General features: G+C 41.7%; 2 protein-coding genes across 3 annotated transcripts; both read right to left on the bottom strand.

The window, feature by feature from the left end:
• Positions 1 to 562: 562 nt before the first annotated feature.
• On the bottom strand, positions 563 to 59,419 carry TTC17 (tetratricopeptide repeat domain 17). 2 transcript variants are annotated; one of them, XM_048485187.1, is made up of 25 exons: positions 59,195 to 59,419; positions 50,151 to 50,240; positions 47,992 to 48,161; positions 47,442 to 47,553; positions 45,255 to 45,386; positions 44,830 to 44,939; positions 41,977 to 42,121; positions 41,512 to 41,651; positions 40,963 to 41,123; positions 39,612 to 39,724; positions 38,675 to 38,821; positions 38,073 to 38,188; positions 37,578 to 37,752; positions 33,982 to 34,059; positions 31,092 to 31,316; positions 29,350 to 29,536; positions 20,161 to 20,331; positions 18,665 to 18,918; positions 17,373 to 17,538; positions 14,855 to 14,975; positions 13,422 to 13,581; positions 11,688 to 11,771; positions 5,956 to 6,075; positions 4,809 to 4,952; positions 563 to 1,649 (listed from the first exon to the last, which is right to left on the bottom strand). In XM_048485187.1, the coding sequence occupies exons 1-25, from the start codon at positions 59,417 to 59,419 to the stop codon at positions 1,518 to 1,520; spliced, it is 3,678 nt and encodes a 1,225-aa protein (XP_048341144.1). In that variant the 3' UTR covers positions 563 to 1,517. The 2 variants fall into 2 exon arrangements, with proteins under 2 accessions (XP_048341144.1, XP_048341145.1); XM_048485188.1 differs by lacking the exons at positions 4,809 to 4,952; positions 5,956 to 6,075.
• Positions 59,420 to 60,513: 1,094 nt separating this feature from the next.
• API5 (apoptosis inhibitor 5) lies at positions 60,514 to 82,870 on the bottom strand. Its single transcript, XM_048484411.1, has 14 exons — positions 82,700 to 82,870; positions 80,556 to 80,717; positions 79,586 to 79,679; positions 78,946 to 79,011; positions 78,376 to 78,527; positions 77,673 to 77,879; positions 77,422 to 77,526; positions 76,822 to 76,911; positions 75,761 to 75,942; positions 70,882 to 70,975; positions 69,725 to 69,781; positions 67,406 to 67,482; positions 66,298 to 66,434; positions 60,514 to 62,553 (listed from the first exon to the last, which is right to left on the bottom strand). The coding sequence occupies exons 1-14, from the start codon at positions 82,766 to 82,768 to the stop codon at positions 62,474 to 62,476; spliced, it is 1,572 nt and encodes a 523-aa protein (XP_048340368.1). The 5' UTR covers positions 82,769 to 82,870; the 3' UTR covers positions 60,514 to 62,473.
• Between the last annotated feature and the right edge of the window lie 39,026 nt (positions 82,871 to 121,896).

Here is a 121,896-nt window from a genome sequence, read left to right as displayed (position 1 = left end):
TAGAACTGAGTATTCGTACAGCATGTTAGATCCGCAAAATGACATTGGGAAGGAGCTGGTTACTCTTGGAGACTGTTCTTTAAACCTCCCCACCCCCTCATAAATCCTGAAAGAGAGTTGCTCTTCTGAAAGATGTTATAAGGTTAGATTTTTCAACAAATATTCTAATAGGACAATTCTAATAGGCAAAAAAGGCAGAAAACCCAGGAAGTTCCTGTAATGTTAATACAACCACCCACATGGCAAAGATTGGACCTTTGATATGTTTTATGGTAGATAAAAGGAATCTGAAAGTGGTCTACTGAACTTTTTTTCAGCTGTCAACCATACACCTATCCGTAGATTTTAACCTTGCACTTAAGATCTGGTCTATGCTCAGTGAGCATTAGTAGCAGGGCTTGGATCACCAGCTGTTTTCTTGGTTTGTTGTTACAATCCCAAACCACAGTGGGATCTGTGATGAGCTAAGTTCTGTGGTCTTCACTTTTACTAAACAGCACTTTATATAGTGTATTAATGCTTGTAAAAGAAAAAAGAAAAGAAAGCAGAGGTCAACAGTCAATTCATTAACATAATTGTTTATTTTTGTTCCAACTTATTTGCCCTTGCTGATTCAACAATGAGACCCAAAGGTTCAGGGGTTTTCACTGACCAAGGTGATGCTCATTTGGAAACAGATCACTTATCTTGTGAAAATGTTCTCTCCAGTTTTCAGAGAAACACAAAGAGAGAGAGCGAGAGAGAGAGAGTGCATGTACACATGCCACAAACACAGACATCTTACTCTCAAGAGGGTAAAACATCCTGTTAACAAATAATTAGTAAAGACACCCAGGGCTGCAGAGAATTTCAAATATACACGGATACAAAACCTCTTAAACAGTATATTTTCTTCTCTGATTCTCCTTTCTGCTTGTAACCAAACTACAAATGATTTTACATGAGTTCTTTTTCTCACTCTTTCTCCTGCTCCCCTTGCCCTATGAAAACCACAGTAGGTTACAAAAGTCTGTATGTTTTTAAAACACTTAGCCTGCATCTGTTCGTACTCTTATCTCACAGTCTATGTCTGAACTGGTAATGTTGCACTATGGATGGAATGAGGTGGGTCAAACATGAATTCCTGATGGATGAAAAGCCTATTATGAATCCTTGCTACATACAAATGCCTGGTGCAATAATGTGCTTTGCGTTTTCATAGATAGGCTAAAACCAGAAGCAGGTTACAATCTATGCCGACACCAATTTTATTACGATGCAGAATGTCATCGTGTTTGGGTCACAGGCATGTGGAAGGGTTCTTGTCTCGGTGCTTATTTGACCAAACATTTATATCATTATTTTTGTTGTAAGTTTTCCCCAAAGATGCTTTTGTTTGTGAATAATAAAAATGATCCCCAAATCTTTGTTTCCCAATTTATCTTAGCACACCTTATTATAAGCAGAATAGCAAACAATGATTTTGTTGTCTTTAAACAAAAATAAAGGGAGGGGGAGAAGGTGGAAGGTTGTGAGCCTCATGGAGAACGTCTTTCTTTTTTCATGAGTAAATGACACTGAATGGCACGGATTCGATTCTTTGCTGGTGCAAACTCAGGCTGGAGTTTCAGTGTTGATTCATACCACCCCATGGCCTTCTCAAATTCTTCCTGCAGGGATCAAAGACAGAAAACAATCAGGGGCTGAAGAGACACAGGTTCCTAGCATAGTCTGCAGGTACAAGAAAAACGTATTGAGTTACTGCTGATTTAAGCTATTGGCTAAAACAATGAACTTCCTGAAATTTTATACATGTAAAAACAGTACAGACACTACACTTTGCTGTTCAGTATACTTTTTGCTCAGCTCTGATACTAGAAGTAATCTAGGTTGGTGAAAAAAGTGCTTAAAAGTAACAGAATAGAATGAAATAAGGTAGCTGGAACTCTTTTTAATGTAAAAACAAATAGATCCTCCTACCACTTTACAACTCAACACAGCAGAAGTGTGAACAGAACTACCCGGTTGACCATAACATCTAAGTTGGTCCTGAGTTTATATTAAATTATCCTGACACTCCAAGACATTAGTCTACTCCAATTGATTTCAGTGGGCTTATACTGGAATAACTCTGAATATGATTGATCTGTAAATCACGTAACTATATGTTAAACCTACACCGGTATGGATCAGTATGGACAAACTGTATGGGGAATCACCATAGAAAGGAAATGAAACATGGGGATTTGTTTTTCAGCCAGAGGTATAGTATGGCTGGCTTGGATGGCACTTGCAAGAGACAATACTTAGCCAGTATAATATGCAAAACGTTTGGAGAAAAGGTAGGCGATCTGTAAGAGTGTTAAAGACATTGAACTGTTTAACTTTTAAGGATTTACAAAACAAAGATTTTGTATTTATCTGCTATTAAGTATTTTGTTAGCATTTTCAAGGTGTCATTTTTTTGGGTGGCTTGTGCTTCACTGAAAGTTTGCTGAGGTAGGTAAACATTTTAATATTTCAAACTGTACCCCCCCTCCCAACATTTGGTTGTTTTGGCAATCAATAATGGCATCCAAAATCCTGTAAAATTATCTTGTGAGAACCTGGCTGTCAGTTTTCACTGCCAGTGCAAGCACTCAGAATACTAAGGTCTCAACCTCTCATTCTGCCTGGCAAACTGCTTTAAGTTCAGTACTCTAACCCAGGCCCCCTGCCCGCACTGGCTTCAGCTTCCTAAACCAGGTAGTGAGGGAGAAAGAGCAGGAACTGAGATGGGTGTAATCAGGTGCTCAAGGATGAGTACGGCCAGGGGAGGAGGAGAGGATGATGGAACCAGAGGGGGGGCAAGGAAAGTAGGGAGGTGGGATGGGCAGGAGTAGAAGCTGATGGGACCAGTGGAAATGCAGGAACAGGAATTGCTAGGATAGGGAGACAGCAGGAACTAGGGAGGAAGAATAGTAATAAACTGGTTGGCTCTTATGTGGAGGGTAAAGCCAGCACAACAGGGCTACCCACAGAATGGTAGTGACATGCGCAAGAAGTTATTCTACGATGTATATATATAAAGTGATGGATTCTGGCAAGAAGAGATTTGTGAAAAAAAATGAATACGCAAATGCAGAGAGCAAAAGAAATTGCATCATCAAAAGTCAAAGGATTTTCATTGGCATCTTTGCTTTTCCTTACTATTCTTATATTAAACAAAAGGATTGGAACCAACTGCCGTGTCGCATATGAACCTAGCTGTACACTCCCGTTATCTGAAGTTAGACTCATGGCAACCCAAGAAAGGGCCTTCTCGATTGTGACACCAAAAGTCTGGAACTCCCTTGCTAGGATTTGTTTGTCTCCTATCTATAACTTTTGCCAGTAGGTAAAGGCTCTTCTGTTTCATCTGGCATACCCCCAATGACAGATACTGGCCCTCTTTCTGGTGTTCTTTGTGTTTTAATTTTTTAATGTTTGTGGCCTTGTGGACCATGATTGGGAGGAAAGGCAACATAAAATATTATAATTTTTTTTAAAAACTTGCTAGCTTTCTGATGTCAGGGTGTTTTTCCCATTTCCCATATTAATTCATGAAGTTCATGAATTCCTAATGACTCCAAAGCTGCAGACTTTTCTGAACATAAGACTGGAGATTAGTTAGTTCTATCATCTTATTTGAACTATTATCCCGTTGTTATGATGTACTGCTCTGGTCCAAAGAAGTCCAAACAGTATGTCATAACAAGCAGTTTTTGTTACAACCTGCTGCAGAAAATCTCATTAGGAGGCAGATGGTAGAATCCACACTGTGCTCTGCAATTTGTCAGTGTTTGTCCTACTATTCCTGGTTTTTGCCTATCAAAGGTTGGGATCAGAATTTTTATATTGCTCTACAAAAGAAACTTACATTGCTCTTCTTTCTGGTCACTGTCCTAATCATATTACAGTTATGTGGATTTTGTATGACTGTATTGTTAAGTCTACAGATCATACAGTTTTGGAAATCAGATCTGCTTGCTTCGTGAAGTCAATTCTCAAGGGTTTTTCAGCAGATACATAAGAGTTTAGGACAGTGTAGTATATGATGTGAATACCTTATCCCACAACCCCAAAAGGAGAAAGCATGTATGCAACGTTTATATTAAATAAGATTCATATTGAAACATGAAAAGAGCAAAACTAAAATGACAGGCAACTAAGCTTGTCTGGTTATGCCTACTGATTTTTCTAGCTTATGTTGTCAAAAATATGAAGCCTATCTTACAAAGCAGCAAGTTGTGGTGAATATCCACAAGTACCTCTATACTGATGTTTCCTCGTGCAGCTAAGCTAGTACATGACTATAAGGCCATATTTTCCAGATTAGGTTTTTTTGTCTTTATTAATTTACCTTTACTTGTACTAATTGGATTGCTGCCCTGCTGACTTGAACACTTTGTCAAGAACTTCTGCCGATGTGGAACTTGAACAAAGTGTATTTATGTAACATTAAATGACTTCTGGATCCTTGCCAGCTGCATCTCTTGCATATTATGGAAACACATATGTACAAAATCTTTACATTGACTCAGTGTGGTGCAAGGGTATAAATGCTTGTAAATGAAATCTATAATACAGAATGATTACTGTCCTAGAATCAGCTGGCTGATGGAAACTATCAGTGGCAGAGAAAAAATCAAAAGGGAAGATTCTTTCTAGCCTTCACTGAACTGTTGTATCCCAACTCCACCTCCAGATGTGGATTCTTTCCTCATTCTTAAACTCTGCTCATCTGTAACTCTAGAGCTTCAGGGTGCTACAAAGAAAACTGAAAGAGACTGAGGCAGTTCTTTACTCACCATTGCTACGTAGACATTAGCCAATGTGAAATGATTGACAACAAAATGTGGGGCAATTTCTACTGCCATTGTTGCCACGATGATGGCATCATTCCAAAGCTTTGCATTGTTGAAGATATTTGCTAAGCTTATGAGTGGCACATCCTGAAGAATGAGAAGAAAAGTAGAATAGATCCAGTGGATAGACTATGTAGCTTTAGCCTGAACCAGGACTGTGAATGCCAAGACTATTGATTCTGGTTATGGGGGAAGGGTAAACTTTTCTTACAATATATTGCCAACAGACATGATTTAAGTTTTGATGACAAAAAAAATGTCATGTTTCAGTGTGAATTTTGTTCCAGTGTGATTACTGGTGTCTTCTTTAACAGACAGTATGTCCGCAGAAGAGCCTTTTCAAGTATTTACTCACACAAGACTAGTTTGTTTCCCTCAAGTATGCCATAAAAAAGAGGTCATCTTACATTTGCATGCAAGTTACAGCTATTTTTTGAATGTGTGTTCTATGACATTCAGGGCCATCTTCCTTTCGTTTAAAGAACAATACAAATGGCTTCATCAATTACAGTAGGATAATAAACATTCCGATATTTTGTTTAAATTACAAAATAGTTTAATACACTTGAGAGTTTGAGGTCAGCCTTTTATTCATGTATATATTTATCGCTCACTTTGCCTTTTGTTATTGGGGCATCATTCAAATGTAGGTGGTATACAGGCAAATGTATATCAAATGTAGGGTTGGATCCAGACTTCTATGAGCGAATTATCTCACATGGGGGGCAGGGGGAGTTGCCAGTGTTGTTGCCATGCTTTATGGAATGTCCCCTGTCTGTGAAGTTATGTCAAGGGCAGAAGAGGGCTGCTAGAAGATGCAGTGGTGAATTGTGTCAGTAGAAATGAATGGGGCTGGATCCAACCCACAGTTTAGAACACTCTTGAAACTGGATTCAGTAATTCAGTCATGTTAGAGGCAGTGGTGGGATTCAAATAATTTAACGACCGTTTCCGGTGGTGGGATTCAAATAATTTAACCACTGGTTAGAGGTGATCAGGAAGGGCAGAAAATAGTACATCCAACTACGTACAAACTGAAAGCAGGGAATTACAAATATAGCATGTGCGATGTGGGCAGTGTTACACACACCTTCATGTGATAGGGCGTATGATGCAAAGCTTGCCGGAGGCAGTCAATTGCTTTCTTCCCTTGACCTTTTACTCTCCAGTAGAGGGCTGCCATGCTGGAAAGGACCCAAGAGGTTTGGTTCTATTGTGGCATATAGGGAAAAAATTAATGTCAATAATCATCTACTCTTTGATCCATGTAATGGCCAATAATACTAAAATCTACAGTATATGCTAAAAAGAACAAGAGCTAATGAACATCAAAATAAATCACATCAATTAAGAAACTGTGAACAGTTTTTAATGAAACAAACTGTATACCCCAAAGTTTCTTTGAAGAAGCACTTCCTCTGCCTGGCTTTTAAAATGATCGAAGATAGCGCAAGAACACAGAACTTCTTAGGTGCTGGACAGTCTCAGGAAAACTGCTAAGAAGACACGGTCCCATGTAACTGTCCACAACACTTTAGATAGTGTTGGAAACATACAACAGGGCTTTCAAGCAAGCACAGTAGCGGAATCATCTGAGTTAAACTGGAACGAGGTAATTTCTTCCAAGATCTTATTATGTTACTTCTTCTAAAAAGATAATGTTGAAGAAGAGGATGCAGTAGTTAGAGTGTCAGACTAGGATTTAGGAGAGCCAGGTTAGAAGACCTGCTCTGCCATGGAAGCTTAATAGTGATTCTTATTTATTGTTATTTATTTATTTTATTAAATTTCTACACCGTCCCTCCTATTTTGGGCTTTATGAAAATAAAATGGAGTAGGGGAGAGTGATTACATCATCTGCGTAGTGTTAAAGGAGGGCAGGGTATAAATAACAGGGTATAAATAAGATTGTTTTAACATTAGGGAACTGAAAATTTGGGAAGTTAAGTTTACAGTTCCCTAATGTAGACCGCTGTTGTTATCATTATAAGTATCTGTGAGGTTCCTCTGACCAGAGTTTCCATGGTCAGACAAAGTGGGTTGGATCTTGAAATCCAATCCACTAGCAGAGCAGTCATAAGACTCAATTTTGTATATATCACTTAGTCAAAGATATGTTTTGCTCGGCACAGCAACGCTGCCACTCTGTGGTGAAGTACAGCAGTTATTAAAAAACTTTTAAGAGATCCATTGCCAATAAGGAGTCTTGAAAGATTAGGGTAGGCTAAGTCAGGGAGACAGAGTGAAGGCAGGATGGTCACCAGTCTGATTATTCTTCAAGAAAGGCTAACAGGGATCTACAACCTCAGAAAAGAAGCATGGGACCTTAAGAGATATCCAAGATCTTGGTACACCAGCAAAGTAAATGATACATGATTGTATAGGTGGTGCTGGCAACATCTATTCTGATACAGAATATGGCTGGACAATTTCCCTCTCCCCCGGTAAATAATTTTTGTGGTAATTCTGGGTGCTACTTTCAGATGTATTCACATCCTCTTACTAAACAAAATACAGACTCCCTTACCTCCACAAGAGTCTATCACATACCATGCAGCTGTGGACAAATATCCATAGGGACTACAAAATGAAGCATTCTGATAAGAACTGAAGAACATGAAAAAATCAGAATGCCAAACATGCTCTAATCCAAGCCGGACATAGGATATTATTTAAAGACACAGAAATTCTGACAGCTACTATTTCAAACTACACAGTGGAGCAATGGAAATCCACAAACACTGGGACAGTTTCAACAAAAAAGAAGAAAGTCTGAAAATCAACAAAACCTGGCTGCTGGTACTAAAAAACACCAAACAAAAAAAAACAGAAATTCAAATGCTACTGAGAATGAACTCCACCAGGACACACCTGGACACATGCAAATGTGTCTCCCCCCCACCTGTGAGGTGGACAAAACATACATTCCACCACACAACCATTCCCTACTGTGCACAGAGAGAAACAAATCTTACTGTGACATGCCTCTGAAGATGAAAGCCAGAGGTGCAGCCAAAATGGTAGGAGCAAAAATTATCAGACCATGGCCACACAGTGCAGAAAACCCACAACAGCCAAACTGCCACCACTATCTCACCTCATATATAATAGCAGGATATATCTCCTGACCAAGAATACTAGTGTGTACCTGGCAGACTGCCAGTAGAATGCAACAGAAATTCTGTTTGAACTCTGGGAGATTATTCTTGGGATCATGGGGCATTGGTAGACAAGCAACTGTGTAAGTTGGCAAGCTATGCTGAAGAGAAGAAAAGAAGCAGCTGGCTGTTCATTTAGGTCCTGCAGTCTGAGGAATAATATCTTGGTGGTTGGTGGTTAAAGATACTGTGGGGTGGAGGGACAGTGATGTCAGTACAATCAGCATTAAGGAGGAACTTTTGCAGATAAAGTCTTATTGGTCTGTCATGACCCCTTCATCAATGTTAATAGAGTAAGTGAACTGGAGGCCCCTTAGCCATCTTCAGGTCCTAGGTTGGACCATTTCAACCAACTCTCTTGGGCCTATGTCGATAGAATCCTGCTTGCTGTGAAGCCCTCCACTTGCCTCTGAGATCTGCGCCCATCATGGCTGGTTAAGGACAATGGTAATTGGGTGTGAAGCCCTCTAGTGAACATTATCAATCTGTCCCTGAGTTCAAGGGTCTTTACAGAGAGGTTGAAGGAGGTAGTGGTGAGACTGCTATCTTTGGATCCTTGTGATCCATTTACCTACCACCCAGTTTCGAATCTTTCGTTCTCGGGCAAGGTGGTCGAGTGAGTGGAAGCGAAACAGATCTAGGTTTACCTTGAGGATACCTTGGTTCTGGATCTGTCCCAATCTGGCTTCCAACCTGGTCATGGGATGGAGACTGTGCTGATTGCCCTCACATAGGATCTCTGGAGGCAGCTGGGCGAAGGCGGATCAGTGCTGCTGCTATTGCTAAATCTTGTGTTCAATGTGGTTCAATGTGGTTGATCATGAACTTTTGACCCACCACCTCACTATTTTTGGAGTACATAGGACAAGCTTGTAGTGGCTGGTCTCATTTCTCCAGGATAAGGAACAGAGGATAGAGCTGGAGGAGAGGGTTTAGCCTTAGCAATTGTGGGCGTGTTAATTCCTTTAACATCTGCATGTGACACCTGGCCCAGTTTGTCAAGAGTTTTGGGCTATGTTGTAATCAATATGCTGTTGATATCCAGCATTATCTGTTGAGAGAGGGCAGGCCGGACACCAGGTGCCTGGGGGCCATGGTGCAATGTTTGAAACAGCATTGGTTGAAAATTAATCAATCGAAGACAGAGGTCCTGTACCTGGGCAGGGGAAATCCCAGTTGGGATCCCAGTTCCTGAATTTAGAATGGGGTGGAACAGATACCTACACCTACTTTCAAAAACCTGGGTGTGATTCTGGATGCCTCTCTTTCTATGGAGATCTAGGTCACCAATACAGACAGAGTGGCAATTTTCCATCTCTGCTAGGCTAAACAGCCGGTACCCTACCTGCCTTGCACTGACCCAACTACTGTGATCCATGTGACTACTGTATCCAGGGTCTCTCTATCCAGGGCTTGCCGTGAGGTTGCTCCAGAAACTTCAGCTGGTCGAGAACGTGAAAACCTTTAAGATTACATATTCAGCCTGTATGTCACCAGCTGCAGTGGATACCAGTTGAATACTGGATCAAGGTTTTGGTGTTAACATTTAAAGTCCTAAATAGTTTGGGACCATTGTACATGTGGGACCATCTCTCTCAATATAACCCCTAAGGTCATGGTGGCGAACCTATGGCACTCCAGATGTTCATGGACTACAATTCCCATCAGCCCCTGCCAGCATGGCCAACTGTAGTCCATTAACATCTGGAGTGCCATAGGTTCGCCACCATGGCCCTAAGGGCATTGCGCTCTATTGCAAGTCATCTACTGCTGACCCTTTATCCTAGAAGTGTCTGACTTCCCTCAACCAGAGCCAGATCTTTCTCGGCTCTGGCCCCAGCTTGGCGAAACTATCACTTGAGATTCGGGTCCTGTGAGATTTCGTTGAATTCTGCAGGGCGTGTAGGATGGAGATATTCTACTGGATCTATGGTTGAGGCAGCAACAGTTGCATCATTGCCAGCCTTCACACCCTTCTATACTTTTCTTGTCACATTGTTATTAGTATTATGTGATTTAGTTGAATTGGATGGAATTGATGCTGTTTAAATTCTTCTTTTTAGACTGTTCAACCCAGAAAATTGAACTGTTGGGATTTAACTGATGAACAGATGTATATTTTTGTGGGGTGTTTTACAACTTAAGCCACCCTGAGCTGTCTTTGGATGGGATATGAATTCAATAAAAAAATAAAACTTATCTGGCTACAAGCCCCTACAACATCCTTGTACTGGATTTGAATAGTAAAGATCAAATCACAGGCATTTTCAACAACGCTGACATTACTGATCTAATTACCTCTGGAATTATTCCAAAGGCTGAATGCAGCATCTTTTAACAATCGTGAAACATTCTCAGGCCTTTTGGGGTGAGGCATGAATTCCAGATACCTTAATTAGTAAAGTACTTTACTAGATATATTTTACTTCACACCTGCAACACACAGTGATAAACTTGTATCAAGACCAAATCTTTGGAGAGATTTCTAAATAAAATGACAGCACTGAAGATATTTGCAGGATATTGAACTGGCTGAGTACTGATGTTATTAGGAAAGGGATAAATTGGAACAAATTTCAGCCCCCTTTGTCTAGCTGCTGGGGGGGAATGCACACACGGGTAATGTCCCTTCTTGTTAAGGACCTGCGTTAGCAGCCATGGTTGAACCGGAAGTCCTCGCAACCACATTTATTAAGAGACTGGAGCAAGGCTAAGAAATGTGGAGCTTTTCAGTGTAAAGAAACCTCCCCCGCTAACTGGGGTATGACAGAGATTTACAGGATTCTACACAGTAAGGAGAAAATGAACAGAGAACATCTTTTGCACTGCCTTCACCATACTAGAACTCTTGAGTTGACAGTCAATAATAGAAGCTAATTATTTATTCTTGCTGCTCGATGTAGGGATGATGCAGTTAGATTCCTAGAATATCACAATGTTTTAAAAGTACAACTCAGTGTACTGAAGGCATTTATGGATTACAACACTTGCTGAAGGCAGTTTTACACATTAACTTTACAGTGTGCAAAAAGCTGAAAGCACTTGGGAGATTATCTGCAGCAGCATGGCCATGCCAGCCAGGGGTCCAGCGGTTGAGCAAAGATGCCTCCTTGCATGATGAAGAAGTGGGGCCTCATAGTACACAGTGTGTCAGCAGTGGGAAGTCATTGAATGGAAAAAGTTTATGATGAGTGTCTCGTGGAGTATATATTTGTTTATTTAAAACATCCATATGCTAGTTCTTCAGAAGCTTGCTCAAGATTATTAATAAAATCATACAAGAGAAAATCATACAAGCATAAATCAAATAACTAAAAACCTAACTAATAAAAATCAGAGCATAAAACATCCAGCAGCCTAAAGGATCATCATAGAAGTCCTCAGGCCAGAAGCAGTTTGTAAAAAACAACATTAAAAGATCAAACCCTTAGTTAAAAGTCTGGGCAAAGAGAAATGCTTGGGCCTTGTGCTTAAAAGAACACAGGGTAGATGCCAGGTGAGATTTATGAATGAAGATACACTAGAAGATTCCTGTGGATTGCTTCAGAAAAGTCCAACTTGCTCTGCAACTGGTTTTGAGACATTACAGATGAAAGAGCAGGTTTCTCTCCAGTTAAAATCAGAACAATAACATCTTGAATTTCCCTCCATTCTGTGTACTGACCTTTTCTAGAACCTTGGCTATTCGAGTACCAACTTGTTCTAAAGATTGTGGTGGATAATGGTCTTTTCCAAGATTCTGTAACACCTAAAATAAGAAAAGGAAACCCCTCAGAAAAAATTACAACCAAATTAACTCAGTGCTTTAATAATTTGCACCTGCCTTTTCGATTGTGCTGGTCTTCCAGTACGAGCTCATGCATTCATCAGCTAACTCTCCTGTACATTTGACGATAATGCTGTATTGCATACAACAATCCTATACACTGTGCAATGTACCAGCCTCGTACAAAATCTGGCAACATGTTACAGCTCGTATTTCATCTACAAAATGGCAGATTGATACTCCTCATGGTTACCCAGGACCACACCAGGATGGGAACTTCAGGAATCAACCCCCTGACAAAGTTTAGGTTTCTTCCTTTGGCCCCTAACATGGCTCTGTCTCCTGCTCAGTGAAGTCTTATTCAGCTGTCATTTCTTACCTCCAAACAATTTTGCAGACACTTATATAGGACAATAGAAACAAGTTAGGAAAATATTGTAAGTATTTATATAATATATTATGATCTTCAAGCTCACAACATCTGAAATGATATTCTTATTTTATTAAATTTCTATACCGCTTCTCCCCTGTTGGCCCTATCTAGAGATTCCCCCTCTCCCTGCTGCTTAACAATACATATACAGGTTAGTAGTAAGTTTTGCTACCTTGTCCCTGGAGAGCCACTGATGGTGAAACTAGCCCAGTGAATGAAGCAATGAACCATACAGCAAAGAAGTAGGAGAAGGAAACTACTTTCTACTGAGTTTGGGAAGTGGTAAAAAGGCAGTCTGATATCTACAATAATTATAGGTGTGTCTGTTTTGATAAGATACTTTTACATTGTTTGTGTGTGTGTGGAGAGAAGAGGTGATAGTGTAACAAGGCTCATTCATTCAGAACTTCTGATCCTCTCATCCCTAAGCAGCTTCTTCTACTTTTCATGGGCATGCGGTTTCCCATGCCACATGAGTGACAAGCACACCATTGGCACTAAAATAAATATAGAATAAATAATGGGGATGTTATTTGTAGTACCTTCTTATTCATCAAATTAGCAATAAGGCCCATTGTGTGAAAAAATATAATGGACTCTAGAAATGTAATCCTCCCAGGGCAAGAGACATGGACGGGGCATAACTACAGGAAATGGCGCCCAGCATAAACTCTCAAAGTGTGCCCCCGAAACACCCCAGTTTTGCCATGGAGGTGCAGCAGGGTGCATGTGAAGAAGGGAGAGTTCTCCCCATCTTTATAGGCACCTCCCTCTTGTTTGCAAAGCTGGCACCCTCTGGACTACATCTACAGTCCTTCATTTTTTCTGGTTTGTCATTGGGAACATGCTTCTCAAATCAATAGGTTATTTATGTTTTCATGCTATTTATAATTGGTTTTAAATTGTAAATTTTTATTATGTATATTGTGCACCACCCAGAGCCTTTCGGAGGTGGGTAGTATACTAAATCGAATAAATAAATAAATGAATTCTACAGTAAGAATTGAGCAGCTGAAGCAGGAACTGGGAGGGTATGTCTTGCTCTTATTGGCTCAACCATATGCCTTAATCCAGTAGGAAGTGATTTAACAACATTATTTCATAGGTACCGCTGTCCTATCAGTGATGTTTAGTTAATCGTTACTAGCCAAAGGCAGGATTTCATAGAGGGAAGAATGCATACATGACAGTACAAGTACCTCTTTCAACTGACTCTCTCCGGTGTAATGAAGGCTAGCCCGATTGGCAACGCCCTGAAGGTGATCCAAGGTATGCATGCTGGTAGGTAGGTTTGCATTGCAGACAGGTTCCATGGCTGGCTCCTGAAGCTGAGTGGCAAAATCTATGTGATCTGTAATACTACAGATGGAAGAAAGGATAAATCAGAAATTAAGAGAAGGAGGCTGAGGGACAGAAATGCAAATGCAACAACAGAATTTCTACTAGACATTTAATTTCTGTACTCTTAGGGATGGATTCAAGACGTCTTTAACTGATATGCATCTTAAGACCCTGGTCTGAAAGGTACATCTGTTCTGCATTAGCACTAGGGAATAGTGGCCAGGTTGTTTTTCTGACACTCCATTTGTTTTTTAGCCCTTGACTCCGTGCTGAAAGCAAAGCAGTTGATTGGTATGCTTCTGAAAAATTGGGGCATAATGGAGGAATTTCAGAGGATGGGGAGGTGTCAAATGGAATTCTTGTAGATTAATAGTCACATATTCGTACGTGCACACGCGCAAAAGAGATCCTCCTCACTCTACTGCAAGCACTACTCTGCTGACTGAAGAGGTAGGAGGGGCACTTTCACCCTCCCCCCAAGGTAGCTCTCCCTGATCTGTGTGGTTCTTCGTGTGTGCAGATCCCACAACCTTAGTAACCAACTTTTGTGGCATTGGAAGGGACAGCTGGGGAGAGAGGAATGTGGCAAAGATTCACATCCAATAGCAACTTCTGCTGATGGATCCCTGCAATATCCTTATTTCTTTTGCAACATACTGTTATAGGACAGCCTACAGGAACAGCTCATGATCACTGCTAACATCCCTTGCATCATCCAGAAATAATCACTGAATACAAAAGCAACAGGCAGCTTTTCAATGTGTGAATTACTAATAGCAAGTTACCAAATCCAAGTGACAGTCAGTCAGTCTTACAGCATCAGGTTACACTGTTCACAGTGGGGTGGTGATATGTAAAGGCAACTGCTGTTGCTGAATTTTATGAGATTAGCAGACTACAAAGAAAGAAAATTCTATAGCCTATAGATTCCAATTGGGAAAAATGTTTGTTGCTCACTGATAGTTATATCACAAATTGGTTCAGATGCCTAATCTTACTTTTAGCTGCAGAAATAGCAACCAGAATCTCAGGCCATTTGGGAACACAAACCCTTGAAGTAAGACTATGAGCTGTGGGGCATGAAATTTGGAAACCATCTTGGGTAGGAGGTATAGACTGTCCCATAGAGTTTTGTGAAGGGAGGGTCATGACGAAGAGCCCACAAATTGCTAACTTTGCACAACCAGAAAAAAAAAGGGGGGATGCATACATAACAGGTCTCTGCCAATTGAACTGGAAAGTGTCTCCTATAGAGGGGGCATATTAACTTTGTTTTAGTGAAAATACTCACTCAATATTTTTAGCAGAAACGGCTAGCCAGGTGCTGGTGACTGTAGTAAGCTCTACCCTCCGGAGTTTTATGCATTCATCAGGACTTGGCCAACCTAGGCTACGGTAGTCTCTCCGCTTTCCTGGAAAGGAGTACAAAAGAAAAGAAAAAAAAAGGGACAGTAAACATAACAGTTTCCTCAGTTGATTTTCCTATACAATTTTAATTTTTCAATGGCACGTATCATATTTAATGCTAGTGGAGTGGACTGCTTCTCATGGGATCAAAGTTTCCTACCTCTGATCCCCAGCTGCAGCTTTCTTCTGTGCCTTCTGAAAGCAAATCTTTGATCAATGGATCCTCAACAGCTATGCAGAGACAAAGAGGGGATCTGTAATTAAGGTTGCCAGCTGCCTGGAGAAAAAAATTTCCTGTCCCTTTAATAGGTAAATATTATTTAACTCCATGCCATGAAATGCTTCCACTGCTCATTTCCACAAACTAAGCCTCTATTAACGGGTCAGGGCATTTATTCTCTAAGGCTGTTGGCAAGGGAAGTGGAGAATTTGCTGAAATCACCATCGTTCCTTTCCCGCTTGTGGAAGTAATGGTTGCTAACTCCAGAAAGACAATCTTCCCACTGATGGGTCCCTGGTAGAAAGTCCATTCCACCCATTTAAATTGTAAGGACTAGCGGCACAACCAGAAGCTTAAAAAGTTATCGGCTTCCATTCCATTAGCTGAAGCAAAGTTCCAAATTCTTGATCAATTCTTGAACAATGTAAGGGCTGAAATAGTCACAACTGTAGCTGGCTACCACCCCCATCAAACTGCTTTTGTAAGTGGTATGAACAAGGTAGAGTTCTGACACAAGACTTATGGAAAGATTCAGTGGTTACTTCTATCAGTAGAAAAATCATAAGATGCATTTTAATAGTTTGCAATTCATTGCTACCTTCAGACTTCAGTTTCCCCTTAGTTAGCTTCAGTTTCCCCTTAGTTAGCATGGGTTTAGTTCATTGTAAAGTCTTCTAAGGGAGGGAATTTTAGTTGGCCCTTGTCCCTTTAAGACATTTCCCAAGAGGCAGTCTTCCTTTTTTACCCAGCAATCCCCTGTTTTAGCTCTAGCCTGTCAGTCAGAGCAAGGTGCCAAGGGTAGCTGGAGACTAATATTTGTGACGTATATGGTGTTCCATAGTAGTCTATGGTGATATACAGAGCACAAATTAAAGTTAACAGCAAGTAGAATCAGACAAAGATTGAAGGAACTAAAAGGAAGTAAGACACAGTGGACTTTGTTGAAAGCAACCAAGAGAAGACACAGTCTATAGCTTCAAATCTGCTCAAGTCAAACAAGTACTTTGATTTAGACCAGGGGTAGGGAACCTGCGGCTCTCCAGATGTTCAGGAACTACAATTCCCATCAGCCTCTGTCAACATGGCCAATTGGCCATGCTGGTAGGGGCTGATGGGAATTGTAGTTCCTGAACATCTGGAGAGCCACAGGTTCCCTACCCCTGATTTAGACAGACCCAAGGGAGAAGTTAGGGTCTTAATTCTCCTAAGTAATAAACCTATTGATTGAACTGTTGAACTTGGCTTGTGTCTCCCCACACTCTGTCCTAGCCAAGTACAGGGCACCAAAAACAGATTCACTTGTGGGGCAGAACAGTTATAGCACTGGAGTAGGTGCAAATCCCCATGCTCCCATGGAAGCTTGTTGGGGCAGGTACTCTCTTACTTCCCAGGGTTGCTGTGAGGATAAAATGAAGGAGAGCCACTTTGTGTCCCCACTAGGGGAAAGAGGCAGGATATAATGAAAGTTTGGGGAGCATTCTTTCTCCATTTTACATTTCAGAGGTAGGTTTGGGTGGTGCCATATCCACAGAGACATTTACCATAATCACTTAGTCTGCTGGCTTACTGTGAAGCAGCGATGCTTGGACCTTTCCAAGCCACAGTGTGAAAAATGGGTGCTTGCTTGCTACCAAGAGAAAGCAAGTAGTTTAGGTGTGTTTTGCATTTTCTTCCTAATAGGAAATGTGACTCTTGCCCTTTCTCCTGTGGTAAGGGATCAATCATGGTGATCTGGGCCGTGGGAAGTTTAAAAGCAACATCATAGCCACTCCTCTATCTGTTCCATTGTACAGTACAAACTGGCATTTATTGAAAATAATAAATACATTACAGCAGAAGCCAGAATGTGCCTGCTAACTTTATTCTACAGTACCCTGCTACGTACAAGCCAACCAACCAACTTTGCTGAGTATATAATTAACACACACTACCCCCCCCCCCCACTTTCTCCCAGAACAGAGTATTTGGCTTACTCCAGTTTCTCAGACAGGTTAAGGTTGTTATCCTGTGCACACTTAGCTGAAAGTAAACCACACTGACCATAGTGGGACCCATCTTAGAATGAATGTAGGTAACATCATACTCCATAATATACTGTCATACAATCTGTGCTAATCTCCTAATGTAAGAATGAAATGTATCTGAAACCCACCCACCCCTCCTGCTACTGAAAAAAATGTACCTGGTGGTCCAGGGGAGGGTATTTTTGGCCCACTGATCTCCAGTGTTGTTTGGTAAAGGTTCTCCTTCTCTCCGTTTACCCCATCCTCCTCATTTCTTTCACCAGTCTCTTGTAGTTCCAGATTTTCTGCTTTAGATTTCTTTACACGTTTTACTTGGAATGTGATCTGTCAAAGGAAAACATTGTGAGGGTAATGGAACCAAATATATTAGGCATGCTGTTAAGAAAGAATCACTAGCTGACTTCCAGAAGGGCTGAGTTGATTTCAAGGGCAATTGCCAGACAGTTTATTTTTTTCTTTGTATCTGGAGGCACTCCTCATCTTGATGCATCATATTGAACACATATAATCATATAAAATAATTCCTTCAAATGCAAGATTATGAAACAATTTTAGCACTGAGAGCCATACTGAAAATGAATCTGAACATCTGCAGGTAATCAGCATAGTCTATTTTCTAATTAATGTAATTTCAAATTAAATCAGCGTGTCAGGCCAAAGGTGCTGGCCAAATCCAGTCTCATAAACTCTTCAGTCCATCTGAGTCTTATGTTCAACAATAATGATTTATCTGCCCCTCTGGGTCCAAAAAGAACAGCCATGCAAACTACTGTTGTTATGGGAAGGAGGAAGAGGCAGCAAAGATGGGAAAACAGAAAGGCTTGGGCAAAGAAAAAAGAGGGCACAAGAAAAAGGGGCTAATGGGCCTATATTGAGGGGGAAAAATAAGTGAGAATAACATAGAAGGGATTGCAATGGGACTTGGGGTGATGCAGAAAGAAAAAGGAGTGCATGAGGTATAGGGAGAAAAAGGGGTTAAGGATAAAAAAGAAAACAAGAGTTATAAAATTATTCTCCATAATTAATATAGCAATGAAATTCTTCTGAGTAAAAGGACATACAAAAAGCCCACAGAGTGAACGCAGTTGTGAACGCTAGTTGAAAAACTCTGAATCATTGAATCACTGAGTCAATGAAAATAACAGGCTTATAAAAGCATAACTCTGTTCAAGATTGCACTGTGAAACCACCAGGCTGTACAACTAGTACATGCAATGTACTAGTGCAATGTTATGCCATAGTGCAATGTTATGCCAAGTTACTTCATTGTAAACCTAATGAAATTAATGGGCAGAGGGAACTTACATAGGACTGCACGATGTCAGAAGCAAAATGATAGCCAAGAGAGAAATCTTTTGAATCTGGAGTAACGTGAGCAGGCTCATAGCAAATCTGGATCCAATCTGCAAGAGATACTTAGGCTGCTGCCATTACTAATGAGAGATCTTACCCATTCAGCTTCATCATCATCATCTCTGCAGTCTCCAAAACAGGAACTGCCAAGTCCATCTTGAGAGCCTTTCTTCAGGACACGGATGCCTTGTAAGTCCATCCGGTGCCCTTTCACTTCCAGTGCCCCCTCAAATGCCTCAAGGGGCCAAGAGTTTTCAAATTCGTCCACTAATGCCAACATCTCCTCAGACATCTGAGTGTCTCCTAAATTTTCCACTCCTTCAGAGCCATTACTTTCTACAATAACAGTGCCTGTAAAGGAGGATCAACAAATTAAATCAGTTGGCTCAAAAGCTATAGTATAATTATGCTCAGACAGCATGCAAAACATCAACAAAATTTACTCTTCTTATTTCCTTGTGCCAAGCAGAACAGATGGTATAAAAATAAATCCTGAGAGTCATCATGTTCTTGAAGAAGATAGCTCCCTCATTTAAAGCATGTTTTCATTTATCTTTGCAAAATAGGAGGGAAAAAAAATCAAGTGGGTGGCCTGCAAGGATGTGTATGAGAACAGGAAATTTCCTACTGATCCAAACCTCCCTTACCAAATACTATTAATTTTAGGGGCTCAAGTAGGCTAATTTCCCCACCCATCTCATTTCTCTTTAAATTACACTTCTTTCAAAATTTCAGAATGCTGGACTAGATGGAAATGTGATCCATTGGGGCCCTTTCATGTTCTTATCCAACCAAGCATCTTGCCAGACTTCCAAACAGAAACTGCACAGAGTCAGAAGACTGTGGCATCACTAATTTGTGTACAAGGCTTCTACAATGATGTAGCTCCCCATCCCAGCGCAATTAAAATGGGTTTCCAACTTCTCCCTAATAGTTTTGAGTTGATGCTGTGCAGTTCATAATGCAGTATGATTTGTCTTTGGTTAACTCTCTTACCTATGTTAGTCTAACACATCCTGTCATGTTACAGAGGGTCAGCTATCTAACAAAGGGATCTTTGACTCTCAAAAGCTCATATTCTGAAAGGTTTCCAAAGTGCTACTGGACTCAAATTTAGCATATCTTGTCATGTTTCAATGTACTTACAAGGTAAGGAAGCACATACGTACATAACCCAAACTGATGTCTCTGCAGAATACTAACACTATATGCAGATGAACAAGTATGCCAGATAAATGCATTTCAACATGATGGAACATGCATGGAACATTTATAGAGGTAAATGTGGCTGACATCACATGTAAATTTGGTCTGGGTATACTTATGGCACGAAAGACCATGAAGGCTCTGGAATTCTGAATAATTGTATAGAAGTGGGAATTTTGGCATGTGCAACTTTTCAGTGGCAACCGAACTATGACAAGAGAAACTGTGCTTTTGAAAACACTCCCTTTACACAACTATTACAGGTACAGGAGTACTAATATTGAAAATATTGTCCAAGCCACACCTAGAGGAATACAAAATAACAACTGCTCTGAAAAGAAAGACTCATCCTTTTGTCTGCGCCCAGCAGTTCCAAGATTTACTTACTTTCTAAAGTCAAAGAGGATGAATCCCTTGTAGAACTATGCATGAGATCCACTGAATCATCATCAGTAACTGCCTCATGATTTCCTACTGCTGAGAACATCTCAGAGTCTTGTGTGTCAAAATACTTCTGCATGGAATGGCTATCACCTTGGCTCTTCTCAGGACAGTGGCCTGCGAAAGGCACCGAAAAGCAGACACTGTTACCTCAGGGGACAACAACTACTGAATAGCCAGAATTATTTATACTTACAAGTGAAAGGTAATCATATGCAGCTGTACAGAAGTGATGCAAATCAAACAGTAACTGTGTTTGGGAGACTGATTTATGAATGGCTTAATATTCACATCATAGTTACAGAATATCCAGATGGCAGGTTCCCATGCTCCTGACATGGTAAAGCAGCACACGACTGAGAGTCCACAAGTCTCACTGGGGAAAAGGCAGAAGGTTCTCCCCAGGCCCTTCAGTACAAGAACTGTACTATGGAGGGCACAAAGGTGATCTCATCCAGCAATTGTGATGGGACGAAAAACAATTTAGCTATGCATATATAAGCTACTTTATACACACACACTCAAGACTGAAGCAGGCACCATGTAGCAGGAATTGTGTCCATACATGTGCATCAGTCAAGAGACAAAGGATTTTGAGAAATGCTTTTAGTTGGGTGCTGTGTGGTTTCTGGGCTGTATGGCCGTGTTCTAGCAGCATTCTCTCCTGACATTTCGCCTGCATCTGTGGCTGGCATCTTCAGAGGATCACAGAAGATGCCAGCCACAGATGCAGGTGAAACGTCAGGAGAGAATGCTGCTAGAACACGGCCATACAGCCTGGAAACCACACAGCACCCAAGTGATTCTGGCCGTAAAAGCCTTCGACAACGCAATGGTTTTAGTCTTTGGGGTTTTTTTAGCCTTTTTATTTTCCTACACATGTACTAACAAAACTCTGAGAATAATTCAACCTTGGGCAAGTACTTAGAGAAGGCACTACTACATTTCAGACTTGCACTGAATTCAGTAGCTTTCCTTTCAAATAACCATGCATAGGGCTTCAGTCTTGATTTCATGATTACAGATTAACATCCAAGCCTACTGAATTAATTCTACAATCAAAACATCTTAGTACTGATGGCTAAAATTAGTTTTTACACTTTCTTCTGGGGCACTGAGTGCTGACACAGTGAAGAATACGATGCTGAATGATGTGACTTGTGCTTTTCTCACAGAGTCAGTCCTCAGCATGAGCAAAATATGACTCTCATGAGCAAAAGAAGTGGCTTGACCTAAGTGGCTTGCCTGTCTATGAAAGTGTTATAGTGGAGGACCATCCCCCCAAAATACAAAGAGGATTATAAATGAAAGCAAGGCTTAGAATTAGCTAGTGACTGTTTTCCTACCCTTACTTTCCACCATACCATGAAGGCTGGCTTCAACTGTTTGAAGCTATTTGATAGGCAGACTTTTCCTGGTGGTGGTGGTGGTCACTGAAATAAGCAGAGATCAAAAAAGCCTCTGATCTGCTCCTGGACGCTCTATTGTCAGCTTCAGTTGTACTATTCATTTTTGGTAAGCTGTCTTTGGTGAGCACAGTGTAGTACTTAAGAGTGTCAGACTCAGATCTGAGAGACATAGGCTCAAACCCCTACTCTGTAATGGAAGCTTGCTGGGTGACCTTAGGCCAGTCACACACTTTCAGCCTCACTGGCCTCACATGGTTATTGTAGGGATAAAAATGAGGAGAAGAAGAAAACAATGTAAGGTGCTTTGGGTCCCCACTGGGTTGGTTAAAAGGTTGCTGAGAAATGTAATTTTTAACAGGGATTTAATTGTGGGGAGGAGGGGGAGAGACTGAAATATGAAGGGCGCCTTAACTGAAGTGTAAAACAACTTGCTTTGGGCTTCCCTGTGGTATTTAGCTAGACATTGTTGGATACTGGACTGGGTGGCCTTTTGGTCTGATCTAGAATGGCTAACCTTTTGTTCTGATCCTTTCTTGGAACAGAGGGCCTGAAGAAGAAGAAGAAGAAGAGTTTGGATTTATATCCCCCCTTTCTCTCCTGCAGGAGACTCAAAGGGGCTTACAATCTCCTTGCCCTTCCCTCCTCACAACAAACACCCTGTGAGGTGGGTGGGGCTGAGAGAGCTCCGAGAAGCTGTGACTAGCCCAAGGTCACCCAGCTGGCGTGTGTGGGAGTGCACAGGCTAATCTGAATTCCCCAGAGAAGCCTCCACAGCTCAGGCGGCAGAGCGGGGAATCAAACCCGGTTCCTCCAGGTTAGATACACAAGCTCTTAACCTCCTATGCCACTGCTGCTCCTGAATTTTTTAAACTCTCCATAAGAGTTCAATTAACACTCTATGTTACTTTATATCCCACCCTGCAAAAAGGGTTTTATTCAGGTACAGATATGGATGAAACAGGTAGAGAACAAATGCCCCACAGTCAAGCGAGCAGGATGTATGCGTCTTCCGCAGCAGCAGTACTGCCCTCACACTGTATGATGTTTAAATAAGAGGGGGGAAAAGTTTTTTAAAATCACTTGTATGAACCCAAAGTAATTATTTGACTTCCTACAGTAAAATACCTTTTCCCAGCATAATTTCTGGGAATTCCCAGCCACACACACACTTTTATTCTGCTTCTTTTTTGCTAATGCAGACGAGATCTGTGAACAGAGCTCTACTTCACTTTTAAACATTGCTAAGTAGGAATCATGGGGGAGAAAAGGGATAAATCTGGATCAAATGGAGTAGGCAAGTTTTGCCCCATTTTCAGTTTTGCCCCATTTTCCTGATCTCAGATTTCCCCCACCCCCAAGCTGCAGTTCTAATAACTGTAAGTTGCCTATTTACTTCCCCTAATGGGCCAAATACCAGTGCTGGGGGCTTGGGAGTATACAGTACAGAGGGAAAGAACAAATCCTCTACTCCAAACAATATGGCCCTGACCTGAACCCCTAACTTATGGCTATATGAGCACAAAAAAAAGTGGTTTGACTTAAGCTTCTGCCTGTCTTTGAAAGTGCTGCAGGGAAGGAATACCACCCCAACATACAAAAAGAGGTATAAATAAAAGCAAGGTTTAGCACCCAAGTTAATGGATTTCTTCTTGATTCTGCTGGGGAGCAGTGATAGAAGTTTTTATTTCTGTTGTAGGTAGAAGAACAAGGCCGGGAAGCGTTACTCCTCCCAAAGGTCTAGTGACTTGACCACATCCCCAGGATAAAACAGAGATGGCCATGGCACCTGTGAACAGATCTGGGTACTTGCTGCCTGAGGGAACTAGCTAATAACCCTCCTACCTTTTGAGAGAAATTGTAAATACAAGAAACATTTGTGTGTGGTAAAAAACATTTTATTAATGAAATTGGTTCAAGGTAAACAAAAGCGTAAGGCGCAGCATGGGGGTCTGATCTTCTGATCTGTGTACTGGGCAGCACAAGTGCTGTCCCCCAGACACCTAATTTTTTCTCAGCACGCCTGCCGGTGAAAAATTATTACACACACTGGAGCAGCTGTAAGGTTCCAGATGGGCAGTCACCACTTCCTGAAGACTCTTTGCTGCCAGGGGCGCAAGCCATCGAAGCCCATGTCTGGGCAGTTGACCCCATGGGTTGCTCCACCCCAAACCTCCTGAGGAGGTTCCACTAAAGCGGGTATTTTGCCCGCTGCCCCCCAGCTAAAGATCAGTCCCCCATGCACAAACTGCCAACCCTCTAACAATAATGCGCATGCATTAACAAAGACCAAAAAACAGGGAGAGGTGGGTGGGAAACGTGCTTGCTCCAGCAAACGGGGAGGTGAAAAGGCCGGGCCCTGGCTTAAATAGGCCGCCCGGCCCCACCTCCCCTTGGTGATGTCAGGGCGCCCAGCATCACTGCTTGGCGCCTTGAGGCTCACCAGGCCCGTGCCTCTGGCCAGTCAAAGCCTCACGAGCCCAGAGGAGCTCATGAGGCTGCGGGGAGGAGGCAGCATCACGGAGGCTGTCCCTTCCCCACCAGCAATAGCTGCTGTGGTAAGTCACGGCTGTTCTTTATTTTCCTTAGTGAAACCTGTGGGTCAATGAGGGAGGAACATAACAAAAGAAAGTGAAATCTAAAATCCTGTCCCCCTACCTTTAATGTGTTGACAGACAATATTCTATTAAGTAACAGAATAGAGATAAATCCCCAAATATTTTACAAATAGGTTTCAAAAAATAATATAGGTGAGCTTTACATACTCTGGGAAACATGTAGATCTATTTTGCTTATTGCTCCCTATGCAACACTGCAGCTGAGTTTCTTCTCCCCATCATCTCTCTCGCCCACCCCCCCCACCCGCCATTAAAATTCTAATTGGTTTCACCTTTTTAAATCTATGCAATACACTTCATGTGTTATTTATAAGAGTTAGTGCATACAGGACCCCAAAGCTGAAATTAGCTCTTTTAGCTGACATCAGATCCAGACTGACTTCAGCACAAGGCTGGTGCATTCTAAGAAACTGATGCCCTTGAACAGACGAAACCTTCGCCATTCTGGGAGGTTGGGCCGGGGGGAGGAATTTTAAGCAGATATGATGTTATGGAAATATTTCACACGAAGAGGAAAGAGGACAAAGAATGTCCAAGTTCCTGAAGAAACTGCATTAAGTCAGCACCCATCTTTACTATTAATCTACTATCGACTAGATTATTGCACTGGGCATTTTGAGAGCTGAAGCCCTACTATTCTTAGAAAGCTAACCAACATAATTTGGTGAAGTTTGGTTCAGGGGGTCCAAAATTATGGACCCTCAAAAGTGTAGCTCCCATCTCCTATTAGCTCTCATTGGAAACAATGGGGGATGGGGGCACCCCCTTTGGGAGTCCCTAACTTTGGAGTCCCTGAACCAAACCTCACCAAAACTGGGTGGTATCATCAGGAAAGTCTCCCAACAAATCCCTGAAAGTTTGGTGCTGCTAGCCTAAAAACTGCACCCCCTGCATGCCAAAAACTGAAAAAAACCCACTAAAAATACAAAAAACCACAAACAGGATGCGGAGCTTCGGACATGTAATGGGGGTGGGGGGTTTGAACCCAGGAACCCTCCCCTTAGCTACGTCCTTGCTTGCAGAGAATTCTGGAAACCAATTGGATCCCTGCAGGGGAACATAAAGCTCAAACCAACCTTCACATGGAAATGATCTAACCATGGGGCTGGTTCACACAGAACTGCAGAACTCAGATCAACCTCTGTACAAAAGATCAAATCCAGTGTGTGGTCTGCTTAGCTATCACAATTTAATATTGAGAAAGAATTAGAGATGGAAGAGGAAAAAGAACATAAGTTATAAAGGGTGACAAATATCAGACACGTTACAGATACAGATGCCATCTTGTCGCAACTGACATGGCAACCCCAGCAAAGACCTTTTAAGGCAAGTGAGAAACAGGGGTGGTGTGCCTTTGCTTTCCTCTGCAGAGTCTTCCTTGGTGGTCTGCCATCCAAATACCAACCATACTTAGCTTCTGACATCTGACAAGACTGAGCAATAACATGCCCCCCTGCCATGCTGACCACCTTCCCCAGCACCATTCTGTGCTGAACTTGCTGTGGGTTCAACTGGGGAATGCTGGGGACTCCCCCCTGAGATGGGTCCATCCAAGTCACATTTATGTCATATCCAGTTCTTATAACAAATGGTTTCAACACCCCTGCTGTAACCACTATACCATGCTGGCTCTCAGTATTTTGCATAATCTGACCTTAAGATTAATATAGGAAATACAGACTGTGAAGGCTCTAAAAACTAGAGCCTGCGCAGAACTTTGAGCATGCAGAGTAGAACTTCAGTGACCTTTACAGCTTCTGAATTATCCCCCATGATTTTCACCTGTGGCAGTGCTTGCTGAAGACTAGCTGTCCCTGATCTCTTCTTCTATTTTCCTCTTTCATTCCTCACAAAGGGGTCAATAATTAAAATCTGGAAGCAGAATTACCCAAAGTCAATTAAGCAAATGCCATTTCCTTGTTACTGGGCCATGGGTCATCTTTGTCTGTACAATGGAATGCAGATTAAGTTTGGCTGACACTATGTGCTTGCCTCCATGTACACTGATATGCTCTGTGAAAACAAATCTTCTATTGAACTGTGAACACAGATAATGTATGTTTATTTCATATGTTCCATTTCTCCATTACTCGTATGATTTTCAAAAACGGGATGCCCTCAAAATGTTTCCAAGTGCAAGACTGTTTTAATTTTGATGACTTGGGATAAAAATTCTGTTTAATTGCATAAAGCAGGTTGCTTTAGCTTGTACAACAAACTGAAACGAGAAGACTGCTGGGATATAATACTACTTATTTATTTTTAAAGATAAGCCACAAGATTGCTTTAGTGTGTTATGAAGAAAGATGCAAATCTAATGCCAGACCACTGCACTCTGTTCTGAGTTAGCGCAGCACTAAAAATTACTCTTATGAAGTATACACCATTACTAAATAAATCATGTGAAAAACTACTGCTTCATTTAAACACTACATGCCACAAAAGGGACAAAGCCCACCTCCCCAGAGAATCCACTGAGATTACAATGAAGTAATCCCTTAAAAACACACAATTGATGCTTAATAATGGCTGGACAGTGGTTAGATTTGTAGTATTAAAAACCACCACATTAAAGCACTCTGTCCTCTCTCAGCATTGGGCAAAACAGGAGTGTTCTCTTTGTGGTGTGGATAGAGAAACCACAGCGTGTTCTCAGCACTGTCTGGGAATGAGGCCCAACATGGAAGATAGTTTCTAAATTTGGCTCCGAAACACTGTCAGCAGATAAGAAAGACTAGAAAATGCTATTTGCAATGCCTCTCTGAGGGTACTCTGATGCTACATATAGAGCAGCAGGCTAAGCAGTGCAGTGGCCTGAATTTCAATTAATGCATCAAAAATAACTTGCTGTTCTTTGGAAGACAGAAGAGGGAGAATGGCACAGATGTACTGAATGGTGATAGCTCGTTCTGAGCATCTTCTCTGATTGTATTGCAGCTACTAATTCACAGCCCTGCTAGTATTTTTTTTAAACATACAATATATTATTTCCTAAATCTGCAAACCATTTTCAACAACTGCTAACTTCAGCAGTACAACACTAAATTCCTGTATGCTGATAAAAAGCTCATTTTTACAAAAAAGCCAAAGTGGTCATATCAGTTTGCAGGAAAATGGAATTGTGAATGCAGCATTTTTGGTAATATTTGATGCTCAATATAAAAATATTTACACTAAATACTAAAAAAATGGCAGGAAACCCCCAAATCATTTCTGCTTTTTGTTAAGCATTGGATAATTCTGATGCTGTTACATGCGTCTCAGAGAAACAAATAAGGCAAAATTTTGTTGGATCCACTTTTTAAGCAATTACGTTACTCCCTAACATGGAGCTCAAAGCATCTGGTAAGAGCTGGGAATTTCCTCAGCAACCAATGCTGGACTAAGCTGCTGCAAATATGCATGTTTTGGGGGCAGAACAAGCAGTATGATAGACAAATTGCATTTGCCCTAAGTATTATTTTAGAAATATTACATTCACAGGTGAAATTTTTTAATCCGATCTTGAAAAAGTCTCGAACATTTGTATGCCACCTTCCAATACAAGCTAGGATCCCCAGGGTGGCGAACAATCAAGACAGTATTTGAAACACAAATACAAATGTATCAAATACTTGAAATAAATAAAACATATAAACACAAACACAGAAACAGATACACAGACAGGAAGGGGGACCAAGGAGAGTTAATGAGCCAACATTAAGCAAAACAAAAAATCTTCACCTGCACTGGCAAAGGACAATGATAGAGGGAAATGGATAAAGGGAAGCCCTGTGGAGGGAGTTCCAGAGTTTTGGTGGCTTTATCAAGAAGGGTTGCCACCTGTTTAGCATAAGATAGTGGGGGCCCCCAAAGCAGGGCCTCTGAAGATGACTGGAGTGGTGGGGTAAGACACATTCAAATTTCCAGGTCAGACCTCCCCACCACCAGTAGGGCCTGTTTTCACTGAAATCAGATTTTAAAAGTCCCTTTTAATTTCTTCTACTTGTCGCCTCTTTGCTCCATTACTACTTCTGTGTCTTTTAGTTCCTCTTAATAACCCTGAGGACCAAATATTCAGAGTATATTTTGAGACCCACTTGTGTAGGTATCTTTATAGCGCAACCCTGTGCAGAAATGCACCCTTCTAAGCTCATTTACTACATACTTCATGTAGAACATATTTGGTACTTGCAAGAACAGGGAAACAGATGCTCTAAAATACAAGTTGTTATGGCTGGACACTAGGTGGACTTGTAACCCCTGTGTAAGAATGGCATGACTCAGAAAGGGGTGGAGTCTGAAAAGAAGCAGAATGCTGCAGAACTCATGAGGTTGGAAGAAGCAAGGCTACCAGGCTGGGACCTTGATTGATTTTATTAAGCCCTTAACACCTTGTTTAAGGTAACTGCAATGTTGTGGGGAACTAGTGGGAAGGGAGTTTATTTTTATTTTTTTGCTATATTGTAAACATTAGAATTTATTGTTTCAGGGTTTTTGTGTATGTAAATGCTGAGAGTTTTCTGGGAACCTTCAACACCTTGAATCCCGTTCACCAAGCCTCTGAAGTCTTCAAAACCAACCACCAGCAAAGAAGAATTGGACTTGGCAAAATCAGTAGACCGTAAATATAAGGACTCGAAAATGCAAACTTAACAGGACTGTAAAGTGTAAATGTTAAATGTTTTAAAAGTGTTATTTGTTAAGAGAAGTAAACTGTTTTTGTTTAAACTTAGTTCTTTGCAACTCCTTCCAAGTACTGCCCCACAGAACCCACAGAAAGAGGTTACAGACTCTTAGAATGAAACCATTGAGACAAAGATTTGTGATTCTCCCATCTCTGTACATGAATTTTTAGACAGCTGGGCAAAAGTGGGTTTAAACATTTATCCCCATGCCCTCCTTGTTATAAATCTTCCAGGGCTATTTGCTTGCCTGTGGAAAATATAAAGGTAGCCTAACAAATCCCCAAAAGCTTCAAAACGGAAGGTGGGACAGCGATTTATATTAGAAAAAATAGAACAGTGGAAAATCTGCTTATCAGTGAAAGGTGGGAATCTGTGGGAATCCTTACATCCAATTTCTGTGGGGATCCTTGCATTGCTTTGAGGACTTATTTAGCAGCCGCTTACCACTGCAGGATGATGTGGTGATGTTGTACAAAAAAGGATAGAACTGCAAGCAGCGGATCAGCTTCAGGCTCTTCTCACACTCCAGACATTCAGTGGCAAGGTCCAAGGCATTCCGGAAAGCCTGCAATGCCCCACTAGCATTCTTCAAAGCCAAGCAGGCATTTCCTAAGCTCAAGAAAGTCAGTGGCTAAAAAAAAGGAAAAGGGAACTTACATCAGCACAGAAAGAAGCGAAGGCCAGAACTGTTCATTCGCACACCTTGACAAATGATCAGATTTTTAACTTCCCCGACTGAGTGTTGGAAAAAATGCTCCAACGCTTTTCGACAATCTGACAGTGTTAGGAACTAGAAAAGAAATCCTATGCAGTGGTTCAGGAACCAAAAAAACCTGGGAATTTTATATTTCATTTTCCATATCCCAGTTTCAAATGTAAACACATATAATAAATTGTAAATATCAATATTGTCCTACAATGCTGCCTTTAAATCAAAACTATAAATATACTATTGAAAAGTTCTAAGATACCAGAGGACTAAGTTGCATCCTCTTTACGATTGCTACTCATCCATTTAAGCAACTGTGCCCCAATAGATGTTATATATAGTTATATGGATATGTATATATCCAATATATGTTATATATAGTGCATATAGAGGGGGGGCAGGAACAAATAAGCTGGTTCTGTGAGATTCTCGGTTAATTAACATAGCATCTATGCATGTAGGAAGTGTGTCTGCACAGTCTCCATCTCGGTGACCAGGAAAATTTGAAAAAGCAGTGTTCCTCCTAATTATGGAGACTCTGCTTATGAAAAGGTAATTACACATTGGCAGGGCTAGCAAACTTACGCCTGTTGATTTCAGCATGCTTAATGTTATCTGTAGAGAATTTTCCTTTCTCTACTTAAGCTTTGATGAATACTGGGAGAATCCAGGCCAATCATATATGCTAATCTGGAAGGGCAGCTAGTATTCTGCCTTATGTTGGTGTTCAAATGGACACCAGTGTATGTGGGGGGGGGGATGGGGAGTTCCTGGGGGAGGAATCAATGACAGTCGGCTCCTACCTGGGTTTTCTGGCTGCAGGTGCTGCGACCGGTGCCCTGAGTTATGCTACCTGAAAGGGCATAAGTCCATTCAGCCCCATGGAAGGCTTCTGACCAGCCAGAAAGGTTTACTGATTTTCCCTTTTCCCCTAACTGGTCAAAAGCTTCCCAGTATCAATCTCCTGATTTCTTGGCTGCAGTCTCAATTTGGGTTGATGACAGAGCCAAGGAATAGAATATCTTTTAACATTTTCAATTTCTTAATTGTCAACCTTAGAGTTGTGTAATTCCTCAGCAGTCATTACTTTTATCTTCTTGATGTTCAGCTGTAATCTTGCTTGGGCATTTTCTGCTTTAACCTTCATAAGTAGTCATTTCAGATCTTAACTATTTTCTGCCAGTAATGCAGCGTGATCCTATTTCTCACTGTTAATGTTCCTTTGACCACTCTTCAATTATCTGATTAGGAAGACAACCAAGTGCATTGCCTATGTTTACTTTTAAATTAAGCTGATATTTCGACTGATATTCAGTTCCCGGTCAATCCTAGCATTGATAAACTGTAAACGTAGGGTTCAAATCTAACAAACCAGCACAATTATCCTATTTGACCCTTGACTGTCTTAAGAACAAACAAATTGAGGACAGGGAATACACTTCTTTGTTGCTGATGCACTTCAGGGCAAATGCCTCACCTCTGAGCCATTGATGGCTAAAGCTTTTCGAAGAAGCTTACTGGCATCCAAGTGAAGACCATAATGAATCAGAAGGTTTGCTAGATTTACTAAAGGAATATCTTGGAATTCATGTGGAGTCAGATTCAGTGCTTTTCGTAAGCAAGTGAAGGCAAAGGTGCCATTTCCAAATGCACGCCAGTAAAGGCCAGCTTCATTGAGAACTAGCCATAAGGGATCCCTTGCCTGAAATGTAAAAACAAACATAAGAAATAGGGGGAAATGTTATTCATATCACTTTCACATTCACCTTTGCAGAATTAGTGGTTAAATGCTCCTTTAGATGCTACAGCTTACCAAATATAGAACATACTTAGCAATTGTTATTAGAGGACAACGAATACAGAAGAAAAAACTGCACACTCTAAAGGAATCCAGTTCCCAAAATGTCACTGTGCTAATGTCATACTCTAATATGACTAAGAATTACAACACAGGCATTAAACAGAGGCACATGACTGATTACAAGTGATGCAAATAACAGGGAGGAGGTTTAACTCCAGAAATGGAATTTTCGAATACATATCTTTACTTTTTCCGGCATGCATAATCCACTATTATTCATTCTGTGGGGAAAATAAAGCCCTACTCTTGGACAATGCATTCAATAGGGACAAAATCTGCCCTTCAAATATTTCTCATCAAACTGTAAGATCTGGAAAAGGAATACTCATATAAGATTAACTATTTTGACAGGGGTAGCTGAATGGTCAGATGGGAAGGTGTTGACAGAAGCTGTTTTCCTTGAACTGACTGTTTTTCTTGGCCAATCAGAGGACTAGGCAAGATTTCAAAGTGCCTTCATACTGATATCAAGATAAAGATCTGATAAGAAACTATGAGACAAAGCCATAAGTAGATCAGATCTTCTCAACTTTCTTCAGAAATGCTGAAAATGCACAGAATTCTTACATTTTTAAACTTATTCCACAGCATGACAAAATAGGGACTTCAAAATTATTTTTAGCTATGTTGAACTAACAGTAAAACTATTTGCCAGGTGAGGGAAAACTGTCTCTGGATCAATTATAAAACTACACAGTTTAACTGAAACTAATTAATGGGGCTTTTTTGGGCCGGGGGGGGGGGGTCGTCAAAAGTATTATTTGTGCTTTGTAATACTGGAGACAATAAATAAGAGATTCAAATATTGTGCTTTTAGGATTTGATTAATATTTTGATAAGCTGTAGATGTTTTTGTCCTATGGCATTGGAACCATTTTTTTTTTTTACAGATACATGTCTGTATTTCATTTTTTACAAAGGCAATTTCCACACTGGCAATAGGTGACAATTCTGCACCACCTCTTTATAGCCTAGAAATCGTGTTCAATACCTAGAAATTATGTTCAAAAAGTAGGTCTGGCCTTGTCCCCTTGCTCGGTCTGGCATGAATGAGGGTATGGTATAGAAAAGCACTGTGCAGTTGGAGAAAAGATTCCCTCCAGCTCTCTGCCACCTGAACAAGCCTTTTGCTAGTAAGACTGAAGGAGCAGTGCAGCCATATTTGAGTTTGCCAAACTTACAGTCATTAACAGGGAAATGCCGGAACCAGAAAAAGTTTATTCCATTCTTCCTCTTACCTAATGGCAAGATCCTTCAATGTGCTTTATGAACACTGGCCTATGGCTGCTTTTAATAAAGTCTTAACATTATAAACAAGGAAAAATAGTAGTTCCAAGAATGTCACACTCCCATTGAATGATCCTTCCTCCTTTAACAGTGACCTACTTGCATCAAACTCAATGGTATTAGGACTCAGGACAATGCTTTTTGCCTTTTATACAGGTCTATTGTCCACTTGAGCTTGAGACTTCAGCTGGAGAGAATGAAATCTACACTCAGAGTAGAATATCTGCCATGCTTCCATTATGCTGTTTGATATTCCTTGCATTAGAAGCAGCAATAAAACAATGAAAAAATCAACAGGACAATGCTAACAGAAGTATGCCCATTAAAGTCTTTTGAAATCATTGGGTTTAAAAGGGTATACCAGCTTTGGAATGCACTGCTTACTTAGCACTGTATTTTTTTTTACTCTGGACAGTATTTAATATTGGTAACAGTAACATTTTGTAAGATTTTCCCCAACTGCAGGCTAGATATACAAAGCAATTTTATTTGTACTGTGTAAGAGGAATATTGGTCTGTAATCTGCTGCTCCACAGCCTTCCGTATCCCCAGATGGCTCAATCACCAATGTATTTTCAATTATGCCACAGTTTGCTTGAAATGAGTTGAGCATCTAGTCACCCTCCTACTGTGAACACTAAAATTTTCATTGTAAATACTGGGTCTGTTTTGCTAAATGAAGGTGTTTTCCTCTGGCATACAAAGCTTTGCTATCACCTAATAAAGGTGTTTTCCTCGGGCCACCAGAGGAAAAACGTATTTGTTTTATTTATTTATATAGTTCATTTACACTCAGCCCTTGTCTCCCAAAGTGGCTTACACTGTTCTCCTCTCCATTACTTTATTTTTACAACCCTGGTATGTCTGGGATGGCTACTAGCAGGGGAGGAAAGCACCACCATCAGCAGAATGAATCCACAGGATCCCACCATCTGGATGTGAGCAGGAGACCATACTTTTGTCTCAGTTCTACTATATGGCCTCAATAATTGTCTTTCATGGAGGCTATAACATTTGACCCAGTTAGCATTTTTCCATGCATTATCAACTAACATTTCTCACTCATCCCGCTTATTTGTTGTTTAAATGAAAATAAATAAGTAGAATGCCTTAAATTACAAAACAGATACTTGCTTCAATATAGATTATGGGTCTTAGGAACGCTGACAAAAATGCTGTGTACTCAAAGTACACATTGCATTAACTAGAGTGCACTTACCTTTACAATGGCATGATAGATAAACGATCCTATTTGCTGCTGGGAAGACAACTGATTGTTGAAACGAGAGTATAAGATCTAAACAATACAGAAAGAACACTGAAAATCCTAATCGGAAGTGTAAAAATAATGCAAAAAAGCCAACTTGGCTATTCAGATTTACTGTCCTGAGAGATGACTGGATTTTTATCACAAAGTGAAAAGCTGACAAAGCACATGTTCTCAAGATTGTGGCTAAATGGGTAATACTAAATTAGAAAAAAAACCAACCCAAAACTGCTACATTAATTTCATAAGCTTGGCATCGATGAAGTCTAACCCAGAGAGTAAAACATATAAAAGTGGTAGCAGGTTATGCTGAAAGAGAATAGTTTATGATGCTATTCTAGCAGTATAATAGATGGCAAGGAAGTAAAAAACTGTGCTAGAACCTGAGTGTCTCCGTTTTGTTGCATGAAACCCTAACAGTTGGCATTAGACAATAGAGAAAGATGTAGCAAGTTATTCCCACCACCACCAATTCAAAGCGGACAAAATATACTCTAAGTGACTTAAGCAGTGGTTGATCCTTTCACTTATTTGGGGTTGGGGAAAATGGTACTTAGTATAAACACTATAGAGGTTAAAAGTGCTTTGTTAAGCACAAACTTGCTGTAATCCTTACAATCTGGCAAAGTAGGTCAAATTCTATTACATCGCAGATTGGCAGGTGACAATGAGTTAAAGAGCTTTACCTAATGGCAAAGGATTTGAAATAGGGGCTTCCTGATTAGTAGCTTAGCTTTTTAGCTATCATACTAATACACTGTGAATTGAATATGCTTGCAGAAGACAACAGCAGAAGAAAGAATTTGGATTTATACCCTGCTTTTCTCCACTGTAGGGAGTCTCAAGGTGGCTTATAAACTCCATCTCTGCCTCTCCCCACAACAGACACTTTGTAAGGTAGGTAGGGCTGAGAAAGATCAGAGAGAACTCTGACTAGCCCAGGGGTCTGCAACCAGCGGCTCTCCAGATGTTCATGAACTACAAATCCCATCACCCCCTGCAGACCCCTGGACTAGCCCAGGTTACCAGCAGGCTTCACGCGGAGAAGCAGGGAAACAAACCTGGTGCTTTATTAGAAATGATTAAAAACACTATATCCAACAACCCAAATATAAATAATGGAAACAATAATGCAATACATGAACAACATTAACAGACAGAAAATTTACGCTTGTGGATATTACAGGGCGTGTGATTTAGACATTTCTACTCAAGAATGTGTCCATCCTTTCATTAAATCCAGACACATTATCAATCATTTTTCCAATTGTAATACCAAGGATTCCTGTCAAATCTTCTACATTGGGTTCACTCGTAGACCAGTAAAACAGAGGATTTTGGAACATTCCTCCAACATCAGATTAAAAAAGGTTGATGAACCTTCAGTTCAACATTACATGCATAAAAATCATACAGAGACCTGAGGTTTCTGGTTTTGTATAATCATTATTCCAAGCACATTTTGGAAAATGTGCCCCAAATTTTGCTTAGAGAAGAGGCTAAGTGGCTAGTTAAACTTAGAACTTTTCAAACAAGCTGGGGTTTGAATCAGGATTTGAGTTGTTATTTGTGACAATATCACTTTGTACTACCATGTTCCTTTAATTTTCCAACCCTGTTATGTCTCTTGACTAGCAGTGTAATCCGGTCCCGGCTGGATGCTCCTATAAGGAGCCTGGCTGTCGCATGTTGGACAAGTTTAAGTTTCTGGATCACAGCCAAAGACAGGCCAGCGTAAAGTGAGCTACAGTAATCCAATCTGGAGGTGACCATTGCATGGAACACTATGGCCAAATCGGAATGGGAGAGGTATGGGGTCAGTTGCTGTGCCTGCTGCAGGTGATAAAAAGCCACTCGGGCTGCCTAGGTGACCTGGGCCTCCAGTGATAACGCTGGGTCCAGGGTCACTCCCAGGCTACTGACAGACGAGGCTAGATGTAAAGCCTCGCCGTCCAGCGTAGGCAGGCAAAAGTCCACCAGCCTCTCCTCCTGGCCCAGCTACAGGACCTCCATCTTTGCTGGATTTAGCTTCAGCTGACTTGTTCTCAACCAACCAGCAACGGCCTCTAAACAATGCTGGAGAGCTCCAGGGGCTGAAGACAGGTGGTCCTCCATCATGAATATGAGCTGAATGGCATCCACATATTGGTGACACTGCAGCCAAAAACTCCGAACCAACCCCGCCAGAGGGTGCATGTAGATGTTAAAAAGCATTGGAGAGAGGATCGCCCCCTGCGGCACCCCACAATATATGGGATGATGCCTGGAGTCCACTCCCCCCAATGCCACCTGCACAACCCAATCTCAGAGAAAGGAGGTCAGCCCAGACAAGGCTGACCCCTGGACTCCAATATCCAGGTGGATCAAAAGGTTGTGATCTACCATATCGAATGCTGCGGTGAGATCTAGTAACACCATCAGCGCCGAATTGCCTCTGCCCAGGAGGAATTGGAGTTCGTCCACGACAGCGACCAGTACTGTCTCAGTCCCATGGCCAACGCGGAAGCCGGACTGAAAGGGATCCAAAATGTTTGTGTCATCCAGGAATTTCTGGAGCTGAACCACTACCGCTCACCCAATTACCTTACCCAGAACCTATGGGTTCGGGCAGTAATTGCCCGGATCCAACTGAGAACTTTTCAGGAGCGGGAAGACCACTGCCTCTTTAAGCTGACCTGGAAAAACTCCTTGCTCAAGGGAGTTATTGATGACACTCAACAGGTGGCTCTGAAGCTCCTTCCCACTGGCCTTAACCAGCCAGGAAGGGCATAGGTGAAAAGAACACGTGGTAAATCATACAGCTGCTGGCATCCTGTCGACATCTGTCGGGTCAAGTAAGCTGAAGTGGTCCAGATGAAAACCAAAAGACAGCCAAGGGGCCTCCAGTTCCTTTACTGTACAAATAGTGGCAGAAAGGGCTTGGCAGAGGGACAAGACTTTGTCTGTGAAGCAAGTCACAAAAGCCTCACAGCTAAGTGCCAATTCCTTTAATTTGGGACCCATAGAAGAGGTCGTGAGTGTCCAAGCTACACTCAGCTAAACCCAGCTAAACAATTGTGAGGGGCGCAAACTCGCTGTAGTGATAGAGGAAGCAAAATAAACCCTCTTCACTTCCTTCACAACTCTCTCGTAGAATCTCATAAGCATCCTATACAAGTATCTTGTCCCCTCATCACAAACCCACTGCCACACTCACTCTAGCCATCTCAACTCCCGGTTCAGCCCACAAAGTTCTTCGGTATACCAAGGAGATGAATAGATATGGGCGAGGAGAAGGTATCTCAGAGTGACAACCTTGATGGCTTCAAAGAGCCTGGCATCCCAGCTCTCTACCAGCTCATCAAAAGAGCCGCCAGTAGGCGGGATCTCCCGCAGGATATCGTGGAACAGAAAGGATCTGTTCAGTGTAAAAGAGGATGCTGCTTGATTGAATTATATCCAAATGTGGTTTTGTGTGGAAGGACTTCTTGCTATTAAGAACATTCCAAGACTGGAAACAGCTGCTTGCAGGATATAGGAGACGCATACTGAAAACACACATTTCTTACTTGCTTTGCATGACTGTCTGGCATATTTTCTTTCAGATGCAGGTGACTGTATAGTTCTTTCACCAACAAGGAGAATGAGTCTACAGCCTGGGCATCAGAAACGGAAGAACAATCTGGTTCATGGATGTCTGTATCAGCATGATCCTCCTCTGTGCTGATGAGTACTGAAGGGATCCTAACAGTGACAGGAATCAACACAGAAGAATATAATCAGGCTGATTTTATCACTCAAGAGCATGGCTACATTCCCATAAAAAGAGCAGCCACAGAACCAGTGCTCCGTGTTAGCTGTCAGTTAACACACACATACGTACACAATAACTTTCACTTTGTTTTCTCCCCCATATTATTGAATACCCATGACAAGAATATTGTGTAGTATGATACTATACAGGCTTACTTAGAAGAACGCAGCAGTTGGTTCAATAATATTTACTCACAAGTGTGAGTAAGTTTTCAGCTAAATCCCCCTTTTCGGATTGACCAAATGCTTACCTTTGTCCCCTTTTTTCTGGATGCAGGAAATAGGTTGGCAGTTCCTCTGGGGTGGTAATGGTTGGATAGGATTCTTTACAATCTGATCTTTTAGGCCACAGAATATTCTGCTTCTCCTAATCAAAAAAAAGTACAGGCTTCCTCCAATTGCCAAAAACATTGCTCATTTTGTTACTCTTTTGATTAGCTAGCTGCTATGATAAGGTATTCAAAATATAGGTACACTAAAATCAAAGCATTTAAACATCCACAGTTTATGAAGATAACTGCATGGTCACAGTCCAATCCTTATCACTTTTCAGGTATCATTTCTGTAGTTTTGACCTGTATGAGCCGGAATTTCAGCACAGTTTTCATCTGGACTTTGCAGCAGGTTATAATTATATTGGAATGGAGACTGATGCACAGGTTATAAAGAGTTCAATTGGGAAGAGCATATGTGCTGTCCTTAAACATACAAAGCAGCTTATTTTGTGTTTCAATGTATCATGCCTTAGGATATACATACTGTTAGTTGTATACTTCTGCTATGAGATATCACCATTAGGAAACAAAAAGACTGCTATTACATTCTTTCCAGAAACAAGGGACTATACACTTACCCTGTAAGCATCAGAATCCAGACCCCATAATGAGAATACAGAATGGACTAAAGGGGACGATCCCAAGGAGCGGCTTAGGTCGCTGTGGTTGGTATGAAGGTCAGCATTTATGGATGTCATACTTGAAACTGAATCACGACCACCAAACTAAACCAAGAAAATGAAAATTACTATAAACAGTGCATTTTAAAATACTAGCATTTTATTTAGTCCAATTTTTTAAAAACAAGGTTCAAGGTCATTTTATGGTTCTGAAACATCAGCCAAGTTTTGGCCTACTCAGGAAAACACCTGCGTGCATACAAAGTTTCAAACAAGTAATGATTTATGCACTACATTGGGGACTATTGCCTTAGGAAGACAGGCGGTGCTGTTGAGCAGCAGGTGAAAAGTAGATCACTTGAAATGCTCCACTTGTGTGGAGCAAACGGAATGCGTTGGGGATCTGACTTCCACCCAAAACACATGGACTGTACAAGATATTCAGTATAGCCCTGGCTCAGGAGCTGATGGCAGGAGTAACTCTCACAAGGATTCCAGGCTCCACCAGTGGAAGAGGAAGGAAGTTACACAGCGATTTCAGCTCAGCATCTGTTTATCATCTCTGTTTTGGACAACAAAGGGTTTCCTGGTTAGAGTGTGGAAGAGTGTTCAGTCCTTATGATATGGAAAAGGAGCTCTGTTTTTCCAGGAACAACTTAAATACATTTTTGCACAAAGGATACTATCATTTACAATTGCATACAAAGAACAGTGCCTAACTACATTTAAGTCATTGTGTGCTGAGCATAGTTGTACAGAACACTTCAAGATCAGCCTTAAACCCCAAGACTTTATGCATGGTCAAGGGATGCCCATTTCAGCACCAAGAACTATCATGGAGCACCATGAACTAGAATTTGGTCATAGAGAAAAAGCTCATTGCACTACAACAAACCTCAACATATTCAACATTTTCAAACATATCACCACGATGATAGCGAACAGGTTGGTCCCACTGGCAATGCAAATTGTGCTGCTGGTTGCCCAAGCGACAAATCTGATGGTTTCCTGCAGGATATAAATATAAAACAAAAGTTCATATTTAATTATATGTTGCCTGCGCCATAAACCTGTGAGTGCTTAACCAAAGTGTCCACAAATGGAACATAATGTCTAATCTATAATGATACTTCTGTATTATTACTTGAGCTAACTTCACAGAACATAGGAATTTCAATACCCTGTTACCTATGTTTCAGTTGTGTGCATACACTATTGGATAAAAGATGCAACACTACGAGAAAAGTTAAGATATATCTGAGAGGCAACTATTTCATGTATTTTTACCATTTCAGAACACGCCATGTCCTCTATTTATTGACCAGCATCCAAATAGGTTAGTAGTTGCATACAAAACACTGGGGCACACAGAGGGCATCTACCCAATTTTCCTTCCAACAGCAGTCCTAATAGGTCAGACTAACTTAATCTGAGCTTTGAAGCTAAGCTCAACATTTGGACGGGAAACCACCAAGGAAGACAAGTGCTGATATGTACAGCTCCGTTCATCTCTTTTGTTTTAAACCCCATCAGATGGAACTTCATAAGTTCACAATGAGTCAGAAGCACACTTCATATATTTTGGCCCTGATCTGAATAGACCTGATCTCATCAAATCTGAGAAGCTAAGAAGAGCAAGTCTTGGTTAGTGCTTGACTGGAAAACCACCAAGGGAGTCTAGGGCTGTTATGCAGAGGCAGGTAGTGGCAAACCACCTCTGAATGTCTCTTGCCTTCAAAACCGTGCGGGGTCTCTGTAGGTCAGCTGCAATTTGGGCAATGACAAACCATCTCTACTCATCTCTTGCCTGAAAATCAATGAGGTGGAACTTCATGGGATCGCTTTAAGTCGGTTGTGACTGAACGGTATACTGTATCTTTACCACCCCCTTATGTCTAATAAAATGCTGCTCTGGATGCCCACTAGCTTTTGGGGGAAGCTTGGATTAATGTTCACAGGCCAATGCTGCCAAATGAAAGAGGCTGAAAAGCTCACACATAGCCTTTCAGATCTTGACCATGGAAGTTTAACAGGACATCACTCACAGGCTCTGTGTAGAACTTACTGAAATGCAAATAGATCAAACAATTCTTGAACTGGAATATTTCTCCAGTTAATATCCCGCTCAATAGAATACTATCTGTCATTTATCAAAAAGCACAGGTTCCATATAAAAGCAGCATTCCTTCATGGACCATGTGGACATTTTTCAAAATGGCTAAAGAATGTTGTAATGTGACAAGTACCCAGCTGTGCTTCTTTTGCCATCTGTGTCTCATGGATGATGTTCCTCAAGATCTGCTCTTCCTGAATCAGCTTGTGCTTTTCTAAGATCTCCTGTTGTCTCAAGTAATGGTCATGCTGCTTCTGATATTCCTTCAGTTCATTTAAGGTTCGCTGAAGTGATCTTAAAAATGTCAAAGAGAATTGAGTTCAAGGTGTTTTAAACATTATTTTCTGATGAATATACATTAGCTCTAGCTTCATAGAGGTTGTGATTTGCTTTCTGTTAATTCTTTACAATGTTTTAACTAGGCAGAATGGAGTTATAGCTTGCTTGAATTTTGAGAGGATGTACTACATGCCTACACTCTGACCTGGAAGGCCCAGGTTAGCTCAACCTCTTAAATCTGAGAAGCGAAGTAGGTTTGGCCCTGGTTAATACTTGGATTGGAAACCATCACGGAAGTCCAAGGTTGTCAGGCAATGGCAAACTGCCTATGTTTGTCTCATACCTTGAAAACCCTATCAGGTCACCATAAATTGGGTGTGGTTTGACACTTTCCATTACCTACCTATGCTGGGCCTCAAGTTTCTGTTCGAGCTTTTGCTGACATAGGACAGCATGCTTCCTTTTTATTGCTTGCTCAAACCCTGGTTTGGCCTGTAAAGCATGATCATAACATAGTACTGAGTGGTTGTATTCCCCAAGCATCTGGAAAAGGATTAAGAAAAAAGGGATGTTAGCACATTCCGTGAGCAATAAAATATTACTTTTGAGCTTTTTTACAGCAATTACTATTTTCATCAGGGGATTGCTCAAAAAGTCGAATTATGTGTAATATATTAGTTACTTTAGTCAAACTCTCAAACAAATGCCTCAGATAAAAAGTTGTCTGTCAGCTGAAAGATCAGTTCCTCTGCAAAGGATCCCGTCACTCGCACCCTTAAAGCGTGCCTGTTCTTACTGCATGACAGAACTAAGTAACATGATGCAACCATTATAGAGATGATGCAACCATTGAAAAGATTGTATTTACTGCATATATGTTTCCCAAAGTATAATAGCTAGTGAAGACATCACTGTAATCCAGAGCAGCATGGACCACGATGGCTGCATCAGCTGAGAAGTGTGCTCTGTGCAACACGTTTGCCAGGTTTATCAGTGCAACATCTTTATTGTGCCTGAAAGAGAGGAAAGAACAAGTTGTTTCTGAATCACTATCAAAAAGGGCTTTCCCAATGAAGCTGAAACGTTGAAGCTCTAGGTTTGTTCTCTGGCATCCCTCTAGAGTAGTGGTGGCGATGGGAATTGTAGTCCATAACATCTGGAGTGCCAAAGGTTTGCCACCACGGCTCTAGAGGAAGCCAAGATGTCAGAACTGGGAAGTTGCTTCCCTGAGTCTGTGCTAAGATAGACTTTAGACAAGGTACCAGACAAGGCTTTAGACAAGGTGCTTGTAGAGCCACGGATCTGGCTCCATTTGAAAGAGTTCTTTGTCTCCTAATGTCACACTTTGGTATGACTGCTTTATGATTTACAAACCACATTAAGTTAAAATATATTTGAAAAATCACCTGGACAAAACTACCCTGTAGAAAGCAGGTGGATTAGACAAGTTTTTAAAATACTTAATAGTTCCATTGTACTCTTTGCACTTTATCAACTTTCTTTGGTCACAGAACTACAATTTCAGACATAAAACAATCCATCTGAAACAAGGTTTCAATACACCTAATTTTATCAAACATTTGCCAATTTATTTCAGCTTTATCCTCACTAGGAACGTAAAGTGGCTCACATCATTCTCCTCTCCTCCATTTTATCCTGAAAACATCCCTGTAAGGTATCTCAGGCTGAGAGTGAGTGACTGGTCCAAGATTACCCAGTAAGTTTCATGGCAGAGCGGAGGTTAGAACCTGAGACTTCAGATCCTAATCTGACCTCTAACCATTATACTACCCTGGCTCTCTGACTTTGTGAGGTCATGGGAAATGCCTTATTGAAATAAAACCACACAAAACTAACACAAAAAACCCCCCAGCTTACTAAATCCTAAAACGGTGCCTTGATTTATTACTCCACAACTTTTTTGTAGCAAAATAATAACAGTTGTATAACAATCCAAAGGAGACAGTTGTATAACAATCCAAAGGAGACAATCCAGCGTGGTGTACTGGTTAAGTTGTCAGACTAAGATCTGAAAAAGCCCAGGTTTGAATCCCCACTCTGCCATGGAAACTTGCTGGATGACCTTGGGCCAGTCACACTCTCAGCCCTGAACCTGGATAGAAGACTTTCAAGGAATACGAGGCGCATAACATAAGACAGGCAATGGCAAACTACCTCTGCATGTCTCTTGCCTTGAAAACCCTATGGGGTTGCCGTAAGTGGGCTGAGACTTGAAACCACAATACACACACACAACAATCACAGGGCTCATTCTGAATAGTAGGGAAGGCAGCAATTCAGGCCTAAGCTTGGCAGTGTATATATTTTGGATATATATCAAGACAAGACATATGTATGAACAATATTTCATAACAGGTCTTGTTGCAGCACATTTTAATCCTTGGTGTAGAGAATAGTTTAAAGACTCAGTTACTATGGTTCTGAATTGGTCAGTTTCTCAACTCCACAGCTAAGGTAGGCTGATTTCAGCTTTATGTTCCCCCACTTTTTAACCAAAATTCCATACCCCACTAATATAGTTTATACTTTATAAAGGAACAGTCTGTCTAATACAATTTTATCCTGCCTTATTTTTAAGGAGATCAGCATATATATCCTAACTATGTTATCAGCTCAGGGAAGGAGGGGAAGAGAGATACTGATTCTGAAAGGCCACCAAGTGAATTTGAAGCCTGAGTGGGAATTTGAACCTAGGGCTTGCCAGTGCTAGTACAAAATGCTAGCACTGTTGCTATACTGCCACACAGCCTTGAAATGCATAATAAATGGACATTAAGAGATCCTGAGTAATCACCCTTGTTTAAAAACACAAACAGGAGGGCATTGGGACATAGAATCAAATTTTACTTTGTCCAGTATTCTTTGCAAGAATCCTACTAATCAGAAGCCACTAGATGATCCTCCAGTGAACCATAATCTATGTTCTGCCTCTTCTTGTTCTAATATATAGGAATATAGGTTCATAATGCACACATTTGTCTAACAGAACTATACCAGTTCTAACTATGTCGACTTTTTCTATAAAGGATTTATAGATTTGCAAATTACCTTTTTCAACAATGTTACAAATAAAAAATATGTGTAAGATACAAAAGTTACTCATGAAATACAGGTTTACAAATTCCATACGATATTACAGTGTAGCAAATGGAAGTAGTCAACTAATCAAACACCCATGGCTTTCGATAGCCTCACACAGCAGAAATACATTTTCTCAATAACTGTGCCAATGCAAAGCTTTGCTCTGCTATTTTAAGGGCCCAGATTCATTCCAATTGTTCACGTTTCACTGGTAAGTAGATTTAATTGTAAAGCTTATTCTGGGGTATGTAACTTATGCCAGATTTGAAATGTTCCCTTTGCCAGGGCCAAAGTGACTTTGTTCCTGGCAAAGAAAACATTTAAAATCTGGTATCAGTGACACACCTTGGTATAAGTTTTACAGTTAGCATAAAATGTCCACTGTGATTTGTTTCAGGTTAGTTTACAACATATGCTAAACATTTAGCCCTTCCGTAGGCTTAAGCTGAGACAACTACATGAAATATGGAAGTTAAACTGCGAATCACAAACAGAGTTGCATATCCAATCTAGACTGGACAAGACAGCAAATTTTGATCAATTTAATTTTCATCTATACAATGTGTGGTATTATGCTGCTTGTGCAAGCCATTTCCCTGCTGCATGGAGACGGCCTCACCTTGAAGAAAAATGGAGTGCCCGCATAGCACACTCCACCATCTGATATGGCTCATTCTTTATTCGCCAATAGAAGGAAGCCATGTTATACAATACCCAAGAAGATGAGTTCTGTAACAATAAAAAACCAAAAACAAATGCTAAATCCTTGTGTAGAGGAAATTGAAAACAGATTCAGAACACACTCCACTTTTCTGGCTTTTACAGTATACGGTAACCATGAAGGCCAGAAAAATAAAAATGGACTTCCTATCATTAATGAAATGAGTCAGCCTGTTACATTCTACTAGCACATCTTTGACCAGTTGGAATGTTTTCATGCAATGAGTACATATATAGCATTTGAACAAGTCTTTGTACATCTAGTACATTCATGCTGTTTTGGTACTTCTAGGAAAATGATTAAGGTGGTCACTGTAATCATACCTTCATGAGCCCATCATAAATGCGATGACCTATCTCTTCGATGCTTCTTCCTAGCAGTCTGGATAAGTAAGTAAATATAGGATCTTCTTTTGATAGCAAGGGTGCTGAAAGATTAACTCTTTCTTGAATACCCTAGATTGGGAGGAAGAGAAAAGTAAGTGATCTGGAACACACAATGAGATTCTCTAGTGTCAAGACCTCAGTTTCATCTTATTAGAATTGCTGTTGCCCATTAACATATTTTAATAGTACAAGAGAACATATTCAAGGGGTTTTTTTTAACACTCAAGAAATTGCCAAATTGCATGAAGTGATCCTTAGTATCCACTCCTGATTAAGTTCTTTGATACAAGAAATTAACATCCATCTAGGTTCAACATTCTTTATAAGGGTCCCAGAAAATGCTACATTAGTCCACAAAAACTGCCTGGTACTTTTACATCTTAAATTCTGCCCACTCCTGTTTCCTGTGAGGTTCAAAAGATATGAATACACATTAGGTTGAATTCCTGATAAGTCAGATAGTACGTTTAATGCAGGCAAAATACTTACCATGAAGAGGCCTTAGTTAATGTAGTGTATCTGGTTTTCTTTTGAAAATACTGATATACCTTTGACATTATTTTTAAAGAGTGTCACCAGGTGCTGCTAAAAATATTTACTTAAAATGTCCAAAGGTACATGACAAAAGATAAAATATAAAGCAAGCTTAAAAAATGCAGCGTATACCCAGATCTGAACAGCTTAGTGCCACACGCAGGACCTGGAGGTCACAGCATGTCTCTGAATACTGCAAAGGCTGAGATGTGGAGGATTCACCATTCAAAAAAGTCACTAGAATAGAGAAGACTTGCTCAAGGGTGTGCAAACAAGCAATGTAGTTTCTGCCCTGAAGTCCTTAGTGTAAGTTTTGAAAAAGTGGGGAGTTGCTATGCTCCTTGTGGGAGTGCGAAGAATCACAAAAAACTCCACTGAAAAGCATTTTTGTGCTGAATGCTGCTGACATATGTCTATGAAAGGAGTTGATCACACTTGCTTGGATGCCTCCAAGAATTATAGCTCACAGAAGGATTTCTGTCAGCCAAGCATTCCTTTCTTGCCTCCCTCCCTAAAGCATAAAATGTCTAGCAAAGTACTCTTCCTGGAAAATGAGGATGCCCTCTGGGGGATTGGAGGTGAGCAGCAGGAGGGGGAACCAGGAAAAACTGTCCCCCATTAGAAGATGCGTTCAGAGGGATTCAACTCAGTGTCATAACACTGTTGCAATTAATTCACATGGTCATTCACTAGTACATCCTTTACTAGTTTGTTAGCTGAAGAACTGTTTCTTCAGAGCAGGAGTAGCTTGGAAGAGCGAAGAGCAGAATTTGCCACAGCTGCCCTCTTTAACAACTGCTCTGAAGCATCCTAGTACAGAGCTGCCCCACCTTGCCTTGCCAGGAGAAAAAGGGAACTGCTCCTTGGGCAACGTCCAAGCTTGAAGACTCATTCAGTGCCTTTCTAGGAAGTGTTCCTGCTGTGGCAAGAAGGATTTTTTCAGATTCTGCTCCAGACTTGGTCCCAAGAAGAACACACAATGCTTTTTCTACCTTCTGCAAAGGACTGTGAAGAAGACTTTGCTATAAGACAATGGTCAGTGTACCAGTGGTAATCTTTTTGGTAATGTCTTCACAAATGCTTTCTGTTGTATTTTAATAAGCTAATTCTTCAGTCATTCATTATGGTCAAACACAAAAATGTATATGTTATTATTTTTTCAACGTATCAAAAACATTTGAACATTTTTGTCAAAAACCCAAGTAGAAAGAATCTGAAAAATGGGAAGGCAGAGAGATTGGGGTTAGTCAGTCAACAGGATTGGGGTGTGTGTGTATGTGTGCATATAAAATAGAAGCCATCAAGAGGACAGGTAGTTGAACAAGGAACTGACCATTATGAGGTCTACCCTGACCTGTATTCTGTGCCTTTTGCCAAGTATTACAAAAATAATGGCAGCTGCAAAATCACAAAACTGACTGAAAGATATTTCATATGCTTCACAAAGCTAATTCTGTGATTATACATAAGCAAAGCTAATTAGGTGATTATACATAAGCAATCTGGACTACAAGAATGTATTTAGTCAACTCAGCAAAAGGGGCAGGTTAGAAGCAAAGTAGAAGAAAAACATGAATAACTGTCACTTACCCGTAAGTGCTGGAATGCATGAATGCTATATGGAAGATCTAGAATTTTTGTACATTCTGGTTGTTCTAGGTCTGGGGGTAAAGGAGATTTTGTGTCCATATAGTCTTCAGGACTAAATACAAAAATAAAAATAACTGAATATTAGATCACAACCACAGGAGTCATGCACAAATGATGCTAAATATTTATATTCTGTTTGTCCACTAACAAAACAGATTCAGCAGAAAATCCTCTCTATCTTTAACTCACCAGGCAGACTTAGGAAGGCCACTCTTTCTTGCCTCTCCACTTCCGATAATAATGCTTTCATATCTTATAGGTCTTTTGTAAAGATTATAAAGTGTGTTCAGCATTTTGAGCATTTGAAATGTTCTACACAATACACACTGTAAAAACAGAACATGAACTGTCCTCACCCTTAAAACATGCAACTAAAAATTAAAGATTCAGAAATCTTCATTATTGCTCCAGCAGAAATGTCCAAACTCTTCTTTATACCGCTGGAAAGGATAGCTATTTTAAATTCTTATACAACTAGTCTTCTCATTACCTGATATCTTTGCTTTCCAAGGTGATATATGTGCCATCATAGAGATCCAAGTCCCCCAAGGGCACTTTAGCTTTGATGCAATCTGGATCTTCTTTATTATGTCTTTGTTCCAGTCCTGTGTCTCTGTCTTCATTCTCCTCTATATGGATCTTTTGAGCAACTAATTGTTTCTACAAGAAAACAAAAAAGTAATACATATGGTTGAATATATGTTTCTCCCTATGAAAAACTCAAGTGGCCAGAAAAGAAAAGTGTGTGTTTCCATTTTATCATCAAAACAATTGAGCAGTTGAGGGATAGGGGGTGGGGGTGGAAGGTAACATGTTATACAACAAGGAAGAATAAAATAAGTTCTTAACACACAGGTGTAGAAAATAATTTCTGACAAAGAGTTATTTTGCATGCAAAAGTAACAGTAGCATTTACAGGATCTTATCCATATTAAGAATCCAAAGCAAAAGCACATGATTTACAGCCCAATCCAGCTGAGATGGGGGGTGGGCTGAATGGTCACTGGAGTTGGTACAGGCTCACACTAATGTGTTTGCCCTCCTGGCCAGAATAAGGGGTTCTTAAACCAGCTGCGGGGGCAAATACGGATATGGGTGGGAGCTGTAGAGCCACACTGAGCTCTGTGGCATCTGACCAGCTTCCAGCCACCACTTCCAAAGTTGCACTGGCCTAACGTGAAGGCCGATGAAACTGAAAGCATTCTGGAGACGTTCCTGGAGGAGGAGGAGAATTAGTTGACTTCTGCCGGACTTTGGCCTTGGGAACAGCAATGGCAGGGAAGATGAATGTACACCATCTTTTCAGCTGGCATAACTGTTTCTCCTATGGAGGATTTTCAGGGAATTCTCCAGCTTCTCCAGACTCCCTGTGCAAGAGGCATGGCAGCAGTGTTGCCTCTGGCTGCCTCCAGGAATTGGATTGGGCTGTTATTATGCCAGTTTCCAATGAAGATACTATATTTCTAGCCATGATTAATCATCATATTGAACATAATCGTCAGGAGACCAAGTCTTTGCAAAGGACCAAGGCTACCAACATTCTTCAAGGCTCAAGGAACAGTGGGGTTTCTGTACATTTAGACACACAGGATAATTTGCAGAAAACATAGGCAAGAACATCTAGGATACACTTACAAAATTTAAGACACTTCAAATGGGCATATTTTGGATATTCCAAAACTCTTGGAATAGAATCAATACAGGTGTATGGAAAAGGATGGGCAAGCCAAGTGGACTTGATTTGCAATACTACAGCTCCTCACAAGTCATATAACCAGCTGCTTGTGAAAGACTCTTCTACCTCAAAAGTAGTTGTTGTTTTTTTTCGGGAGGGGGGGGGAGCAGTTATCAAACCCCAAAGCATCCATGATGTTATGTTTGGATAGAGAGTTCTGAAATACCAAAATATTTACATACCGGTAATTACCAAAGGAGTCAGTTATCACAGAACTGAAAAATATTTCTTCCAAGTAATATGAAAGCATAAATGCACCATTTAAAGTAGCAACAAAAGAGTGTTTAGCAAACTTTAAACAGTTATTTTAGATAAAGAATCGGATTAAAGAAGTGCTCACATGTACTGCCCCAGTACAATGTTGGACATTTTTCTTTGACTAGTTGACCTCCCATTTCATACCAGAAACTGCTTTTGTAACTCCCTTCAGTTCTAGAAGAAATCTGTCATGAGTCAATGAGGGCTGCTTCTCAAGAAAAACAAGTATGAAGCTCCCAGGGATTAACAGAACTATGTCCACAGTTCTTAAAAACAAGCCCCACAATACAGAACTGCCAAATGCAGACAAACACTTCTTAAATTTAGGACTTCTCCATATAGAAGCTAAAAGTGGTTCTGTGTCAACAGAATTCAGGCAACCCCTAGAAGTCGAACCAAACTTTTCACAGGGGTCACCTGAGACTCTCTGCATCAGTGTTCTCCATCTGTAAAATGGATAAATGTTAGGGTTGGGGATCACCAAAACATGAGGAACTGTATTAAAGTGTCATGGCATTAGGAAGGTTGAGAACCACTGATATAAGCATTAAATAAGACTACCAAGAACACATCCTTGACACATAATAAAGCATAAAAAATTAATTCTCCAAATGCATAACAAGGAATTAGTAACATTTTTGCAACAGAATGCTTACCTCTAGCTCTTTGAGGTAGTTAACAGTTGTTTCTTGTCTCATTAAAATTACTAAATCATGAGGATGCTTCAAGTTCATTGGTGAATCAACCTGGAATACAAAGATAGCCACAGTAATAAATTTCTTCAAATCTGTTTACATAAATCACTATAGTTTATACTATATATAAATCAGAAACTTCACCTTTTATCCCTATCAGAAAATATACAACAAAGGGTTGGGATTTTACATTCTTGGAAATTAATTTGAATTGCATTGAGATTTACATAAATAGAATATTTAAGACACAGGGATTCTAATGTATTCCTACCAATAAAGCACAGTGTAAATTAAAGCATTGTGGGTAGTATACACAAGGGAAAGGCAACTTCAATGTGAAAAGATTACACTCACTCTGCACTACAGATAATCAAATGAGTTAAATAACCACCAGCTATTAAAACTTCATATAGGAAGATAACAGAACTCATTAACTGAAATTATAGCAGGAGCATTACTCAAACGGGAGAAAGGCCAAACTCTCCACCAAATGGAGGCTCAAAGGACACTTTCTCTCGTTTCTCTTCCAGCCAATTCTTTGTTGGCTGCAGGTGGTAGCACTACCATCATCAACTTGGCAACAGCCCAAGTAGTGCAGGGCTAAAAGAGACAGGGATGCGGCTATGCAGTTTGCAGGATGAAGGCTACTGTTGCTTCTAGTGAAATGGTGGGGTGGTGATGGTGGTGGAGTAGAAAGACATTTTACCCCAGCAAGCTCAAAGGCATGCCTAGGTCTCTTTTGGCTCTGCGTGCCTCAGGCAGCTGGCCAGGAAGCGGGCCTTCTTCCACTTCAGCTGGTTCTTTGGTTGCTGGATGGGGTAGTAGCCATCCCCTGGTTGATCAAGAACTCCGCCTGCCTTGGTTCCACTGGGTCCTCTACCAAGTATGGCAGCAGAGTCAATCCATGGGCAACATATACAGCCTTAGTAGAGGAACATAGAACATGTGCTGTGTCTGACACCCCTTGACTGCAGCAATACATGGGTTGATCCAAACTAGGCTTCTACCACATTGGGGAGCAATTTTTGTCAATCCCCAATCTCAGGCTGTTTTTGCATGGCCACGCTGCGAGGGTGCGTTGGCATAAACAACACCGATGCACCCCCCGGGATCATTCGCACAGACAGTCGAGGTAGGGGTGGGGAAGACAGAGCAGCCTGCACAGAGGCTGCGCCGTTACCCAAACGCCTTACTGTCCCCTCCGGCCTTCTGGTGCATCGCACAGGCCAGGGGACATGCCCCCCTGCCCTGCGCGACAGCTGTGGAGTCGCAGGGCAGGTGGAGTGTCCCCTGGCCTGTGCGACACGCCGGAAGGCCGGAGGGGACGGTAAGGTGTTCGGGAAAGGGGGGGGAGGAAATGGCGCCTTCCAGCTTCCAGTTGGAAGACGCTGCTTCCAAAAAAACCTTGCTCAGGGAGTGAGGTTTGAAAGCAGTGTCTTCATGCCGCGGGGGGGGGGGGGAATGAGGGTGGTGCTGCTGTGATGCAGTAGCCTCCCATGCAAACATCTCCATAGGGACAGCGTTTTTGCCATCCTTAGGAAGCTGTTTATGGCCCATGTAGAAAGGGTCTCACTGTAGAATTCTACATTCTCACGTTGTTCTTGAGGTGCACCTGTTCTCCAAGAAATGCACTTCAGGCAATTCAATGGGCTGAACTAGGAGAAAGGAGAGTTTCATTTCTTCAGCAGAGCTAAACTGATAATGTACTGGATCCAATTCACATTGCTTAGGAATCTGAGGGACCTCTGAGGACTAAAAAAATGGCAAATGTAATGGCCCTGTTAATAAAGTATGCTGCTCAAGCAGGCTGCTATGTCCTCCAAGTGAACTATGGAACAAACATTAAAGTCCACAATGGAAAAAATGAACAATTGCTTTAAGGCAGGGTGTTTGTTGTGAGGGGGGAAGGGCAAGGAGATTGTAAGCCCCTTTGAGTCTCCTGCAGGAGAGAAAGGGGGGATATAAATCCAAACTCTTTTTCTTCTTCAAGGCACAAGAAATATCTTTATAACTTCATATTTATGTTAATATTTATGCAGTTATCATCACATATAATCCCCATCAAAGAGAATGTGTACACCAGGTTTTTGCCTTCTCAGAAATAAATAACGTACTCCTAACGCTTTTACCAACTGGTTGTTAAACTTACATATCCTTTCCTTCCCAAATGTGCACCCCTGGGGAATGAAAGCTCAAGAGGAAAATGAAAACGTTAGCATAACTTTAAAATTATACCCTTTAAAATGGAGAATCATTACTTTCCCTGGTTTTCAGGCATGTGGGGGGGGGGAGTAGATTGAACTGATTTACACAGTGACATTACAGCAATTATTACAGGTTTGGCAAATTGAAAATATACTTGTGTGTATTTTAACCAAGAGAGCAGGTTAACAATGACATTAAATGGTATAATGCTATTTCTAAAAATAACCCACTGTATTCGTTGCCCGAACTTATTTCTTTTCAATAGCATTATTTAGTCATTTTGTGTTCCCAGGTTTTAAGATTAAAGTTTTATATTTAATAAGGGTGGAACACAGTTAAGATTAAAATTCTACCTTAGAAAGAGAGGTTAATCATTAATATTGTTATCTAGTTAGCATTATTCCCACTTTGTTAAAGGCCTGCAAGCTGCTTTTTTTTTTGACAAGCATGTTGAATTTAATGGTGCTGCTCCACTGGAGACAGGATTCCAAGGTTATCATTTCCTCAAGAGATTTAAATTAGTTGCTGGTGTACAGAAGGGAAAACAACACTTGTAAATGGTGATGTATTACAGCAGATACTATTATGCTGAGGTCAATTCAATACCTATGCACTCAATGTCCTCTAACCAAGTTGTGCCTTTAAAAAATTTACACGGAGGAGACTGGGGCATTCTGAAGATATGCATCTCCCCACCCTCCAGATATTAGCCGTAACAGGGTCAATATTGGGCAAAATGAGGCAAAATGAGGCATTCATTTTCAATATAAAAAATAACATTCACACCAGAAACTACAAAATGTACTCATCCCAATGGTGAGAGCAATGCAGGGCAGAAAATATGATCACTAGCCTAAGGAAAATATATTTGAAGTGCTAAATGAAATTTATATCAGTATTTGGAAGCATCTTGAGAAAAAACCTCACTAAACAGGAAGTAAGAGAATGAGCTGGAAACTACATTAGTTTCAGTCTATACACAGATAACAGCTATTAGTCTTACACTGAACAGTCCTCCAAATCACTTGAAGCCATAAAAACAACATGAATATTCTACATTTGTTCTCACACATCAGTTAACAAGATTCCACTCTAAAATAAAATGTACAAAATGGTAAAAATTGCAGTAACCTTGCAAGAGTGCAGCCTAGACAGTACAAGGAGACAATAAAAGAAAAACTGTTCCGCTTGTAAGAGGCGATTAAGCTTCTCTTGACCCAGGCAAGACTCTCACTGGACTTGACTCATATGACGGAAGGCTTCACAGCCATAAACAGATTAGATTAGAACTGGGAGTTTTCAGTTGTTGCTGGGCAGGTGGAAACGTGCTACATTTAGTGAGGCTAAAATGTCCTGAAGTCTTGAATGCTTGAGTGGGCAACATACAATGTTTAACATTAGAAAGGTGTGGCAATTGGAAATAATACATATTTAATAAGACACAACACTAATATTTATTTATAGTATTTATACCTTGCCTTTTTATAGCCATATTCAAATTGTAATAATAAACTTCCCAATGATACACTCAGCGGTTCAGGAGCTACATGTGGCTTTCTTCCAGTTGAGCATTTTTTGAGCATTAATTCCCAATGAGAATTAATCTTTTGAGCATTAATTCCCAATGAGTCACCTCGTCCATGTTACAGGAAGATGGGCTTGTGCCTGGAAAGTGCTTACAGCAGTAGACAGGTGAACTGTGAGTCTACAGGATATGTGAGCCTTTGCCAGGTATAGAAGCAGAGGGCCAATAATCCCACACTATACTATTGTCTGCAGTCCCTGCCTTCTCAGTCCAGAACCCAGGTAGCTGCCTGGAGAAGAGAAATCTGGCTGCAGAGAAAACAGAGTAAAACCACCAATGCTATGGAAACCATCCAGGAAAAGAGCAGGCCGGCCACATTGAGGTAGTGGTGGTTTAAATCCTCTTTCTTCATGACCAGCTTGATCTCTTTTGGATACTCCAGCAATCTCACTTTCTTAGACGATCTGCTGTACCTCATGCTGAGGTGAGAGCGGGAAGGTAGCAAGGGAACTTGTCTCCCTCACCCCAAATACAAAAGGCTAAGATTTAACATTGGTGGGGAGAGGCAAACCTACTTGATCAGAAGTAATCTACAGTCCAATCCAAGTGCCCTCAGTGACTAGAGACGAAGGTGCCACCACCTCTGGAGTGGTGGTGGGAGGAAACAGAAACAAATAAAAACTCTGGCCACCTGAAAGCCCTCCACAGGGCTAAATGGAGTTGTGCCACCCTTTTGGGTGACGTAACTCCAAGGCCCCAGGCACTGTGTTCCTGGGCCAAAAGCCTGGGTGGAAACCAACTAATGTGGGCTCTACCCTGGAGAATGTCCTGGCCCACCTGCCCCTGTGCAGCAGAGGGGCGGCTAGCTGCCAGTGCCTTTGCCCTCTCCTCTGGTGGACATGCCCCTTATGCTGGTGGAGGGGGCAAACATGCTGGCATGGCCCCGTGCTGCCTCCATCAGCCTGTTCATGCTCCCATTGGATTTGGCTGCTATTAATTTTAAAAGGTGGTTTGGAGGTGCTTTGCCTTTTAAAAGTACTATATTACTTCTGAGCATGTAAATTATACTCTGCCCATCACTGTTAAATCTTAGCCAGCCCTTTTGTATCTGAGATGATGGGGAAGATTTCCCTCACTGCCTTTCTATCCTCTCTGCAGCATGAGGTACAGCAGGTCAGCTGCTAAATTATTTGTGTATACTTGGTGGGCTGGCACTCTCTTTTAGTTAATGGTAACTGCAAGTGTGAATTTTTGTCTTGGAATGAGTACCACTGTGCTAAACCTATTGCTAAAAACACAGTATTTGTGATTTTCAGATAAAAACACATTTTTAATATCTCATGGTTCAACAGATTCTAAGAGCTAGGTAGAAGTAGTGCGTAGAAATTTCATGGGGTATAGTATTTTCAGCGATGATTTTATTGTAGCATCCTTCTACCTATGAGACTATGTTTGGGATTATGGAATCAGCATGGACAAAAGCCATTTGGAATGTGGGCAGTAACAAGGAGGGGAACTGTCAGAAACTGACACAAAAAGGTAGCTGGATCTAACCCAAAACTTCTAAAACACTGTGAGAGATTTTGGATTCCAAACATAAGCTCTGCTGAGGCTGCAGTGGGAGCTTCATGATGCTATCAACAAGGTTGCCCTCACTGGTCCCTCCAGAGGCAGAACCCAACCTAACAATTTACCATAGAGTTGGGTAACATGAAGAAAATCAGGAGACAGTGAGAATAATGCTGGTGGAAAACACATAATAAATCTGACAGACTGTATTATGGAGCCCGCTGAAAAACCCATGAAGTGGTAGTGACAACAGCAAAAAAAAAAATGTTACTACTCTGCCACTGTTGCAGCAGCTAGTTCACAACCAAACTGTTTAATATAGCTTCTTTTTTTCTTTCACCATTACAACACAACCAACTTATGATGACCCCCAAGGCAAGAGGGATTCGGAAGGGGTTTGCTATTGCCTTCTTCCATCACAGCCTTGGTATTCCTTGCACGTCTCTTATCCAAATACTAGCCAGGTTCAGGGTTGAGAATTTGTGACTGGCCCAAGGTCACCCAGCAAAATTCCATGGCATAAGTAGGAATTTGAACCTGGGTTTCCCAGATCCTAGTCCCGTGGTGGCGAACCTTTGGCACTCCAGATGTTATGGACTACAATTCCCATCAGCCCCTCTCAGCATGGCCAACATCTGGAGTGCCAAAGGTTCGCCACCACGGGACTAGTCTGACACATTAACCATTATACCATGCTGACTTCCTTAAAACTGCTTAGCATCTGGTTATTCCTAAATCTGAGCCTCAGGGTCAGACAAGCAGTTGTGATACTTTTGCTAAGTTTTTGGCTGACCAAATATTGTCAACACACTCTGATGTCGATGTCTGTTGTATTGTCAGTCAGAAGAAGTACCTAATGCACCACCTGGTCTATTTATAGACCATTTGACCCAGTTCCATGATGGATGTTGGCAGGAACCTGGGATCTGTGAAGGTCACTATTTTTGTCCTGGATCCTTGCTCATTCTGTCTGCTAGAATCATTTAAGGACCACATCAACAAGCCCCTAATATCTACCATAAATCAATCACTAATTCAGGATACCTTCCCTTGGCTATGCAAAGAGGCAGTTAAGAACATAAGAACATAAGAACTAGCCTGCTGGATCAGACCAGAGTCCATCTAGTCCAGCATTCTGCTACTCGCAGTGGCCCACCAGGTGCCTTTGGGAGCTCACATGCAGGATGTGAAAGCAATGGCCTTCTGCTGCTGCTGCTCCTGAGCACCTGGTCTGCTAAGGCATTAGCAATCTGAGATCAAGGAGGATCAAGATTGGTAGCCATAGATTGACTTCTCCTCCATAAATCTGTCCAAGCCCTTTTTAAAGCTATCCAGGTTAGTGGCCATCACCACCTCCTGTGGCAGCATATTCCAAACACCAATCACACGTTGCGTGAAGAAGTGTTTCCTTTTATTAGTCCTAATTCTTCCCCAGTTATCTGTCCACTATTTAAAACCCCATCCCTACAAGGTTGGGGCCAATTATCCCACAGATGTTAACCTTCCCTTTCTAGACAAAAAACATTTGTGAACATTTGGGGCTCTCAAGGTCTCCTGGGAAGTGTAGTTCCCACCAGGCCGTTTTCAGCCTGAAGTGAACAGGTCACTTTTCCAGTCTGCACTTTCAGGGTGAACGAAGGTAACGCCTCTGCTATTAACATCATTTCCAAATAGTTGCATATCATGCCAAATAATTTCACAGGCAAAACAGTGGTGCTAGCATAATTCTTTCAGACCAAAAGCATTTTAAAAATATTAAATATACTAAAGTTTGTTCCAAATGCAATTACTATAAACAAAAGGCAGAAATAATGAGCACATGAATAACATAATCAAAACATCCAGCATGTGATAAGACAGAGCAAGAAAAACTGTACTACGCTGTATTGATAACTATTTGACTAAGCAAACAAGATCTAACAGGTTAGAACATAATTGTAATCACCAACACTAATTGGGGAAAATAAACAGTTTATATTAGGCAAGAATGCCTCATTTTCTGGCAGAAACTGAAGATATGAAAAAGGGAAATAAAACTGCCATGACATTCTTTTTCTAGTTAATTGTATTTCCTGATTAATTGAATTTTCTGAGTAACTTCACACATGATTAGCCAGTGTCATATAGTGGTTAAGAGTGCCTCAAGATCCAGATTTGAATCCCCCCCTTGTGCCATAGAAACTCACTGGGTAGAAAATGGTGAGAAACTTCTTCTCTCATAAGCAGAATGTAGGTTCATTAACAGATAATAACTACACCAAAAATAGGCCAAAGGAAGCACTATTTCACACTTCACTTCCGTTACAGTCATGGGTATAGGCAATAATCACTAGCTCAGATAACTTTTAAAGAGGGAGAAACAAATCAGTTGATAAGCGACTTGTGAATAGCTATTAGTAATGAGTAAATAAAATGTCCACATTCAAAGGCAGCATATCTCTGGATACTGGTTGCAAGCAACAAACTATAGGGGAGGGCTGTGATTTCATTCCTGTCTGAGGAATTCCTGGTAATAGCTACGTACCTAGACAAGATGCTAGACAAGAACAAGAAGAGTTTGGATTTATATCCCCCCTTTCTCTCCTGTAGGAGACTCAAAGGGGCTTACAATCTCCTTGCCCTTCCCCCCTCACAACAAACACCCTGTGAGGTAGGTGGGGCTGAAAGAGCTCTGAAAAGCTGTGACTAGCTCAAGGTCACCCAGCTGGCTTGTGTGGGAGTGTACAGGCTAATCTGAATTCCCCAGATCAGCCTCCACAGCTCAGGTGGCAGAGCGGAGAATCAAACCCGGTTCTCCAGATTAGATACATGAGCTCTTAACCTCCTACGCCAGGGTCTGATTCAAACAGGGTCTCTCATTGGGCAAAAGTCCATCAAGATGCACAATAGAAATAGTTTCATAAACGAAAATCAGAAGCTGACTTTACAGGGAAGAATCAGAGGGAGGCAACTTTCACATAAGCCCCCCCCCCCAATCCTATAGTGGGACTGGGGAGCACACCAGTACACCACTTTGTCGTGCCAGTATGGGTACAGGGCATCCAGCAAGGAGAAGCAGCACCTCATTCATTTCACCCTGTGCCAGGTGAGGCATGGTGATAGATTTGCACTGGCAGCCCAGGCACTTAAGGGGCTGAGAAGGAGCATGGCCACACCCAACTTTGCCCTGCTGTCTCTGGAGGAGCGTGGTTGGGGATGAGCAGCATAGTGGTGCCCAGCTTTAGCTTTACAATCCCATAGCAAGGTCAGCTCAGGAGGAGCATGGTGGCATGCAGCTCCCAAAGTCTGGCCAAAGTCAGGCAGTGTGTGTAGCAAGAAGCAGCCTGGTGGCGCATCCCTTTCTGAAATCCCTCTTTAGCCTCCATGAAGTGTGTGGGGACGTGGCCGTGCCTTTTGGGTTCCTCTGCTGCCCCTGATAAAAAATACAGTTCTTTGAAAAAGTATGGCTTTCGGGATGGCTGTAGGGCTTAAAGGCAGAGAGGACGGAAGGCAAGTCTGGGTCTCGAACTGCCACCTCCGGCACAAGACAGGAAAGACAACTACTCCACGGCAACCCCGAAAAGAAAGAAGCGGCCGACGAGAGATGATGAAGCTACTTCCACGGGGATGGACCCCCTGGAAAAGAGAGACCACTTCAGAAGGCGGGGGAGGGAGAATGTTTCTATGGAGACAGTTTCCACAGTGACAAGAAAAGCCCCTTCCTTACCTGCTGCTGTATCTTGCCGTCCTCGGTGACCACCCAATGGGTGGTAGCGGTGCCGGGCTGCGGCATCAAGCCCAGCAGTAACAAGGAGCCCAGCACCCATCCCAAAGGGGCACGCGCCGGCCCCCCACCACCTCGTCTGAGCACTCCTTCGGCTACTGCCACCGCCATCTTCCTCGAGCCCGGCCTGACCGCGCTACCCGGAAGCGGAACTGCTAAAACCGCCATTTTGGAGGAGGGATGGGCAGATACGGCCGACTTAGCCAAGCCAGAGAAGCGCGAGCAAAAGAAGCCCCCGCAAAGGGGGCGTGGCTAGCGTGAAGCAGGAAGTTACTCCTTCTATCACTGGCTCATCTCGGCTCCCCAACAGGTTAGTCGCTTTCTGACAAAACGCGCCTCTCGTACTCAGGACAGCGGGATTAAGGTGCTATTTCTCGCTTTTCATATAGCAGCGCAGGTGGACTGATTGATTAATTGTCCGTGAGCAAATCTGCTCGCCAGGATTTTTGTTGACTTGCCGATTTCTCCAGGACGGGAGGGGGGAGGGGGCTGACGAGGGGCTTGTAGACCCTGCGCAAGAGTAATTCCATCTGCCCATATTTTCGCGGCTGTTGCACTACCACTTAACTGGAAACATTCACTGAATTTAAGGTGGCCCCCTACAGGGAGTGCAAGCACACACTCAAGTGAAAATATGCACGTTGGTTTACATTCACAGATCCACACCGACACGTTCCGTGTATTATTTGAATACCACACTAGCTATCCAACTTCTCTTACAGGATATCTTGTCCAGCCTCCGACTCTTCCTTTGCATCAACTGCTTGGTTAGCTTTAGCAGCCCCTTTTCCAACTGCTGGTGGATCTGGATGCTCTACAGTTTCTCCAGGTTCTAGCCTTCACAGCTAGTTTTACTGAAACAGTAAACTGGATATTCCAGAGGACATGCTTCAAAAAAAGAGAACATTCAGTCTTCCACAAATGATGCAGCTGAAGCAAAAGCATTTCCCCCGAAACTTTCACATGCACAGGATTTTTATTTAACAACTGTACCAATGCAAATCAGCTACACAGCTTGGTGTAAAGCTTAGTTTAAAACACATGCAGGAGAAACTGCAAATAGAAAACTTTCACAGCGGGGAAAAATTACTTGCTCTATCAGCTTGTGCTTGATTTCTGCTTGCATTGAACAGTTTCCTGGTCATAAAACCAATTACAAGTATGAGCACCCAACTAAGCTGTCGAATCTAAATAAAATGCATCAATACATTTGTAATGTATCACATCACTATCATTAAAATCATTTACATCAGCCCATTAAATCTATTCCAAAAATCCAGAGACTATTTATTTTGATCAAATACAGGATGCCTTTAGCAAATTATTAAAAATCAATAAAACAATGTTACTAACAAAATTACAAAATGGATTTATTGCAAAGGCATGAAAGAAATTTTTACAAAGAAAATGAAGTGGTTTAATGGGAGTGAATTTGCTGCATCTGCAATACACTAGTTATTTCTATGGACAATCTGCATATTATCTCTGGACACCAAAAAACAACTGAGTTCACCTTGTTATTCAAACATGAAAATCCTGCCAAACAAAATAAAAACGACAAAGCTGCGTGCCGTGATTGCACATTCTTCAAAATTAGTCTTTGAAATTCTTCGAAAAGCTGCGAATAGCCATAATTGTCAAAATAGGACACATATTGAAGTGAGGGATTATGTGTAAAAATCCATCTTGACCAACCAACTATCAGTTTGTATTTTGAACTGGCCAGTTTCTAGAGATATGAAATGCAGATGTTTTCATTTAGTTGCTTCACTTTCTTCACACATTAGAAATCATGTCATTAAAAAATGACGCATCAGCATGAGCAACTATGAACTCAACCTTTTTTCCCCCTTGAACTTTTTTTCTAGCATTCCTTAAACACTTGACCATAAAAACCTTGTGCTAGCTGTAGGAAACAAGATTGTAATAACAGAAAAAATGATTATGAAGACATCTTTGTGCAATTTATAATTGTTTAAAATACACATGAACCCTCTTGGGATTATATTTACATACAGCTGTTTAATTTGCAGTACAGATACTAAAAAGCTGGAGGGAAGTGGGGCAGTTTCCAATCTAAATAAAGTGAGGGCTTGGGGACTTTGTTTTTCTGCTGCATCGGTTTTTCCTGTTAATTGACATTTACATTTTATGATGCCCTTTAAGTGTCCCAAGAAATGAAGAGTGGTGAAAAATAAAATTCAAATGTGATACTTTATAGTCTCTTTGATATAGTTTAAGAGCATCTAACATTAAAATAAAGGTCCATGTTACATAAAGATTACCTAAATTTCTATTCAAGAGCAACTGAATAGCTAGAATATTACTGTAATGTAATATGTAATGTTTGAAATTTTTAACATAGTAATTTAACTATTAAAGTCAAACCAAGTATTTCTAAAGCCAATTTAAATTCTCAGTTCACAGAAGAGTTCTACTCTTTTTTTAGACCTTAGAAGAACTGCCATCACATTACAGATTTACCATTTTGGGGGCAACTTTTTTTAGCATGTTTATTATGTTTCAGTAGAACTTAATAGCATATGCATATATTACATATATATGCACACACACAATTACATTTATAGAGAACATTAAAATGCTGCTTGCAAAACACACATTATTCTATCTGGAGAAGAGCATGATGTGTTCAAGTAAACACCACGTTCCCCACATAAGTAAGTTGACTGACTTTTGAACAGCATAGAGTCTTATGTATCCGTGTTGCACACTTTAAAAATTACAGATTTCCATCAACAGCCTGTACTACTTTTTTCTGCAACATCACTCTTCCACGCTTATTGCAAAAAATAAATTTTCTCTGAAAAAAATCTGCTACCAACTTCAGTTATGACATTTCCATCCATTATTTACCACACAAATGTACTTTACACTATAGAGTTCACTGTATATTACCCATGTTTAAATGAACGTAATATTTGTACTGAAGTAGTTTCAGTTGCAACCCCATGCTTTTTCTTGAACAGATCATGAAGTTGCTTAAAAAAAGAAACATAACCCAAATGCCAGATGCTAAGCATCCAAAAATACAATGTGGATGAGTTTGTAGTCCGTTAGAAAAGTAGATCATACATACAAAGGTATAAGAACATTTATATCAGTCTCTTGCAGAAGGCAATCCATCAAGCAAAACAGCGCTCCAGTCAATCCTTCAAACTTTAAAGATGTGTTAGCCACAATGGCCATGGAAAATGCCATTTTTCAGTAGATTCTTCCACGACTGCGATTACCACGTCCACCCCATCCTCTCCCTCGCCCACCACGAAAGCCACCTCTTTGCTCTGAAACAATAGAAAACAAAGTTTTATCCCAATTAAATACAGTCACATTGCTACCTTGTAATGTCAGGTTTAAATTATTCAAAAAATCAAAAATGTCACAAAGATAGGATACCCTGATTAACATCATGAAATCTGTCTTTGAATTCAAATAGTACATCCCTTGCCGTTGGGGGACATTGGTCTAAGAACATTAAAACTTCTTCCTTTATTTCAATTAGTCTTCTTAAAACATTCCTTCTTGATAACCATCACACCTCGCAGTGTAAAAGAAGATGTTCATGTTCACTCCGCATTTATTTGCACAAGCTAGAAAATATCTTTGAATTCAACGGACAAGATTTTATAAATATTTTGTCGAAGGCTTTCACGGCCGGATTCAACTGGTTGTTGTGGGTTTTCCAGGCTGTGTGGCCATGGTCTGGTAGACCTTGTTCCTAACGATTTGCTTGCATCTGTGGCTGGCATCTTCATAAGAACATAAGAACATAAGAACTAGCCTGCTGGATCAGACCAGAGTCCATCTAGTCCAGCATTCTGCTACTCGCAGTGGCCCACCAGGTGCCTTTGGGAGCTCACATGCAGGATGTGAAAGCAATGGCCTTCTGCTGCTGCTGCTCCTGAGCACCTGGTCTGCTAAGGCATTAGCAATCTGAGATCAAGGAGGATCAAGATTGGTAGCCATAGATTGACTTCTCCTCCATAAATCTGTCCAAGCCCTTTTTAAAGCTATCCACGTTAGTGGCCATCACCACCTCCTGTGGCAGCATATTCCAAACACCAATCACACGTTGCGTGAAGAAGTGTTTCCTTTTATTAGTCCTAATTCTTCCCCCCAGCATTTTCAATGAATGCCCCCCTGGTTCTGAAGTATTGACAGGAGAAAGAGAGAAGAATTTCTCTCTGTATCAACATTTTCTTACCCCATGCATACAATTTTATAGACTTCAATCCATATCCCCCCTCAGACGTCTCCTCTCCAAACTAAAAGAGTCCCAAACGCTGCAGCCTCTCTCCTCATAAGGAAGGTGCTCCAATCAACTTCAATCATCCTCGTTGCCTTCTCCTGCACTTTTCTATCTTCTTCGATATCGCTTTTTTTGAGATGTGGCGACCAGAGACTGAACACAGTACCTTTCCAAGTCGCGTTCAGCACCACGGCTTTATATAAGGGCACTGGCAACAATCTTTGCAGTTTTATTCTCGAATTCCTTTCCTAATTATCCCCAGCATAGAGGTTTGCCTTTTTCACCACAGCTGCCATGCATTGTGAGTTGAGCAATTCCCATGGAACTATCAACTAAGATGCCCAAATCCACTTCCTCCTGGTCTGTGACTGATAGCACTGACCCCTGCTTCAGCGTGCTATGTGAAGTTTGGATTTTTTTGCCCCTACGTTGCATCACTTTACATTTTCCGGCTACATTGAACTGCATTTGCGAACATTTCTTAGCTCCACTTCACACCTGAATTTATCATCAAGGTCGGCTTTGGAGCTCTTACGCCCAATCCTTTGTGGTTCTTACCACCCTACATAATTTGAGTATCTCATCTGCAGAAGCTTGGCCACCACACTACCCACCCTACTTCCAGGTGGTCATTTATGAATAGGATTAAAGAGCACTGGTCCCAAAGCGGATCCTTGGGGGACACCACTCCCTACATCTCTCCATTGTGAGAACTTCCCATTTATACCCACCCTTTGTTTCCTGTTCCTCAACCAGTTTTTTTACCAATCCATAGGAGGACTTCCTCCCCTCTTATTCCTTCATTGCTGGAGTTTTTTCTCAAGCAGTCTCTGGTACGAGGAACTTTGTCAAAAAGCCTTTTGGAAATCAAAGTAGACAATGTCCACTGGTTCCCCCTTATCCACATGTCTGTTTTACACCCTCAAAAGAACTTTCTAAAGTAAAGTTTGTAGAAGACTAGGACTCTGCCTCTACAAAAGCCATGCTGGACTCTTCCTCCAGCAGGTCTTGCTTTTCTACATGTTTAATAATTTTATCTTTTAATGAAGTAGATTCTACTAATTTACTACAGGAACAGATGTCAAACTGACTGGCCTGTAATTTCCCGGGTCCCCCCTAGACCCTTTTCTTTAAAGATTGGTGTGACATTGAAAGCCCATCTTCCAGTCTTCAGGATGGAATACTACTGATTTCAGGGGATAAGTTGCATTATTAATGTGAGAACATCAAGCAATTTCATGCTTGGAGGAAGCTTCTTTAAAGAACTCTTCGCGGATAGAATTACAATCTGGGCCAGAGGGATTTGAGTAGCATTTGGAGTTTATCAATGGCTGCCAGAACTTCTTCCTTGTCTACCACTAACTTCCAGCTAGTTCCCCTCGGATTCACCTCCTAAGAAGCTTGGTTCAGGTGCAGGAATTTTCCTCACCTCCTCTTGGGTGAAGACAGATGCAAAGAATTCATTCAGCTTCTCTGCAATCTCCCCTGTCACCTTTTAGCACACCTTTTGTTCCTTCATCGTCTAACGGACCTACCGCTTCCCTAGCTGGCTTCCTGCTTTTGATGTACTTGAAGAACTGTTTGTTGCTAGTCTTGATGTTTGCAGCCATGCGTTCCTCATAATCCTTTTTTGCCTCCCTTACAGCTAACTTGCTTCTCTTTTGCCACCATTTGTGTTCTCTCTGGTATTCTTCATCAGTTAAGTTGGACTTCCATTTTCTAAAAGACATCTTTTTTTTCCTAATAATTACCTCAACCTCCCTTGTTAACCATGGTGGCTTTCTTTTGGACTGCTGCCTTTCCTAACCTGCGGAACACATTCCAGCTGAGCTTTTAAGACTGTGTTTTTAAATAACCTCCAAGCACCTTGGACATTTTGACTCTCTTGATTTTCCCTTTCAGCTTCCTGCGCACTATCCCCCCTCATCTTTGAGAAATTTCCCTTTCTGAAGGCAAATGTAACTACATTAGTAGTTGTCACTTGTTCGCATGCAGAGATACTGAATCTGACAGCATTGTGGTCGCTGTTCCCTATCGGCTCAACAACACTGACTTCCCGCACCAGGTCCTGGGTCCCACATAGAATTAGATCTAGGATCACATCTCCCCTGGTTGGTTCTACAACCATCTGCTCTAAGCCACAGTCATTTAGCATATCCAGGAATGTTCTCTCCTTACTATGACCTGAACATGCATTTTTCCAGTTTATGTGGGGATAGTTAAAATCGCCCATTACCACGACATTTTTGCTTTTGTTGGCCTCTCTAATTTCTTTTTCCATCTCAGAATCCTCTTGTGCACTTTGGTCAGGGGGACGATAATATATTCCTAATGTTAAACTTTGCTTCACCCCTGGTATTGATATCCACAGTGCTTCTGTAGAGGAATCAGCTCCCCCTACACCTCTTCGGAGGTGTATCACAGAGAAGAGTCTGTTACACACTGTGTCCGGTGTAAAAAAAACAACAGCTGTTACTGTTGTCTTTGTTGGTCCTTACAGCAGTTTTTCCTGACTCCACCTCACGTACTGCCTCTGTTCACTTTCAGTCTCTTCTGTTTGTTGTCCCAGTAAAATCAATTGGCCTTCTTATCTGAGATCCTTTATGCAGAGATTCCAGTAACTGAACCTAGGATGTAGGGCATGCAACCCAGGTGCTCTGCCATTGAGCACCCCCTCCCCTAAGCATGAAAGTTCACTTGCACTGCATGGGAAAAAGACATTGCAGCCCAACAGAGAATGATATTTACGACTGACAACTCTCATTGACATAACTCTTACCATAAGAAAAGTTGCCCAGGTTACTACTGTATTTGCCACTGGGTGGATTATATATCTGCCTGGCATCCCTTTTTGGTCCTGCTGGAGCTTTCTTCGCTGGTAAATCTGAAGCTGAGTCTTCACTGGATCTTTTTTGCCTTCAAAGAAAACACAGCCAATATCAAGATACTGTAGAATCTCTATATAAATACAAGCTTCAGTGAACTTGAGTGTTTCTGCAGATGAAAGAATTTCTACTTGCAAAGTGAGACTTTGTCACTCCCCACCCCCCAGCCCCAAACACCTTGCTGTGCTGGACTTCAGGGGGCATTCTGGGCTGTAGGGGAGATGAGAAATGACACTTCACCAGTAGAATTATTTTAATCCACAAAAATGATTTAGAGGATCTAACCCACAAGATCTCTTATGTATGCATTTCAAAACTTTCAAAAATCAATTCCAAATGATACATTCTAAAATAATCTTAATTCAATTTCCTCTTAAGTCAACTAAACTTGCTTTACTAATTAGCCCATGTAAAGTTTAAGTAGCTGGAATTCTTTTTAAAAAGCTGTCATGTGGTTGCATTTCAGTTAAGCAGCAACTGGGTAGTCTTTTTAAAAAACAATCTTCCAGTGTATTTCAAGAACAGCAGCATAGGATATTACAGTTAGGATCCAGAGCATCGCTCATGATACTGAATAAGAGTCAATAAGGAGATTTTCAGTGCACTACTCCCTCCTGGAAACTTCTGGAGCAGCACTTAAGTGGGGTGGCGGTGGTTCACCCATCCACTTCTCCCATATGTACATGGGAATACTTTGTGCTATGGATCTCTCCAGATAACACAGTGTCATACATATATGTAATAAAACTAAAGTTAGAATTGAAGCATTTCAAAAACCACTATTTTACTATCATATGTTCTTTATTTTATCTCTCTCATTCTGTTGGATTAACACACGGAAATTATTAAGAAACCTGAACATAGGATCAAAGCTTGTGTACAACAGTAAGTTACAGCTTAATTGCAACTTTAATTATTTCTGGGCACCAAGAACTAGACTTCATAAACCTGATATAAAGTTCCAGTGCAAAACTAACTCAAAGTCTTCAGTTAATAACTTACCCAGCATCAGACTTTTGCACAGGCTTCCAAGAAAGCGTAACTGTGCTCTTGTATGAAGGGGGAATGTGGAAGAGATCCTAGAAGTATAATCAGAAATATTTCCTTGTGAAATTAAATTGCTGTCAGCAGCATTTTATAATCTACAACTGGGAAACCTACAAGGATTTGCATAGGGCATCACATTCCCTTTCCCCCACTATTCCCTTTGTCTCTTTCCTGAAAGCCCCCACAGTCCTTCTTCTTTTTATACTTTCTCCTCTCCTACACACCATCCAACCTACTTTTCTCTGTTCCCATCATAATCAGTTTTTACTCTCCAAGTAGCCTGTATCTGGGAAAACTGTGGCTGAATTGTGCAATGGTAGCCATCAGCCCATTAGCAGAGTAGGGACCCTGCAAGGATATAAGGGTGAAGTGTAGTGTACCGTGCACTCTTCTCCCCACATTATTTCTTCTTTTCCCTCCTCTTAGCAGCCCGTATATCCTCTCCCCTTTTCCTGCTTCCTTCTCAACTTCCAACCCAACAACACTCTTTCTCCATAATTGGGGCTTATATAATTTTTCTCCATTGTATATTCACAATAATCCTATGAGGTAGGTTAGGCTGAATGTGTGTAACTGGCCCAAGGCAATCCAAAACTGGGTCTCCCAGATCCTAATAGGAAACTCTAACCATTGAACTACACTTGTTTTCATGAGGTGGCTGCTGAACAGTAACAAGCAGCTAAGCCTGGGTGAGCCATGCAAGTCGGGTGGTAGCAAGTCACTTAGTGGCTGCTGGTCCTCCTTCAAATGCCGTAACAGCATCCCTGACCCTTTTCCTTGGCTTTTAGTAACAGAAACAAAGGCTGGAAGGTGGACAATATTATTGTGGTTGCCTAGCAAAGGCTACAGAGAACATTTGTTTCTTAAAGCAACAGGTGCAAATTCTATTATTTTTGAGGTAACCCCAAAATGTAGTGTTTTCTAAAAAGATTTTTCTTTTTAAACATAGACCTTTACCCAAGCTTGCAGAAAGATCTGTCTGGCCTATTCATGGCTCCAGTTTCTACATTTAAGTATCCACAGATACAACATTTGATATATTACACCATTTCTTCATGGTATTCAAGGTTGCCCACTCCACTTTTAACCTCAAAATAATCCTATGAGTTAAGGTTGGGCTCAAGGTTCAAGGTTGTGCCTGAGGGAGGATCTGAATTCATGTTACTGCAACATTGTGTCCACTGTATTGTCGAAGGCTTTCACGGCTGGAACCACTAGGTGTTGTGGGTTTTCCGGGTTGTATGGCCGTGTTCCAGATGCATTTTCTCCTGATGTTTCGTCTGCATCTTCAGAGGAGAAAATGCATCTGGAATACAGCCATACAACCCAAGAAACCCACAACACCCTACTGTGTCCACTACTCTTCATTTTTTTTGTTCATTTGTTTAGATTTCCTCAAGTTCCTCAGCTCATGGAAGATTTCCTGAAAAGGCCTTTTTAAAAAAGTAGTTTTATCCACAAATATTAATAGGCTGTACTAACTAACACTTTCTGGAATAATTAGCACAATAGTCCACTAATTCACGTAAGAAATTACACTAATTCACATAAGAAATTACATCTTCAAGATTCTTGAAGGGCTTTATTTGCTATCTGTTAGTATTGCTGGTCAAAGGAGGTGGGAGTCCAATATGATTACAGTTGATATAAACTGAAATAACAATATTTTGAATTTTATATTCTTCGCTGGAAGAAGTAATGCACCTCTCCCTAGCTAAAGCTCAGGAAATTGTATGGAATTCCTTTCTTTCCCAGTATTGCTTCTGGGAATATATGAAAATGCGCTATATTTTTTAACAGGCTTGGTATAATGCCAGAATATAACAGGCCAAGGGGAGGCTAAATTCTATATATTGTTGATACAATTACATTGATTGGTATTTTGTTCAAAGTAGCAGGAAGGTTAAGTCTGGGACTAGACTGGTAATGAATTATTTTTGGAATAGCACTTCCTCAAATGTTTAACAGATCCTGTATGAAAAACAGAAGTACTTACCTTGGAAAAACAGCTCAAAAACAGTTTTGTGGACCATAATGGCTCTTGCAGCCAAGCCAGATTGCCCACAATATTGTCTGCCTTCTTTAAGGCTCATATCTGTCTGTAGGGGGGCTCAGAACTCTGCCTCCCAGCTGTTCTCTGGGATTACAGACAGCTTTCTGCCCCTCTCCCCCGCCATAGGAAATTTTCCTATTACACCCAAGGGGATTGCATTTAAATTGCCATTTCCTGAAATATAGTAAAGAACTATCATCTCTTCACCCAGGGGTACTTACCTTGATCAACACATTGATGTTATTTGTAATTTTCAATGCAACTACTTTAATTTTGTTCTGTGAGAAAGGAGAACACAGTATTTCAGCTGCAATTATTTCAATATCTACACAAATGAAAACTTTTCATCATTTTCATTGCACCTACCTGTAATTTGACATCTGTTGTACCCGTAAACTACTACTAACTTGCATTTTACCCTCCTATTCCTTTAAAAATCTCAAAGCAGCACAAATGGTAATTATTCTATTTCAGCTGCAAAATGACCCTGCAAGATAGATTAGGCTTAGTGTGTGTGACTGGCTCTAGGTCATTCAATGAATCTAGAAGCAAGAACCCAGGCACAGGTCTCCCAGTCCAAATCCAACACTTATGGAATCCTGGCTCTGCCTGGCCTATTATGTTAGTAGTCACAACTAATCAGTAGTGGTAAGAACATAAGAACTAGCCTGCTGGATCAGACCAGAGTCCATCAAGTTCAGCACTCTGCTACTCGCAGTGGCCCACCAGGTGCCTTTGGGAGCTCACGTGCAGGATGTGAAAGCAATGGCCTTCTGCTGCTGCTCCTGAGCACCTGGTCTGCTAAGGCATTTGCAATCTGAGATCAAGGAGGATCAAGTTTGGTAGCCATAGATTGACTTCTCCTCCATAAATCTGTCCAAGCCCTTTTTAAAGCTATCCAGGTTAGTGGCCATCACCACCTCCTGTGGCAGCATATTCCAAACATCAATCACACGTTGTGTGAAGAAGTGTTTCCTTTTATTAGTCCTAATTCTTCCCCCCAGCATTTTCAATTATCTTTGATCATGATGACAATAAAAGCTTTCCAACTCCTGCTGTGTGTCATTACTTTTTTCAGCATTTGGCAACGATGAAACTAACATGAGTAAATACATGGATTTCACATGAACATTAGATCTATGTTGATAGTATTCCTACTCAGTACCTGCACATCACTTTCACTATTTCAAGCTCTTCACACTTACCACATCTCTGTGAGGTTAGTCAGTGTTATCCTACTTTGATGGAGGCATAATTTACCAAAGGTCACCTGCATTTCTGGCATGGACAAAAGTTAAACTAGTGCTCTTCTAAATCACAGCTTTATATCATCTATTATGATACACTAACTCATTAATACTGTTTTAATATTGCATACCTCTTCTGTTTTTAGTGCTTCTCCTGTTTTGCCCTGGAGTGCCAAACGAAGCTGACGAATATAAACCTGCAGACCTCGAGCAAAATACTGTAATCTAATGAAACAGAATAGGAAAGAAAGTAATGACTATAGCTTGTATGCAGACCAAAGTAAACATTCCAATTCAGAATTTGTTTTTAAAAAAGCTAATTGGGGCTAACTAAACACACACACAAACACACTTAACAGGTGTTTCACAGGAGATTGAATCTCTACTAGTAAAATATGCTGTACAGAACACCCTAAATAATACTGACTTTATAGAAAATAAAAAGCAGGATAGATTTATTTACCTTATTTTTAAACACTTAAAACAGGTTACGAATAACTATTACAACAACTGGAAAAACAGCTCAAAAACAGTTTTGTGGACCATAATGGCTCTTGCAGCCAAGCCAGATTGCCCACAATATTGTCTGCCTTCTTTAAGGCTCATATCTGTCTGTAGGGGGGCTCAGAACTCTGCCTCCCAGCTGTTCTCTGGGATTACAGACAGCTTTCTGCCCCTCTCCCCCGCCATAGGAAATTTTCCTATTACACCCAAGGGGATTGCATTTAAATTGCCATTTCCTGAAATATAGTAAAGAACTATCATCTCTTCACCCAGGGAGCTTTAAACTGAAGGTAATCCCTTGGGATGCATAAGAGGAATTTCCCAACACACTAGAGTGGATGGGCAGCCTCAATGCAAAGAACAGCTGAAAGTTGGTGCTCCAACTTCTGACAAAGTCCCAGAGTACAACGCAGCAAGAGGTCCCCACCAGAGGAGGGAGTTTGAACACAACCATATGCGACCCTCTCTTTCCCAGCCTCATGTAACAGGATTACAAGCCACACAACCTCTGGGTTACATACTATACACCTATGATTTATAACACTATACAGGAGTCAGTGTGGTGTGGCGGTTAGATTGTCAGACTAGGATCAAGGAACCCTGGTTAAAATCCCCAGTCTGCCATGGAAACTTGTTGGGTGACCTTCAGCTAGTCCCATACACTCAGCTTTGACCCAGCAAGTATTTGGATGGGAAGGGCCCAAGCAGGTTTATCAATACTAATTAACTCTAACTTTGATGTCCATGTGAAGGTTCTCCCAGCAGCTTCCAAATTTGCACAATCTGTTCTGTTAACTAATGAACATTTTAACACAATTTTAACAAATGTATATTTACCTCCACTTACAGATAGACTCGAGTTATCCAACCAATGGCATGATTTTGGTAACTATTTTGAAGAGTTACTGGTGAAATTCCCCTCAGCTGACTTCATAGTAGCTGGAGATTTTAATGCCAGACTGGGGGGAAATGAACAGGCCCTATATGATGCTGTTGGGGTTGACCCAGAGTTCTTACCAGAGGGCTGCTGTCTATCTAGAATATCTAAAGACAAGACAATCAATGTAGCTGGAGTTTATTTGTTTAAATTTTGTATCAGTTTTAATCTGACTATTTTAAATGGCTTGACCAATTTTAACGGATCAGGTGAATTTACATATCTCTCAAAAAGAGGGTGCAGTGCTCCTGACAAGGTCCTAGTATCCTCTAAGATCAGGAAACATGTTAAAGAATTTCAGATTGGTTTTAATCATATGAGCGATCATCTACCACTAACTATCACCATATCAATAAACCACTCCTCTTCTGAGGCTAAACCAGCTAGCCCGTTACAAATTGTTAGAATGAGTTGGCCTAAAAATAATACTGGGGAAGTCAGCACCATACTTTATTCCCATAAGCTCATGGCCCTAAGATCACTCACTCTTCAAACTATTAATCCTGTTTGTGTTTTACGCACATTTGAAGAGCTAACGCAGGAGATTATTGCCACTACTAATGCACCACCAGTCATGTGGAAAGAACCAAATCAAGAAGCTCCACATGACCTAGTACTAAATGATGAATACTATCGCACAAAGGGACTCTTACGGGAGACATATGCAATCTTTAGAGATACCTCCTGTAGTAACACCTTGGGTACATACTTCTCCCTAAAGAACCAACTTCATAGTATTCTCAAAGAAGGTAAAATTGATACTACTAAATGATCACTGGGAGCAACTTGTACAGGCAATAAACTGTAACGACTCAAGGAAGTTTTGGTCCCTTTGTATCCAATGACTCAGGTTCACTTAGTTTCCACTTAGCTTGTATACCCAGTCATATCTGGCAGAAATACTTCCTTGATGTTTTTAATGAGACCCTTCATTTTCCTAATTTGCATGTTTCTGCCTACATAAACGACAGTCCAGAGTGGCCCCCTGTCTGTGCAGAAGAAGTGCGTGAAATTGTGCTTAAATTAAAGGACCACAAGGCTCCAGGACCCACGGGTTCCCCCCAGAGTTATTTAAGAACTTTGTTGACTGGTGGTCCCGGTACTAGCAGCTCTTTTACATCCTGTTAATCAAACAGCTCTTGTACCATCAGATTGGACCCATATTATAATTCCTGTCTTCAAAAAGGGAGATTTTTTGCTCCCTTCCAATTGCCGTCCGATTAGTTTATTGTACATCACTGGCAAGGTATATGCAAAATATTTGCACAATAAACTCTCTTCATGGGATTACAGAAAACAAAATCATTGGCCCAGAACAAATAGGATTTCAACATGGGAAATCTACTTTAGATCATTGTTTGATCCTTAGGACTCTCGTCACAAAATACACCAGCCGTGAAGCAAATCATCCCTGTTTGTGGCCTTTTTGGACTTAAAGGGGCATTTGACTCTGTCTCCAGAAATCTACTGTGGAGAAAACTTGTTAATCTAGGGAATTGACAGAAGGCTACTTACACTAGTAATGGCCTTACATCATGACACTACCTGTCAAGTCAAATGCTCTCCTGATGGTATACTTAGTCCTTATATACCAATTAACAGGGTGTCAAACAGGGGTGTGTTTTGGCCCCAACCCTATTTAATCTTTTTTTAAGTGATCTGGCTTCCTTTTGATGGAGGATTCCTCGCATGACTGCCCTGCTTTGAATCATATGACCATACCTTTTACTTTTGTATGCTGATGACGCTATATTACTCTCCCGTTACAAAAGCTGGCTTTGAAACGCTTACTGGCACGCTGTGTTGAATATTGTAGTCATAATAACCTGACGCTTTAATTTTGCAAAGTCAAAATAATGGTTTTTGCTTGTTCTTGGAGACCATTTAGTTGGCCAATAAATAATGAACAGCTTGAACAGGTCAAACATTTTAAATACCTGGGTCTCCACTTTAATTATAACTCCTCTTGGGTTACCCAAAGGGAAATTGGCCATTGAATCAAGCAAACTTAGTTGCAAGGCCATTAGCCGCTATTTTCGCACCAAAGGTCATGAATATGAACCTGCAGCCAGTAAGGCATTTAATGCTAAAATCACGATGCAATTACTATAATGGAATCCCACTGTGGATACAAGCATGGAGCTGCGATATGGAAAGAGTTCAGTCATGCTTTCTCTATAGTATACTCGGCTTACCTCACTCAGTCCCATATGCTGCGGTCTGTTTGGAGGTGGGCCAACATCTACTCCATACAAGAGCATGGTGCATGACCTTCCAATTCTGGATACGTTTGTGCTTTAACAACTGTCACAAAAGCTTTACCTACCAGGCTCTTTTCTTTTCATAGCCAAAACCGAAAGTGGTGGTCCTTTTGTTGAGGCGAAATCCATGAAATGGGTCTATCCTTGGATGCATTGGTTTTAATGAATGCCAATGAGCTAAAGCTGACTATCAAAAAGAGATTGTATGATCTCGAGTATAGTCACCTGATGCAGCAGGCTAATAAACGCTGCTCTCCCTTGCACTTGGGTATACCATTAAAACCCTATACCATGGCCAAGTATTTCCATTTGGTCTTAGAACCCAAATTGCGACGAGCCCTGACCCTTGCCAGGTGCAATATTCTCCCTTCAGCTACCACTCAGGGCAGAATACAGAAAGTGCCTTTTAATGAAAGATTTTGTCCCTGCAGTTCAGCTTACGAAGAATCAATCCAACACGTGATATTACACTGCCCGTTACACAGTTTAGCCAGGAATAAATATCTAAACCCGTGGTTAAAACCCCCCATTGATAATATTAATCTATCAATTGTGGTAACGATGTTGGATTGTGGTTCTGCAAGTGTATTGGAAGCGCTGGCTAACTTTTTGTGCTCTGTCATCAGCAAACGGTTATAACTGTACTGGAGATTGTATCATTACACTGAGGTCGCCATTTTTCTGGTATATTGCTGCTGTTTTAATTATGCCATTAAAGGTTTATATATATATATTTGGATGGGAGATCTCTAAGGAATATCAGGGTCACCGAATGGAGGTTGGCAATGGCAAACCACTGCCAAATGTCTCTTGTCTTGATAATCCTGCAGGGTTGCCCTAAATCAGCTGTAACTGGATGGCATTTTATACCCACACATTATAGTAATATACTGCACTATCCTTGACTAAGAAGAACCAGCCAAAATACAACTGTCAATGCCACATCTGGAAGATGCTGAGTCTCAAGCTTTGTCACATCAGAGTACTCAACAACTGATAAGATTTCTGTCTTTAGAGCAGCATGTTAAGAAAGCCATGTTCCATTAACTCTACATATTGTGACAGGGCAGAAGCAGGATGGTTCTGACAAGCAAAAGCAAAACTTTCTTCCAATAAACCCCTTAATTGAACTCAAGCCTGGAAAGGCCAACAATTACAGATGAGGAATAACCGCTTCATTTCAGAAAGTCCGCTAGGCTGCTTTTAGAATAGCAGGATTCTACACTGACACTTCAACCATGGCTCCGTTGCCGATATTCTGGTGAAGCATTTTAAAAAGCAATTATTTTAAATGCTTTGAAGTACTACCTGATTTTGAAGTCTTTCACTTTCTCTGTGTTCAGCTTGGCAGTCAGAAAATCCGGAAGTTTACGGCCCAACTGATGAAAACTATATAGTAAACACTCCACGTAACTGAACTGCAGTTTTGGCTCTTCACTGCCAGCATTCTCTCCATTCTCTGCTTCTTCTGGAGGGAGTGGCATATACTCCTGAGTAACAGAAACCAAAAAGATCACACAGCACAATCACTCCATCTGTATACCATCCATTTACCCCAATTACATATTCTTTACATTTAACTTCAGACAGTGTATATATTCCACTAATATAATAGCTTTCTAAGCATTTCCTCTTGTTACATTACTGCTGCCACTGACCAAACATCTATTTATTAAGTGTTATCCTACCCATGGAAAATGAATATTTGAGCACATATAGAGACTGAACATGCTATTTAGGGATTGTAAATCACACAGTAACACTATGACAATATAAACTATTCAAACAGGATACTTACAAGCTATGGCCAGTTTTACATTTGTGCTTTCCATCAGTGCCCCAATCACCATTTGATTCTTGAGGTACCAACAATATACCTCTAACTGCATCTGAAGAAGTAAGCTGTGACTCAAAACTCATGCTGGAATAACTGTTTTTAAGTCTTTAATGGCCCAATCCTGGGGGGAGGGGGAAGCAAATTGCCTCCCAGATGCAGTGCAGACCCATGCTAACAGATTTGCCTTCTACCCCAGCTGAGAGACAAAACCACTGTCAGGCAGACACTGCAGCCCCCCAAGAACCTGAACGTGGTGAAGATGGGTGGGCCTGAGGCATTCCTGGGGGTGGAGCTGACTGTAGTTGGCTTCCACCTGGCCTTTAGAGCCAAGACTGGGTGGTGTAATTCCATCCAGCCCTATGAACAGCGTTTAGGTGGCCAGTTTTTTTTTCTTTTTGGCTGAAAATCCAACTCCCCCACCACCACCTGAAAGTCCTTTGGCGGCAATGCTACCCTTGGTGGTCTTTAGATTCGGCTGTAAGATGTTACTGGACATATGTTTTATTTTACTAAGACCTGACCATCATCTTACCAATAATTTATCGAACAGCTTCTTTAAATTTGATTCTAGTTTTTCCATGTCTCCACAGAAGGAACTCATTTCAGCAAGCAGTTTCAGTACCTAGGGAAAAAACAACAATCTGCAACTTCACAGCATTATGTTTTAACAAAAACTACCTAGAAACAGTAAGAATGACTTGTCCCATGATGTACTAACATCACAAATATAATCAACGATCCATGACAAAGAGACTAAATATGGTGATTTTTCAACGACTAGTGTGAAGTTTTTTATAACTTGCTAAACTCAAATTGGAAATGTTTTAATTTTGTCTGTACAGCTTCAAGGATCCTCTAAAAGAGCACAAAATAAGACAAGATTTTGATATGCTGAGAATTAACCTACCCGTGGTCAGAAACAATGAGTAATCTCCTATTCCAGTGGTGGCAAACCTTTGGCACTCCAGATGTTATGGACTACGATTCCCATCAGCCCTTGCCAGCATGGCCAATTGGGAATTGTAGTCCATAACATCTGAAGTGCCAAAGGTTCGCCACCACGGTCCTATTCCCTCCATCCAACACTTTTTTGCCTCATGATGAGGTATTAATTGTTACTACATCATCTTACCTCTAACTGGATATCAAGGCCTTCAACTGGAGTGGTCAGAGAACTCAAATTTGGCAGCACATGTTCACAGAAGTAAGTGACAAATCTTGTGGAATGAACATTTTTCTACAGAATAAGCAAAACAACACTCAATGAACATTTTCTCTGATTTCCACCCAACGGAACCATTTTTTCTTTTTTTTTTGTGCTAGAATTAAATTAAGGAACTACTGTAAGACATGGTCAAGCACGTTTATTAGAGAAACACTTACAGAGAAAAGTGGGACTGCCTGACGAGTACACTGCAACAGTCTATCCACACAGTCAGGGTCTGATGGATTGAAAGTCTGTTCCAGATCAGCTTGTTCAGCAACCAGTTCAACAAGTTGCTGTCTTCCACTCACTGTCTGCAAGCTTTTTAAGCTAGATAGGATCTTCATGAACAAGACAAATTCCTCGCCTGTTACATCCTCAAGTACCTTAAAGAGAAACAGAGAAAAACAGAAAAGAACGCATAACCATTTTGAGGGAATTTAAGAACACTCATGTATTTCCCTGTACAGTTTTTTAAATTTCTAACAGAAGTTGCTCTTTGTTTAGCCTCAATTCCATGTGACAAGGGTCAGGCTCAGTCAGAGCAATTTCCCTGAGGCTAGTCAGGGGGCTTCATTTCCTAGCAGACATAATCTACACAATAACCATCCACATCCAAGCCCAATGGTGTTTTCTGGGTCACAGGGTGGCTGTCAGTTGTTGAGATTAGCTTTTTCCATTTGATGTAACGTAATTTTGTAATGTAATTATGTGCATGGGTGTGTGTGTATACACACACACACACACACTAACCAGAATAGACTCCCAGACTTCTTGGGGAAGGAAACGCTTTGATAAGCATGCAGGGTTTCATCTATGTGAAAGTTATGATAGAAATGCATGATTTTTGCATTGAAAATAAATCAAAATTAATATACTCACTTTCTTTGATTCAGTTAAGATGAACTCCTCTATTTCTTTCGTTAATATGTCTTCAGGAAGTGTTCTGAGTTTTGTGGAGAGAAATTTGATAGCTCGCTCACGAACAATATCCTCTCCCTGGAGAATCTGACTGAATAAGCCGCCTAATGTTCCTAAAAATGCCAAAAGAAGTCAAACTATACAAACTCCTTTGCAACTGAAAGAAATCATATTGTTGTGAAACACCTTAGAAATGTTATGGATAACACCTTCAGAAATGGTTGCGCTGCACTATACCATATTAATAGAAACACTGCAGTGGACAAATAAATCTGCAATATACCCCTGAATAACAGTTACATTACTAAACTTCAACCTCTTGATACTTTCAAAATTAATTCCAAAGCGCTTGCCACAAACAGAATGGATATTCACAACAACTGACCATTCTTTTCTATTCTCTGAAATATATTAAACCTTTTGCTTCACTTCACATTGTTAACAAGTTCTAGGAAACATTTAAAGTTCTAAGATACAAAGTTCTAAGATACAAACATTTAAAGTTCTAAGATACAAACATCTGTGTTTTACCTTTAGCATCCATCTTAAATATGCTCAGCAATGCATTATTGACCAAATTAAATTCAGCAGAATCATCTGGAAAAATAACAGTGACAAACAAGAATCTTTACATACTTTATAAACCATTTTTAAAAAGATATTTTGGAGTTCCCTAATTGCATTAACATTATAAAAATGCTTCAATTTTCCAGCCTAAGAGAGGATACATGCCAGTACTTTTGCAAGAGATTTTGTTCAATACAGTAGTGTCAGTGATAGCTGCTGCCATCAGGTGGGGCAGAGAATATGGAGAATGATACTGCATAGCCTGTGACTGTTATGTTGACCTACTGCAAGATAGCACTTTTGTAGAGCTATATACTTCTGTAGAGCTATATATATGTGTGTTATATACTTCTGCCGTAAGAGCTATATGAGTCTTCTGTAACATATAGGCTACTGATTCTCTGCACAATTCACCAGGAAATTTAGAGAACAAAATAATCTAATACAGCCAATAGCAAAAGTTATGGGGGGAAAATGTATTCTAAAATATAATAGGTAAACACTGCCTAAAAACAGCAAGAAGATGAAATCAAAAATAGCTATAACCATTCACTTGTTTACAATATACAAAATGCATACAAATGCAAACAACATTCTCTCTTACCTGACTGCAGAAGTTGAGTGAGTATGTCTGCTACTCTGGGAAGATTGTCCCCTGTAGCAAACTGAGGCAATTCCTTGATTGCTTGGCGTCTGATCTATATACAAATAAATAGTAATTCAATTGAAGGAATTAATTAAAATCCTCCAATACATGTTTTACTCTCTGCCAGTTCTCAATGGATCTTTGGAGAAAATTCAGATATGTATTGACTCAAGTATTTTTACTATCAGGAACAGATACAGCAGCATAACAAAATTTTTCCTAGTGCTTAACAACTACCAACATCACTTAACAGGAACAGCTGCCCAGTTCCTGCTTAGCATCATTGCTTTTAAAAACTTTTTTTTAAAAAGAAGCTGGTGTAATCTTGCTTGCTTTCTGCATGATTGCACTTGATAGAAGTAATTTGCAATTTTTGCACTTATAGAAACATTAGCCGGCATTTCACTAAGTTATAAGAATTCAAAGGTTAATTAACTGATTCATAACAATTTGTTTTTGTAACGGTGGTAAATTAAGTATTTATGTAGATTAATATGATATATATGTGGTCTTTGATGTTCTGTATATGTATTTGTTTGTCAATAAAGCATTTTGGAAAATTAAAAAAAATGTTTTTGTAACAAGCAAAGGAACAAATTTGTTGATGATTGAAGTATGTTTTTGTCCTGGTAAAGTGAATCTTTTCAAAACACTTCACCAGCGAACTGACCAAATCTTTAACTAGTCAAATGGAATTGTAGATGGGACATAAGAGAGCAAAGGGAAGTGAGGGGGCAACTAGTTGAAATCAAGGGTATTCACTATAAAGTGTGCTAATCCTTCAGGAACAAACTTCAAACAGCACAGTTGATGCACATGGCTCGAACAAGAAACACTTTCCATTATTTCCCAGATTACTGTTAATCTCTTAGGCAGGAGTAAAAAGCAAAATACAATAAATAAATTAGGGTCAAGAAAAAATACTTACAGAAACATCTTCATCTTCGCAAAGGTCCAACTGGGCATTGATGGCTGAATCTGCCAGCTCAGGGAAATGTTTGAAGAACTTGGGAATGAACTGTGCAGCGAGCCTCTTCTCCTTGGCACCACCCTTGACACCATCCAAGATCACCTGGTAAGCATCTTTGTGCTAGAGAAGGTAAAACATACAAAATGAAGAGGATCCTCCTCAAAGGCTCTTACGGGCAAGGCTTTCAAATCCATGCTGAAAAGCTAACCATTGTAGGTGGAAAGGTTTGCATAAGCGTTCTTTTATAATAGTAAAATATTTAGTGACAACAAAGTATTAGGTAAAGTAGCACAAATTAGCCAACACCTTATGACTCCATCATCTTACCACTTAACAAATACCACTTAAACTATTTGGCTGTATGTACATAGCACAAAACCACATCTAAAGTTGCTGTTTAAACACTGGAAGTTAAATTTAAAAGGCACTTTTTGTTTTTGGTCTACAGAACTGCCTTTAGAAGTCAAAAGGCCAAACATCTTTTTTTAAGCATGACAAGATAATCTTGTTTGTGCCAGTTTTTGGAGGATCAGACTTTATTCATTAAGCAAGCTCTATTTTTTAGCTTCTAAGTTTCAAAAAGATATCTTACATATCCTTTCAAATATCTCATTACTTGCTAACAAGCTTTATGAATAACACCTTGCATGTTATATAGATTGCAGATGGTCTGAAGCAAACAATTTTATTTTAAGGTAAATAAAACATGCTGTGGCAGATGAAAAGGCTGCATGATCCTTAGTGGGTGGTGCCAGCAGGTTAAAGGAGTCTACACCTTTTGGACATTCACAGGGCCATAGTCAACTTCATCAAAACTACAGGATTATGCGTTGAAACCCATGGTACACAGTATGCGGAAATGTGATGAATAGACTAAAGTGGCAGAATTCTAGATTTATCACTTCAGATTAAAAGAGGGTAATGGTGGTGGTCTTTAAATGGGTTTAAACGGTGAATGCAGTAGGACTGCCAGAGAAGGCACCTGACACTTCTGTGGATAGAATACACTGAATGGTAAGTCTAGAATAAGTTAGCATCCCTTTGAGCAAATGTGCTAGGAGACACATATAAATCTCTATGCATATATTTTAATTCCATTCAATATGTGTATCTAATGCCTTGAAACCCATGATACACAGTATGCAGAAATGTGCTGAATAGACTAAAGTGGCAGAATTCTAGATTTATCACTTCAGATGAAAAGGGGGTAATGGTGGTGGTCTTTAAATGGGTTACCATGAATGTAATTAACCAGTAAATCAGGTGTGTGTTATAGAGGACATTGGTAGCCTGGAAAACCCAAACGCAAAAATCCTTTTACAAGGCCAATCAAAATGAAAAAGAACATTGTGCACACGATTTCTAGGGAACTCAAAACATTAGATATTTTAATCAGTCATTGCAAAAAGATAATGCATGACTTTAGTTGTCAACACATCGAGGTCAGGCTAAATTCATCTTCACGACATGAAGATGGTTGACTGACAAAACAAAGAACCTCAGTCTGCAGACTGCAGCCCATAACTGCAGCCCCCTAACCCAACACCTCCTTTCAACTCTCATGTTTCTCTAAAGTCAAAACAAGGAGGACCAACGGAACGCAAAAGGCTTCCCGCCATCTTTCCAAGGGATGCCTAATAATAAGACTGGCTCTAATAATGAGACCGGCTGACGACTGCAACACGAGGAGGTGGTCCTTCACTAAAATCGAGTGCCAGCGTTTAAACAGCTGCACTCAGCACAATCAGGCCCGCGTCGGCGAGAATCCGCCAGTGAAAAGACCCTTAAGACCCACAAAACGCCTCCCTGCACCGCGGCGCAGAGAAGCAACTGCAGCAACCGAGTGACGCCGGGGCAGGCGAATAAATGAACGAAGGTCTGCGTGCGCAGCAACAGCTCGGCGGCGAAGGAGGTGCCCTTAAGAGCTTCCCTACCGTCACACTCAGTCTGACTCTATTCCAACAGGCTCTCTCCCGCGAACTGGGTGACAAAGAGTGCTCTTCCCTCGCCGGTGGTATGTCTCCCCGGTCATTCTCCCGGGATAGGCCTCAACACCCTGCGCACCGCCTGCCCGCCTTCCCTTTCTTCTCCTCGTCCCCTACCTGTCCCGCAGTCTCCTTGGCGTCGGCCAGGATGCCATAATTACGGTACAACTCCTCCACGGTGGGCATCTTTCCCTGACTGCGGCGCTTGCTGCTCGGGCCTGCCAACGCCACTGCAACAGCGAGTTTCTTTCCCTACCGCCAAACGCAGCGAGAGGAATTACGCGGCCAGGTCACAACATCCGGCCTCTTTCCTACTACAGCGCCCCCTGCCGGCGCGGCGGTTTCATGGTGGATGTTGAAGAGCCAAAATGCAACCGGCCGCGTTGATTCCATGCTCGAGGTCGGAGGAGTCGTGTCCTGGCTGGGATGTAGTTCTGAGCTGACAAGAAGGGAGAATGTTTATTTTAATTGAAGTTTAAAGATAGTTGTTTTAATTTTTATTGCAGACGTTCATTAACATTTCTTTAGCCACTTCTGTATATGTATGAATGGATGTTTGTGTGCGATTATATAGGACAGATGTTTCTTAAGCTGTAGAGCATGCCAAACAAGACAAATAGGAGGGAAGGCAACATATCCCATGTTCCTATATCCCAGACTGGTCGAATCTTGGAAGCTTAACAGGTTGGTACTTGGGATGGGAGACCACCAAGAAAGATGGCAGAAGCAGGCACTGGAAAGCCATCTCTGCTTCATTACTTGCCTTGAAAGCCTCTTGTTGGGGACGCCATAATTGTTTGTGATCTGATGGCACTTACAGCACAATCCAGATGTGGGGTAAGTGCTGTGGTGGCTGGGGAAGGCATGGCAAAGGCAGCACCACACCTCCTTCGAAGGGTGGAATAGTCAGGAGGGAAACTCAGAATCTCTCTTGCCACCTGAAGAGCCCCCACTGAAGAAACACTCATACCACTGTATTTGTGGTGTATTCTGACAGCCACGCTGAGGGTGTTCCTGGTACAGAAGACCAAGCATATATTCAGTGAGTGCCTGATGACAAATCAGCCATGTTCGTTACTGTTATGGTTGGCACAAAACTTTACCAAGGGTCTGATGGAGAAAATAAGGATCTGAGATTTTATCCCAATGGTGGAATAAGTTGAATGAATATTGTTGCAACATATTGTTATTGAGTTGTAGTATTCTATCAATTATGGGTTTTTAAAAGCCCACCTATTGTATTATTTGGTTATGTTAGCCTCATCTGGCTAAAAATAAAAAACTTAAAAAAGACAAGGGAAAATATTTTTATTACATTTGTGCAAGTGCAACATGAAGTGTGGCATGATCACAGAATGCTTTAGCTACAGTTCTGGCAAGAGCTGTACTTTTTATAAACACTTGGTAGAATTAATTTTTATGTGGATAAACACAATAGGCTGAATACTACCTACTGCCATTAGGTGGCAGTAACAGTCCATGATAGTTTGAACCCTACAAAACACACAAGACTCAATTTATTTTACACAGAAGGAAGGCCCTTGGGAGAATAAAACATTTAAATTTTTGGTGGGTAACCCCTACCCTCCTCCAACTTACACTCTTGAGTTCTCTACCTACTTTCAAACGGTTAGAGATTTCAAACTAATACTGATAAACACATTATCTTTACATTAAAAGACTAACAACATTTATATGAACACAACCTTTGCCGGTCAGAACTGACTTCAGCAGATACATGAGGGTTCATCTGTTAGGCAACTATACAAAACCTGCAAACAACAGAAAGGAAGGTAGAAGATAGGAGAAGATGTTACAAAAAGAGGCCCATTTAAAATCGAGTCAAAAGAGTAGCCAATCAATGCATAGTGCCTGAGGACCACTCTCAGCTGTTGATAGGCAGGATAATAGAATCCAGATCTAATCTAGGAAACTGCAGGGTGAACTGTGATAAGCAGATCCAAATAGCAGATCACTGAAGTTATATTTTATAGTAAGACTGTATTATTTGATTCACATGGGCTTTTACTTTGAACCATTAATGTACTTTCCAGTTTATTTAGGTAGACTAAAAAACTAAATGAATAAGTACATTTGCCTATCTGTTTTTACAACAATCCCCCTGTTATTCTGGTCAGCCTTTGAATCAGTGGCACTGATGATAAGTGTGCAAGTATCAGCTCTCGCATTGTCAGACCTGCAACTTAGCCTTCAAAAAGAAGTTCAGGAAACATTGCCACAAATAAGAGGCTGAAGAGTCCATGTGATATGGTTTAGTGACCCTTCTTCACAATGCTACATACCTTGTGCCACTCGTGCTGCCCAGGTTAAACACTGACTGGACTAGTGCCGATTTTGGCATATGGGTGTCAGTTGTACAGAATTAATGATACCCAGAAAATTCTCCACTCTGTTCTTCTGCTTCTTCAGACTATTCTGTACTAATTGCATATGCTATGGATCAGTCCCCAAACTCCTGCTCATTGTGATATTCCCTGACCCTTTTGGTGCTCATGTGCTAGTGACTTTTCTATGTTAGTAACAGCTCCAGAGGTGGGTTCCAGCCACAAGTGTTGGCATGAACTGGCGTCAGCATTCCAGCACAGAGTTATGTATGGCTTGTTGCACTGCTGTTGGTTCTGTTGCACAGGTTATAGCTGTTAGACTCTTAAAAGCAAACTGAAATAATGATTCTTATTTCTTATTTCTACACAGTTTTAGGAGATTTCTGAGCCAGGCACTAGCTTCCCAATTCATATAGTAGCAATAGATTTGAGCTTATTTAGCTGCAAATGCTTTCCTGTATACCTTGTAACTATGTGGGTGTGTAATTCAATCCAAGGAACCAAGGGAACATTACTTTGTTACAGGCATTGGTTTATGCAAACAAACTTCTAATAAATGTTTAAAATACTCAGATAATTCTCTGTTAGTGTCTCTGCAGGGGCCACATTCATGATACGGTAGAGAGAGATGCTGTCTGCCTCACTTGCAAACAGTAGTTTTATTCCTTTTTCCTCGAGTGCTTCGAATAATTGCCATTACCCTTCTCTGGAAATTTGCTATTCATATTATGTCTTTGTGAATATGAGATGTTTCAGACTACATGAATTATTCAAAATGAGGGCATAACATACGGTCACAGTGGAGTGTTATGATATTTCACTTATTATTCCCCCTCTTCTTGTTTAATACAACCAATTATTATGCTGCTAGACCACTAAATGAACCCCTTCATTGACTTTTCTATAAGGACAGCCAAGTCTCTATTCCTTAAGGCAATTAGTATTTATTTATGAAACTGTTCTCTGTGCCTGCAAAGTTGATGCTATGAATGTAAGTCCCACAGATCATAATGGGGCTTACTTCCTAGTAAGTATGTTTGGGGTTATAGCTTCACAATAAGATCTAAAATATAAAAGTCTTTTGATTTAAACTATATTAATCCCACTGAAACATGATGGGCATAAATTAGTTTAAATGCAAATACCCTAGCCTGGTGGAGGACTAGGCTATTTACATTGAACACTGTTGAAAATCTAGGCGCCTGCAGGCACAACATTTTTTGCTTCAGTGATGTCCGGGTGGCACTCAAGACTACTGTTTAATGTGAATTCCCGCTCACTTTACTACACTAATTTCTCTACAATCATGGCACAAATATAAACATTAGGCAAAAAGGCTGTTCAGACTTGGAATGACCTAGAATTCCCCCCTCCCAGTTTTAAGATGATCAGACTAATCGTAGCATAATATATATTTAGATATCAATAGCTAAACAGCAGCTGCAACTTTTTACCATTTTAATGTGTACAGTCCCATGGATAACACTTCACATAGTTTAATTTCGTTCCTGTAAGGACTCACCACCAAATCAGTCAAGGGCAAGGACATAGGTATAGATTTTTTATGGGGTGGGTTTGGGGGGAGGGGCCATGCCTCACTCACCCCTGGGGCTTGGCCATGCCTCCCCAAGCGCCGGCCCGGCCTCAATGCTTATAAAAGCAACTCTCCGAGGCCAGGGATAGCAGACTCCCTTGCCCTGCCTGCCCCCCCGCTGGGCTCCCAGCCGGCAGCTGGCAATCCCTTCTGCCCTCCCCTCCGGGCAGAGGCATAGCTAGGGAAAATGGAGTCCAGTGCAAAATCTGAGTTTTGCATCCCACCCCATGGGCGGCTGCTGTGATGCTGGAATCCACCCCCAAATAGCATCATTTTCAATGGTGTTTAAACTAGGGAGCCCAGATTCTCCTTTTAAATCCACCTAATGGTTACTCTACTACAGACATCTGAAGAGCTGCAAGATCAAGAACAAACCACAGAATGAAGATAAACAGCCACCCAGAGGGAAGGTGTTCTTAATATACATCAAGGGAATCACTAATCGTATAGGGAAACTGATGAAGAAACATAAACTACGAACAATCTACAGACCCACTAAGAAAATTCAACAAATGTAATGTTCAGCAAAGGATAAGAGGGATCCTCTACCCTCTGCAGGAGTCTACCACGTACTGTGCAGCTGTGGACAAGTCTACATAGGGATGATGAAATGCAATGCCCAGACACGAATCAAATAACATGAAAGGCATTGTAGACTAATTCAGCCGGAAAAATCAGCAATAGCAGAACACATGATAAACCAAGCTCGACACAGAATGTTATTTGAAATTCTGGACCACTCTGACAACCACTACACTAAACTACACAGAGTAGCCATTGAAAGCCACAAGGATGTGGGGAATTTCAACAGAAAGGAAGAAACCATGAAAATGAACAAAATTTGGCTACCAGTACTTAAAAACACTAGACTCAAGACAATGGGTAGTGAACATCACACTGTCACAGGATGTCTCCAGGCAGGAAGCAATCAAAGGGATTAAAATGCCAGGCAACTACTAAGCAGATGCCCTCACTAATTGATTATGCAACTTCATTGTTACTTACATATGCTAAAATGAGTGGATTCCACTCAACACATGCAAATCACACTTGCTAATTGCACCCTTTACCCTTGTTAACCAATGCAAAGGGTTCTTTCTCCCACCCTGGACATTCTACAGGTATATATACTCCACTTGCTTTCTACCATCAGATCCTCTGAAGATGCCAGCTACAAATGCAGGCGAAATGTCAGGAGAAAATGCTACTGGAACATGGTCATACAGCCTGGAAACCCCACAACACCCCAGTGATTCCGGCTGTGAAAGCCTTCGACAATACAAAGAATTTTTAGTTAAGAGTTCCCCCAATAGATCTGTGTTGTTAGTGTCATGCGTGTTCTCTGTTCCCACTTTGATTCATTTTTCTGTTTCTCTCAAAACTGATTGAATTCCCTCTGTGACAATTAACCTCCTATGTAGTGGCTGCCTCAAGCACTTCTAATTAAGTGCCCAATCAAGAAGTCAATGCAGGGAAGGAAATGGTTATTTATAAAGTGAAAAAAAATGATTTAAAGAATTTCTAGGGAATTTCCTGGTGGGGAACAAAGATTTCTCATAGACACTGATGACACTGACATTTCAATAGGTTGACTCTGTGCAAGTCCGACTATGACAGGACATAGTGATTTTCTGCATTCAATGCAGTCTCTTTCAGGTTGTTATTGGAAAGACCTTCCGAGACAATTTTTTATGTTGGCATACTGGTGAGACTTCAGGAGTTAATGCAAATTGATTGCAATTGATTCATCAGATTTCTGTGGGCTTAGTAGTGCCTAACATTGTACAAGACTCTGCTATAAACTTACCTAGTTTACTGTAACCTTCCTTAGCTTCCTTAGTTACCAATAGGAATGACTCACAGGTGTTTGAAGGTAATCTTTAATAAGAAATATCCAATCAAAACTATTCTAAAAACATCCAAAGTGTTTTGACTTTGAAAGCTCCTTTTAAAGGAAATATTAAAATTATATCCACTGGAGTTGGTTAAACGCTCTAATGAAACACTTTCTTCCTACAGTCTTATGACTGTTGACATACGATAACTGAGTAAAAGATGATGGTGGCAAAAGGTGCTGGGCAGGATTTTACTGTCCAGTGAAAGAGAACTGGACTTGTTAGTGATGTTTTTGGGAAGCAGAGGAGCCATTTAGGGTTTATGACACCAAATCTCCAAATAATCACCCCTTCCCACCAAACTAGTCTCTTCATTCAGGAACTTCCTCATTTCTGCTGTGTCTTTTGCAGAATGATTTACACTTTCCTCTGTCTCATGGAGAAACAGCTTTAGAGTTTGCTTCTCAGTTGAATGGGGTCATTTGTAAGGTGACATGAAGAAAGGTGTGCTATCACTCTTCTTGTTTCTGTGGTGCATTTGGCAACATGACTATTAATCTGTCTTTTTTACTATGTGCAGTCAGCCTATCCCTTGTTATTCGGAGGGGACTTATATAGCAGCAAAACTGAGGAAAGACATTCAATTAGTAGGAAAATGTGATTAACTCCCCCCCCCCCCCCCCCGCCAAAACTGACAGGGGAATTTAAGGATTTGGAACTAGTTTGAACATAATGGGCTTTGCTTGGATGTGACTTTCAGAGATGGCCTCTGAGAGTAATTTGTGGCACTCATCCTTTGCCACTCAGTCCTGGCATTGTGAACTAGAGCAGCATGAGATATATATTTTTTTTGCTTTTAACTTAAGCTGCAGTTGATTTTTTTGAAATAGATTTAATTTTACTTTCTTTAAAAAATAAAAGTCATTGATCGGGTAGCACGTGCTTGTTATGTTGTTTCCATTTTCCACACCTGTTTTTTTTTTTCAATCCAGCAAGCTATTTTTTTGCCCTTTCCTCCTTCAGCTTGTAACATCTAGATGTCCTGGTGATAATTTCTAGGAACAAGATTCTTTCTGTATACAATTTCCCTCTTCTCAAATCCCTAAACAGCTCATTAATGTAGATGCTCATGTGAACAAAGGTCGATTCCCCACTTCAAAAATGAAAGAAGATACAAACCGGTTTGGTAAGATTTGGGACCTTTTGAACATGGTTTCATGGCCCCCACTGCAGCTTCTGCCTCCTTGTTCCCAGAAACGCAGCAGCCATGCAGGAGTCCCCACTGTCAGCAGATCAAATGCAGAGGTGGGATCCAACCAGTTCTCACCACTTCTCTAGAAGTGGTTACTAATTTTTTCTGAGTGCCGAGAAGGGGTTACTAAAGCAACCTCCCTGCCCAATAGGGACTGGAGGTGTGTGTGTACAGCGGCACCACTGTTTGAATCCCACCACCATCGGAACCTGTTATTAAAATTTTTGGATCCCACCACTGATCAAATGTGTGATCTGCTCAGGAGCTATCCTGATTGGCTGCTGCGTTGTGCTGGGGTAGGAATTTTTTAAACTTTCAAACTGACGGATCCACGTCTGCGCGAGCATGTGCAGAACAACTCTATGTGGAGACGAAGAAATGGACGATTAAAACAAAGCCCTGTTTCTGCGCACCTCCATGTACTCGGATCCACATGGATATGACGTGTAGCACTGCTTTGTATTGCCTTCTACTCAGTCAATCAGTCAAAACCGGCCCCATGTTGCTTCGTATCCACGTGGATCTCTGGTCTGCGAAATTTTAAAAAAAGGCTGCGTGTGCATCGCGCACAGCCCACTGTGTCCTGATGGGAGGCTCCACGTCACTCACAAGGGTGGGTAGTTCAAATCTGGATTCACTTCCCCATTGCTCCAGATTGCTCACACGTTTTTTTGAAAAGGTCTACTTTCTTCCAGGTTCTAAAATAACATGTGCTGGGGGGGGGGGGGAGCACCAGAAATGGGATGAATGTGCGTTTGGCGCTGGTGAAGAGGGGAGTTCTGCAGGAAACCTGGATATTTGGAGTGACAAGCACGCATCTAATCGTAAGTAGGGAATCGACCAAGAATTATGCAAAGTGACACTTTACAGGGGCAAACAAGGTATGAAGAGAAACATTAAGTGCCATGGGCTGATAATGCCAACATAGCTTGTATTTCAATAGGAATGAAATTTCTGTATGTGTTAGAGGCCATCTTTACATGTTAGGAACTCATGCAGCTGATCTGAGATTGTGTATAATTTGAGTTGCGGGTAGAGATCATTAGCTGCCTACCTACAGCAGTTTTGGATCTGCTTCGTTACCGTGTGTTTGAGAGTCCCCTATGTGGTACACAGGGGAGGGACTTGGTGGGCCTTTTCAGCATTGATGTTAGAAGACCAGAATTCCTTTCTTATTCCATGTCAGGCCTGGCTCCCGCCTCGCCTGGCATCGACTGGCTGGTGCCAAGGTTACACCTCCACTTGCTGTTATCTATATATGTTAATGGACCGTTCTTTCTGTTTTAATCGCTGCCCTTTGCAACAAGTGAAATAGTCCTCTCTCATTATCACCCCCCCTCCAGGGCCAGATTGAGCCTATTGCTTGGCCTTGAAACTTGAGACACATGTTAAGCTAAAGGCATATGCTGACCATGTCGTCTTATTTATAGATGACCCTATAGAAAATTTGCTCCCCACCTCACAAATAATTGATGATTATGGAGAAAAGACAGGGTTTAAAATTAACAAAAATAAAACCAAAATATTTTTGTTTAATTTTTTAAAAGATAAGGGAAAATTGCTAACAGACTCAGTAAGTATTCAGCAAGGAAAAAAGTTTAATATTTGGGAATATATCTGGAGAACAAAAATAATAAATTGTTCAAGAACAATTATGAAAAATCTATGGAGGGAATTACATTTGGATTTAAGGAAGTGGAATAACAACTTTATCTTTATTGGGATGTATCTCATCAATAAAAATGATGATCCTATCTAAGTTAATGTACCTCTTCCAAAATATCCTAATTATAAATTTGTCAAAAACGTTTGTTAAATGGAGACAATTAATTACAAACTTTATTTGGAAAGAGAGACAGAATGAAATTGTCTTCATTCATTGATATTAAAGATGGGGGGGGGAGGTTTACCTCTCCCTGATATGAGATTATATCACAATGCCTGTGCCCTAGTATGGATTAGGGATTGGATGATGTTAGAAAAAGAACAAATCCTTAATTTAAAAGGTTACAATAATTGTTAGGGCTGGCATAAATGTTTATGGCTGATTCCTGAGAAAAAAATGAATAACTTCAAAGACCACATACTCAGAAAAGCTTTAATGATAATTGGGGAGAAATATAAATTTAGAATATATGAGAAAACACCAATTGGAGTTAAAGATTAGAATAATCTCTAAATATACAGTGTTTTCAGGCTAGAGAATGATCTAGTTATAAGGATCTAGTAGTGTGGAAGGGATGGAACCAACACTAAGATGGAGAGATCAGATAAAAATTGGTGAAAGAGACTGCCATTGGTTTACTTATTTCCAGACCAAGGATGCTTTTCTGAAAGAATTACAGGGAAATGGTACTGCACAATCTGATAATAAATTCGATATTTTTCGAACCAGAAACTGACAAGTAAAATATATAAATTTCTACTAGAACTGGAACTTAAACAGGAGATTGTTAAGGAAAATATGATAAAATGGGCACAATATTAGGGTAAAAATATATATTACGAAAAATGGGAAGAGACTTGGAAAAATAATCAATAATATACTTTAAGCATGGACTTAAAGGAAAATTTCATTAATGTCTTCCACAGGTGGTATGTAACCCCCAGTGGTAGGATTCAAATAATTTAACAACCGGTTCTGGTGGTGGGATTCAAATAATTTAACAACTGGTTGTTTACAAGCACAATTTTAACAACCAGTTCTGCTGAAGTGGATCAAACCTGCTGAATCCGACCACTGGTAACCCCCAAATATTGGCTAAAATAGACAAGAACTGCTCCCCTTATTGTTGAAAGTACGGAAATAAATTAGGTTCCCACTTCCACCTATGGTGGAGCTGTAAAAAAATTAAAAAGTTCTGGAAAAAGATTCACAAAGAAGTACAAGAAATCATGGGTATAGAGTTTCAAATGTAACCTGAAAAGTACTTATTAGGCATATTTCAAGACAATGTGTTTTTTGGAAATATTAAACATTTTTTTGTATTTATTGTGAGTGGTGAGAGTACAGATTGCAAAGATGTGGAAGAATAAGAAAACTCCGAACAGAAAACAGTGGCAAGAAGCTGGAACTGAAATAATGAACACAGACAAATTACCTGCTCTACTTAAGGACCTTCAAACAAATAGAATTGAGATAACATGGAAACCATCTCTCTCTATAAAAATCTAACAGTGTGTTTGTCCCTGATGGTCTCCCTCAGAAGCTGCTGGACGGATCGCCCCCAAATTTTCACAGGACGTCCCTCCCTGTTGCGGGCAGGTAATCGGACCTTAAAATCACCAAAAGTCCATACCTGAGCCAGGTAAAATGTCTTTTTCCTGGCGCACCAGGCCATGAAGCTGGCTGTGTTTAACTGTCACCCTTAGAATGTTCGTGCAGCATGTCTGTCTGTGGCCTGAGGGCTTGGTATGAGGGCTTAGAATGTTCGCACAGATGGTCCGAGATGAGCAGTGAAAAAAATAAATAGGTAACACTGTTAGGTAATACGAGTGGAAGTGAAACACATACACACTTTGCCGTGCGAGATGTCAGGTGGGATTCCCCCCCTCACACGCAGGTAACTTTCACTCTCTGTGCCTCACCCACTGCTACCACACAATACACATCCAGCTCATCCTCACACACCTCACTCTGCCCTCCCTCACATCCAACCACCACTTACTCACTTCCTCACCCATATTCGCCACAGCTCTCTTTTACTAAAAGCAAGCTGGAATTTGCCTTTTTCCTCTAAGAAAATCTGCGGGGTGGGGGGCGAACCAACACTGCTGGTTCCGCTTCTTTTGCACGTGGCCCTTTAAGAACCCAGGGAGCTGGCCTCGATCTGAGCGCCTCACCAGCCTGCCTCTGCTGCCTGACTGGGATAGCCTGCTTGCCCCAGTTCTGCCTTACCCAAGCCAGGACTTTGCGTGTCAACCAGCCTCATGGACAGTGGGATTCACACTCTGGACAGTTCCATTGTGGAATGGGAAGGGTTACCTTATACTAAAAAAAAACAAGACAGCACCATATAACATTGTGCATTGAAAAGGGAAAGAGGGATTCCATGTGACCACCCCAAAAGGCTATGCTGCGGATCATTGGACCTGCATGGACATCTGTGTGGGTTGCGGACTGTGATGAGAAGGACAATTGCCACAGCAACGTGTGGCTGGGCCTGCTAATTTAATATATATTCAGAAAAGAAAAGAGTTGTATGGTCTGTAACTGGTTAGGTAGTTATGATAGGTTTTCCTTTTACCCTCTTATTTTTTTGGAATAGAATTTCAAAAGGAGCAGTATTAGAACAAGGTATACTGCAGATAATTGTATAATGCATATGTTTAATGTTTTATGAGTAAGGTACTAATTTATTTGTAATATGAGATGACAGAAAAATGGTTTTCTTGATGTTAAAGGGGAAGTCATTTTGACTAGATTTTATGTATACATTATGCCAGTAGTTTTTGAAAAATTGAGTTTTATGTTATGTGTCAAAGTGTATCAATAAAGCTTATTTTTTTAAAAAAAGAAACGTGGGACACATAACAATACTGACTTCACCCAGAAATGGAGGGAGAGGAAACTACGCCCAGGGCACAACCTGCCCATGCATGTCCCTCGTCCACGCCCCACCCCCCCGTCTGGTATATGGTCAAACATACGATACCCTTCTTGCATTTTGAAGCGTACCACAGAGTACTGTTCCAAGTGGTTCTTCTAAACCAGCCCTAAACCAGCCCTTATAAAGTTTTAGTCAAGCTCAACCCCGAACTCTAAGCCTGCCAATACAAAGTTGGTAACACCCTCTGCTGGCTTCTCTAAAAATGGTACAAAGAACACGGGAAATTCAATAGACTACAGGATCCCTAAGTGCTTTTAAACAATACTAAATTAGAAAGTGGCTTTCATTTCAAAGCATAATTTTCAATTACCTGCCCATTCAATAGAAAGTGTTTGGGGAAAAGCTGAGCTTTTCTAGCTTTCTTTGTTGCTGCTTGTCAACTAACAGGCTTTCCTCTTTGTTGGAAATCACTTTGCTGTAATTTGGCAATGATTCCATGGCCACAATATGTTTCGATTTTGAATGAATGCAATGAAAGAGCTCCGTGCAGAACAAGGTAGAGCTGAGCCAGTTACCTCCAGAAATCCTTTCCATGCATTACGGAAAGCATGTTTGTGTAGTACAAACAAGGCTAGGTTTTTAGTAATTTAGCTCAGGACTGCAGTTGTACATTATACAATTGCTGGTTTTGGATTAAACAATGCAGTGAGCCTGCAACCTTTTGAAATGTATAGGCCTTCTGCAGAGGCATAGCTAGGGAAAATGGAGCCCGGTGCAAAATCTGAGTTTTGTGCCCCCTCCCCCAGTTTCCCCCACCGCTTTCCCCCACTACAACCAAAGAACAATTTTTTGCACCAGGTCATCTCAAAGTCACCATCACATTATAGAACATGCCCCAACTCACAAATCTGAACACACCCAGGGCTCCCTAGTTCAAACAACATTGAAAGTGATGATGTGTTTTTTTTTTTGGGGGGGGGGGAGAATCCACCCTGAAACAGCATCACTTTTAATGTTGTTTAGACTAGAGAGCCCAGATTCTCCTTTTAAATCCACCTTAATTCCACACCCATCCCCCAAACAGGATCACTTTCAATGTTGGTGGTTGTGGGTTTTCTGGGCTGCGTGACCGTGATCTGGTAGATCTTGTTCCTAACGTTTCACCTGCATCTGTGGCTGACATCTTCCGAAATGTATCACAGAGAAAAGTCTGTTTTACGCTGTGTCCAGACTTCTCTTTGTATTGACACCCTGCTACTATTTAAAAGTTCCATGGGATCTTTAATGATTGCAATACATCAAACCCTTAATTTCATGTCATCCAAAGCATATTTAAACCTCTGCTTAGCCACATTCCCATCTTTTGTCTCTAAAAATCCTAATCTGTAGGGGAAACAGAAAATCCTTATTATTTTATTGTACTTCTGAAAGGGAATATATTCACCTAAAAATGTTGTTTTTCGGGGAAAGATTTCAGTCTTTTCTGGCAACTTTGAAACTTCTTTCTTGTTTAGTATCCTATCATACACTTTTTTCCCCAGTTTAGGTGTATTATTAATCCATGACCATTGGAAATGGCTTCTGGAAGGGCCCAAAGGATCAGCAGGAGGTAGGGATTAAGAGGAGTGCTTCACCAGGGATGATAAGTAATGAAAGAAACACTTTGTATTGTACTTTTTCGTAGCAAAAAAACACCTCAAGCAGTTTGGCCTTGGGCTTTTTCACTGCCCATAGCAGATTCTGTGTACCCACAAAGTACACGCACAACTTGTAAGACTCTTTGCTGGAGAGTAATTTATCAGGAGGGACTCAACGACTATACAAGAAAGGTTTCCAAGTAAAGTTAGTCCAAAAGCAGCTGATCCTTTTTTTAGATGTGAGGCTGAATTACATTAACTCCAGTTGGAAATATCAGGTGCTTTCAGGATGGCATGGAAAGCATTGGAGAGTTGCATGATGGAAGTGATAAAGAAATGATGTACTTTCACACCACAGAGGCTGAAGCTAATGTGACTCTAGATATATACAAACATATAATACACGCAGAGAGTGAGAGAGCTAAAATAAATATAGGCTCAGATGAGAATTGCAAAAGTGGCAACTAGGGTTCCCAACAGGGTTGTGAATTTGGATAAATCAAACTGGAAAAAAATGCTTTCTGAATATATCTGAAAAGCTGAACATTTTTCAGCTTTTTGGCATTCCCACAGCCTATATGAGGGGACAGGGGAGGAAAACTCCTCATTTTAAAAAAAAAAATTAAAGCCTATTTGCAATTGGGCTTTACATTTTAACTCCCCCCCACCCCCATAAGCTTACATTGGGTGGTGCTTTGCTGGGCTTCCAAGTGGGTTCTGCTGGGCTGCCAAAGGTTCCCCTGATTTGCTGGCTTGGTCTGGAAGAAGTAATCTCTGTTGCCTTTTTCCTACCCTATGGCTGGTTTCCAGGGCAACAGGAAGGAGTGGTTCAATCCCTATGGAAGTCAATTTCAGGTAGCCTTGAATTCTTTTAAGGTCAGTAAAATGAGCTTGCTGTGGGTAAAGTGTAGGAGACTGGGGAAGGCAATGGCAAACCATCCTGTAAATATAGTCTGCCTAGTAAATGTTATTATATGGTGTCACCCCATTGGTCAGCAATGACCTGGTGCTTGCACCTTCACCTTTGAGGAGGGAGGGGGAAAGGCATCTTATTTGCCCAATGGCTGCACTCTGTTGGGCACTGCAGTTTTGCAAGGCTGCTGCGGATTGAACAACCTCTAGAGAGGAGAGGGTGGAAGTGGAACAAAAAGTTAGGGATAATGCAGAATGTGTTTTTTTGCCTGGATTTCTTTCAGATTTTTCTGTGCCGAAGAGCATAAAAAGGACTTCTGGTTCCAGCAGGTCCCATTCCTGGCAAAGAACTGCAATAGTTCAGAGGAAAGCTTGACTTAGCTGCAGAGGCGTATGCAGGGGGGGGAGGTAAGAAATGGTGCCTGGAGACAGCCGTTCTCTGGGCGTCCCTCGCTATACCTGGGGGCAGGGCTCGGGGGGGGGGCACCCAGTGTCACATTTGAAAGTGTTTGAAAGTGTTACATTTGTTGCCTGTTTCCAAGTTCAATTGAAGGTGCCAGTTATGTTCTTTAAAAGGTTTCATGACTCAGGACCCACATATTTTGAGGAACATCTCGCCCATATGTCCTTGTGTGCCAACTGCAATGTTCAGGCCACCATTTGTTAGCTATCCATTACAAAGGATGGCCTGTATAACTGTCTAATTTTATGCCAGAGGCAAGAGTATAAAATTGTGCCCTTTCATTCATTTATAGCAGTTATTTTGGTAAAAAGGTAAATACATAAATAACAAGAGTATTTTACTTTAATCACAACATAATTTTTCTGCACCCCTCAGCTACCCATGCCTGAGGCAAGTATCTCACGTTCCTTGCCCTTGTTACAGCACTGCTGTTTGCCATCAACCAGAGCCCAGACCTTCTCCATGATGGATGTGAAATGGGCTCCATTAACAGGTGAGAGGTGCCCTCCTTTGACATCTTTAGGAGGTAGTGAAAAAATTGCCAGTTTGCCAGGATATTTGAAATGGTATGAATGGCATCCTTTGAGGGAGAAAGGGAGATAAAGATTTAGGGTCTTTTATTCTAGTTTTGGTTGAAATTGATTTTTAACTATTATTGTAAACTTCCCTGAACCATAAGGAATGGCAGGGTATAAATGTTTAAATAAAATAAATAATAGATACTACCTTGCTAGTTATCCTGCATACCAATACTGTCCCAACACTGTCCCAACATGCAGTCTTGATTCAGTTCTTGTATATTTATGGCATCTATGGCCTAAAGACATTCACTGGAAAAATGTGGGTTATTTCCATGGGACTTTAAAGAAATAGCTTCTTATGATAGCAGTAGGATGCAACAGAGGAACGGTCACCTGTGTAATTTCTGGTTTTTTAGTACAGTGAATGTTGACAAATTGTGTGACCATACTGCCAGGATGGGAAAAGATGTTCCTGCAGCAGTTCTTTCCTCTGTACAACTAGCAATGTCACAGAAGCCCTAATGTGAATTACAACTTGGTTTGTGTTAAGCAGCAGCGATTGTTCCATCATAGGCTGATTTTGCACAGGCTACATTAATGGGTTAAATGAACCCGTGTTGCCTGTTCTGCCGTTTGGACGGTGGGTGCAGGGGCCAGCTGGGATTACTGGTATCCTGGCTGCAGGAGGTAGCATGGTTCATACAGGCAACACTGTGTTTCCTTGCGAACCATGCACCTGAGAATCCCTCCCCCCGAAATCGCCCCTCCCCACTTACTGGCACAATATGGTGGCCACCTATTAGAGAATCCATTCTAATGGTGATCATCTGGACAATCCACTACAATGGGGGGGGGGGTGGGCGGAAGGGGGTGGGAATAGAATGCATCCTGCTTACCATAGTTTGCACAGGCAAGCAAGATGTGCCTGAAATCTGGGTTGAAGAAAAAAATTGCTAATTTAGTGACTTTCATTTAACTTGGGTTCAGGCAAATATAACAGATTAGAACCACTTGGGGGGAAGTTCTGTGGGAACTTCTCCCTCATAATGCTTTTAAAAAGGGCCTGAACCCTTTATATTTGACTTGTGCAGACTCAGCCATTGTTTCCACTGGAGGGACAGAAGTTTGAGGAAATAAAATTTCATCCTTTAGTAGCCCTTTAGCCTCATGGAGTATTTGCATCCTGCATAATCTATGGCACGAAGTCTTTCCCCCTCATAAACAAGCCTCCCCTTTCCTGCTGCATAAAATGTGAGAAGACCAAATAAGACATATTGGTTAACAGGAAAAAATGTATGTCTTCTTCCACTAGTACTATCTTCTCCAAATCTGCAATATCTGTAAAGAATTTGTTTATGCATTAGTCAGTGTATAACAATCTTGTCTTCCCTGTAGCTTTAAGAAGCGTACAGAGTGAAATAAAAATATAAACTACAGTAAAACACTATATAACCCCTCCCCTTTTCTCCATTAAAAGCTCTGGTAAACAGAGTCACTTTGCAGTGCTTCCTAAACACCTTTAGCAATGGTGTCCCTTACCTTCTTTGGGAGCGCATTCCATATGGTAAGCACTATAGTGGTAAAGCCATGAGTTCTAGTTAATATCTAGTTAAAAACCAAAGCAGAGTAACAAATAGCAGGTGGTTTGCTACTATCCCCAAGTTAGTTTGTTTGTACCAGTCCAGCTTAATATTTAAATTGTATTATGGGTGATTATTGTGTACTGGTCCTTTCAATTCTAGGAAATGCTGGAATTCAGCCTCTTAGCCTTCTCAGTTCAAGGGTTCCTCCTTATATATATTCTGAGATTAAAATAAAGTTCTTGTTGGTTATGAACCTATCTTTGTGGTCTCATGATATCTTACAATGTTGGCTTGTTTCTATTGCAAATGTTTTGGCATTTTAATGTATTGTCGAAGGCTTTCACTGCCGGAATCACTTGGATGCTGTGTGGATTTCCAGCCTTTTTTTTTGGCATTTTGTTTTTGTGTTGCTTTTATCGTTTTTGACATGTAGTGCAACTTGTGCCTTGCAAGTTGTGGATTTTATTTTGGCTTGTGCCTGATAGTTAATAAAACTGCATTTTGTTCTACAGGGCATGGAGGGTACTTAAAGACAATATGATTAAAAATAGGCAGTTTGCCTTTCCTATCACACAAGTGTACTGAAGCTGTACTGACATCAAGCAAAGGTCTGATAAATCTTTTTTTGTGTGCAAACATTGGCTTTGGTACCATGACTTCAATCTTTACCCTTGGCAACAACAAAAAATGTTGGAAATACAACTCCCAAAATTGTGCTGAACATAACTCTCAAAAACATTTTGTTTTTGTTTTGAATTCTCTTGTCAGTGTTATTCTCTCATTGCCTGATAGGAAGTGCTCTTTTATCACTTCTGACATAGAGGGTTAGGAGGTTGTTATTATAAATTAGCTCAGACACAGTGTGGTATGGTGCATAGTGTGGCATAGTATATAGGGTGCTGGAGACCCTGATTCCAACCTTCAATCATTTATAAAGTTCACTGAGACAATTAATATAGCCCTTTCCCATAATTATGCTTGGCCGTGTGTGTGTGTGTGTGGGGGGGCACTCATTAGTTCTGGTTGTGTATTTTAAAGCTGGGACACATGTGTATCATCCCTTTCAGAGAAAAATGGCAAGTGCACATATTCAGAGAATTATATGATCTGTGATCATCCATGTTGTGAAACATAATGACTGAAAAAGGTATAATCTACCTACAGGGTTGTTGTGAGGGGGTGACAACTGTGAGATTCACTGATAAACTGTGATGTGAACTCTTACTCAGCTGACTAGTGACTGAACTAAGCATGCCTCCTTACTGAGGTTTCTTAGAAGAGAAAAAATGGATTTAAAACTGAAAAAGTAAAAATTGTGGCTGGGAGCTGAAAGTATGGTATTGCCTGTCTTTCAGGGATGGAGAGAGGCATCAGAATATACATGAAGCTGCAATTTACTGAATCAGACCATCACTCTATCAAGGTCAATATTGGCTTCCGGTGGAATTCCGAATCATTTTCAAGGTGTGGGTTTTGACCTTTAAGGTCTTACGCAGCCTGGGACCCTCGTATCTTCGGGACCGCATTACCTAGGCTGACCAGACGTCCCGCTTTTGGTGGGACAGTCCTGCTTTAAAACAATTTGTCCCGCGTCCCGCGGGCTTTTTCAAGTGTCCCGATTTTTGGAAGGCTGCCACACTGCCTTCTGGGGCGCAAGGCAGTGCGGCAGCCTCCCGGACATGCGGCCGCCCGACTACCCACCCGTCCCAGTTTACAAAGGTGACCATCTGGTCACCTTAGCATTACCCCATATGCTCCTACTCGCCCTCTGCGTTCAGCAGAGGCTAATTTACTGGTGGTCCCCGGCCCCTCCATGATGCGGCTGGCCTCCACATGGGGCAGGGCCTTTACGGCCCTGGCCCCGGCCTGTCCGGGCCCTGTGGGATCTTGGTGAATTCTGCAGGGCCTGTAAGACTGAGTAGTTCTGCCGGGCCTTTGGAGCAACCAGCTGCTGAGTATGCTCGGTTACATCTAGATTATCCTCCTATGGAGGAGTTCAGCCATTCCCTAGGGGAGGGCTTTAAGAAAACGGGTTTACTGGACATCTTCTACTATGGTATTAACTGCTGTTTGTAATGAAGTTTAGTATATTTTAACGAATACCCACACGGATGGAGCCTCTGTGAGTTGCTGTTGTTTTAATTGTATAGTTTGCTCCCGAACCTGATTTTGTATTAGTTTTGTTGTACACCGCCCGGAGCCCCTTGGGGATAGGGCGGTATAAAAATCTAAATAAATAAATAAATAAATAAATAAATAAATAAATAAATAAATAAATAAATAAATAAATAAATATTAACTGCACAGACTGGCAGTGTTTTTCCAGAGTCTCAGTAGATGTCTTTCACATTCCCTACTGCTTGGTCCTTTTAATAACAGACTAAAACACCTCCATACCGAGGGAGCTTATAAGGAATCTGAATGTTTTTTTCTTGATCTTGGAGGAGGAAGCATAGTTTTAAGTTTGGAAACATTTTGTCTCCTTGAGGACATCTTCATAGATCCTGGTTCCCATCACTTATTATTAATTTACTTAAAGCATATCTGGCAAGAAAACTCCAAGGCCAGTGGCTACTGAGGCAGTTTATTTACTATGATATCTTTTAAAGCTTATCATGGCATAGCTTTTATTACACTGAATGGGCACCTTGATAATGACTGTTTTATTAATTCAATTGATCCGTTTTTACTCAGTCAAGTTCTCATAAAGATTCTGAACACAGGGCCTGAGAGGTTTTTTCTCTTTAATTCTGGCAGACCAGGGGCATACCACCCACGGGGACATGTGGGGTCACATGCTTCTGAACGCACGCCATCCTGTCACATGCCCCCCTCTGCAAAATTGTCCCCCCTTGGTACCAGCCCTTGGTGCTGCCGGTGGCAGTGCACAGTGGTGTGGGGAAACCTGGATGCTTCTCAATTGATTGCTGAGTTATCTGTTCCTTTTCAGATTTTGTCTCCTTTTGCTCAGCAACAGCAGCTCTTCAGTGCCACTATGGTGAGCATGAGGCCCAGGGAAAAGGGGTAATCCAGTTCCATCGGGCAAAGGAAAGGGCTTTTGTGTTCAGAGTTGGGCTGGGTTCAAGCGAGAGAGGACCAGAGAATTGAGGCCATGCTTAATGATTTGTAGTGGCCCTCCAATTGATTGCTGAGCGAGCTTAGCGGCATCTTAGCTGGACCTGGGCACTCGCCAGCCAGCGAGCCAGCCGGGGAGCCAGCCAGCCTCACCCTGTGGCTGCTTGGCCCACGCCTGGCAGCTCTCTCTGTAAAGGCAGCAGCAACAGTAGACGCCGGCAGGCCTGCAGCAGGTCTGAAGCCGGTGAGCGTGGCCTGCATACAGAAAGAACCAGCAAACACCAGCTGGGTCCTTGCACCTGGCTTCTCTACAGAGGAATCATTGAGTCTGTCATCTGCACCTCTATAACTGTGTGGTTTGGTTCTGCAACCCAAGAAGATCGACACAGACTTCAGAGAATAATCAGAACTGCAGAAAAAACAATTGCTGCTAACCTGCCTTCCATTGAGGACCTGTATACTGCACGGGTCAAAAAAAGGGCTGTGAAAATATTTACTGACCCCTCGCATCCTGGACATAAACTGTTTCAACTCTTACCCTCTAAACGTCGCTACAGAGCACTGCACACCAAGACAACTAGACATAAGAACAGTTTTTTTCCCGAATGCCATCACTCTGTTAAACAAATAATTCCCTCGATAATGTTAAACTATTTATTATATACTTATTATATAATTACTGCACTACTTTTTTTCATCATTCCTATTACCCATCTCCTCCCACTTATGACTGTATGACTATAGCCTGTGCTGACATTTTATTTTATTTTATTTTATTTTATGATTTTACATTTTATGTTTTCATTACTACTGATTGTTTCCTGATTGCTTACTAGACCTATATGACAATCATTAAGTGCTGTACCTTATGATTCTTGACAAATGTATTTTTCTTTTATGTACACTGAGAGCATATGCACCGGAGACAAATTCCTTGTGTGTCCAATCACACTTGGCCAATAAAGATTCTATTCTATTCTATTCTATTCTATTCTATTCTATTCTATTCTATTCTATTCTATTCTATTGTGGCATGGCACCCAGCAGCTCCCTCCATGCCAGAACTGCGCTTGCTGGCTTCAGACCTACTGCGGGCCTTCTGGCGGCCTGGGTTGCTGCTGCCTTCATGTAGGGAGCCACAGGGTGCTGGCAGCAGCAACCACAGGGAGGAGGGGGCAGCTGCCTGGCTCCCCTGCTGGCTGGCTGGTGAGCACCTGGGCCCGGTTGAGAAACTGCTAAGCCTGCTACTGCCAGGAGCCAGCTCTGTCTTTGCGACACCTGTCCAAGCTTCCCTCTTCCCTCCCCCGGCCTGCAGGGGTGGCTCAGATGGGCACTGCAGCAGCAGACAGGCTCCTGGGCTGCCCGCTGCGGTGCTTTGTCCCCACCTACCTGCAAGCCAGCTTCTGCCCTCCGCAGGGCCTGCAGGGAGTTGGGGCCTGGTGCTGCGGCAGCAGGCCAGCCCAGAAGCCAGCCTGCCGCTGTGGTGCCTGTCCGAGCTGCCCTCTCCCCCAAGCATGGGTGGCACCCACAGCAGGTGTTGTCCCCGGGTGCTATTCTCCCTCCTTGATACACCTCTGTGCAGACACTTGGGGATAAGCAAGACTAGGATGATAAGATGTAGAAGAGAAGAAGAAGAGTTTGGATTTATATCCCCCCTTTCTTTCCTGTAGGAGACTCAAAGGGGCTTACTATCCCCTTGCCCTTGCCCCCTCACAATAATCACCGTGTGAGGTAGGTGGGGCTGAGAGAGCTCCGAAAAGCTGTGACTAGCCCAAGGTCACCCAGCTGGCATGTGTGGGAGTGCACAGGCTAATCGGAATTCCCCAGATAAGCCTCCACAGCTCAAGCGGCAGAGCTGGGAATCAAACCCGGTTCCTCCATATTAGAATGCACCTGCTCTTAACCACTACGCCACTGCTGCTCCCTGTAACATGTAGGTTGGAGGCTCTGTTTCCAAATCACCTGTTAAATAGGGTTTGATATTGCTGTTGCTTTTCAGCCTCCCAGAAACTTTTCAGACGTCCAACTTAGCCTGCCTTGTCACTGTCCTTCTTATACTTGCTCCTTTTCTACACAAGTGGCATTCTGGGCAAGTAACTGCTGCCTTGTCAAAATAATTTAGTGCTCCATCTTTTCTGCATGCCTGGAGTTTTATCTTCCCTACCATAAAGAGAAACCGAAGTTGGACATGAGCATGTTTGTTACAGTCCCAAGTCAGTCCTGACAGCGAAGAGGAAAAGGCCAGTCTTATCAGCCTACAGCACACCCCATGGCACAAGATCCTTTCTGAGGTGCCATCCATTACTCAAGAGAGGTTAGGAACTGCAGGTAGAGAGTGGTACAGCCTTGTAGTGTATGTTTCAAGATAACCTTTGCTGGGGAAAAAAATCTTCCTGCCCCAAGTACCAAGTAGTCATCACAGTCAATTGGATGATTTGCTCTCACTCACTGGACTCACTTTCTTTCTTTTCATTATTTTGAAACACTTGGGACCATTTTTTTCATTCATAACCAGTCATTTAAAGATACAGGTTAAGTACTTCCTGTAAGAGTCCGAAGTTATTTCAAGCTGGGTTTCATCTTGGACTCTCTGGGAACTGCACTGCATCAGTGGCTCTCCCTATTTAACACAGTAGAGAGCTTCAACACCAAACCAGAAATTACATGTGCCTACTTCCCAATGACATGTGAATAGGAGTAAAATCAAATAATCAACTGCTTTAACTAGAGGTATAGTAAACAAATGTGTTAACAGTAAGAACAATGCAAAGAGCAGCATATTCAGAACAATGAAAATTATTTATGTCTCCGTTCAAATCCTGATGAATTGTGCTGCTGACAATTTTGTTCCTTGACTTTGTGTAGCTGGGTTCTTTGGAACATGCCTGTGTTTGTGTGTACAAAGTAGGTTTAGGTGAAAATATAGATGTAGGATTATATTCACTCATTTTCAGCTATCAAGCTGGAAAGATGGGAGACATCTATATGCTTGCTCTAGTGCCAGTAAATCAGAAGGATTTGAACTGCAAGGTTTGAGGGTCTCAGAAATGTAAGAGAAAGTAGTGAACAGAGATGCTCATTCATTCAAGAAGTTGGGAGCATGCCACACATAATGCTGCACAGAAAAAATAACAGAACACACTAGGGAAGCATAGAGAGTGGATTGGATTGAAAATTTACTTATCCAACCGTTAGGGACCCATTCTTTCCTGTATGAACTGATTTCACTGCACTATTTGTCTTGGTAATGCAACCAGAATTGCTTTTGCCCTTCTGGGGATTCAAGTGCTTGTTGCTCTAACCTCTTCTGAGCTAAAACCACAGCAGTATTACTTATCAGACAGATCTTTTGCCATGAAAACCCAAACTTGTCCTAAATTCAAAGCCCAACTTGAATATATCTTGGTTAATGTTGGTATTCTAGTGCCAAGAGCTTCTTGCCTTGAAAAAGAGCTAGCCATATCCCAGATCTGAAAGTGCTTACCTGGGCAATGAAAGCAGAAACAATTTATGGCTAGCAGGCTGATTTGAGCCTAATTGCTGTCTTTAGGGACCTTGCATATCAAATTTGGATTTGCATTTGTTTATTTGAACTAAAAGATCTATGAAAATGAAAAATTTGTGTGTTAGCTTTTCAGCACTGATGAAAAAAAAGATGTTCAACTTTCTGGCTGAGGAAGTGAGCCTAAAGGGGGGGGGGAGGAAACCCTCCCCAAAGACACTAAACACATGGCCCCATATATAAAGTTCTGGATTTAATCTTGGAACCCCTAGTTGAAAGAACTTCCAGAAAGCTGGTCTTGGAAATGTCAGCTGAAGTATGCAGTTTTAAATAATGTGGGCCTATGGTCTTGAGTCACCATAGGTCAGTGTGCTGTGTCCTTGAAGGATGTAATCTAGTGCTAATGTTAAAGATGCTGGTAATGCATAGCTGGTAGCATGTCCACCACATAAGGTATCCCAGCTCTTGACACTTCAGTACACATGTGAAAGCATGAACATCAAAGAAAACTCCCAAGATTCTGTGCATGTTTCTCTGCCCTGCTCTGAATCCAAGTGATTTTTCCATGCTGTCTTGTGAAGTACACTGTGACTAAGGCACAGAAACTGTGAACTGTGAGGTCCTTAACTACTAAACTAGCATATATGAGACCTGAAAACTTAATTCCCATGAGGGCTTGGTCAAAGATGAGAGAGAACACAAACCAATAATGTTATATGACAATTGCAGCATAGTTCTCGCAAGTGTTTTTCAAAGCATTCTGTCTTTCATGCACACAGACACAGCTAGCTTTTCTTATTATTTCCAGTTTTTGCCTCCAAAATCCATCTCTGAGCACTCTTGAAATATCAGCCTAGGCTTTCCCTTGATCTTTCTTAGAGCCCTGTCCTGAGAGATTAATTTGATCTCTCTATGACTAGGAAATGCTCCCCTGTCCACTCTGCACAGGTCTCTGGTTTTGGCAATTCCTCACCCACAGCTGCTTTGATGTATGGGAACGATCTATATATTTATTAGTGACTGGACATGAAACTGCAAAAGGCTGAAGGACGCTTCTTTTATTGAGAGCTGATTCCCTGCTCGCTCCATTTTCTTGTTATGAACATCACAAGCAAAGATTAATGATCGCTGTTCCACTTGTTTAAGCAGCTGATGTCTCAGCCCTGGATCCCACCTGGGGCTCCCCGCTGGACAATAACAATAGACCATTACTGAGCTAACCAAAAACCTATAAAGACAGACAAAGCTTGAGTTTCCAGGCAGGTAAAGAAAAACTGTGCTCTCTTACACCTGCAAAAAGTAACTGGAGGGTTTTTTTTTAAAAAGCATCCCTGCCTGTGGACTTTGAAAAATATTTAAAGAAAATTTATAGAAACTTCAGGAGAATGCTGCGTTTTTGTAGGGGTCAGGTATATACTTTAATCAGGATGAAAGCTGGCCATTATATGCAGTATCTGAATATTGCTATTATACTACTCCATTTATTTTATTCTGTTTTATTTCCAAGCCATATATACATCTTAATGCTAGCAAATAAAGCCAACCTGAACATTAGTTAACACTTTAGTGGATTTTGTTGCATGTGAAGTGCTGTTGTGAGTGTCAGTACACATTCAGAATGAGCTCACCATCGCAAAATAGTTCAGTCCATTTTTCAATTTTTTAAATCGATGTGAGTCATGAACAGGAAATACACAAGCATTCACAAAACAAATTTTATCATAAGAAAATGAGTCTTCTTCCCTCTCACACGCATTCACAATTTTGTCCCATCCTTCTTCCATGGAACTGAGGTTGGTACACACCACTGGCGTACTTACCTAGGGACATGGGGTACCCCTTGTCCCCGGGCACATCGATTGAGGTCACTTGGGGGGCACCAAAACATCCTCCTACACAGTGAGTGATTGAGCAAGCCCTAGCAAGCAGGCACTGAAGCATCCGACTGCTCCCAGTGCCTGCCGTAGCCCCGCCCACTCTGTACGGTGACCTGGAGTGTCCAGGGGGCGGGGGAGAAATCCCACTGGGCTCCCAGGAGCAGGACTGGGGAGCTCCGCCTCCCATCCCTCTGACCCAGCATGCCTTATTCACCTTAAATTAAGTGTGGCATTACTCAGAAGCCTTCTCCCCGGCACCCGGGCACCAGAAGGCACAGGAAAAGGCAAGCTGAGCAGGGAGCCCAGCAGCAGCAGAACTGAAGATGATGCTGACATTTGTTTGGTAAACCTTCTGATGGGGGGTGACTTGTGAGAGATTTACATGCTTAAAAGTTAATTCCCCTTGTACTGGTTTGGAGCTGTTTCTCAGGCTAGCAGCCTACCTCACAGTGTTGGTGTGAGGACACAATTAGGAAAGTAGTGGGGAGAGAGCCATGTATGTTTTGTTGGGGGTGGGGTGTGTTTTGTGAGCTGGTGCAAAAAATCATTGTTTGGTCGTTGTGAAGGAGGGTGGCCACCTATGCAGGGCCGGGACGGTGGGGGGGGGGGCGCCAAGCTCAGGTTTTGTCCCCAGGCTCTAGTTTGCCTAGATACACCTCTGGTACACACAGTTTGCATTTACTCCTTTTTATCCTCACATGATCTGCCCTGAGTAGTTTAGGCTGAGAGACTGTGATTGGCCACTGAACCTATCAGTTGAGTGGCTGCTGAACACTGATGGATAAAGCAGTGTTCATATGAAATATCTCCTGCTGTGCAAGTTGCACCAACAGGATTGCCAACTCCAGGCTGGGGAAACTCCTGGATATTTGAAACGGAGCCTGGGGAGGACAGGCACTTCAGAGGGGTACAGTGCCGTAGAGTACAATGATATCCAAAGCACCCATTTTTTCCCCCAGGGAAACTGTAGCCTGAAGACGAACTGTCATTCTGGGTAATCCGCAGGCCCATCTGGAGCCTGGAAATCCACACAACAATGAGAATAGCCAGTTTCCTATTTGTGCACAAGACCTCTGTCCTACTCAACAGTAACAAATTCACTAGATGGCAATCAACAAGCTAAGCTCTATCAATCTCAGCTAGGGTTGCCAAATTTGGCTTGGGAAATTGTTAAGAGATGTGGGGGCAATGTCTCTGTATGTAGGGGGTGGGTAAGATTTGTTAAGAGATTTTATCTAGAATGTAAGTTGCATAATAGAGTTTGCCTTCCACAGTTGCCATTTGCTCCAGAGGAACTAATTTCTCTACTCTGGAGATATTATAACTCAGGAAGAAATCAAAGCCACTCCTGGAGGTTGGCAACTCTAGTCTCAGTTCATTCACTCCAAATGGGGTTGCCAGTTCCATTCTTGGGAATGAACAATACAATGGAAAATGGCTATGATGAGTCAGAGCCAGAGAGAGTTCAGTTTTTTTATTAGATTTTAGGTAGAGCTGATTAATTTACAACTCAGGGTATTCTAATTCAAGGTAAGGGGTGAAATTCACAGCAAAATTAATGGTGAAATTGCACCGGTGTGAGCACTGGGAATATAGATCTCTTATTGGGCTTAGCTTTAGTCTAGATTAGTTGGTGTTTGAGGTATTTGAGTGTTTAGTGGCTAGGCTAGGATTCTTAGTTGTTAGTATTACTATTGTTAGTTTGGTGGGTTAGTTCTGTATTTTTGATAAGGGGATAGTCTCCAGGGATGGCATCATTGGGGCAAGGGATCCCAGTTCTGTTGGGGTGGGGGAAATACGATGGTAGGCGGAGGCTATATGAGAGAGGTGTCTCAAGAAGTTGTTCTGCTCAACCCGCCTCTGACCTCCGTCCTATCCCAAGAGATGAGGGCTGTGGACTCAAGGATTACTCTGCTTCATCCTTGGTGTTGATTAATGCCAGGTCCATTAATAATAAGACCATGACACTCTGAGATTTTCTTGGAGTCCAAGCTATGGACCTGGCATGTATCACCAGAACCTGGGTAAGTGAGGGCGAGACAGCCACTTTGTGCGAAGCTTCACCCCCAGGTTTCACATGTGTCCACCAATCATAAACACAGGGCCAGGGTGGGAGGGGTGGCTATGTTCATCCATGATTCACTCTCCTTCAGGGCACTCCCTGTTCCGAGGAGCACCAGGATGGAGTGTGCCGGCCTGGTGTAGGAGGCCATGGAGAAGTTGGCTGTTCTACTGGTGTACCAGTCGCCTAGTGCACCTGCAGACATCCTGCCACAGCTTCTGGAAGTGGTGGCCAACTGGGGATTGTTACCCAGCTTTCACAGGTTGTGAACTTATTTCTAAGGAATCTCCACCAGCTGCTAAGACTGTAACAGCACACAACTATTTTAAAGTAGCAATGAGGAAAATAACTCGGCTTGGCAATGCTAGAGGCAGGCTGGGTAGGGATCTTTTTAGACTATGTATACCAGAAACGGCTTGAAACGTATCTGCAGAGAATTCACAAAAGACCAAATTGCAGTTTAAATATTTTTATATAAATTTTGTTTGCAAGCAATCACACAGTGAGACATTAAGGCACATACACACAGTTCCTAAGTATATAAATAGGGAGGAAAAGATAGGTTTTGGATGATAGAATAGGAGTTGGGGAAGCAGGGGACTTATATGTTACCTAAATCTGCAGAGAAGTTCTGGAAGAAGGCAGGGATTCCTATGCCAGCATGGAGAGTGGGGGCCAGCAGTAGCTGGAGCCAGCAGCAGCTGAAGCCAGCCTGGAGGGCTTGAGCCAGCATTGAGAACTTGAACCAGCAGCAGGAGCTGGCTAGCTAGCCAGCTAGCACTAGAGTAAAGAACCAGCATTAAGAACGTGGAACTTGGGGTGCTCTGTATTTTTATGCCCCTGTGAGCAGTTTGGGGCGGGAGCTAGTAAGTTTCCATTCCTGTAAGTTTGTATTCTTGGATTTTCTGGGTTTCCATGCTGGGATTGCAGGGTTATTAGCTGAGCTAATTAGCAGCTCTATCTATTATTCTAAACCCTGGGACAATGGAGTCAATTGGTCCTAGATTATATCAGTGATACCATGAATGCAGAGATACTTCTTACAGTCTCTGCCTTCAGTATTCAGATTTGGCTGAGGCTTGATTGATTCAGGATGGGATCTTGTTGTTAGGGAGATCATATCTAGAGGTTGGGGAAATGCAAGGAAGAAGCAATTGTTTGTAAACATGTTTTCTCAAAAGCACAGTATCAGGGAGTTCTAAAAGCAGTTTAGCGAGGTGTGGTGTTCAGGAGATTTGCAGATTCCATTATGTCAATGGAGTACTTTGGCTGGGTAAGACAATCAAAGATGCATGTCCTTATTATGAGATGTCCAGATAATTGCCTGGAGTAACTCACAAATCTAATCAAACAGACTGTTTTGCCTTAGGCTTGCTCTCAGTTTGGACACTCTGCTATCCACCCATTCAAACATGGAAACTGGCATTTTGCAGCACATAGCATGAGAAACAATATGAAATGCAATATTTCATAAGGAAGGGTATACAGGGCAGGGTTACAGCATTGCGGTTCCCCAGTTTGATTGTTCTGGGGGACTTCAATATCCATGTGGACTGCCCCTATGATTCAGTGGCTGTGGACCTGGTGTAATCCATGGCAACACTAGACTTCTCCTTACTTAACTCCGGCCCCATGCAAGAGGCTGGTCAATCTCTGGATTTGTTCTTTGGTTCAGGTGTTGATATGGTCATATCCTCTGTAGATAGAGTGCCATGGTCCAATCATTATGGTTCAGATGAACTTGTTGCGCCAACCCTGTCTAGGCGACAAGCCATTTTTGCCCGCCCATGGAGACTTATGGATCCAATTGGTCTCCTGAATGCTCTCCAGGATCCTGAGCCCACTGGTACCCTTGTTGACCAGGGGAGGGACTGGAATGCCAGGCTATCCAAGGCCATTGAGGTAATTGCTCCCCAGCATCCTCTGCGCCCCTGCTCTCGGCTGGCTCCTTGGTATACTAGGGAGCTACACCAGATGAAAAGGGAGCTCAGATGTCTAGAGCGAGTGTGGAGGAAGTCTCATGATGAAGCTGTGCGAACATTTTATAAGATGTTTATGAAAGCCTATGAGGTGGGGATGAAGGTGGCGAAAAGGGATTACTTCTTGTCCTCTCTTGCATTTGCTAGCTCCCGCCCAGCACAATTGTTTCAGATAATTCAATCTTTGTCCTCATTACAGGAGGGCTCTAAAAATCTCCAACTGACCCATAGCTGTGAGGCTTTTATGAGCTTTTTTTGTGGATAGGATCCCGTCACTCCGCCATGACCTTCCTGCCACCTTTGAGACAATGAGTGAATGGGAGGCTCCGTTGCCGTCTTCAGATCCATTGTTGGACCAGCCGAGGCAGATGTTGACAGGGTCCTAGCTACTGTTAGACCAACTACCTGTCCTCTGGATCCGTGCCCCTCCTGGTTGATCAGAGCTTGCCAGGGAGAGCTATAACCCCATCTGTTGAGTATCATTAATCACTCCTTTGAGTAAGGAGTGTTCCCGGATGGGTTGAAGGAGGCTGTGGTCCACCCACTCTTGAAAAGACCATCCTTAGATCTTAGTGATCTGGCCAATTACCACCCCATTTCGAATTTATCATTTCTTTGGAAAGTAATTGAGAGAGTGGTGTTGGAGCAGCTTCAGGGCTTTCTGGATGACACATCTGCATTCAATCCCTTCCAGCCCGGCTTCTGTGCTGGGCATGGGACAGAGACAATCCTAACAGCTATCACAGACACACTCTGCATCCAGCTAGACTAGGGGTAGGGAACCTGCGGTTCTCCAGATGTTCAGGAACTACAATTACCATCAGCCTCTGTCAGCATGGCCAATTGGCCATGCTGGTAGGGGCTGATGGGAATTGTAGTTCCTGAACATCTGGAGAGCCACAGGTTCCCTACCCCTGAGCTAGACTGAGGTGGATTGACGCTGTTGGTATTGTTAGACCTGACTGCAGCATTTGATACAGTCAATCACAATCCTTTGGCCCACTACCCAGCCTCTTCTGGGGTTCATGATGTTGCCTTGGGCTGGCTCATCTAGTTCCTCCAGGATAGGACTCAGCAAGTGAGGTGTGGAGATGGGGACTCCCAGAGGTGCCCTCTTCAATGTGGGGTACCATAGGGAGCTCTGTTGTCCCCACTGTTATTTAACATCTACATTTCTCAGCTGGTATGGAACTTTGGGCTGATCTGTCATCAATATGCTGATGACACTCAGCTAATTTATGAAGAGTGGGCCGGTCACTGTCCCTGCAGCTCTGCAGCACTGTTTGGAGGTGGCTGCTGGTTGGTTGAGGCATAGCAGGTTAAAACTGAATCCATCAAAGACAGAGGTCCTGTGGGTGGGTGGCATGCAAAGGAAGGGAATGGAATGGGTGGGAGCCTGGCATCTGGACATGGCCCACCCACCCTAGTGTAGGGAGGGGGAGGGGAGGGGTGGCATACAAGGGGAGGGAGGCGGCCCAGCATCTGGACCTGGACCACCCAGCCTAGTGGAGGGAGGGGGAGGGGAGTGAGGGATGGCATGCAAGGGAGGGGGGGAGTGAGGGGTCATATGCAAGGGAGGGGAGGGGCCCAGCATCTGGACATGGCCCACCCACCCTAATGGAGGGAGGAGAGGTGGAGGGGTGGCATGCAAGGGGAGGGAGGGGGCCCAGCATCTGGACCTGGCCCACCCACCCTAGTGGAGGAAGGGGAGGGTGGGGTGACATGCAAGGGTGGGTGGGCCATGTCCAGATGCCAGGTGAGAGGATCTGTCCACCAGTGCTGAGGGGGGGGGTCTCCTTGTTGGTGGCCTCCCATGTCCATAGCCTGGGGGTTCGCATGGACTCATCATTATCTATGGAGTCCCAGGTGGCCCACATGACACGAACAGGCACAACAGCTGGCCCCATACCTCTCCCAGACCAACCTAGCCACTGTGATCCATGCAATGGTCACCTCCAGATTAGACTATTGCAGCTTGCTCTACGTGGGTTGGTCTGGAGGTTTAAATTGGTCTAGAATACAGCGGCACAGCTTCCTACAGGTAGTGCTATGCAAGACCACATCTCTCCTGTGTTGTGCTGACTGCACTGGCTCCCGATTGAACACCAGATTGTATTGGTGATGACCTTTAAGGCATTCTGTGGCCTGGGGCCCTTATACCTCAGGGACCGTCTTCCCCCCTATGTCCCCGCTCGGCCTCTGTGTTCTGCAGAGACCAATTTGCTGGTGGTCCCTGGCCCCTCCATTATCTGGTTGGCTTCCAGTCAGGCCAGGGCCTTTAGTGCCTTGGCCCCAACATTGTGGAACACTCTTCTACCAACCATTAGGGCCCTGTGGGACCTTGGCCAGTTCCGTGGGGCCTTAAAGACTGAGTTGTTCCACTGATCTTTTGGTGGAGAGTAACCACAGATTTCCACCCACCCACCTGTATTTTCTATCATGAGACCACTCCCATGAGAAGGAGCTGAACTGTATTGATTCCGAATGAATTTTTATCGCCATCTATAGCTTTTTTCTGTTTTTATGCCAATAATGGTTTTATAGTTGTGATTTTAATGTTTGATTATTTTGTACACTGCCAAAAGCCCTTTGGGGATGGGTAGTATAATACATTTAAATAAATAAATAAATACCTATGCATTTGAGGATTTCTCATGGCTCCTGGAGCTACAGCATGTCTGCCCCCATGTGGCCCCACTGCTGCCCAAAGATATTACCTTTCCTCTGTGAATTTCAGAAACTGCTAGCAAGGTGGTACTTTTTAAATACCCTTGTGCAACCCTGGTGCTGTGAAAAAACTGCAGGAGCAGATCCAGGACAGAATTGTTGTATTTTTCCTGCCTCGCTGTTCTGGCCCACCCGACACTTTCTGCGCCAAAAGTGTGAGGCAGAAATGCAAATGGCAAAGATGGTGTGTGTGTGTGCGTGCTTTGATCACATTAAGCAGAGGCTTGTGTGCAGCCCAAAGAGGAGGGAAGGGGACATCTTCTGCTGAGCTGCAGTGGCAAAAATCCATCTGCTGGAGGAGGGGGGGGAGATTTACAGGTGGGGTGGAGAGGAGAAGAGAAGAGAAGAGGCGAGTGTGAAAGGAATCACGGCTTCCCAGCCATCATCTGCATAAAAGGGCTCCCTCCTCCTCTCCTAAATGGAGTCTTTCACTGCAGCCATTGCAGAAGGGCTGCTCCCCCCCCCACTCATATGCTTTCCTCCCATCCTGCCTGGGAAAGGCAGACTGCTTTTCATTCCCCCTTCTTCCCTTTCTCTTTCTAAATCCACTTTTTCTCCCTCCATGAAAGTGAATGGGAGAATGACGGAGAATGACATTTGAGTGACACAACCACCGGCCAATCAGAATGCGGGAAACACAGGCTGTCTGTGCATGTTTGGAATAGACTGCAAGGTAAATGAAAAAAAGCTCTGTGCTCATGCAGAAACAGCTGGAGCAGCATAGGGGCAGGAGCGGGGATCTATGCAGAATCACAGACCAGGGCAAAATTTACCCGGTACATGAGATCCCAGGTCAACCCAGGGCAATTTCTCTGTGAAAAAATGATCAGAGTTGATGGTCCTCCACTAGTTGGATAGGAAAGGTGTGATTGGATCAGCGAGGGAAGAAAGGATCTAGGAAAGCTGATAGTGTTAAGACTGAGTAGCATTTGCATATCCTTTAGGGGCTAGAGAACAGGTGTGTCTTTTCCAAGGCTGTGACTTTTGTTATCCAGATTCCAACTGCCGAAGCTGCAGGAAATGCATTGCTCGCAACTATGCATAGTTAATTAGAGGAGCAGGGTGAAGAGGAATGTTGTAAGCAGAAACCACTCTTTAGTATCAAAGTCCAGAATTTAGATTTGGCATCCATCTTAGTCTGAACTATGGCACTTCTATTGCAGACCAATACTTTACCATCCAGAAACAATTTAATCGTGTAGACGTAGACTAATATAGCTAACCCTCTGTTTACTTTTCATTTCCTTGCCTTTTAAAAAGCAATTACATAGAGAGAAACTGGGAGGAAACAAGACAGTATGGAAGCCTCTTTTAATGCTTTCGTCTTTTTACTGGTAGGTGACTTCTGTGTGCTGCAGAGGAAGGAATGTGCTGGCATATCAGGAGCCTGTCAGAAGAAAACTTTGCTTTCCATTTGGTGACACAAGATAGGGACCTTGTGATGCATTAACTTGAAAGAGGCAGGTAGGACACATGGCTCAGATGTTGAAATGAGCTATGAGGCTGCCACAAGGATTTGCTGTCAAGCAGTCAGATTGTGGCCCAGTTCTGCCTGCCATTCTAGATAGCAACCTGCCATGGTGATCGTGCAGTTACTTCTAGTTTTTAATGATGAAACTGACCTCATTAGTTTGCCCTCAGCTTTCTTTTTCCTCCTCTGCCTCTGAGGACCTTTGATTGCCTTTTATTTCTTTTTCAATCAAGTTCTTTTTATCATCTAAAATATTAACTTAAAAGTAATAACTCGTCCTCAAATGCAAGGACCAAGAAACTAATGGCTCCTTCGAGAGGCATACCTAAGGGCTGGTTTTATATGTTTGGGATCTAGCATTCAAATGCTACTATCTTTAGTGAAACAGGGACTTTAGAATATTAATTCAAGTGATATTTCAAAAGCTACCAATAATCACTGGGGATTGAGGGTTCTCTTTTGACATTTATTACTGTTACCTCCCTTGAACTGTGAGCATGAAAGTCAGTCATTGTCATTCCTTACATTTGCTATTAATGTTTGTTAAAAACCCTTATATTTTGGGGGGATGGGGTGAAGTAATCTCTTGAAATCATAGGCTATTTATGCATACACATCCCACAATTGTTTGCTTCATAATATGTGTGTGTGTGGGTGGGTTGTTTATACAGGGATTGTACCCCTGCGAAATGTCCCTACCAGAGCAAATTCACCATTCTGCCCACCTGCTGCTTCCTTGTTATTTTAGTGCAAAATCCATTAGGGGAGGTTGCCTGATGCTTTTTTTTGTGTGGGGAGGAGATCTTTGGTCTAGTGTTATTTTGCTAAACCATGTAAATTTCATGTTAGTTTCAAGGATCTATTGCTCCAGTGTTAGACCTTCAGTGTTAAAACAAAAAGAAAAGCCCTTCTGATTGTTTTGAAATAGTGGCCTGAAGAATGAGAGAAATTGCTGTTATGTGAGTGGGGGAAGGCAGGGAGGAACACAAAAACCTGAAGAAAGGTGATCCCGCTTTCACTTTCCCCACGAAGGGAGAGCAAAAGTTGCACTTTAACAGGTTTTGGAAACTACAGGCATGCCAAGGCCCCATACTGAAGCCACCATCAGAAGCTACCAAAGCTGCCGCTGCTGGGCCTATCACAGCTCTCAGGCTGTGCCACCACCACCAGTCTGAGGTGGGTGCATTCTCTGCACTTACACAGAGAACACTTTTTTATTGGGGAGGGAGAGATTTGACTGTCTAATTTTTTAAATGACAGATTTTTCTGCAGATCTAGGGGGTCCCTCAAGTCTACAGAAACATCTGGGGGAAGTGTGGCCCCAATCTGTGGATTTAGCTGTCTGCAGCTAGAGGACACACTTGGGAATTAGATTCATAAATAATCTTGTGTAACATGACGCTGCCTCACTGCCCTCCTAAGCATGTCTATTCAAAATACTACACAGGACTTCTCAGTGGGGCTTACTCCTAGGAAAGTGTTCTTAAGATTGCACTGAAAGACAGGAAAGTTATGCACCTCTTTATAAGATGCAGAACTGAGCTAGATTGAGGAAAAGAATCCCACAGTGGCAACTGATACTTTGAATAATGAAAGAATATGATTTCTCCAATGAAAGGGATGCAGTTAGAAAGAAGGACTCTGCATCACCCAAACCCAAGAGGATCAAAATGTGCATTGAATTCCCAGATAAACCAGCAGTGCAGTCTTAAGAACACTTTCCTGAGTAAGACCTGAGTATGATTCTGAATAGATCAGCTCCAGATTTTCTTTTAATTGCCTGTGTAAGACAACTGGGTATGTCATGCAACGCAAAATTTTAACTGTGAAGCTGGGGTGACAGTTAGTTACATTCTTTATCACTGCAGAAAAGTAAGACCTGAGGAAAACAGTAGAGAATGCAATCCTGTCAGATCTAAATCATTTGCAGGCCTTTCCCAGTTGCTCTTGTTATTGTGTAGAATGTTGGGAACTTGAGTTTGCTGCCAGACAGGTAGGAATCTACTTTGGAGTGGAGGCCACAAAGCAAAATACAATATTGGTTTAGCAACTTTTGGAATTTTTTTTAAAGCAGGCAAAAAGCCATTTGATGACACATGGTAGCTGCAAAGATATGGCTAAAAAAGTGCAGGGAAACCTCCCTATGGACACTCCATTGCTACTGTGAATGTCTCTTTTTTCACAGTGGCAATGGATTCACAATAGAGAATCATTCTTGTGTGGGTGCATCTTAATGGAAAGCAAGCAATTTGTACCCAGTGTACTGCATAATTTACGAGCTAAATAAAACTTATTCTTGACACCAACTGTGGCTTACAGTCTCAATTTTAATCTAAACAAAGTGCAAACTATTACTCTAAGCAATGCAATCTTGTCTTTGATACAAACCACATCTTACAATCTTAATGGAATTTAAACTTGTACTCCAAGTGGCCGTTTCCACCAATTATATCAGGTTTGAACTGGGGTCTCATATACCACGTCTAATTTATCCCTGTTTCTTCTTCCACACGGCTCCCTGCTTCTTCCCAGGAGCAGAGTTAGGACACGGAGGAAATGCTCCTGTTTTGCACAGGACTTCTGTATTTACTTCGGAAGCTTCTCTGAGCATGCCCAATGTCCCGCATTCTAATTGGCTGTTGTTTTTGAGTGGCAGCTTGAATGAAGGAAGGCGAGGAGATCAGGTGGCTGGGTGGAAAAATAAACTGGTTCTGCTCCCGATTGGTTTTTGCACAGGCACAAGCAGGGTCACACCGGGATTTTTAAAAAGAACCTGCAAACTGGTGATTTTTTAAAATCCTGGGCTAAAGTAAATATCATGGGGCAACCCCGGGGCTGGCCCATGTTAGTACCAGGAACCATGCGGAATTCTTGGCTACACAGAGATATTTTACTTGCTCACCCTGGGATATTTTGGCCATGCGGAAATGGCCAGTGAGTCCAGATTCACATGCTTTGTTTTTCTTTGTCTCAGGCTAATCAGTCATGGGCTTAGGACCTGATTTCATTTCTTTTTGACCAAAAGACATTAACTGCCTCTGTACAGAGTGAGTCTATCTCCGTGTTTACATATTTTCATCTGGTACAGCATTTTGGTCATATCAAGCCTGCTCAAGCCCTTTTATTTGCTTGACTGCTCATCCTGTTCTGTTCTGTGTAATGTTACTTTAGAATGCCTTCCTTAATATTGCATTGATAGGATGATTTTTCAAGGATATTTTGGGGGGTTTCTTTTGTTTTTTTTTACTCTCATCATTTGTGTGGGTCGAATGAGATGATTGGAGGAAATCAACAGATTTACTTCAAAAAGTCAACACAGCTGTCGCACAGTTTCTCCCTCTTAAAAGTTCCCAGACAACAATCCCAAGAGAGCTGCAACAGAAAAATAAATAAAATTTCAACCTGAGGGATTATAAATGGAAGGTGTCTCATGGCCAAGTGCCTTTTGGGAAATGTTAATGGGATGTTGGGGTCCAATTGTGCTGTAATTAATACAGTTGTTTTACCTTCTCTACTGGGATGGAGGGTAGAGGAAAGGTATTTTAATGAGTTCCCTTAGGTTTTGGAAGGTATGTTATAATATGCAGATACAACTTAAAATATGGGCAAAGAATCAGTTAATCAGCTGAGTTAGTCTTGTAATAATGCTGGAGTAGAAATGTGTTTTGCACTTCAGGCATGAAGAGAAACCTTAGAGTTATGAACTTCAGTATGCAGGGAGGTGGAAGGTTACTAGCCCAAATAGTGATAACAGTATTATTACGAAGGGTTTTATATCCCTTTTTTCACTACCTTCATGAATCTAAAATCACATTCCCTTCCTCTCACCACAACAGGCACCTTTTGAGAAGGTGGGGCTGAGATAGTTCTGACAGAACTGTGACTGGCCCAAGGTCACCCAGGAGGCTTCATGTTGAAGAGTAGGGCATCAGTTCCCCAGATTAGAGTCCATCACTCTTAACCATTATACCATGGACATTGTTGTAAAAAAACTGAAAATGAGAGCTTTCATTGTATACACAGCAAGTTTCTAGTCCTCATAGTTGTAAAGAATAGCCTAAACATTAGGGAAGAGTGTCATTGTTTTGGCCTTATTGGCATTTAAATGGAATGATCTGTTATAGTCAGAGGACAGGACAGGGCCGACATTCACTGGCCAAAAGGTGAGACACATAACAAGTGATCAAACTATCGCAGTTGTTAAAAGAACACGGTATGAGATGGTGTCTCTGGTTCAAATCTCAGCTCAGTTATGAACTTGTTGAGTGATACACACTCAGGTCATATGGAGTTAATAACAGTGGTCTATCTTACTGGGATCTTGCATTGGGAATTCCTAAGAATGGAGGAAAAGGGTGTTAGTACCAGGAAAGCAGGGAAAATGAAATCACCCCTGCCCAGTAGCCTAACTTTCTCAATAACAAAAGACTTTTCAGCACTGGAAACATCAACCAATATCCTGACATACCCCAGAGGTTCAAGTTCAAGTTAACGTTGCTATCTCATTTACCAACTGCCAGTTCCTTTTCACTCAATCAAGAGGGGCACTCATGTCATTAATTTGCCCTCCATCTTGTTTCAGGAGATACATGGCCTCAACCAGATTTTTGCATCCATGCAGATCTAGCTTACTTCAACATAACTGAAATATGTTAACCCTGTTCCCTCAACTAGGGTCATTGTGCCCATGCAGATTTGACTCACAATAATATCATCAAGGCATTTTCCCCAGTTTTTCCTGCTAAAGTTTGACAGCAATTAACTTTAAAATGGGCAGTGAGATTTAAACATTTCACCTTGAACCAATCCAAAATCAGAATGGTCAAATTGCCACCTACCCAGAAGTCCTTCTGTCCATAAAACAAGGACCTCCAAAAAACAACAACGATTCCTCAGATCCTTGGTCCAGGTGCTGGTCAGAGGTCTGGTTTCCTTCTGACAATCCCTGCTGTACTCTGCAGGCTTTTCCTCCTTGCTTTGCTGGCTCTTTGCTCTGCTCCTTGGATATCTGTGGTCTCTCCAGTCATCAAGCCTCGGATTTAAGGTTGCATGTCCCTTCCCTAAAACTTCCCACTTTCCTCTCTTCTACTTTTTCTCATTGTGCCCTCTTGTTGTTGTGTGCATGTGCATGCGGCTGTGTGATTACTGTGTGATCAGTTCTAAGGTACTTAGTATACATTCTTTACATTTTTGGTTCCTTTTATATTGTAAACAATACAATTATTTGCTTGCATGTATAACTATACTTTCTCTTCATAATTTTATTTTGGAGGTACCCCTGCTGTGGTCCACCCTGGTATACACAGACTGCAAGGTCTTGTGTTAGTCCTTTCTGGAACCCCTTTAAAGCTAATTTCCTCTTTTCTGGGTCCAGTTTGAGGTAACAAAACTACTAAAACAATACTGTCATATATGCTTTCCTAAATGCAGACAAGGAAGGGTAAAGCCTCACCTGTCTCGTCAAACTGTTTAAAGAAAATAGAATGAGTAGTGAGTAATAATGATGTGAAAAAGAACTACTGTGGATTGCACCTCTGCATATGAGAAGACTAAAAGTGGAAGTTGCTGGGAAGAATGGGGCTGTTGTAGAGTCATAAAGCATTGGTTCCCATGAAAAATAATAGTTTTAGATAGATGGTCAGATAATATAGGGTATAATTCAGCTAAAGTTATTTACTTAGGATGTCCATTGGTTGTGATTGAATAGAAGCCAAAGGCTAATTGAATTATATGTGCATTCAGGATGCTTTTACCCAAAACTGTTGACTGGTCTATTATTAGTTCCCTCTTGTTCCTTTTCTAGGTAGCCGCTGAGATGTTTGGTCTAATGAAGGGAGGATAACCAGCTGTTTTGTTCCACAATATAATACCTGACATTTGACTCTCTTCCATCCATCCATGATTCTGTCTATTTACAATTATTAAAAAA

Source organism: Sphaerodactylus townsendi, linkage group LG02, assembly GCF_021028975.2.
Source record: "Sphaerodactylus townsendi isolate TG3544 linkage group LG02, MPM_Stown_v2.3, whole genome shotgun sequence".
NCBI lineage: Eukaryota > Metazoa > Chordata > Lepidosauria > Squamata > Sphaerodactylidae > Sphaerodactylus > Sphaerodactylus townsendi.
The sequence above is the reverse complement of the archived record's forward strand: the minus strand, read 5'-3'. Positions and strand labels throughout refer to the sequence as shown.

Bases quoted from the DNA above. Each gene is read 5' to 3' on its own strand.
- TTC17 (XM_048485187.1), bottom strand. From the start codon at position 59,419: ATGGCGGTTTTAGCAGTTCCGCTTCCGGGTAGCGCGGTCAGGCCGGGC. The intron at 41,652-41,976 runs GTAAATACAATC...ATCCTTTTCCAG, and splicing joins CTTTGGGAAACATATATGCA to ATGCTTGGGGAATACAACCA. The intron at 38,822-39,611 runs GTTTGTTGTAGT...TTCTTGGTTTAG, and splicing joins AAAATGTTGAATATGTTGAG to TTTGGTGGTCGTGATTCAGT.
- API5 (XM_048484411.1), bottom strand. From the start codon at position 82,768: ATGCCCACCGTGGAGGAGTTGTACCGTAATTATGGCATCCTGGCCGAC. The intron at 80,718-82,699 runs GTAGGGGACGAG...TACCTTCTCTAG, and splicing joins CCAAGGAGACTGCGGGACAG to CACAAAGATGCTTACCAGGT. The intron at 70,976-75,760 runs GTAGTACTTCAA...CTGTTTCATTAG, and splicing joins GTGAAAGACTTCAAAATCAG to ATTACAGTATTTTGCTCGAG.